We start from the raw sequence: 108,782 nt of genomic DNA on the forward strand, positions 1-108,782 counted from the left end.
TTCTTGTCTGCAGCAACACCTACCATGTCAGGAGTAGACTGCAGCAGTAGACTGTTGTTACAAAGTATGATGACTTTTTTTGGAAGAGTACTTACTGTCTATTGCAATTAGAATATTCTTTCATGTTATAATGAGGCTTAGCTTTGCATGAACACTGAAACTTGGACATTACTGAGCAATTTGTTTTCAATGATGAAGTTCTTCAGCAAACATTACCTTATCTCACACTTTATACTGTACATTATGATGAAATATTATACATGAATTTTACTGCTACCAAAATTGATTTTTGTACAGGGCAGCATGATGGTTCAGACTAATAGCCTTGTAAAGAAAGGAAGTGCATCTCCTGGGGTGTAATTTGAAATAATACCAGGCAGTCTGGATGGGCCAAAACCACTCCACAGCCTTGTGGTATGCATCCATCTGCTGGAAGCAGAGGATGGCAAGTGTCCTGCTACTGCAGCTTCTGCCTGCCTCTACTTCATGCTGAGATGGGTGAGCACGTGCCAGGGGAAGGTGAGTTGTCTGCAGTTTTACAGGTAGTTGTTTTCTCCACTCAATGTACTCTCCACGTTTTTCTGCAACTTTTCTTGTGTAATTAGCACTAATGACACTAATAAAATTGCAAACAAGCATGGAACAGTAGAGGTAATATGTTCAGCAGGAAAAAAAAAATAATCTAAAGAATCCCTAATGAAACCAACGTCAGAGAATTAGAAACATACAGACTGGATGGAGAGCAACCTGTATGCCCCATACTATGACAGTATCAATTACAGCCAGACTATTTTAGAGGACACATGAGTCACAGATGCACACTGTGTATAACACAGAGATTCCAGAACATGCCTTTTCAGTGGGCCAGCATGTTACCACTTCGAAAGATTTCCCTTGCATCCATCACTTATCTAAGTTGTACGTACATAAAATGCTACCTTTAAGCTTTTTTTTTTTTCTTCAGCTAGACAATGTTTAATAATTCTTACATATTAGATATCTTACTTTATCCCTTCAGGAATCTTTTTAGCATAAGCCATCCTGTTTTAGTAATTTTTTCCTCGTATGAATGTGTATCACCTCTCTTCCCAGGGGTGCATGAAACAAACAAAAAGGAGTGTACTTGAAACTTTTCTGTGATACATACAGTGAGATCTGTCCTCTGCCTTGTGCAAGCACTGTTATTACATGCCAGAGTGAGGACTGTAGTTCTCACCTTCTGCCATCTCATCACTTTATGGTATTAAATCCTGTGTTGCTTTGCTACACTGCTGCCTGGCTGGGTGACTTCCATATAGTGTTCAAACACGACAGAGCTTTGTGCATTAAAACAAATGAAACGTAACTCCCAGCCATGTTTCCAGTTTATGATACTCAGTTCTGTCGCTCTCTTCAACCCAGTCCAGCCTGAGATTTTGTTTTTTTTACCTTTTGATAAGTTTATTAATAATTATATTCCAAGTAAGTCAATAAGTCAATTTTAAGCTTGTTTTATGTCTACCTGGTAGTCATCGTATTTAGAATATGTTTTTTTTTAATTTCTTATAGCACTTGAATGTGAGAAATCTCTCAAAATTAGCACTAAAACCCTTCTGTATTGTACTTCTATACTCCCTGCTTTTAGTTTGACTGGAAGATTAGTCTGAGGAATTTGACTGTTTACATTGATTCCTCTCAACAAACTCAGATTAGCTTTTTTTTTTTTTCCCTAATGTTTTTATCCTATGGCTATTTGCACATCAATTGTTTAAGTATTGTTCTAGCATCCTTGGTGTACTGAATTTAAGCTGATGTAATTTATTTGTTTCATAAAGATACAATGTGTTTACTTACTTTTTATTTCTGGGCATTTTAATCTCTCCTAATTGGTCATGTTTTCTTAAACTATCATAGATAGATTGTGGAGACTTCTAAGTACTACATGGTTGGGTTACTTTTCAGTTTTGATCCTGCCCCCAAGGCACTGGCCCAGAGGAAGAGGACACACAATGTATCTGTGCACGTATGCAGCGAGGTGCAGTGCTTGTGCTAGGTAAGGAGGCTGAGCAGTCCCAGCAGGCTGACAAGACTGTGCAGCAAGCGTGGCAAAGAAAGGCATCAACTTGGAAAGCAGAGCTGCCAAATGGGCTAGTAACCAGGCAGGGTCTTTGACCACGTAGCAGAATTGGTAAAAGGGAAGGGGGGCTACAGAAGAGAGTACTTGTCATCAGGCAGCTCAGAAGAGGGTTGGCCACAGCAGTGGAAAAGCATTGCCTGAAGCACTTGGACAGGCAGAGACTGTGACTCTGGAGTAAAATAAATAAATAGTCTCTTTTAGGGTTCTGACATCCTTTTTAGGGATGCCTGAAAAGATTTTCCCAAAGGCAGGCCAGAAGCAGTGAGAGATGGGGCAATGGTTAAGTTAACTTTTAGCTGTACGGGTGCCTGCCAGAAATAACTATGCTTTGGAGCCCTGGTGCACTTTCAGCCATGATACATTTCTTAGGAAAATTTTGTTGTGTTGCACTACATAGAAGGGGTGTGCTTAAGCTGTTGGGATAAAAAAGAAGGGGTGTCCCTGGTTCTGGAATTGTGGAGAAGGTGGGTTGTGTACACAGAGGGGTGACATCAGAAATGCTGTGTGTATAAACACAGCACTTGGTGCGGGGAAGGAGGAGCACGGCCTGTTACCAAAACCAAAAGTATCCTGGGACAGAAAGGTGCCTGGGGCACCTCCTCACCCTCTCTACCCCTTCAGCTGATGTCTAACTCCAGAGCTCCTGGTGGTTTGTAAGGGTAAAGTTTCTGACACAAGCAAAAAGTACCTCTTAAATTGCCTGTCACCGTGTCCACCCACATCCAGCTGCAATTATATGATGCTTTGGTGACTAATGAAGTTGGTCATCCACAGGCACCTCGAAAATAGCAAGGCAGCAGACTGGAGTTTACATGATAGGGGCTGTCAAGAGCATGCTCTTATTCTTTCTGTGCTAAAGGAGAGGATAGAAGGACTGAAAAGGGGACCTTTATAAGTTGAGGGGGTAGCCTTTCATTTGTAATCAATTATAGTAGAAGATCAGTCTGTTCAAAAAAATTGTTACATTTGTGGATGAAACGGGATGTTAAACACAATGGTACTTCTCATGCAGAAGTTAAGTATCAGGCTTTCAGATTTGTGATGACATCAAGATAACTAGGTTACTTAAGGTACTCAAGGGCAGTTAAGGTACTCAGTGTTGCACTCTATAGCCCTTTGTATAATAGAGTGGTGGCATCTTAGAATCATAGAGTCATTAAGGTTGGAAAAGACCTCCAAGATCATCTGGTCCAGCCATCCCCCTACCACCAATGTCACCCACTAACCCATGTCCCCAAGCACCACGTCCAACCTTTCCTTGAACACCCCCAGGGACGGTGATTCCACCACCTCCCTGGGCAACCCATCCCAGTGCCTGACTGCTCTTTCTGAGAGGAAATGTCTTCTAATTTCCAACCTGAACCTCCCCTGGCACAACTTGAGGCCATTCCCTCTAGTGCTACCACTGGGTATCTGCAAAAAGTGGCCGACAATTTCAGGTAGTTGTAGAGAGCAATAAAGGTCTCCTAGGACTATGAATTACCCTAGGAAAATAATCAGGTTAAAATGATTTATGATTAAAATATTTCTGTTTCAAGCCTAGCTCAACAAATCACAAACTCTTTGTAATGTTTGTAAATCTAGATAGAATTAAGAAGAGGTGAACTATCTATGAGCTGAAAAAGGTAAGTAAAATGCATCCCTTCGTTCTGGTTCCTCTTTGCTTAATCCTTTTTTTGGGGAAGAGTACCTCCCTGCTCCCATGTGATCCTTGTGCATTGTCTGTGCATCTAGCCCTTTCTGGACTTGTGAAAATTTCTTGCATGCCTAATGTAAATTGCACTAGATTCACTTTGCTAACATCGCTGAGATCCTGTGTCTCATAGGGCAGAAAGATGTCATTGTTAGCACGTTCTCACCATTCTGTGGGGCTGTCTTGAGGGCTTTGGTTAGGCTTAAGGTTCCTTATCATAATACCCAAAGTTACAACTGTAGGAACCTGAAATATTTACTGGCAGTTCTCAAAGCCCCTTGAAATGTTTATACGAGAATCCTCCTCTCCCCACCCACTTCTTTCTTAGCTGCCACTATAATTTCTAATGACATGCTGGAAGCACAGATCTTCAGAAGCCCAGAACAAGACCCCCTGTTTATCCTCTGTTCATCTATTTTACTATTTTTAATGAAATTCTTTCCAAGCCAGACCCAGGGTCTCATCAAATTTGGTGCATCCAATAACTCAATGATTCACCAAGTTAAACTATTGCCAAAGAGGAAGGCACCTCAGAAGTGAGGGCTGTACGGGGGTCAGTGACAGCTTTCTAACTGATGATTCATTTGTGAGCAGCTGACTAGTATTTCTAAGCTCAGATTTTGTTTAAAAACTAAACAGCTGGAAGAGAAGTAAGAAGTTAAATATAGCATCTGATGCACTGTAATAGCAAAATACAAACCACACAACTTGCTCTTGCTGTTGGGGGGAGCTGTGGAGTTTGACCCTGCCCCAGGAGGTTCCCTCTGATCCTGCTCCACAGGACTGCATCGCTCAGGATTCATCATGCCTATGAAGAAAGCTGAGAAGGAAGGAAGCTCTGCGTTTGTCTTCCCTGTTTAAATAGCGACACTTTCCTGGCTGTTCCCCAAATGCACCTACCAAACGTACAGCAAGGACTTTTTTATCTGAAGCAAACCTTTGGGAAGAAGGTAGGCATAGAAAGCTTCTTCCCCAGCTTGAATGTACTTATGTTTACTTGGCAATAGGTAAACTTTTCTAGTAAGAACTAGTGCCAGGCTAGCTGCTGCTTATAAACACAGCCTTCACTCTTGGCAGAAAGGAGAAGAGAAGGGGATTTAAAAAAAAAAAAAAAAAAAAAAGCGTAAACCAAATCCACACTCGGTAAGAGGAAGTTGCTAGCTAAAGATAAAGAATGCTATGGTGCAAAGTAAACCTCCAGCAGGGCTGTGTGGCTGCTATTCTAACGTGGTGCAAATCCAGCATGAGAAAAGGGCAACCTGCAAGGGCTGCACTGGTTTCAGAGGGGATCGAGGGTCAAGAACAGTTCCCAGAAGAGTTCAGAAAAGCTGTGCTTGTAGGTGCTGTCTGGCACCCCTCCTCTTTGAATGAGCTACTGCATTCATTTTGTAATTATCTGGTGTTAGTGTCTGTAATATAAGTGATTAGTAATAAACCTTTCTCTGGCATGGGGAAAGCCAAGGCGGACATGTGTCACCTCTGTCTGCTTCCCCTCAGCCCCAGGACGCAGAGGCACCTGAGCTGCCCCACGTGCAGCCAAAGATCCTCCAAAGCCTTTGGGCTGTGCTCTGCGCCCTGCAACAGCGGCTGTGCGAGGTGGCTGCTGGCCAGGTCAGCCTTCTGAGGAGCAGCTGCCAGGACTGAACCAAGCTTTAGTTACCTTCTCATTTAGGAGGCATTTTAGGCTCACAGAGCATCTCTGCTTTTATTCGGGCGCCCTATGAGCTATCTGCCTCAGTCTTTCCATGTGGAAAAGCTCTGCACCAGTCCTGGCCCTTCTGTGTCGTTTGCAGTAAATCTCCAGGCTCAGACGAAGTTTATTTCCAATTTCTGGAAGGAGTAAAGAGAGAATTCAGCTGAACTCCTACCAAAATATGCAGAGAAAGCTACTCTGAAAGAAAAGCACATGGAAGCTGTTGTTCTTTTTAAAAACCACAGGCAGCAATCGCAGGGATGGCCAAGATGCTGCTCTCCCTGTGTCACTAATAACAGAAAGTAAAGACCAGAGGAGCAACTGGACAGAAAGCAGCAGAGCACAAAGCAGGGAGAAGGGAGGACTAGTGACAAAGAGTAAGGGTAATGGCAGTGGAAGGAGTGGGAAGCTTTTCCAGCCACACTCACGAGTCCCCTTTCCACTCCCCCTTGCTCTAATCATGCTGCTGGGATTATTCTGGCCTGCCCAGGTGCTGTGCTCACCCCTTCCCACACAGGGTATTCGGAAGTCCTGAACTTTTTGGCTTTTTGGGACCAAAAGCCAGCAACTAACCTGGGAACAGAGTGCAGATCTCAGGGAACAATGGTTTCTCACCCCCCTTCTGCCCTGCAATTTCTAAGCCCCATTCCCTGGAGTAAAAGCAGGATAACAGCCTTGAAATAAGTTTAGCTGTAATTCCTGCAGCTTTTAATCAGCAGGGTCAGGGAGCTCAAGACTAGCCTACCCACCTATGTGGGGTAAACACTTCTGCCACATGTGCTGTGAGCAGTCCTCACACCAGCAGGGATTGCAGGAGGACTACAGACAGTGCAATCCAGGCCTTGTGCACTCTGGGGTAGGAATGGATCATCTTTAGACAACCTCAAACTCCCCTTACGCTTTGTATGTTAACAGCAGCCATGGCAAGGGTTAAAAGGACAAGCAAATCTTTCTACAAAAGCAATGCAAAATCTTTTTTACTGGAGCAGAACGGGACACCTAAACAAACAGCTCACATTGTCAAAAACAAATACTGACAAGCAAGCCAAATGAAAGCCTCTCTGCTCACTTGTACCACAGTCCATGGATTTAACTGGTGCGTTAGGAGTAATACAGAATACCAAAACAGTGGTTCAAATAACTCTAAACCATGGTATTTCCTCAGCACTTCTCTCTTCTGGTCTGTTCCCCTCACTCACACACTCTGTGCTATTTAGCCAGGCCCCCCTTCACAGCAGTGCTGACAGAAGCAGCAGCTCTTCCTGAAAAACTCCTTCCCTTTGAGGAAAAGCAATGCTACTCACTCTGCACTCACCATGTAGATGCAAATAAACTGCAGGGCTGTGAAGTATCTCGGCTCCTTATCCAGATTGCTCCTTCTCCTACACAGCCTAGCACTTCTCCAGTTTACAGTTGGTGTTGTACTGAGGAACCCCATTGAGGTTGCTGGTTTGAGCTGGTTCACGTTCACTGTCACTTCAGACTCCTCAGTCTAAATCAGTTTGTCATACAGCTGCTGACAAGAAGAGGAACACTTGAGATTTATTGCCCAACGCCATTTTTACAAGCCTTATAGAAATTTACAGAAAATATTTGGGGGAAAAAAAAAAAAAAAAAAAAAAAGTAGTCTTTCAGGTAAATGAAAATGTTCTCCTTCCTTCACATTAATGTGTTATTACGCTGCCTCTTGCTCCCCTAACTCTCTGGTCTGAAACTCATCCCAAATCAGAAAATGAATGGGCAGGGCTCTCTAAATCATGAGGCATAAATACCACACAGCATCTGTTTATAGAATGAAATGAGAGGAACAGGCTAAACTTGAACTTAAAAGCACCACGTATGTTGTACTGGAAACAACTAAAATGGAAAAAAAACGTTTACACAATGTGATGATAGGAGAGAGAAGCTGCATGCACAGGACAGTTTGGGTTGTTTTGCGAGGGTGACCGAATACATGGCATTTTTCTGTGTGGCTAATATCTGGTATACAATCAGATCCGGGTCCATTATCAAAGAGACTGTCTAGAAATCCTGTATTATAAGGAATAAGCAGCAAAAAAACTCCTGAACCTTGCACGTAAGGAATGTTTCCCATCAACCTTAGGTATGAGAATTGGGTTTCTGGATTATATGTAAGATTTGGGAAAAATTACCCTAATCACAGAGATAGGAGGCTCCTTTTGTCAGTGGTTGCAGGGTGGTGGTACTGTTGTGTACGGTTGAGTTCTGCCATGCTCCTGGCACAGATCACTGCTGCCACATGCTCTGTTAAAGGAGTTTTAAAGAAAGACCTCGGAGACCTTTCTGAAGAAAAGCACAGAAGAAGTAAAAGTGCTGATAATATATTCATCCACACAAGAGGAAGTATGAGTCAAATGACAGCGGTACACTTTTCTGCCTTGCGTTCTTTGAAGTGGGTTACTAATTCTTTTGGAAAGCAGCGAGCTCCTGCACTCTTGGTACAAATCCATGTCTCACAAGGTAAGTGCTTAGCTTCTAAAAACCTACTGATGTCACGATTTGATCGCATAAAAGCGGTGCTCTCCAAACAGACCATTCTCTTCTCCTCCCTCCCCACCCCTTTTTTTTCCTAAATATTTGAGCAAATCTGAATTTTTTGTCCTATTGGAAAATGCTACAAATGTAACTAGTAAGCAGTGAAAATAAATGCAGTTAAAGTACTCCATTATCCTCACAAGTGTTCGAGCAACTCCTGCTAATGCTTATACATTGAAATTCTTCGAATATGTGCTCCCTCAAATGTCCAATTGCACTGAGGGCAGACTGCAAATAAGCTTTAAATAAATTAACGCTAATTAGAATCACATATTGAGCATGGAAGCTCCGTTGCCCTTGCCCTCTCTTCCCAACCCTTGTTTTTAAGTACCTCATCGGAGGACCCATCTGCTCTTTATACTCCTCTTTTCTGATGTGCAGCCTGTGCATTGCCCGATGGAACAACTCATGGAAGATTCTTGTGTTAACGTTATTCATTTACACATGAATCTCAGTGAAAGAGAGCAGAAGCTAACATTTTCTCAAGAAATCACATGCTGTGCCATGAAAATCATCCCTGCGTATATGAAACCCTGCTGTGACTTGACTGGCTTTATTTTCTCCTCAACTTTTCCAATTTGGTATGACTTGGTTAGTCTAAAAAAAATAATATACAAGCTTGTTTTCTGCTCTTTTTAATTATTTACATGTACATTAATCTTCTGTATCATAGTCAGCTTCTAGTTATATCTGTGCCTTTTCTACCCTTGTATTCACCTGCTTGTCTGGCTAGCTGTAACACCTCAACAGACAGTGAAAATCACGGATTTTAAACCACCAGGAAATCTCTACTCTTCCTTCTTACAAATATGGAGAATGAATAGAACAGCTCAATTCTTATTTAGGATTGAATTTAGGCATGACTTTGCTGCATTGGGCCAGCATTTTGTCTCCTCCTGTACTCCGTAACACCAGTATGTGCCGTATACTAGAGAAATGCCACACCAGGCAGTCTGCGATTGCATCTTTCTGAAATTTTCTTCATAGTTGGCTGACGGACAAGAGGAGGGCCTCTTATGCCTTATCACAACTATACACCTTGATATGGGTAATCACAAATCCGCTATCGCTGTTCACGTTCAACAGAAGTGTGTACAATTTGTCAGAAGATAAAAAAAGACCTTTTGCTCACCAGAAAAAAAGTGCCAAGTTACATGTGACATCTCTGTCCGTGTAGATATTGAGCAGTTCACTTTAAATCCAAACTTTCTCTTTTACCAAGCATCTTGGTTTTCCTATAAGGAGTTCCAGAAGTCTAGGCAAGAAGCTGTGGAAAACTTTGTGGCTTCCTAGTCCTTTGAACATGAGAGAGGAGTACCTACAACTAATCACAAGCATGTCAGTCTGGAAGAAAGAACAACATTTCTATCTGGGTGTCTGGTCACTATTACCGCCTGAAAAATGCTGCCTGCCTAATGCTGCTCATCTGCACATAGTTTTGGGATGAAGAACGTTAAGCTTTAAAACAGCTGCTGTTACTGAAAATAGTGCCTTAGGAAAAGGCTGGTCTGTGCGAATGCAGCGCCTGCCGCGCTAGATAGAGCTCTGGCTTAGTGCACACAGTGAAACTGCAAGTGGAAGAGGGGGTGAGAAATTCCTCTGACCTCCCACCAACACTTCACGCACAGCTTTTTCATTAGCAGCATCTACAAAAGGGTCAGCACTCCACCAGAGCATCCCTCGGCCACTGCTGGTACAAGTTTAAAGCCTGAATTCACAGCCCAGCCTTCTGCCCATCCAGGACAGCCTGCGGCCGGGGAGGCTGAGTCTAAAGCCAGTTGGCTCCCAGTCCACCACCTTCAGCAGCTGAACCCGCGATGTTTGTTCACTTGGCGAGTCTCACCCAAGAAAGGTGCTGTGAGATTTAGCCTACTCACCTAGTTAAAGCTAGGCATATGTTTAAGTGTTCTGCTGAACTGGAAGAGCAGGTCTGCTTTATTAACCCACCCCTCTCCCTTCCAAATAATTGCTTAAAGGGTAACACCGATACAAAAATATTAGTATTAAGTTTCTTTTTCCTGCTGTAAGGATCACAGACTGCAGGGGCGAGGAGTAAGGGATCCTCATTGGGAAAGGCTGTAAACGAGTGGCATGTGGAAAATACTGCTGCTGTCTTAGGTGCAGAAAGTGTCTCTGCATCACTCCTCTTACGCTCCTGGCAAGGTCAAATGTTCCTTGTCAGCTTCTAAACAGACAAATAAAGCATGCTAATTTATCGCGTGTGCTTCCTACACTCCCCAGAGTTATTTTAAAGGAGATGTTGTTGACTTTGCTGAGAAACAGTGACCTAGCTCCAAGCACATCAAACTGTTTCTGTAACAAAGTACCAGCTGTCTTTGCACACAAAGTTCTTTACACAGGCAAGACAAGCGTAACCAACGAGAATAGAAACCTCTTCCCTCAATTTCACTGGGAACGTAAGAGGTGACAAGAAAAACCCACAGCTACATTCAGAGCAACACTGGAGCGCTTCAGCCTCCAAATTCTTCTCTGTGGCAAATTCAGCTTCAAATAACTCACTCCAATATCAACCAGAAAATGTGAAAACAATAAAAGGCTTTGCATACTAGCAATGCTAACTTATTGTTTTCAATGTCATGCAGGAAAGGCTAGGCTGAGATATTTCCCCTATTTCTTCTTTGCTCTGTGTAGTCACAAGTTTCTCGGAAAAAGGCAAAACCCAAAATATTTTCCATGACCTTGCAGGCGCACACATTTCCTGAGGAATTTGTGACCACTAAGGCCATTTGTGACCACATGTCAGGTGGCTGTAAATCTCCAGGAAATGCCCTCACAAATAATCTCTGATATTTGGTTTCAGAGCTTTAAAAAGAATTACCATTGCTTCTTTTTCCACACTGATTTTTGTTGGTTTCTACTGTATTTCAGCATTTTTTGCACAAGAGTCCCCCTGTTTGCATAGATCACTCAATAGCTCATAAAAACAAATGGGTTCATGGACATTCATCTGTTCCGTGCCCCAAAGCCTAAAATATGGAGCTCACACGGCTCTTCCAGGCACCCTAGCAGACAGCCGGGCATAACACAGCCAGCTCTCCCTGGTTCTGCCCCACTCTGATTTTTAACACCTCTGCTGTTCCCCTTCTGTGCTCTTCTGACCAACGTACGTGATCCGTGTCTCTGGACCGATGTTCAAAGCCACCAGCTAACCAGCACGCAGCACTCCTTGTCATTAAGGTGGTTATCCAGGCCTCGTAAACATTCATTTCCATAAGGACCTAGGAGTGGAAGTCATTAAATGCATAGCATGTTTCAGAGGTAAACAAGTTGCTGGGGAGGTGAAGGGACTGAAAATAAGAGCGAAATGAGTAATGACTTAGAAGAAAATAGGAGTGTTCAGAAATCACAGCTGTCCATAGCAGCTGGGGTAACATCTGAATTTCTAATTACAGCAAAGAACTGGGCTTAAAAATCTGTATAAATACAGTGAATATATTATATTCAACACACTTTGCCACAGGTGAGTTAACAGGAAGCAAACTTTATCAGCCGAACACTATCCTACCACAGAGGCTAGCCTTCTAACATATCAGTGCTGCAATTTTGTTTGAATTGCCTTTCACATAACTGCGGTCAGCAAACAAGAGATCTTAAAAATTCCTCCCTGCCTGATAGGGAGATAGATAGAAGGATTTCCCTCCCTCTCCTGCATATACAGGACTTGCAAATGGAGTTGGAAGGAAAACAGGAAAGCAAAGGAGTGTTACTGCTGTCAAGAGATAATCCACTCTTCAAACACTCCTGCTTTTCCCTGCATGCAGAACAGCTGAGTTAGCCCACTGACCTGTTCCTTCTGTCAGCTAGAGGCAGCAGAGACATCAGGTAAATACTGAGAGGCAATCGTCTATGAGAACATTCAGACAGATAATGATGCAAAATATGTGTGGATGCTCAGAGTTAGAAAAGTGATTAAAAAAAAAAAAAGATGAGAATGTGAAGAGGGTCAAAGAAACTGATGTGATGAAACTATCTGAGCAAATGATTAAAGGAAAGAAAAAGTTCACTAAGAAAGGAAGATGAAATGAAAAAAATGCCAAGGAGTTGATAAAGGTTTATGGCCCATGTGAAAACAGCTGTTCTGGGAAAGAGAATGATTTCACCTGGGGGACTCCTCAGCTCAGGAATTAATCAGTTTCTATGTTAGTCACATACAAAAGCTCCATGGCAAAAGACAGCTCAGCTCCAAACATCAGCTAAATGGTGAGCCATTAATCTCAATATTTTCACATAAATATGGATTTTTGTGTTGAATGACGGTTGGTTTGGTTAGATGAAAAGATTTTGTCTGCCATAAAACACAGCAAAGAAAACCTTTGCATGCCCCCTTTGTATATCAATCAAGCCCCTCATTGTCCTTGGAGGTCTTCAAAAAAAAAAGACATGGTTCTAGGCAACCTGCTCTTGGTGACCCCGCTTGAACAGGGGCGTTGGATTAGGTGGCCACCAGAGGTCCCTTCCACCCTCAGCCATTCTGTGATGTTTCTAAGGCAACTGACCTGTGAGATACCTAATTAACTGACTTACTGCTTTTTCAGTAATTGTGGCATCACTCCTTTAAAAACACATCTTTCTGTACTTTGGATGTTTGTACCCAGAACCCTCCAAAAAGGTCTGATCATAGCAGGTTAAAAAGGATTCTGTTAATGAGCTTTGTCACTCATGCTGCTAAGGGGGTCCATTTTTCCACCTTCATCTGAGTTTTCCTCTCACATCTTCATTTCCTCACATACAATTGAGGTACTGAAAGCAGTATTATCCAAGGTGCACCAGTTCTTTCACTTCCAGTATTTTGTTCAACAACTCTGACAGTATGCTTTTTTATTAATAATCCTTAATTATGTGTTGTTGTGGTTTAACCGCAGCAGGCAGCTAAGCACCACCCAGCTGCTCTCTCACTCTCCCCAGCTGGGATGTGGTCTCCCACCTTTCTCATTCTCTTCAATGAGAAAGGTAAAAAGTGTGAGAACTTGTGGCTTGAGATAAAGACAGTTCACTAGGTAAAGCAAAAGCTGTGGTGTACAAGCAAAGAAAAACAAGGCATTCATTTGCTCCTTTCCGTTGACAGGCAGGTGTTCAGTTCTCCAGGAAAGCAGGGCTCATCATGTCCTGGTTTCTTGGGAAGACAAACACCATCACTCTGAATGTTCACCCCCTTCTTTACCCCAGCTTTTATTGTTGAACATGACACCACATGGTGTGGGACATCCCTCTGGTTATTCTGGGTTCCCTGTCCCTCTTGTGTATCCTTCCAGCAAACTCTTTGTGCACTCCCAGCCTCCTCGCTGGCAGGGCAGCATGAGAAGCTGAAAAGATCCTTGACTGTGCAACCAGTGCTCTACAACAACCAAAAACATCCGTATGTTTTCATATGTTATCATCACCAACTTCATAAAAAATCCCAAACACAGCATTCTACATGCCTCTGTGAAGAAAATTAACTTAACTAGGAGAATGATATGTTCTTGTGAGTTGCTGCAAAAAGCACTACTAACAAAACTGCAAATGAATTACAAACATGGGCAAGAGAGACACGCCAGTGCCCTAAAAGTGATGGTTTGCTTTCATAATGGAGTTTAGAGGATGATGAAGAATCATTCCTCAAGGGCAAAAGAAACATCAAAAGAGACTTGTTGATGTTTTTAAACACAGAAGTGAATGATCCAGGGCAACTTTTAAAAATCATATGATGCAGCTGTCTTTGGCAGCTCTGGTTATTTGAGCGATTCTTTCAGCATTTCATCAAAAGTAAGCACATTATGAAAAGGGTTCACAAGTAAAGAGATTCCCAGTGTGATTTTTCCGTAAGTCAGCTGTAAGAAAGCCGTCTCTCTTCTGTTTAAAATTGTGTGTGATTAATTTGCACGCTTACATCCTCAGAGACCCCCAGACTTGGGGCAAGCTGTGTGCTCTCACTCATCACGCTTGTTTCACCCGTGTATAAACAGGATTACTCTTTCTGATGGAAAGCACATCGGATCGCTTCCCATCCGCACGTCCTTGCATGTGTGTGTGCCTAACCTACTCGGTCTGTTCCTCATGGCTGAACTCCGCAAGCCCTGAGCCCTGCAAACTTCATCCTCGGCGGTCTCGGCGTGGATTCGTGACAGGAATCCTGCGAAACTAACGAAAAAAAATTGAGTATTTTTACACGAAGGGGCACTGTTTTTGATGGTTAATCACACCGAAGGGGACAAGGGCGCCTTGCGGCCCCCCGAGCCCTGCTGCCAGGGGGCGTTTCTGAGGCGACGGGCGGGCGGGGAGCGCCTCAGCGCCATGGCGGGGCAGGCCCGGCCGCTCCGCTCCGCCCGGCTCGTCCTCCCCGCCCCGGCGGCTCCTACCTGTCCCCGGGGAGGAGGAGGAGGAGCTGCCGGCAGCCGGAGGGACAAAGTTGACTGTCGAAAGTTTCCGAGGGACCGTGGGTGGGGAGGGGAAGGAAGGGCGATCCCGGGAGCGGCAGCTCTCCGCCGTGTGCCGAGCCCCCATGGCGCTGAGCAAAGGGCTGCGGCTGCTCTGGAAGCAGGAGCCGGGGCCGAGCGCCCTGCTGGAGGCGCGCAGCCGCCGGGACTGCCTGTTGCTGGAGGCCGGCACCGTGGCGGCGCTCAGTAAGTGCGAACAAAACAGAAAAATAAAAATAAAACGAAAAATAAAGGGGAAGGTGTCGCGGTTGCGCCTGGTTTGGCACGCAGCGCTTACCTGCGCCTGCCGTCGTGGTGCGGAGGGGGGCTGTGGGGCTGTGGGCAGGCGCCCCCAAGGAAAGGGGTGAGGCTCAAACGCTGTTTTTTTTTTTTTTTTTTTTTTTTTTTTTTTTTTTTTGGTAAAAAAGCTGTCCGTACGTTGTGCTTGGTGCAGGAGAGCTACGGGGCATGAGGAAGGTGAATCAGATCGTCCACGGCAGGCTGTGTGTGGCAGGACACCCAGGCCAAAATGCCCCATTTCCAGCTGTTAGGGATTATATCAGTGGGGAGAGCCAACAGGGTCTGTGGGAAGCCAAATATTTGCATCAGAACAAGCTCCAGGAGTGCCAATCTTCTGACCTGTCCTGATAAAGATGTTGTTATTGTCACAACCTGCATGTTTTTAATTGCTATGGGAATGCTATGCTGTGTGATACGTTGGGGGTTCAGTTTCTTGTTAGATTCATTGGTAGCGGTGGACATTAATGTGCAGAAAAATGTTACATTTTTCTATATGTTTTGCTGTCCAAGTTTTAAATGAACTGTCAAAGTTACAGTTCTGGTAGTACTGACCAGCATTTTACCCACTTTCCCTGGTCCAAAAACGTGTGGACATTAAAACTCTCCATTGACAGCAATGAATTTTGATCTTTTGTTATTCTGATATAAATCCCAAGCAATTCCACCGTCTAAAGCCAATGTGCATGACTAATGCTGACAGACCAGCCTTCATCTAGCAACCACCAAGCCATTTGAATGACCAGTAGTTGGGAAGATTATTTGTAACCTTACTAATATAAGGAATCACCAACATGAAATAGATGTTTCTTTCACGCTGTTGCTATCCTCCATCTAAATAGCCGTAGCTAGAAGTGATTGGAGAATTGATACAGTCTTTTTAAAAATACACGTTAATTTGGTACCTGAATTTTGAAGTAATGGTCTGTGTGGTGGCTAGTGTAAAAGCTTGTTTCTCCTGCCTTTTGAAAGTCCAATGTCACCTCTTGAGATAACTGTAATCACTTATGCCTTGACATCCAGCCTACTCCATGTTAATAGCTTTGTTATTTTAATTCATCTGGTTTCTCTTCCTGCCTTGGTTTGTTCCTGTACTGTAGGAAGAGCTAGTTTGTCCAGTTGAGCCTGCTTAATTCATTTCTTCTCTTTATGAAGCAAAGGACCAGAAAAGGAGGGAAAACTGGCAGTAGGTATTGTGATGGTAAATTTACAAGAACTGCAAAGAGGAAACTCCACAGTCAGGGTGACAACAGAAACAACACAAATTCTGTTTTGACTGGCTTTGGGTTGTTACTGGCCGTAAAACACCTCAGCAGAAGATTAACATTTCTGAATAGTGATGCAATATGATGGCCACGCAATTTTCAGTGAAACAGTATTTTTAAGGACAGTAGGTATTTTTCCCTTCCTCTTCTCATGATGACACTGTAGGGTAAAACTTGCTGTTTTGAATTTAAAAGTAGATTTTGCAAGAGGCTTTATTTTGAAACCCTAAGGCTTCAGTCCTGTCCAGAAGGATGGGTGACAGCGTAAACAAATCTTCCAGGAATTCGCTGAAGTAGAACATCAGTGAGTAGCTCCTGTTACAGAAGAAATTTACAGTTGTGAAGATTGAGGAAAAATTGCCGTTGATTTAGAAGCTTTTGCTTACACAAGGGGGAATACAGGTACAAAATGCTGTGCTACTTTCAACACATATAGTTTTAACACTTCATAGATGAACTGAACTCTATACTAAAGCCATAGTGCTGAAAATATAGTTATTTAACTTTATCATAGCAGGTGAAATGAAATCAACAGCCCCGTGCCTCTCCCGCGGCCTCAGTTGCAGGTAGAGCTGTGTGGTTCCCTGCTAGTGCGGGGGGAAATCAGGGCATGGCCTTGCGGGGCAGGGACGCAAAACCAGGAAGTGGCAGGTATTTACCTACGGACCATTATTGCACAGAAAGCCGTTTCTGTGCTGTGTGTACGGTCAGTGTTTACAGTTAGTTTTAGCTTTGTAATGATATGTACAAATATGTCACTGAGCGGGGTTTTTGAAATCAAACGTTAATACTTGTGCAAACATATTGTGAATATATTTCTGTGTGCTATCAAAAACAGCGAGCCCTACAGCGTGACTCATTTTACTCTTATGCCAGGATATTTATGCAACTAGTCTCCTTATTATGTTTGTATTTCTAAAACTTACTACAATTTTTAAAAAGAAAAAAATATATGATTTTTTTTAAAGAAAAAAAATCATATATTTTTTTCTGTGGTTTAGTGATGTTCAAAACTTTTCCTGTTTGTGGATTCCTACAAATCTTGTAGTAGAAATAACCTACTTGACAGAAGCCTTGCCTTTCTTTATTACACTGTCAATGTTTCTGTGTTGATATATGTGATGTACAACAGGAACCACGTGGTCAGGTTCTAGGGACATGATTTAGGGGCTTATCTCTATGTTCCTGACTGCCTGCAGACCCCAGGAGTGGCCAGTACAAACCTGGTATTTTTATTTTTATTTTTATTTTTATTTTTATTTTTATTTTTATTTTTATTTTTATTTTTATTTTTATTTTATTTTTCTAAGTCCTTTCTTCTTTGGCTGTGAATAAATATACTCACATACAGGTATGAAAACATAATCCCTTACTAGAAACAGTATTTTCAATCTAATATAGAAAGCTGGTGAGCTGAGCTTTCCAAAATGCCACTTTTTTGATTTCTTTGCAATGTTTTCAAGCAGACAAAAAATACACTTTCTAGGAAATATATATGGTAAATATATTGCTTAACATTTTGAATATCCAGATTCTCTGAACTGTAACTCTGCCCACAGACTTCTTCCCAACCCTGTATTGCTTGATGTGTATGCTATTACATAATCCAGCCTGACTTGCACAATGCCTACCTAGCTTGGACTGGTTGTGGATGGGAAGGCTTTAGCAGTGAAAGATTATGAACATAAATGAAAATACAACAAAGTGCTTTGGGTTTGTCTGAGGATGACAGAAAACAGGAGCTGGAAGCAAGTTAATGATATGAACTCATGTAACACCAGACGTGGGATGTATTTCTACGTTATGGTACTGGACATAGTAACAATTTTTACTTAAGCGTTTTTGTGTACAAAATTTGTTTGATTATGTATTTATTCCTTCTCATAAAAAATCACACCACTGTCACCAAAATGCTGAAAGAAGCACAAATAAAGGAAACAAGCTCCTTGATAACCTTGTCACGTCAATCCAATTGGACTCTACAAATACTTAGAAACACTTCAGAGCATGTATGCATGGCTGTACCTGCGGCTAAGCAGGTGTCTAAATATTCCCAGAGTCAAGCTAAAGAAAAAAGGGAGAGACGGCATCTGTAAACCAGTCCCAGGCTTTTCTTTATTAAAGAGCTCTTTCTGTGGTTTTACCTGGAAGTTGTAGGTGTTCCTGTGTCTGTCCTTAATGTTAGGCTTGGACTGGTGGTACCTCTCTGCCCCCTTCCTGCAGTCGGGAGCTTCCTGGGCACCACGTCTGGTGGCACCTGCTGAAGCCTGGGGGATCAGCCCTAAGGAAGGGTTGGATAAAGGAAACTGCATATGCCCAGCCAGTTCCTGCTAGCCATTAAATCAAATTTGCAGCCCGTCTGAGCAGGAAGTCACACTTGGATAGCAGGTATCTGTCTTCTCGTGGTGTTTTCCTTTGGCTCTGAAATATTTTATGCTTGGAAAAAGGTCACTTTCAGCTGAGATTATTATAACTTGTTTTTATTGAATTATTGTTCACCTTTTGTTTTGCAAGTTAGTAATTTCGCCTAAGATGCTAACCTTATATATAATTTACATCAGGAGATTTTAAATAATTAACATTAAAAAAGCGCTTGAGGAATGCACGCAGCATGCATTTCTCTAACACTGTTATGAACACACAACACGGTTGTAATTAGTGCAGAAGGGTGGATTCTCAATTATATGTTTAGTGGAAGGAAAGATTGCTAAAAAGTGTTAGTGGGAAGCTTTTAGCAAAGTTTGGTAATTACCAGGTGTACTCTGTAGTACCTGAAGCCATTATTAAGCAATAAACAAATGCACCGTGTATTTGGAAAACTCAGCTTGAAATTCACCATGAAGATGTCTACTTAAAATAACTTCTGTAGCACCCAATTCCATTAACAATATATATATATATATATTTCCGTTTTTTTTTGTTTGAAAAAGGAAGGATTTTACCTGTGAGTAGAACGTAGTTAGACCTCCATTACTCATCCCAGGTTTTTAAGCAGACGGCACTCGTTGTCTCTGCATTTCAGGGCTTTTATGAAAGCTGTTACAGAATGAAAACTCTGACAATGGAAACTTCAACAGAAGAACACATAAATATTTTTTTTGTTACTGATTAGAAAAGAGCTTTGTCTTGGGACATACCCAGCTGTCAAATGTTGTCACTAAGGCTGTATTTACAATATTGTTCAGCCTTGTCCAATATGTTTTATATTGTCCCTGTGTGTCAACAATCCTGTAGTATTTTTTCCCCTGAACTCTGCTCTTTGTTCAGCGAAGGCAATAGCACATAGGCTAGCGTTGTTCTGTTTCTAGTCACTCACTTTCTGTTGCTGTCTCTATTGTCGTAGCATTGCTTGCAAATGGTCTAGGAGATGTGTACGGCTAGGTTTTGGTGAAACTTGAGATTTCTTTTAGAAATTTTAAAGATTTTAAAATAGTTCTTCTTAGTAATAAACTATGAAATTGGCTCAAGCCACGTGTAATGTCCTTTAAAGTCAGGCTTTGGTCATCCTGTCAGTGTATCACTTTTTATACTGGTTGTTGGGGATTCTCCCTCCTCCTCCCTCCAAAAATACGAAGATGGGCTGGGATACATGTGGATCCACCTAGGGCTCCCCAGCACTTGGAGGGAAGGCACTGTGCTCTGACCTGCCCGCCATGAGGACATGCAGTGAGATGGGGCTGAGTTGGAGGGCACGAGGGAGGAACGAGCCCCCCAGGCCTCGAGGGGCCATTTTGGAGGTCGTGCCAGGGGGCACCGTGCCTGACCCCTGCTGCACGAGGCCTGGGCCCTGGCCCAAGCAGAAGGGCAGTGATCAAAGTGATCTCAGGAGTTTGTGAAGCACCTGGGTGTATAATGGGACTGGAGTCTTCAGTTTCTGTAACAGATTGTATTTTTTTTTCCACACAAAATTTGTTCTCTGCACAGTAACATGCTGTGGGCTGTCTGCTTGCTGGGTGAGGCCTGAGGGGCGCGCTGCTCTCCAGGGGACACATGGAGATGGTTGAGGGAAGATCTCTTTGTCTCTTCTTTGGTTTCTGAATCCAAATTGTTTCAGGGAGCAAAATGAACCCCAGAATAAACAACAGGATCTGCTATATGGTAGAAATTGTGGCCAGAAAGAGAGCCCAGCAGAGCCCAGAGCTTTGCATTGGGAGCCAGCTCCTCTCTTTCAGGCAGCTTCTCTGGTACTGATGCTCTGACCAATGCTGCTGGGCTGGTAAATCCTCCTTTAACTGGTCTGTCCAGGACACAGCCTGTTTCTGTACCGCTGTCAGCAAAACCCAGCTGTTTGTTTGTCTGTGCACTTGGAGAAGTGCCGTGCCAAGAGCTGATGTGCGTGTGATGCTGCTGCCTTGACCAAGGAAACTTCGGTGGCTTCTGTACGTGCCAGTGTCAGGTGCTTCTTGCCATTAGCTGCATGACTTCTGTGTTGCTTATTTCCACAAATTCTGTTCTTTTGGATCCTGTGGTTACCAGGCATGTTAATGGCCAGCTTTCCAACTCGTAATTTTATTTTGAAGAGTATCGTTGTGCTTTCAAGATGTCTCTTAAATGCTTTCAGGTTGTGCAGAGCCTGCAAGTTTGCAAGGTCCTGCATTAGTCTGAGATCTAAATCTCTCACTATTTCTGTCATTCTCTATTTCTTCCTAAAAGTGGAATGTTTGGAGCAAGAATTTAGTGTATGTTTTTTCTTTTTTCTTTCAAACTATAGAGTTTGAAAGAGGGGAACAAATTTAAGAAAAATATCAGTATCTTTTTGTTGCTTTTTTTCTAGTTACTGAATATGACAGAGAGAGAGAGAGAGGGACATTACTTTTTTAACCTCTTTTTGCCTTTTTTTTAATACATAAGGAAGGCCTGACAATCTTTTTTATTTCTTGGTGAGACGCTCTATCTCAACTGCCCTTGCAGAAGTTTTGTCTGAAGTGAGCTTTCAGAGTCTCAGCTCTTAAGAGATGCTCTTACTGAATATTTGAACTGTTGCTGTCCAGAGGTTTACATTAAACAATAAAAATCCCTTTATTTGCTTCCTGTTGCTTATGTTTTACTTCACTGGCGTGTGTGGTATCAACATTTTGCTGGGTTTGTGTGATTCACTCAGTGTTTGTAAGGAAGCAAAACAGATTGTGAAAGTCTGGTGGCAAAAATAAAATTGAGAAAAGAATTAACAACTCTTCCTTATTCAACACAGATGCAAAACCAGAGACAAATGCGTTTTCATTTCCTTTGGGGGTTGCCTCTACTAAGGACTCCACAGGAATTGTGCAAGTAGAAGTGTGCTTGCCTTCACTTCAAAATGTCAGAGAGAGATGAGATACTTATTTCTTTTCCATGCTTCTCACTGAGCTACTTGTCTCTTGATATTTGTAAATAAAAGTCTGCTTCTTTGTTTACTGTCATCCATTGCGAGCAGTTCAGCTTGTCATTTATCGTCCAGGGGGTTTTAAATTTTTTTAACTGCTGAAGTTTGCAAGGAGCACAAGATTTTAAAGTGTTAGCTAACCTCCGAAAGAACCATGTTTCTGTTTATTTGCAGTCAAGAAGTAAACGGATGTTTGAGGGTCACAGTCTTGTTTCACCCATTCATGAGGCTAAATTTGCTCCTCATTAGGAAATATATACAAAATGCAGGCTTACTGGTTCAGGAAGCACTTTATTTTTGCCTTAAGTAGCAGTGTACAAGCTTGGGCCATGTTCTGGCTTAATACTCAGTCAATCTAAGTGTTCAGTTCATGCCCATTGAAGTCAGTTATTGCAGAAATACACAAATCTTACAACGGCATTTGATCCTCTGATTTTATTTATTTATTTTTAAACAGTTAGTTCTTACTTGATTGAGATATAAGTTTAGTTCCTCTTAAAATCAACATCCAATTTGCCTATATCAAATTATATTATCTTGCATAAAAAAATCTGATTCTGTTTGAAATTAGGCTTGGAGAATCTGGAAACAGAAACCATCTCGTACATCAGGAAAAGATGTATTATATTTTAGCTTATGGCCAGACTTTTTTGTTGTTGTTGCTCTTGTTTTTGAACAGTGTGAAGTTTAAATGTGTTTATACATTTCTTTATACATTCTGAAACTGGTGTGGCATCTGCTAACATCTCCACTGTAGAATTAGGGCATTACTAATAATTATGTGTCCTGGAAAGGTAGTGCGTGCCCTTCTTTTTTCTAGGCTGGTGGGAGGAGAGGCTATACGTTTCTGTCCCATTGCTTTTTAATGTTCTTAAACATTGAAACAACACATGCCGTGTTCTCACAGCATTTTAACCCTACCTAAGTAATTTTGTTTTCTGACTGAGATCAGCTGGGATGGACTGATGTAGACTATAGCAATCTTAAGATTTGATAAGGACCAGAACACTAAGCTTTGCTGTCTTTTGTTTTGTATTGCAGCTCCAGAAGAAAAGGATGCAATTAAAGGACAATATGAAAAACTCATGGATGCTTATGGCTGTTTAGGAGAGCTTCAGCTTAAATGTGGTAAGTGACCATCTGTATGACTAAGATTATTTCACAGAATCAGAGATAAATCATTATAAAAATGTCCAGACAATGCTGGCATGCTGTAGCACCAAATGGCTAAAGATGTCCAGTTCCTTAACATTTCAAAGCTAATTGCAGCTTGTTATGTGTAGTCTGGAAGAGATCTACTTCTTTTTCTATGCCGTGCCAAAAGCATACTGCCAAGTGACAGTCTAAGCGTTTTTGGATTATTTTTTTTTTGCTTTTGTTTTGTCTGACGTTCTTAACTGCCTGAAGATAATTGTCTTTTTCTCTTTTTTTTTTTTTTAACTGCAATCGTCCAAGGCAAACCATGGTTTCTCACTTTTTTTTTTGAAGGATCATATTTAAACAGTGATTAATCATTGCCATCTGAAACTGCAGATTCTTAGTCTTTGCTATAATGCCCAATTGCCTTTAATTGTGTAATTCACATGGAAAAGGGCTTGCAGAAGCAGTCCTTGAACTTCAACTAGTAAGCAATATTTATTGTCATTACTTCAGTTTTCTGTACAATTTGGGAATCTTGATTTAGCAAAGGATTTGCTATTACACAGCCTACAGGAATTTTAATGGAAATAGCATGCTTTAGGCACAGGACTGCAGTCACTGATTCAAAGGTAATAGTACCTTGCACAGCAGACATCAAATCCAGTGATGAAAAGGATGCATTAAAATAAAAGGTTAGTGGTATTAAAACACGGTATAGTTCAGACTTTTTCTGCGTTCATTAAGGAAAGCTGTATAAGACTTGATCTCATGGTCTTAGAGTAAACCTTAATTTTGACTTGGAGGAATGACAAGATTGATTTTCATATAACTTAGTACTTAATCAAGGAATCTGCCGAAGGCAACGGTGCTGTAAGCACTGGCTTATTTAGACCAGTACATGTAAGTGTATCTTTTTATAGCTCACCTACCATTTTATGGCTCAAGGAATATGATGCAAGATTGATCTGAAGAGGTGGCTGCAGTCTGAAAGACTTCTGTGTCATAACTCTAGGCCTGTCTAGTCTTTTAAATGAGTGTGGGCTTTTTGTTTGTTTTGTTTCTTGTGGAATTAATTAGGCATTTCTATGGAGATGTATATCAATTTGTTAATGCAATTAAAAATGGAGGATTTGTGCTTGTTTTTTCTTGGCACTTGGACCTGTTTTTCCTCATAGGAGTCTAATTAATCCTGTTGTAATAGCAAAGGAATGCAGCTATTGAAGTCAAGCTCTTCAAGCTACAAATGAGAGTAGTTTCTTGTACGTGATGGGAACTAAGTATCTCTGGTTTTAGTCTTCATATTAGAATGAATTATTTCAGTTGGGGTATGGAATATACTCAGCCTTATCTTTTCTTCTTTTCTCCTTCTATTTCTGTGTTGCCATGTCCTTGCTTCTTTTTGAACAACGCCTGCTTAACTTCAGCGCCTGTGAAGCGTGAATTTTTTCTTCTCTGAGCTCTGTCACTGTACCTTTGTCTTGTCCTACTGTTAAATTACAAGTCCTGGTACAGGACTTCTTTTGGAAAGGATTTTTTAAAATTGTATTGGTAATTGGTTAAAAAAAAGTTTACTGCTGGAGGTCAGCTCCTAATTTTGACTGAGCGAAAAGTCAGGAGGGTCATGCTGTAATGGTAAGCAAAGGTAAGCAAACATTTTCTGCTGCTGAACATGTTTAAAAAAGCACAGATGATTGCCTGCCTGCTATTTGACCAGTAAAGAAGTAGCCGAATTTTTTCACAGTCTCAGTTAGTTTTTCCATCTTGCTCGTAAGTATACGCCATCCCTTTAGCTGTTGCTTACAGAAAAGATTAACGCTACCAAATATATATATGTAATATAACTTTTTGCTTTCTTAGGTAATGTATTCTATGCAAACGAGGGCATAATTGGCCAGCTCTTCACTGACCATCAGTTAGCAGATACACTTTGGCCAGAAGTATCACTAGTCTTCTTTTTACAGCTGGAAACCTGCAGATCATAAGTACTAAATTAAGTGAAAATATTTGTATAAGTACATTCCACAGGGATATTAAAAGAGCATATTTGTAGAGCAGAAGGGGAGACGTTTTCAAGACATGAAAGATGTCCCTGAGCACTTCAATTAATCTGTAAATATCGCTACTTAGGAATCCAAATAAATCACATTGTATGCTTGCCAGAATAGATCATGCTTTTCACAAGAAAGTAGATGAAATATGTGAAGCTGACTCACAAAGTTAATGTTTCCCAGCAGTGATAACATTCACTTCTATGTACTTCTGTCTGTTAACATGACTCACTAAGTTCTTCTGCTTTCTTTTGTGAGATGGATGGCAGCAGAATGAATTGTACAGTGTTTCGGAGCTGTATCTCAGCCAAGGTTTTGCTGCCAAAGAAGATCTTGCGGTGGCAAATACGTTTTAAGCAAGAGCTGACTTTGCAGCATTTGGTTTAAACACTGTGAAGTCAGGAAGGGGTTCATATATAAAGCAGTATTTTGACAACATCACCGCGTAGGTTGCGTTATTTAATACAGTTGCTGTGTTTGGGGAGGTGCTCTGAATTAACTTGTCTGTATATACTCTTGCTTTTGTGTATACAATGTGTTTGATGGTCTAAGGGAAGAATTCTCAAAGGCGAAAAGGACAACTAAATACCTGTTTTCTATTCCTCTTGATCATTTCCTAAAATATAATTTTAGTTAGGAGAGGTAGAAAGAGCATTTTTGAGGCTAAAACTGTAGTTTGGAAAATCTTGGTTCTTTTTATGATTCTGCTATAGATTTCCTCAGAGATTTTCAGCCTGTTGCTTAGAATCAGATCCTCTGCATCACTCTGTGGCTAATTTTGAAAGGAGCTGAGAGGTGTAAATACTTTTGAAAACTGTTTTTCAGTGGACTATAAAGTGAAGTGGAGATATGTGGGGAGTGACGATGAAATGCAGTGGAAACGGAACATGCTGAGGGAACATAAGGAAATGGCATGGCTGTTGGAAGGGAGAAGGAATAAAAATTGGAGTGGATTCATTTATAAAAGGAAAAGGCTGTGGAGTGAAACATTCACAGTTAAAAAGGACAAAATAAGAATTGGATATTGCCTTTTCACTGTAGCTCATAACGGGCAGCTCTGAAGTCATCCCATCAACTGCAGGGGAAACAATTGGCTGGAGTCATGTAGACAGGTTAAATACAGAAGCTGCAGCTTATTAGTGTAGGTGTGGCGTACCAGAACCACGTTTCCTGTGGCAGGCTTGCTGAACTTCCATGAAGGCAGTTGGCTTCACAAGAGCTTTTAGAAAAGAAGAAAGGATACAAGTTATTTTCGTCTTGTTTCTCTGCCAAATATTCTCCCTTTTCTGCCTCCCTTGCGTAACCCAATGAAAGGGCATTCAGTGCGTATTGCTGTGAACAATACATTTCTAACATTTCTTTGAAAGGGTTCTTTACAGATGGTAGTGGTGATTTGTAGCTGTAGCAGGGCAAAATAATGAGCTTGGTCACAATACATGAACATTTATATCCATATATCTGAGATCAAAATTTGATCCATAAATAAATTTTAAACGTTTTTTTTTCTTCAGCACTTTCAGTGGCTCTTGCTTTTTCATAGGTGTATTGCTATGGAAAGAACGGGCAGTAAGGAGCACTTCACTTCTTGCTCTGATATTTTTCAGAGATTTCTTTAAAACATTCAAGATAGTATCCCAAGGAAATGAGAGACATTTCTGCAGTTATGATCTTCTGTTGCAATTCTTATGTTCCTAAATATCACTTTCATCTATGTGAAAGTTTAGGAAAGCTAATAAAAAGTGGGACTGTACATTAAATTGTAAAAGGTGGTGTTTTGTTTTGATTTTTTAAAGAAAAGATATTTGATTTTTAAGGTGAGGACACAGTAAAGAGTCCACAGCTGATGTGGTTGTTGGTACAAAGTCAAGGGTAGGAGCCACACCTGGAGCCTCGAGCACTTCACAGGAAAAAGGTGTTCTGGGATGCTTTTCATTGACCTTAGTGCTGGTCCCACTTATTGTGCACTTTGCAGCTGTCAGCTGAATGCAGCATGCTTTCTGCTACTGTATGGCACGTTGACATCAAGGAAAAATTACCATAAATTTCCTCCCAGTATCCTTAGTTACTTATTTTGTGATAACAGTTGTGGGTTTCTGTTTTAAGAAATAAGACTGGAGTTTCGTCTGTCTCCTGGTCCAGATATGCAGGGAGCTCCTGAGAGTAGGAAGCTTTGGTTTCCCTCCCCCTTTTTTTAAAAATCCATTCAGCTATTGATGTTTTGGACAGAACAAACATAAATACCCTGCATGCTATTTAACTCCTTGCAAAGGTTGTAGCCCCATATGTGCTTCATAATGCTGCTGCCGGGTGGATCTGACTGGACTGTAGGAAGTATTTTTGTAGTGACTGGTGTTAGTATGGGACTTCAAGTGCTACTTGCATAAGAACAGCTTCACTGGAAACTTCAGTAATATTCTTAATGCAATGGTAATGAGCTGCAGTTTTGAAGAAGTTAAGGCTGCAGGAATTAATGGAACAGTCTTGGCTGTTTTAAGGGGAAATACCTTCTAGCTTTAAGGAATGTCTGGGTATTTCAGTTTTATTTATTTCATTAAAATTGTGATATTTTCAGAGTTAGCTCAGCAAACCCAATTCTTTTAAAAAATCCTCTCTTTCTCATGCTGTAGCCTCACAAATCCTGATACCGTAGGAAATTTCACATTGTGTTGAGAGCAGGAGATTTTTTGTGGGGGAGGGTTTAGGAAGCCAGGAATGCAATTTCTTGCATTCTTTTGTGAGATTTACTGAATAATAAAATTGAATTGTGTAGGAACTAAAAAAAATTTTCAGTAAATTCCTGTCAGCTAAAAATGTTTTTTTCCCTCCATTGAATGAACAATTACCAAAGAACTTAGCATGTGCAATTCTTAGAAAATCAATTTTATTTTGCTTCTTACAGAAGTTACTTACACCAGGAACAGCACCTGTCCTGGCTGGAGCAATTTCCCCCTGTAAATTTCAGCGCATTTAGGTAGGGTTGTGGTTGATACTTCTGTTTCCATGTTAAGTAGTTATTTTTCAACAGGAAATACTATGGCCTGTTGATGTTTACATACCAGAAAACAAACCACAGTGACTTTTTAAAGTTTAAATTTAGATGTAAAAGGATTGGTTTATTTGTTTGATTGTTTTAGTATATCCACAATGATAATCAGACTTTTGGTGACTAACAAATAAGCAGATGCATTTGCCCTATGCCTGGTAACGTTAGGTTTCTGCCATACGAGGTACTGTTCGGATATGTAACACTTCTGTTTTTCCTTTGAAACAGCATTTTCAAGCTGAGAAAATGCCTCAGTGAAACCACGAATGGCTGTAGCTTGGTTCTCATTTCCATCATAAACTTGTCCAATGCAGTTATCAGGATATTTAAAAACATTGGCAGCCTGGGTCAAAGGGAGAAACACGGGGGTAAGAATGTGAGAAGAAGTTTGGGGATTGAAAGAAGAGAGCCCCATGTGTAAACTGAGGTGCTGGCAAGCACAGAGGAAAGCTGTATTTTGCTGTGTACGGCTGCATAGTTTAGTGATAAGGAATTTCTTAGGGTTTAATTGAGACATGGTTAGAAGGTGGATAGCTGAATAGTGTTTTGGTAGCATTGATTTTGCCCTGTTATGCTCTAGGAACAGGAAAGGTTGACCAGAGCCCTGTCTCTGGTCAGGGCCCCTTGGTTACATCTAAGGAGTGAATGAAGAAGGGGCAGGACACAGGTTTGAGCACTGTCAGTAGGATGTTGGGATGAGGATGCTCCCTATGCCAAGGGCAGCATGTGAGGCCCTTCCTCTCCTGGACAGTGCAGGGAGCACCTCGGCTGATTCCCAGGGATGCTGGGGTGAAGGTGGTATCAGGGGAGGGGGCTTGGGGCTCTTCTGAGGCTGTCAGAGACATTTGTGTTAGGCTGGGGCTGTGATGTTGTAGGGTTTTTGCATTCTGGCTGTCGTATAAGCATATCCGGAGTGGTTTAAGCAAATCAAAGCGGTTGAAATGATCTGAACACCACCTCAGCTCACAGAGCAGTCTAGGAGGACAGAGCAGGCTAGCTTTATTGTAGCTTAAATCCATTTGGCTCATTTTCTTCAACTTTTTCTCCCTTTGTCCTTTTTACCCCATTTTATTTTAGTATTCTAGGTTGTAAGTGTGAGGCATAACACTGCGCTCCTTTGCCAGCCCGTCGCTGTTCTAAGGTGTCATGAAAAGTAGGTGAAGGATGAAGGCTTCTCCATGATTTGCTACTGCTTTCCAAGTCCTGCAGGTGGAGTTACTCTGTGGATGTGAGGGGCTACTGCAGGGTGGCAGGAACGACTTTCACAGCCTCAGAAAGCTGCCGGTGTCCTCACACATCGGGGACAAAGCGGCAGCTCCTTAGCTGTGATTTCTCTTTTTGAGCTCAGTAGCTAGTGGTCTGGGGGAGGAGAGATGCTGGACCTCTGCGTGCGTAAATGTGACTCCCTTTCTGAGGGTGAGTAAATAAGTGGAGGAGGTAGTGAAAAGAGTCTGGAGTCTCTGCCAGGGATTAGCAAGCTTCTAGGTAAGGCGATATCAAATCTACGTATAGACTTGCTCATCTTTTCCCTTATGCTGTGCTTTTTTCCTACACTGCCTTCCTAAACTAAGGAATTGCTTTGTTTAGACCCAGTTATTTCCTTCTGGCTACAAGCTCCTTGAAGGACAGAACCACAGATAATGAGCCCACCAGTACTAAGTTTTAGTATTTATTGGCTATTTTAATGTTGACTTTCCCACTCCCTCTCTTCTGAATCCTCTAGAACAGGTCGCTGAAGCCAAGGAGAGCACAGCAACCCCTTGTTACAGAAAGAAATGTGGTGAACAAAGCTTTTTGATAAACACCACCTACACTGAGCTTTATGAAAAACCGAAGTCAGCAGAACAGAATGAATAAGGTCTAACCTCCCACCCTGTCCTGCCGTCCAGCCCCGTGTGCCTACACAAATATTCTGGCCCTGCCGAAAACCACCCCGACTTCAGTTTCGGTAGCCCACCTGCGATCTGGAATCAAGGGCTCCCCTGCTGATGTTTCAGGAACAAACTAGTTGTTGCGTGAGAGCTGCTCTGTGCTTTTGGACTTTTTCCACCGTGGAGTGTTGAAAAGCAGTCCTACAAAGCGTGCCCTTAGGGCACGGTGACAGGCTATTGGCAGGTCAGACCTTGTTTCTGCTTTGGCAAAGCAATAAATCTTGGCTCACTCCTACCTTTTCTTACTAACTGGAGTGCCTACGATGGCATTGTGTCTGTACAAGACCAGTTCAAGTGTATCACAGAATGGTTTGGGTTGGAAGGGACCTGAACAATCATCTAATTCCAGCCCCCTTGCCACGGGGATATTGGGGGTGGAATCAAATAGCTTCTTCCAAGTAAAACTAGTGTTGTAAGAACAATCGTTCTGCTGCTTCTCAATTACTGTATCATTTCAGGGAGAAAGAACAGAGGTTGAAATCCCTCCGTGTACTAGAAATCTGGTGGTGGTGGTGTTCTCAAGCTCCAAAATTTGTCTTTTAGTTCTGGGGCTCTGGAGTTCAGCTGCTTCATGATTTCATGCTTTCCTTCACAACTGCGAGAGCTAGAATTGTTTCTAATGATGCTTGAGGTTGTCGGCTAATTGCATACACTCTGCTTTGTGACACAAAAAAGTAAAATCTCAAGAACTGATAATACTGAAACTTTTTGAGTGGCTGAACACGGCTGGTTTAAGAGGAAACCAGGAAGAAAGTTGAGTGCTTTATATTTGTAAAATTCAGAAGTCAGTTGAAAGATACATAGGGAGGTTCACAATTTATCTCATAATTGATCAGAGTTCTTGTCTTTTCCTTGAATCAAATCCAGTGAAAACTGTACGTTCTCCAGGGGGTGAAATCTGATTTTGAGTAGTGATCCAATACAGAGCTCACCTGAAGTGGGGAAAAATGCACTCTAATAGAGCAAAGGATAGAAATGTGAAAATATGTGGATCATTATGCAAATTTTCTCACTTACCTGCAGTCAAAAGGAACTCAGAAATGTCAATGAGCACTGGTGATGTGCTTGTGGTTTGTATTCTGTATTCTTTTTCCTGAAGCAGAGATACTGTCCTCTGCTGGAGCCCTGTCAGCATTACATATGGCAGGACTGATTGGAAATGACAAAGCCTGTGTCCTCCTGTAACCCTTCTGTAACTATCGCCTTCTAGGTAACGCTCGGCTGCACTTTCTGGTCCTGGTGACAGGCTGTACGTCGGTGGGAAAAATCCTGGACGCTGAAGTTTACAAAATTACTGCAACAGATTTCTGTCCTCTCCAGGAAGAAACAAAGGAAGAGGAGCGCATCACTGCCTTGAAGAAAATACTGAACTCTGGGATGTTCTATTTCTCCTGGCCTAATGCAGGCTCAAACTTTGACCTGACTGTGCGAGCTCAGAAGCAGGGTGATAACCACTATGAATCTGGTAACTCCTTCTTCTGGTTAGTACTGCATGTTTGTACCAAAGTCTTCTGTCAGCCCCATCTGTATGTTAGTGGTCACACATCCTCAGAGAGAAATGACCAGGTGTATTCCAGGTGTGCCACCTTCCATTTCATTGCCATGTCACTTTACAGGGCCTGTGGCCTTACTGAATTCAAAAAGGTAGCTTCTATTTAACTAAAATTAATCTGGCAGTGAAATGCAGTTCTTATAACTGGATTTTTGTGTGTGTGTGTTTAAGAAGAAAGCACAAGGTTTCTTGTTCACAGTGCAGAAATGTTTCTCTATGTGTTGTGAATAGTTTCCCTTGTGGTAATAATTTGCTTTAAAGGTTACCTTTTAAAGTAACAGTAACCTGCACTTGAACCGTTCATAATCACATCATCTGTAGACATATATTTTTTTATTTTTTAAAAGAGTGTGAGTTTAAAGTCTGCGTTTCAATCTCTTAATAATGTGCCCTAGTTTTGTGTTGAAAGCATCAATATTAATATGTTAGCAGCTCAGTGTAAACATATGTTGCACAGAAGGAAACTCCAGTGATCCACTGCTTTGCAATTCTTACTTTCTTGTGCTTACAAAGCAAAGGAAAAGTATTTCTTGTAAATATTATTTAAGTGGAAAAGAAAACACAACTGCTGGGTTTTGTCTCTAGTAGGTGGGTTCCCCATTAAAGTAATTCAGTTTGTTTGCTTTACAAGTTCTGGCAGATTTGTTTGTTTATTTTAAACAAAAAGGTACGCAGGAAACAGCTGTACTGGAAACAAAGGAGGGCTGTATGGTGCTGTAGGTGGGAAGTAGCTGCCCAAGTTTAATGTGGGTGTACTGCTAGAATGCGTGATATGTCTTGTGGCCTAAAGTAGGTGAATATTAAATTGTCCAAAAAGTTCATAACAGGTGATAAATAAACATGAGAGGGGCAGTTCAGTCAGGTTAAATAGTCTTTCTACCTTTCTCTTACAAGTGGTAAGATACAGAGTTTTGAGTTTCACTCAGAAGGGAGATAAATAAAACTTGAGCGGTGTTCCAGTGTAGAATCTCCTAAGGTGACATCTCTTAACAAAAAAATAACTCTCTTACCTGTCCAATCTTTTGAAATGTTTCATCTCGGAAGATAAGTATTTGAACTTCTCTTTGCTACTTCTGACTAATCTAGCAGTACCTCATGAAGAGCTTCCACATTCCTGTGTGTTGTAGAGCAGGCATGAATGGTGATAACGTCACATTTAAAATGTTCCAAAGAAAATTGTGAGGGATTTATGTGATATGAGGAATGTTAAACTGAGCAGCAGATTCTTGGAAAAAGCACAGTGGAATAAATGGTTACATGATGAAAAGCTTCAGACAGCCTTAATTATAAGCAATACAACCTGTCTCTTAAACGAACTGCAACAACAACAAAAAAATCTACTGGAATTTGTCTGAGTCCTCACTGGGACTTGCTCTTTGAATAGAGCTAGGAAAAGGAGGTGGAAGAGATACCAAAAATTGTTTTAGAGTTGCTTTTTTTAGTTACATATTTAGTTTAAAAATGTAGGATTGACTTGCACCCTGTCAGAGAAACACTGTACTCTAGAAGAACAATTCTTCAGGGGTTTTCCAGAGATGTAGTAAGTCTTGTATAGATCTGCTGTTGAGCAATAAATGTTCATAAGAGGGATTTTCTTGGCCCTCATCTGTGACTAAAGTCACATTTTGAAAAATGAGATGAGGAGTAAGTCATAATAGAAGAGACCAGCATTTTAGGTTTCTTGGGTTGTTGATTTTAAAATAAATTGAAAGTTAAAACAGACATTCTTAATTTCAATAGCACTTTTTGTGACATCTGGAGTTAAATGAGGCAATGTTTGCATAAGCTGAATTATAAGGCAGTGGGGCAAGGAGAGCAGTTTGGCAGTAGCTGAGCTATTAAAATTTGCCACACTCTTTTCATTGTAGCAGTTCACAAACATTTCCTACTGATATTTCCTCATTTCGGATAAGGTATAACTACAACAGAAAAAGGATCACAAAAGCTTGCTTAAATTAGTGATTGTTGTGGGATGGGACCATGCCTGTCAGTCTTGCTTTATTGAGTATGCCATATGTGTGATGTTGAATTTTACAGGAACCAGCTACTGCACGTCCCCTTCAAACACTACCAGGTGAACTGCTCTGACTGGCTGCTGAAAGTGATCTGTGGTGTAGTGGACGTTCGCACTGTTTACGCTTCCCACAAGAAGGCAAAAGCCTGCCTTATCTCTCGGATCAGCTGTGAGCGAGCCGGTGCCCGGTTTCACATTCGAGGGGTCAATGATGATGGACATGTGTCTAACTTCGTTGAGACAGAGCAGGTAAGCAAATGTATCCAATAGCCTTGAATAATTCACTCCACTCTAGTTGAGCTGGGACAGGGTTTCCAACAAGAACTAAAGGAGTTCAGCAGTTTTTCCCCCAAGACTATTTAAAATATTATTGCACAACAGACCTATTTATGCCTATTAAGCATTTCTTTGCAATCTGTTCCTTTTCTGTATTTCTGGCCTTTCCATGCACAGCATTTTCATTCATACTCTTGATTTTTTCCTGAATGTGAAAGTCACAGCCATTTGATACTGTGGTGAAATATAAACATGGGTTTTTGAATTACTCAGAGAGCTGTGGGTGTTAATTCATGTGAAACCAACGTGTGTAACAAGGAGGTTCTTGATTACAAGAGACCTGCTTAGAAGTATCAGTCATGAGGCCCATGTGTTAAACAAACGGGTGTTTAAAAAGCTATTCCAGAATAAACGTCATGCTTTTATACATTCTATGTATGTTTTTGAAGTATTGTTTTACTAAAATTTGTCATTCTTCCCATGCTAGAGGACATTGGCGAAATGTTCCCCCAGTGCTCAGATATATCATACCAGGCAGGAGAAAGCTGCCCAGAGACAGAGCTGTGGTCGTTAGGAGGAAAGTCATCTTTGGCCAGTGAAGAAAACAGAGGAAAAACACAATCCTCTCACAGTCAGGCAAATTTCAGTGCAACTCATTTTGGAACGGACTTTGCTTTATATGCCCCTTTAATTTGTGGGTCGGTTCCCTCAGAGAGAGATGGTATGGCACAGGTTTTGTAAATTTTTGGTAGAAACCTTATTTCCAGATGAGGCTGAAATATATGGGTGAATTACATCCAGCAGGCTCCCTTGATTGACAAAGCAAAGCAAAATAACACAGAGGCTGTTGGTTTTACTGTACGTGGTTTAGCTTACTGCTTTGAAAATGAACAAAAAGCACTGGACCCTGGAGAATCTGAAATCTTTTGTGCCAGCTGAAATGAGTGGTTTCCTTTTTGAACAGAAACAGAAATTACTAGCAGTCAGAGCCATCATACTTAATATACAGAAATAGATGTCTCCATAAGCGGAATAGATAAATGGCTGGGAGGAGTTCTCCACAAAGGGCAAGGATCCGCTCATAAAATCTAGTTTTCAGTGTCTTCTGGGCAGCTCTACAAAACTGTGTATGGAGAATAAAATATTTTTCTATATGTATGCGTCTGTATATGCATGTACAGGTACAATTGAAGTAGATTACTTAGGGGAGGCTGGTAAAACCTCTCTACGTGACACAATTGAGTGTGGCATATTAAGCTAGCTGTGTCTTTACTTGTTCCAGGAGAGTTAGAGCTGTGTCACTGTAGGACTGTCTGATTGCTGAGGGTGACGACCTGCCTCCAAAGTGTCCCTCCTGGAGCACTAGTGTTTCCTCATGTCAGTTCTGTCACTTATATATCTCTTCTTTTCCTGCTTTGCCTGTGTTTTCAGTAGGCTGGCCTGGCTGCTTTCTACTTAGTGTTCGGGCTTCCATGACTTGTGCTTGTTGGATGCCAAACTCTTCCCCTGCAGCGTTTGGGTCTCTAATGCCAGCCAGGGAATTCTCTGCTAACAATTCTCTTTTGTGCCTCTGCTCCAAAGAAACTTCAAGTTGACTCCTGCAGCATCTACATCTTTATAGAAAGTCATTGTATTGGAAACAGAAGAAAGGACGTGTGCCATTTTAACTAATAACTTGCTACAGTCTGCTATTTTAGTTGAGTGCCTTCTCACGAGCATTAGTGCACAGTGCATTCCACAGGATCTGAAGAATGTTCTCGCACTGAAATGCAAAGGAAAGAAAATGTTAAAGAAGGTTGTCAGCTTTCTTTCAAGTCAGTCTCACATTTGTGGCCCTACAGTTAACAGTTATCTAATTATAGGAAGTACTTCTGCAATCCTGCTCAGGGGTTGGGTCAAAAGTTGCTCATTCTATTGAACTACATTCTTGGAGTACATTATGTTGCAAATGATTAGCATGAAAAGTAAGTTGGCCTTTGCATCACAGCAGAAACCCTGAGGATTGGCTCCTGGTGAAAGGCAAAGCAGCACTTGGTTGCTAATGCTTCCCTTTGCTGGGGCTGGGTCAAATTCTTCATGGGAGCTGCTGTGCTTTGTTCCAATTCAGCCAGGGGCTGCTGTGAGGTGGGAGGACTGAAAGCTTTTGAGCTTTGCAATTGGTTAAAAAAAAAAGAGCAAGAGTGAAATGGTTGTAGGGTGAACGGCTCGAGTAGGTTGAAAATTATCACAAGGCTTTGCAATTTTAAAGGATTGTGTTTTCATTTTTTTTTGGTGTTGTTTTGTTTTTAAAGAAGAAAATAAGTTTGCTGTTGCTAGTGGTGATAAACACTAGCTCTACCAAGCGAAATGTCCTAAGAAAGCAAAGCTGGGCTAACCACCGGGATGCCTGAGATCTAGTTCAAGCTGGCACCCTCTTAGCTGAGGAAGGAAGAGTCCTAGAATAAACTCTCTCCTACTTTCATAGTAGACTTCTGACTAATCGCCGATGAGGTAATATCTTGGCTGAGTAACATTTTGTTTCCATTTGCTGCGGCCTCTACAGTATAATGGCATGCTGGCTGTGTGCTTTCAGGGATAAATAGCACCCTAGGATTTTGAAAAGCCAGGACTTTTCCCCCCTTTATAGGAATTACTTCTAACGTTTTGCTGTTTTTAGAAGAGGGAGAAACAATTAGTCTTATCTCCAGGCAGCTCTTTTATGCATGGATGGTATGCTTTTGTCTCCCACTGAGTTAGCCTTGTGGCATTTCAGCTCTGCAATGAGTCATTTTTTTGTGGGCTCACTTAACTGCTGTGACTCAGAGTGTTTGAGAAGAAGGGGGAAAAAGCTAAATATCTCACTTCACTTTTGCTTTTCAAAATAAAGCACCAAAACAAAGAGAACCAACAACCCTCTACCAGTGGATCTCTTGATCATTTGATCATTTGGCTTGCTTCTTTACAAAGAAAAAAAGGAAAGAAAAAAAAAATGTAGGAAAGACAAAAATAAAGCATGAAGGGAGGGCTTTTTGGAAATCCCTGTGATGTGTACTTCCAGCTTTGTTGCCAGTTTTAGAAGAGGCTGCCATTCTATTACAAAGTGCAGTGTTGCAGATAATCCTCAAGTAAAGTTGTAAAATCAGTTTCCCAGTGATAAGTTAATAAATTTTTGCTTTGTTCATGTTTGAGAGGTACCTGCTGACAACAAAGTTTTCTTTCCAGGATTTCTCCTTTCCCATCACCTCCGCAATCAATCTGCCGAGTTGAGACTGTATCGCATTCTTTGAATTCTTCTCTGCTGATAACCTTGAGAAGGCATGCTTGCCTCATTTAGTTTTGTGCCTGACACTGTTTACATTTCTTCTCCTTCCCCAGTTATTCTCCAAAGAGTGGGGGTAAGCTCTTAATATCTTAGCATATGACGTAAGGGGAACAACTCTAATTTAACAAAGATTAATGAATGCTTTCATTTGTTCTCCCCTTCATGGAACTGTTTGATGAAGCATTTTAAATGGAAACCTTGACAGACATCAAAAAGAAATCCCATGAATTTGGATTAACCTTCCCTTTATACCAGTTTGAGAAAAAGTGTTGGACACTGATTAAGAAAAATGATCCCTATTTCACAATAACTCTTAGAGCATGTTGGATAGCTCTCCAGGAGAGGAATGGATGCAATCATGTGGTTAATTTATTTTCTGGATCCAGTCTTACTGTGGCCCCAGGCAGGACAAAGAAGATTATTTTGGCAAGTATATCATTGGATCCTGTGGTCTGAGTTAAAGGGACTCATGGAGAGGTATGTTTAGGCCATCTGTTATCCATGCTCTTTGTGAGTTGTGTGGCAGAGCTCGAGATCTCAGAAAAAAAGCCATGTGAGTATGTGTTTTGACTGTGTCCCTTGAATATGTGACAAATTCTGCCACTAGAAGTTGTGATTGGATAATTGTTTCCTTCTAATGAAGCTGGGTGAGAGAGAGAGGTTGGTGAATAAATTATCCTGAGCAATGAATAGGAGCAGCACACTGGGATTAGAACAACGGCTAGATGAAATAGATGTTTGCTTCTTGGTCAAAGCCAGTAAGCAGTACCTGTACATGAAGCATGAGCTTTCACTGTGCACCAGCAAAGGTGCTTGGATCAGAGGGGTGAGGTCTGCCTCTATTCAACTGAATATAAAGGGTGAGAAACTTGTCCTCCTGAGTCGTCAGCAGCCTTTAGGGTCAGAGGAAGAAGCCACAAAAAGAATCTAAGATGGCAGGAGTCAAAAGAAACACATGGCAATTTCTAACACCACAGGTCAGAGGACAGGGAATTTATTATCAAGGCAAAGAGGTCCTCCACATGGGTTAAGCATCCAATTGCTATTATGTTGTCTGATTGGAAACTGCAAGAAACATGTCTGAAAATCCATCCAGCTAAATGGATTGGATTGTTCTGTGGGCCAAGCCCTTTGAGATCAATGAAGCAGTCCTCCTTCAGTGTTTTGAGGATTTGATGGAAATTAACATTCTCCCTGGGACAGGTAGGCAACAGCTTGCTGTCATTTTGGAGGTTAGACAAAAGGTAAGATTCCACAATTGGGTAGTTCTTTGAAGCCTAAGGACAAAGACATAACATTAGCAGTATGTATCAACCCTAATGGCAAAGTGTTGTCCAAAATGTAGGTGATTGTTGTTGAATGCTTAGAGGAAAACCCATGTGATCTTCTTGGATGTATTTTATGTCTGTGACTTAAGGAAAATAGAGGACAGGAAAATTCTGGAAATAAACAATTGTTTAAGAAGGAATAGTTTCTTTTCTTAAAGCACTGTTCATCTTCTGCCTTAGAATAAGAGAAATGGAACTGCCAGGGCACAGGGCAATAAAGTCAAAATTAGAATGACGAAAAATGCAGAACTGACAGATATGTGGTTGTAGAAAACAGTGTGAATGATCAAGGGTTGGAAGAATAAGATAAAATAAATTCTATACTTACCCATGCATAAATGCTAGAATTACATAAGCAACAGAGTTGAAATCTTTTATTTGTAAGTGTAATTTTAACCTGGATGTATTATCAGTGCTAATTTAAGAGTTTAAAAAGTGTGTTTTATTGTAGTGTATATAGGTGTTGAGACAATGTCTGTTCCTGAACTGGGAAGTCCCCTTAGTCTCAGTCTTTGAACCTGCTCCGTTAGGATGTCTGCTGATGGGATGGTTCTTGCCACTGTTATTGTTAGGGTCAAGGGATGTGCATAGCAGAATGCAGTGTCAGGATCAGGGGTCATGTTCCTTGTAGTGGTGAATGAAGGATAATGGATATTGCTGAAATTCAGGGAAGGTTTGCACGGTTGTAATGCCTAATAAAATGTTTACAGTCTGTTTAGGAAGGAATGACTTTCAAAAATGGTGTTAGCCTCCCACTCATTAAAAAAATACTAGGTCTTTTTCCAACTCACTAGCAGCTTTGAAGAAAATAACTTTGGATTCATCTGGGTCACAAGAATGAGGTGAGAGAATTGTGGAAGACCACAGAACTGCTCCAGAGAACAGAATGAAGAGTGCTGTAAAAAAAAAAAAAAAAGTGCTAATGTGGAGAATTTTCTTGTGAGTGATCTGTACTGAAGAGGCCATGCTCCCAGTTCAAAAACCTCACCTGAATTGCTAAAAGCTACATGTTAATGTGCATAAATATCTCACTTTTTAACAAATGCCTTATCATCATAGGGGAGTTCTATATTAGACCTCATCCTGACAGAGGACCTCCATCATTCACATTAGGTTGTGGGCATCGTGTTTTTACGTGACAGAAATGATTCACACGTAGTTTGAATAATTTTTTTTAGTTCTCCAATGGACAGCTTAATAGAGCAGAAAACAGAAGAGGTAATGGGTGAGAAACAGTGAACAGAAAACGTGAATAATAATAGAAACAAACATCTGTTATATCTGACAATGTTGAATCACTGGTAAATGGAACTATGAGCAGAATATAAATTCTATTAATGCAGAAAAGCAGAAATGTTTGGTCAGTATTTTTCTTCTGCATTTGGCATAAAGAAGTCAGGAGATGTACTCACGGTCTATAAACTGTGATGAAATACTTGCCATTAAAATATAGCCCAGGAAGATGTTAAACTTCAGGTATTAAAATTAGAATTATTATTATTTTAACTCAGCTGAATTTGCAGCTGAGACTTAAAAAAGAGATATTTGAGCTGTCAAGTTTTCAGTTAGTTATGGAAACTGGGATACTCCAGAAGATTGTAAGGAAACTGAACCTCTGTGGTAAGCTGTTTGAGTGGCCAGATTGTACTTCATGTGAAGCTTTGCCTGTAGTCATCATCGTAAAGTGTTAAGATTTTGTTTCAACTCATCACTAAGGTGATTATTGTCAAATTTTGAAGTGAGCCAGTCTTATCTGGTCTTTGTGTAGATTCAAGACCAGATCCGTGCTTAGTATGAGTCAGGAAAATGCTGGGGCTGTCAGCGGAGGGGCACAAATTTACTTTACCTTAGAGTTGTCTCCTGAGGGTCCATGACTGTGCGTGAAAAGATGATTCAGTGTTCAGAAGTCACTGACTCACCTTCTGACAGCCTGTCTCAGTGAGGAAATGAAGAGGAAGAAGGTGGGCCTGCTCGCTCCTCCAGCAGTCCAGCTGCAGGGTGGTCATGGAGCCAGGGGCTGGCCTTGATGGTCCTTGTGGGTCTCTTCCAGCTCCGGATATTCCAGGATTTCGATTCTGTTGTCTCTTCTGAGCACAGAAATGCAAAGGAAGAGTGTTGCCATGGTAATTAGTTCTTGCATTCAGGTACAGGCAAATTTAAAAAAATTTTGCCATGAGAGTGTGTTTTAGACCCATATTTCTGAAGCTGTGAGGTAGGCCTCGCAGGGAAGCTTCTGTCAGCAACAAATTAATGTGAAGCACCTGCCCTCTCTTGCAGGAGTTGTAGGAGGATGAGATGCAACATAGAAGAGTTCTTAATTCCTTGGTGTGAGGAGAAAAACATACAATTTTGCAGTACATCTGGGCTAGCTGTCATTCAAACACTATGTCCTTGGCAAAGCCACTTAAACCTTTCATCTTAGTGAAATCGGGGCAATTTTGAGTGCTCTGCAAAAATACTGTGAAGATAATTAGATAAAACTGGTGGCAGGATATTTGAATATTTAAATACCTACCTCTCTAATGTAAGTACATACTTCTTTTCATATGTGTAGCTTTAAAAATTGTACTTTGGGGGTAACATCAAGGTCGAGGTTCAGGTAAATGAACCTTGTTTTTCTTGAGCCACCCAGCCAGAACACCTAGTGGCAAATCCCAAAGCACAAGCCCCAGTAAAGCGGTATGGGAGCCCATTTTCATGTTCTTTTCTATTTTGGGGGGATACCAGCCAGCTGGCAGCTGTTGTGCTAAATGATATGATGCAGTTGGAGAAGCAGCTACCTGGGTGACCTGTATGGATACCGTGCCTCGCCGGGGCTGCAGAAGACTCGCTGCGATGCAGGAGATAACAGGGATGCGTATCGTGTGTCGCCTGTGGAAAACAGCCAGGATTCCACTGCTAAGTATAGGCCAGGAGAGAGAGCCAGGCTTTGCACAGTTGCTCTGTGGTTATGCCCTGTCTGAAGATAGTACCTTTTGTGCTAAGTTAACATATAATGCAGTGCTTTGCTGGGGGGTGGTGGAGGGGGAAGGTAAAGGGGAAATTGTCTTTGTACTTCACATGAATTTGATTAGAAATCAGTTTGTTAGCTGTGATCATAAAAAAATATAAAGGGAGAGGTTGAAGTCTGGTCTGGGAATAAAATGGAGAGTTTGGAGCCTCTCACTAGAAACCTTGTTGAAGAGAAATAGATCACATACTGTTCGCTGTATCTCAGGATGGGAGTGGCAAAGCTGCTGGTTTCACTGAGAGTTGTTTGGGCACTCTGACATGCAGGACATGCAGTGAAATAAGAAATAGTAAATAAAGCAAGGGATAAGCTTATCCCACACCTGACATTACCCATCACCGGTCACAAGGAGCAATGACATTTTGCAGTTCAATTTTTTGAGGGAGACAGAGGGAGACTATGTCCTGGTCTTCCCGAGTCTCTTCACCGGTAGATCAAATCCATCTTCATCGTGGCTGAAAGATTCCTTCCACATTGCCAGCAGTGGTGTTTTAAATTCTCTCTTATTTCTGGTGAGTAGTGAATTGAATCTGTTGTGATGACATGAAAGCAAATACGGTGTGCTTTGTTCCACTGTGTGTGAGACTATGGAAAAGTGGCTGAGCGGTAAGGGGATACAGTGAGATACACCATTTACTTTTTTCACCCTTCGTGTTCAGTGTCTTAAGCTGTCATTTGATGAAGAAGACACAGACTGATAGCTCTAACGGGAGAACTCCTTCCATTTATTTCATTTTTTTCAGACAATTTACTTGGATGATGACGTCTCTTCCTTTGTGCAGATCAGAGGTTCTGTTCCACTGTTCTGGGAGCAACCAGGGCTTCAGGTAAACAACTAAATCAAAAAGCCTACCTTGCTTACCTCTCTTGCTACTTATAATTTAGAAGTTCCATGAAATTTATGTACTTTTTAAAATAAGATGCAGAGCTCATTCTTTGAAAATGCTGAACTACTTCTTTTTAGGTTTACTTTGTAAGAAATTATTCATGCTTAGGTAAACAGGAAAAAAAAAAAGAAAGAAAGAAAGAAACAAACAAACACCAACAGGCAAATAGCTATAGTTATTGAGGTTTAACATTTTCATGTGTTTGTGTGCCTCTGCAGGAAAGTCTATGTAAGGGACTGTGTCTTGATGTCCTAAACTGAAGGTTACAGCAATGCCTTTATAGTATTTTTTTATTTGATTTGGAATAACCTTTCATTCTGAAACGCCTGGTTAGCAGGAACATTCTGCTATTTCGTGATACTGACCTGCAGAATAAAATCGGAGTCTCTATCGATACCAGGAGTACTTTAACTTCAAGTAAAGTATAATGTTTGGATGGTGTGTTTGCTAGATTTTGATCATACAGTAATGATGATCTGATCTTCTGCAAGGCAAAGTTGTGGTGTTTCATCAGGAGATAAATGCATCAACTGTAGCAAGTTAGAGTCATCCTAGCATGCTTCATGTACTCTGAGCAGAGGGATGAGCAACTAGACTGAGTACGCACATGTATGCTTATGTGTTAGTGGAGAGAAGATGTTATATAACTTTTTTCTCTTTAGATTCTTCAAAGATCATTTGATACTTTTTTTATTATTAAATCTAGCACTTTAGAACCATTCAGGACCACTGGGTTTAGTACAAAAGATGACTAGAAGCTCTGTGTTCCCTCTGTTAGCACCATCCAGGGCAATACTTTTTTATAAAGGAGGTTTGTCCCTGTGACTGTGCACGCTTCCTTCCCATCTAGTAGCTGTATCCAGCACTGTTGTTCTCTATGTTATGAAGTCAGAGAGTTTTTTCCCCAAATATTTTTGGCTTGTGTGCAGCATCTTTGGTTAAACAGAATTTTCAACTTTTTAGCAAGGACATGATCTGTATTTTTGCTTAATCTGGATTAGAATATGCAGCTGTCATTTATGTTGGTGAATACTAGTAACTCTTACTCCTTGGGTGGGAGTGTGCTGGCACTGGTGGTGAATATGGTGGTGAAGAATTGCATAAACCAACCTCATGAAAAATAAAGAAAGATGATGGTGTACAGGAAACAATACGTGATCTTAAAAACAATTAGCAGTGTAGATTGATGGTACGGGATTTTAGCCATCAAGTTTTCAAAGGACTGTTCCAATAATTTTTAGTTTCTGTAAATAACAGAACAATGAAATAATGCAGTACACACAGTCCAGGCAAATGGCATAACTGCAGCCTTGTCTGGTGACTGAAGGGCAGGAAGAGTGCTGGGCACACAGCATATTCGTGTGATATACAGTGTGGGATATTTGCTAGAGAAAGTTGGCAAGGGGATATGATTTATTTGGCCCTAAAAAAGATGTGTAGATATCCCTTTGCTTAATAATAATCCTGTTTTCACTTGCAACTGTAAATGTTGTTGTCTAATAAAAGCTGTGGCTTTTGTGTTAAGTATATTATGTGTGTGGGTGTGTGGAGTCTGTTAGGGGTATCTGGTGCTGTTAAAGAAATGTTTTCTTTGAAGGAAAAAGGGAGACATCTAGTGATTTAGGACTTCAGCAAATTTCTCTTCTTTCTTTCCATTATTTTATTTAGGTGGGTTCTCATCATCTAAGGCTTAACAGAGGCCTGGAAGCTAATGCTCCTGCCTTTGACAGGTAAGCTTCATTCAACTTTGGCAATAACACAGCAACCTGGTATTTAACCAAGATTCCACAACTTCATGCCTTCCTAGTAAATCCTCAGAGGTGTGAAACATCCCTTATATGATGTAGCTGATCTCCCAGGTGTTGCAGGATTACGTGGGTTTACTTTATTTACTGACTTATTTTTACGTGTTTTCTTTTCCTCCTTCAATGCTAATTGAAACAATTTGGTCTCCTACCTTCTTTCTGAAAAACCTGAGAAATGCTGGGTGGTATGAAAAAGAAAGGTCTGTGTAACTCTTTGTAACATTTCAACAAATGTGAATTCACACTTACAGTATGCAGAGCATGTGTTCTTCTTTACCTCTGTAAGCCAGGCAATTAAAAATAAAACACTGCTTCCAAACCATTCAGGATTTGCTTTTCACTGTTGCACTGCTACACAGAAATAACAGTGTTATTCTCTAACCAGTGTTGCATGATGCTGTCATGCTGATGGTCTGCTTTACCCAGAGACTGGCTTGTAAACCTTAAACCATTAAGACTGTGTGGCAGCTGGAAACAGTAAAAAATCCATCTGTCAGCATGATTTCTTGGAATATCTGACTGAAATGCTGTCCTTTAAGGACAAACTCCCATGGACATCAGTGAAAACATTGCCTGAAGGATTTGGCCTCTTGGAATATTTCAGCTTTTAAGTGCCAGGTCATGTGATTCATTTCTGTTTTGTTCTGGTTTTGGCAAATGAGATCTTATGTCCAAGCTAAAAAGTGCTTTTAGATGAGTCCTCTTAATTCCGTGGCTCCATGTACTGCAACTTTTACCAAACATGATCTTAGGAACTGTTAATAGTTTTGCAGCACAGAAGGACCCCAGACAGGGACTGGAATCTAAATGGTCTACGTACCATAGCAGTCCCTGCTCCAAAGGGACTTAGTCCGGGTTCTGAAAGCTCTTTTAAGACTCATAAATCCTACTGAATTCAAATGTGTTTGAGGCTCATGATCTTGCTGTCATCTGGTGCCATGTTAAGTTGCTCTGCCAGTTTCCTGAATCTTCATCTTAGAGGGTTGCATTCCACAGCAGAGATAATCCCTGTAAGAAGAAAACAGTGACTTGTTAGCATCCTCTTTGTGCTTCCCAACAAACTGGGAGTACCTTAGCAAGGAACAACTCTTTAATGCCATTTAGCTCGGAGTATTTGATCTCCGTGACCTCAGTGCAACTGGTGAATGAGTTTCTTCTAAGAAACATGAATGTGAGGATCAGCTCACGCTATTCTTTCTTCTCCCTGTACACAGAAAAGCCTCTAGGTGAAGTTAAGAATCTCTCTGCTTACAGAACTGCAAAAGACAGTCCTTTGGAAATGGACAAAGAACAGGCAACTACTTATATGGAAGCAGGCACCGAGACTTAACAGCCTGCTACAGTGTGTTGGAGTGGGTTTAGCCTGTTAGATTTTCCATCTGATAGGTTAATGTGTTGAGAAGGCACTGTGAGAGGGGAATGGCAATCTTGTTAGTGGATCTTTTTTCATCCCCTCTTCCTGATAAACCCTTGGGGAGTTCTTCTCATAGTACTCAAGCAGATGACCTGAGTGTCAGCAGGTTTGTTCTTCAGAAATAACGTAAGTGGATAAACACGATCTTGATGGTGGGATGTGAGGTGTGCAAATGTACAGGAGGAGCTGGCATGCAGAGAACTGGCTGCAGAACCAGAAGCACAAATAAGACCAGAGAATACATTTTCTGTGTTTCTTGAAACATGTGCTGCTAACTTTTTCTTTAATTTCTCAATTTCCATGTTTTTGTGGCTTATTTCTGGTTATAGGATTTAAAGATGCATGCCATACTATGCGTGCTTGCTGACTTTCTGACACTTGGCCATTACTTGTCGCTTTGCAGCATGTAGTAGTTTTTCATTTGTGTGGGATATTTTATTTTTCTTATCCATCTTCCTCTTAAGTATCGCTGTGGTGGTAGTATGTGGCATAAGATGTCTTTGAGATCTAATTGTTTATTAATAAACTAGCACAGCTCCTGTAGCTCATGCATACAAAATTGAAAAGAATGTGCTGAGGAGAGAATGGGTGCCTCTGTATCTGGCTAAAAGCTCTTGACTTGGGAGTCTCTAAGTGTCAGGCTTTGAGAGGCTGGCGATACATGCCAGATGAAATACTACTTTATGCTTTTCCTGTTTGTGTTTGTCCTGAAGGATCTGGACCAGGCCATTTGGCTAAAGGGACCTTTGGTCTGATCCACTGTAGCAGTACTTCCGTTTAATAACATTCCTCCATAATTAAAAGTAAGCTGCGAGTGACTATTTCAGGGTTGCAGTAGCTCAGAAATACTTGAGTCCTGTCACCTATGAGATGTTCGCGCCTCTCTGTCCATTACACTGGAGTCCTAGACCCCATTGCTGCCACTGGCTCTTTGTTGGCTCATCCCTAAGATGCAGGACAATCCCTGTTGTAACATGTTTTCCTCTCTGGTTGTCTTTCCTGTGCAGCCTCCAGGCTGAGAGCCAGGAGGTGGGTGCAGGCAAGGACAGTATCAAAGCTAACAGTGACATAAAAGATCTGGGGCCTGCTTTCTAAGACGCTTCTTTATTTATAGCACAAAATACCGTGTTCCTTCATTTCATGCTTGCACAACTTGCACTTTAATAATTGATTGCAAGGAAACTGAGGAAGATGTCTATAGCTGCTGTGGCTGAAACCTGCTAGATGGAACAACCAACGATCTCTGTTTCTGTGGTTTGAAAAACGTAGCAGGCAACGTTACATAGTTTTGTTCTGTATGTTCTGTACTTATTATGGTTACTTTTGCTGTAGGCATATGATGCTTCTGAAAGAGCAGTATGGAAAACAAGTGATTGTTAACCTGTTGGGAAGCAGAGGAGGAGAGGAGGTGCTTAACAGAGCTTTCAAGGTAAAAGCAATGATTTTATTTTATTTTATTTTATTTTATTTTATTTTATTTTATTTTATTTTATTTTATTTTATTTTATTTTATTTTATTTTATTTTATTTTATTTTATTTTATTTTATTTTATTTTATTTTATTTTATTTTATTTTATTTTTTGTTAAACTGCTGACTTCTTGAGCCTCCATGTTCTGTTCCCTTTCTGGACAAGTACATGACGAACACTACATCTGAAGAAATTATGTTCTCCTTTATCTAATATCTAGTAAAGAGAGAATGATGCTTCATAGTCTCAGGGGCTTGATTTTCAGCATTTTCTTCTTGCTTATTTCCTCATATGTTTGTAGACACTCTCTTCAACCAGACTTTTTTTTTTTTTTTAATAAACAAACAAACAAAGCCATAAATGTCCTAAGAAGTAGTGCACATTTGGAAAAATGAATTGTGGTCAGCTTTGTCATCATATGTAGACACCAACGCAGTGAGCTGTAGTCGGGTGCCTTATGGGATTGTCAGAACTAGCACTGGGACAGGTTGCCCAGGGAGGTGGTGGCGTCACCGTCCCTGGGGCTGTTCAAGGAGAGGTTGGACCTGGTGCTTAGGGACATGGTTTAGTGGGTGACATTGGTGGTAGGGGGATGGTTGGACCAGATGGTCTTGGAGGTCTTTTCCAACCGTTATGATTTGATGATTCTCTGAACTGCTTTGGGGCCAGTCCCTGACCCTACTTTACTAAGAAGAAGCTCTGATTGTAATGGCAAACAGCTCTCTAGTACTGGTTGTGATGGGAATTAACTGCCACAGCACGAAGTCACAGCCTGGTGTATATTGAGAGAGGTTTTCCTTCCCTCTAAATGTCCCTAGGCACAACTAATACCTGAAAGCATCTGGGTTGTCTTTTCAGGATGTCAGGCATTGTGGAATTAAAGCTGCATTGAATTTTAGTGCAGGATGGCCAGATTTTTAAAACTAACGTGTGCTTGAAGCTAGGGATTTTCACTCAGTAGGATTTGTGCAAGTGCACAGCTGCCTGTATCTGCCTGGAGGCTGATGGCAGTCTGCGGCCTAGGTGCCTAATTGCTTTAGAAGTCAGACCTAGGTACTTTGGAGTATATCTTACAAAGAATAATATGAAGGATGTTTTTAAGTACACGCCTATAGTAAGTGTTACATTTATTTATCATTGGTAAAGACTGATACAACAGTTCTGAGTTCAAATGTTTACTCTGTGAAATTAAGCAAAATGAAGATTCTTGTTAAGTAATAGTTACTGATTGTTTTACCTCTCTATTGGAACAATGTACTTGACACAAGGAGCATTTTAATGGCAGTTTTTCTGCGTGACCATTTCCTCCTCCTCTGAAAGAGCGAGTAGGAATCACCAGCTTCCCCATTGAAAAATGACTCAATCAAGGTGCCCCCTGTATGGAATACGGCCACAGACAGTGGCTGAAGTTAGTGAGCCTATGAAGAAAGTACAGAAATGAAGTCAGGTCCTAGCTTCTGATTTCAGCTTTTTACTTAGTTTCTGCTTGACACAGCTAAGCCTCTATAGCCTATTGGTTTTGTTCTCTTTAAAATAGTTTTTATAGTTTATTTTGGAAAAACATCGGAATTTAGTGGTAAGAGATGATAAGTTGAAATAACTGTAAGGATACAAACCTGACGTTGCTTGTAAATTTAATACCAATATTTTATCAAGTATTTCAGTTCTCAAAAACAGTGTTCTGGTCAGTATCATACAAATGGAAATTAAGTCAGAAATAGGACATTTCTGGAGTAAACACCTTCCATGCATTCATTTCCTTTAAATAAAGATCTGTTTTAACTAAATTGTTAAAATTTATTCTTTTTCTAAAAAAAAAAGAAAGCACTTTATTGGCTGAAAGGGGTTAGATTGACCTCATTGGGAAGTGAAGATTTGCACCAACTGAATCCAACCAACTCTTAGTCTTTTCTTCACCTTTGTGATTTAATGAATGAATTATTAGAAAGCATATGTATTTTTTAGTTTGATTTTAAACAGCTCAGTTTAAAAATAAATAAATTATAGGGAAATCACCAGGAAGTAAAACTTTTCTTCTTTCCTGTCATTAGTTTATTTCTTTGTTTCTCCATCTTCCCTTGTATGCTTGTATTTTTTACTCTTCTCCCAACGGTTGCTGCAATCTTAACATGCCTTATCTGAGTTGGTTCCAAATATCAAAATATTCTTGCAATTACTGACAGTGCTACTGAGTTCACATGATCAGAATGCCTGCACTACCATTAGGTTATGCGACAGAAGCAAATGAAAAAATTGGAAATCCCCAGCTTAACTTCAGCTATTACACAAATCAACTGTTACCAGGCCAGACATCAATAGTGTTCCCAGTAATGCTGTTCTTCTCACAAGCATCACCCATAACAGATGTAATTATGTTTGCAGTAACAGCACTGCTGTAGTGTACACCATGATTTACACTGAGGATAAATGCCATTGTCAAGTGCATTGCTGGTGGCTCTAGCAGTGAGTTGGGGTGTTGACAGAAACAAAACAAATTCCAAGTGTTTTCACTTTTGTAAAGTGTAATGAAATATATTTTACATTTTCCTCTCCAAACATCACACAACACCTTTAGATTTGCTTCTGGAGGGAAGGTTGAAGGGCTAACTTGATACAATTACACTGGTGTAACTGCTGCACCTACACTCTTAACATAATATCAGAGTGGTTTTTGGTCGTAGTGGTCTAAGTGGAAAAAGGATCCATCTCTTGAGATGAGAACATGCAGATGGGAAGGGCATAGACAAAGGCTTATATAGTTAGAGTTAATATAACAATTCTCACTGGCTTTGCCGTGAAGAGCAGGATGTATTATTGTTGTATCTATTACAGATACATTAATGAAATTTGTGGTGATTACGGAAATGCATGTGAGATCATAGAAATAGGAGATGAAATAATGAGGCTATTTATGTCTCTTCTTTCACTTTTGTGGTTTACCACAAAATTTTATAATATGTTTCCTGGGACATCATTTCTCTCTTATTTCCTCCCCAGTCACACTCCACCTAAATTTAGGGCCACATTTTCTCATGTCTTGGCACTTATGGAATGGTTACAAAATAAACCTGTGCATGGTTATGTTCACATACCTTAAGAAGCTCTGGACATCCTTCCTATCAGGGCCCTTGTCCTGAGTTGGCCCAGATCACCACTATTTTTGTACAGAGGCAGTAGGCCACTGCTGCAGGGCTGCCACCAGCCAGGGCACAGACAGCAGCAGTTCTGAGGCAAACTTTGCAGCTACAGTTCGAGTTCCCTTGCAGGAAAATTGGGGTCTAACAAACCAGTTTACTTTTGGAAAGAAAACAAACAGGGAATTTTCACTGCTGTTTCCATGTCTGGTATTTCACACTTGTGAACTTGTCAAAATTAAAACTGTGGTAAGCTGTCTGAGTTTACCAACAATGAAAAGCGTGCTGGCATCAATCCTTACGCTGTGGCTTGAGCAGGATTTTTTCTCCTTCTTTCAATTTTTAAACAGAAACTGCTATGGGCCTCTTCCCATGCAGCAGACACTCCCATGATAAACTTTGACTACCACCAATTTGCAAAAGGTGGGAAAGCTGAAAAACTGGAAAATTTACTGAGGCCTCAACTGAAGTTGCACTGGGAAGACTTCGGCATCTTCGCAAAGGGCGAGAATGTAAGTCCACGGTGAGTGTACCCTGCCTCTGTGTCTAAGCATAGCCAGGCATCACCCCTTCTGGCCTCCCCTGGTTCATCATCGTGTTTGGACCGTGAACATAAGTGACCATCTTGAAGTATAATCTTTAGATGAAGTGTAACCTTGATGCTAAATAGATTATTTAGCTGAACTGCATCTGCATTGTTTAGAATGTGGAAAATTGCCAGTACGTGCATTCGCTGACACTGTGTTGCAGACGTAGTCAAGATATGTAATGGAATACACTGTGCTTGCACTGTGAAATTGTGGGTGGGAATAATCAGGCTGAACACTTGATGATCTTGTTCAATCAACTCATGATTAGATGTTATTTTAAAAAATATACCTTTTTTTTTTTTTTTTCTCCCCTCTCTCCTCTTTTGTTTGGTTACTGAAGTCTGCAGACAGGGACTTTTCGAATGAATTGTTTGGACTGCCTGGATCGTACTAACAGTGTACAGTCCTTCGTTGCACTGGAGGTGAGTTTGTCACAGGACCTTTCATGATGCCCCATGCTGTGTAAGTTTTCAGTTCCACAGGAAAGACAAGAAAGGGGGCATAAGCCTCAGTGACACAAGTCTTTCTTGCCAGCTCTGTGTTACCCAATGATGTTGGCTGGAATATTTAAACTGAGAATAAAAAGCAAAAACATATTAAAAAACGTTTTTTGTTTTTGTTTTCTGCACCAAATCTAGGTCCTGCTTACTCAATTAGAGAGCCTGGGATTGAACTCTAAATCTATAGTTGAGCGCTTTGTGGAATCGTACAAAGCAATGTGGACTCTCAACGGCCATAATCTGAGCCGAGTGTTTACTGGCAGCCGTGCCCTAGAGGGAAAGCACAAGGTAAAGAAAAATGGCAAAGCTGTTTCCTCAGAAGTGACTGTAAAGAAAAACATCTGATTTACTCTACATTGTCACTTGCGCTGTTGCTCTTGGTCTGATGTAGGTTGGGAAACTCAAGGATGGAGCCCGGTCAGTGTCTCGTACCATTCAGTCAAATTTTTTTGATGCAGTAAAGCAGGAAGCCATCAAGCTGCTACTTATGGGTGACTTCTTCAGTGAGGAATATGCAGACAAAGGCAAAATGCTTATGGACCACACTGCACTGCTGGGTAAGGCCAGTGTAAACCCTCCAGTTTTCTTTGTGTCTGTTTTTGACTGTCAGATATAAGCAATTGCATCCTTTTGAGAAAATAAAAATAAAATAAACTACTTTAAGGACTTCTGACCAGGGTAGAGAGCCATGACAGTGCTAGTTTTGAAGATGTGGTGTGAGGCTCTGCTACTCTTCACCTTTACCCCCACTCTAAATTACTTATGGCTCAGATTTCAGTCGTAAGTTTTGGCTTGCTCAATCTCTGTAGGCCAAACTGATAAGACTAAGGGAGAAAAAATAATTTGTTAGGCCACTGCTGAAAGAAGTACTAGAAAACATGCTGAAAGTGAGTGACCCATCTTTCACAGATACAACTGCTTTGATAGGGTGCCTGGTTTCCAGAAGAGGAATTGATGGCATCAGCCCCAATTATCTTAGAGTTACTGCCATTGTCACTGGAGTCAGTCTTTAGCTTTTGCGTTGTTGCCGCTAGGGTAATGTCATTACTTCACAGTGACTTACATGTCACTGCTGGCTGTATCGTTCCTTTCCTTTTGCAGCACATTTTTGTTTTACATGCCCTTTTTCTCTCTCCCCTCTTCCATCAGTGACGCCGAGTATTTTGAAGGCCATGTCAGAGCGTCAGTTTGAATTCACAAGCTTCAAGCGTGTTCGTGTTGCCATGGGGACCTGGAACGTGAATGGAGGGAAGCAGTTTCGAAGCAACATCCTCGGTACCAGCGAGCTGACAGACTGGCTGCTGGATTCTCCTAAGCTCTCCGGAGTTTCTGAATTTCAGGGTAAGACTTTGTTATAAATGGCTCAGTCTTCAAAATAGGATTATAATCAAAGTTTATAATTTATTAAAGGAATAGAGGTAAGCAAACAGCGCTGGGTGCACCGGGAGTCTCCGCTCCACCAGGACACACACCGGTTACATCAAGTAGCTGATTTTTATGCTCCTAGACTAATACATATTCATTACTACTTCTAAAAAAAATAGGTTATTATAATTACCTTCCGGGATCCAGTCCCTCCTACTGGAGCATGCGCATCAGTCTCCGGTGGTCCCCCTGTGGGTCTCTAGGGGTCTTTCATGCTGAAGGCTCGTAGTCTTCCTCTCCAAGTTTTTTTCTTGTCCTTCCCCTTTGTACTCCTTGGCAGCATGTCAAAAGCTTACACAGTGTCCCCTGCAAGTTTTGTCTCCTAGCCGTCCTTCAGCTTCTTTTTTCTTCTCCTTAATCTCCTGGCCACCTGGCCAGATATCAGGGGCTTGCATAGTGTCCCATTCAGAAGCCATAACAGTCACTAGTTGTTAGCAGTTGTTCTGAAACCCCCAGACATGAGAGACTTCAAAGAAAGAACATACAAACACAAATAGCTCTCTTATTGACACTTCATGAGTAGTTAAAACATTCCTAACAGGCCATTCACAGGGACAGTCACATCTATAGCAGTGCTAAATCAACCACAAAGAAGACAAAAAAGGCTGTAACTGTTAGAAATAAGAGTTCAGAATAACAAAAGCAAATAGGCTCATGGATTTGAGGAATATTTCTGAAGATTTGGTAATTTGACTATAATGAGGGGGAGACTGGGACACTGGGAGGAAAGGGAAGAAATGTTCCATACTGACACGAATCAGATGAACATATATAACAACTTCAAAGTCAAAATGCACAAGAAATACTTGCATTTATAGGAACAGCAAGTTGGGACACCATATTTGACCAGCTGGTCCTTAGAAAGTCAAGACATCACCTTGGATGGCATTTTCTGTCAACCCTAAGGGATGTATTCAGCTCCATTTGGACTTGTCCAGCCTTCCCTCCGCAGTGGAGTGGTGTGTGGAGGGCTGCTTACAGTCAGAACAATCTGTGGGTCTATATCAGGTGATCTTGTTTTGAACCTACAGCAGGTCAGAATTCAGAGATCTCTTTCATGCCATCATGGGGTGTATCTGTTTATTTTTCATCCTGTGGTCTTTTTTATTCCTTAATTTCTCCATCCTGGGTTCTTCATTTTGAGTGGGAGCTATGTACTTAAGCGCCCTCAGAATAATATCTCCTTGGTCTTTATCTGAAGCTAAGAAGGCAGAGTTAGGGTATGACTGTGCAAATGGTTGCATTCGTGGTAATGTCAATGCAGTTCATGCATAAATAGTTAAGTGTTCACAAACAGATGCCCAAAATTACTAATGGGAAGTAAGTAGTTAACGTGACAGTGTTACATTAAGCCAGTGTTAAGCCAATAAGCAAGGCTAGCGGGCATCTGCTAGTTTGACACTCGTACCTGTACAGAGTAGTTGTATATTATACTTCTCTTTCGGGTCTTATTTTCTGAGGCTGGTCTGACTTCAGTTCCTATGGTTTTCTACCATTCACGTGTTCATGTTGAATTAAGTTACTGTTATCTTGGGCGTATGGCTGTTTAAACAAACAGAATCTAAACCAAACAAAACATCCCACAACCCATCAAGCAATGGACAGACCTGACGGGTCAACAGATATGCTTCATACTATTATATGAGAGCATTTCATCTTTGGTGTTTTACGTGGCAATATCCACATGTTTGGGCCAGGGAAGGCAGAGACTGTTCTCTAGAGTGACCTAACCCAGGAAAATAAGGAGAAACTTTGAAGGCTTCCTTAAAGTCACAGATAAATTTACTAAATACATTGAGAGGGAAGGGACATACTGGGGTATGGGCAGTAAGTTCAGTTACTTAGGAATCAGTGTCAAAAAAGAAAAGGAAAAGGATAAGTAAGTTAGGTGAAAAGTGGGTGAAAAATGGTGGGTGGTGAGATGTTGGGTCTTTGGTACGTGTGGGGTGAGGGAGAAAGAACAGTGAATATTTTCTCATCTTAACACTGCTACAATATAATGCTCTGTTCTGAACCGCTTCCTGCGAGAGAGAGATGGAGACCAACTGGTGGGAGAAAGGCAGGAAAAAAAATTCAGAGGAACTGCAGGGGTTGTTTGTGAGATTAGATTAAAGGAACAATGAATATGTATAAGCTTGGCAGGGAATACACAAGATAGAACTACAGGAATGATCTCTGACAGAAATTAGAAAACAAGTCGTTAGAAGAAACAACAAAATAGTAACTCTTGTGTGACTTTTCCCCCTTCTCAACAGATGATGACAGCAGCCCTCCTGACATATTTGCAGTGGGATTTGAAGAGATGGTTGAATTAAGTGCAGGGAATATTGTGAATGCCAGGTAGGTTAAAAAAATAAATAAATTCTTCAAAAGAACCATCCAACAAAAGCCTCCAGAGTTGCGCTTCGTCTGGTCAGGTACACAGAATACTTCCTTCCAAGTCTGTTGCATGTTATCATAGCTAGAAATATGTTTAACAAATGGCACTGGGACTGTGCTGGAAGTGCTATTTCAGCCTCCATATAGTAGGACACGCTGGTTTTTAAGTCTTTTAAATCTTTGCGTTGGCAGAGAAGGATTCTGATGTTAGACATTGTTTTAACACTTGCCCTTAAACCCCTGTCTAGTATTGGAAAAATGTGCTTGGTGACTCTAAACATAACTGACATTCGTGTGGAAATTCTAAAACGAACAAAATGTCCCTGTGGCTAATTGTATTTGTGAAAATTATTGCTCAAGGAGTTAAAGGCAAAGCCTGAGCTTGGCATGCCAGCATATAGAGTAGGTTGTGATCCATGAGCTGTCTCTGACATACATCCTACAGCACTTCCAGCTCTGGAGTCAGCATGTGTAGAGCCTAATGGGTTGTCTGTAAAACCTAGAGTACAGTTAATCTGCTCATTTCATTGATTGTACGTGGTTTCTTTTGATTCCATTAAATGATTTTTTGTTTGTTCCAGTACAACGAACAAAAAGATGTGGGGAGAACAGCTTCAAAAGGCAATTTCCAGGACTCATCGCTACATTCAGCTGACATCAGCACAACTTGTTGGTGTTTGTCTTTTCATCTTCGTACGGCCCTTTCATGTCCCCTTCATCAGGTAATAAAAATAATTAATGAAGTTTGCATCTTCAATAATGTCTGCTGTTGCAATTTGGCCTAAGAGGGCAGGAGTGACTTTTCAGCTTAACAGGAATTGTACAGACCCAAATTCCAGCATGGGAGAGACTTGTTTCCAGGTAGCATGTTTGGCTGGGCATGCTCAAGGTGTGCACTTAGGGTTCACTGTCTTCTTTGGGAAAAGAATGACCTGACCCAGTAAGTCCAAGAGTGTTCTGAGCATCAGGTGAAAGCACGTGCCTGTTTCTGCCTGAAGAGCAAGCTTTTACTTTCTAGTCCTCTCTTTATTGCTTCTGTGCAGAAACAAGTCTGCTTCCAGACTTGAAAAGAATGATGGAAGAGGTGGAAAGAGGCGGTGAAGGGAGAGAGCTAGTTTTGCCCACTGACATGTTACAGAATTGAGAGCTACAAGAGCCCATTAAGCGTTTGTCTCTACCAGAGTTCACATGAAACAGAACTGTGTGCCTAGTTAGGAGGGTGCAGAGATGCTTGTCCTCAGCTTGCTTGCATTGATGTCCCTGGAGCCTGACCAAACTCCTCTTGCCCCTAGAAGATTCCCATTTTTATTGAAGAGGAAAGGTAAGAGTACCAAGCCACAGGGATTTGTGCATAAAATGCCTTTGCCATGGGCAAGAATTATTCACTAACTGAGAATTGGTAGGAAATGAGTAATTAGCCAGATCTGTCCTAAGGCATCTATCTGTCCTGAAGTCTAGAGTGATCTAAACAGCGCTTTCCATTCCACATTAGGAGCACTGCATTTTGTGATTAAAATTTCAAGAGATGCCCTCTCTTCCCACTCATCTCATATCTACGGAAAAGATCAGTGCCGAGCTTGTGCAACAGCAAGTGCTTGCTGTAGGCTAGGTAGGGTAATGCCATCCTGGTAAACCTAATGGTCTTGCATGGCTGTGTTCACAGTTATATTTCTTCAATTTCTTCAAATTTCTTCAATTGCTTCATACTACGTGAGTGTAATCAAACCTAACCTGTGTGGTTCTGTAGCTCTTTCATGTCCAGAAAAGGAAAACAAAAATGATCAGAAGTGCAAAAAAAAAAAAAAGCTTCTGTACTTACAGAGATTGAAGAGATTCAGGCAGAAGTTGGAGAGTAGAGAAATAAAATGAGAGAATGGCAGAAGTTCATACAGCACTGAAAGGACTGGGGAGATACAAGCAGTTGAACGTACACTGGGTTATCTCAACGTAACCTTTGCCATGAATGGAAGTCAGATAAATATCAGTCAGCAATTGGATAGGCAGGCAGCAGGAAGGGAGAACTCCTTAGAGTGAAAAGACTGAACACTTGCTTCTTCCAGAGCACTCAAAACCCAGCTTTTCATAGAAAATCTTCATGGTCCTCTTTTGCCTCCCTGAGGGTGTCTTCTGGTGGTTTTCTGCAGTCAGGAAAGACAGGAAAATAAAGAGGAAAAAGAGAAAGGAGGGTAGAAAAGACAGGGAAAAGAGATACAAAAGATGGGGGGAAAAAGATGAAAACAAAGAAAGCACAAAGAGAGCCTGTCACGTCTTGCATCATTCAATCATCAATCAGTGCCTGACGGCAATGACTTAGGGTTTTTCCCCTTGCCCCTTGCTTAAAGCCAGTAGTACTCTAGTCTAGAGCTACTTGACTTCTATCTGGAAAGTAAAATTTTCTCAATGGGAAGGACGTATACGTGGTGCTGGGGTTGATTTACAGCTGTGATCTCATCATTTGCTTATCTGATCAGACAGGCATGGTTTATTCTTCAAGTAGGCTGTCTATCTGAGAGAAATTATCCTACAAGCAGGTGGCCTGCTTTGCCAAGCAGGTCACCTTTCTCCAGTAAAGAGTCTAAGTGTATGCTAATCATGACAGTGAAGTACTATGTAATTAGCAACGTGGAAGACCTAAGCAATTTGTCATCAAAACAGAACTCATCTTAGGAGTTAGGTATAAACAGTTGTATCCAATAATCACTGATTTTATTGTATCTGATTTAGCAAATTATGGGTTATGATCTGCTGCTTTTTAATTGACTGAAAAATGTGGCACCAGCTGTAAAGTTGGGTTTCAACACATAGGTACACCAGTTGAATTGTTAACTGTCTGAGAGTGGATTCCCATCTGGTCAAAATTGTGAAGGGGAATGTGATGGTAAAATTAGTTAATGTGACTAAGATCCTGATAAAGATAAACTTGAAATGTATATCCTGCGGAAGTTCCAACCCACAATTTCAGAAATAATGTTTTGCTGTATTGTTTGAGAAGAGGGTTGGGTAATATAATTTCAAGTAGTTTTATTTCTAGGCTATTATATTATACTTCATTTGAAACTTCAGTACATGAACATCATCAAAAAACGTCACAGTCTGAAAGTTGTGCCAAACATCGGAAAGCTTTCCGTTCAGCCATCAGTTCATGGAGGGAAGGGACATGGTACTGTAAACAGGCTTTAACTTGCTGTTGTAGTGCTGTTGTAGTAAAAGTTAATTGAATGTTTGTCCCTGCAGCCATTTACTCTCCTCTCCTCTCTCTCTCTCTCTCCCCCTCCCTTTTTTATACAGAGATGTGGCGATAGACACTGTGAAGACAGGAATGGGAGGAAAGGCTGGAAATAAAGGGGCAGTGAGCATTCGTTTTCAGTTCTACAGTACCAGTTTCTGCTTTATATGCAGTCACTTAACTGCTGGGCAGACTCAAGTGAAGGAGAGGAATGAAGACTATAAAGAAATCACGCAGAAACTCAGCTTCCCAATGGTAAGAGTCGGTGTACATATGCTGAAAACATGGGAGGTAAAGGCTGTATCCTTACATTGTGAATGTTGGTCTTATGCTGTCTTAGCACCCAATATGGCACTCCCTTTACAGAAGTTTTACACCTCTCAAAAAACACAGGTGCTGCAGTGCTTGGAAAGTCCTGGCCTTTGCAGAGTTTTCAAGCTGATCCTTCCGGACAGTGAGGCTTAACTGACATCTCTAAGGCCTCGTGGATGATATCTAGGTGACTGGTAGAGGCAGAGACCCTGGTATTGGGAGCTCTTGCTGGCACTAGTTAGTAGGGGTTCCTAACAGACCATCCGTGCAGCTCAGTACATCAGTGCTTTAGCTCCTGCTTGGTGTATCAGTTCTGGGTCACTGACAGGGGTACGTTCCATTCTCTTCATTTTGTCCTCTGGAGTGTGTCACTGTCAAGGAACTGCTGGCATTTCACAGTGTGGCAAGCAGACACTATTGGTCTGTATGAATACTTTTTCCTTTGAATGGTGTCAAATCGATGACTCTAGTGTTTTATTTCACACTTACCTCCTCAGGCCATCAATTACCCCATGGGATGTGCTTCTTTGCCTCCCTTAATGTTGGTTGCTATAATCTCCACAGTGTCTTCTTTTCTAGACCCCTTGGGAGAGGCCCTAAACCAGGGAGGGAATGGACCAGTTTGTGTATTCTGGGTAGTCAGCAGAGAAGGGCATTTAGGTTGCAAAGCATAAAATTTTAACTCCCTGTGGTTTGCAAGGTCTAGAGACCTGGCACATGCAGCATATTAATTAGTTGTGTTTTATGTAAGAAACAATACTGACAGTTTGGAAGTCCTGCATAGAATATCTGTTCTAGATGGTCATAAAGTTGTGCTTATGGTAGTTTTTCCTTGTAATCCCTCATTAACTGTTTTATGTCCTCTGCCCTTATGATAGCTAAATGTACCTCGTGTGTATAATACATATAAAGAGTGCCCTCTAGTGCTATGACAGCTACAGCTCTGAAACATTTCCTTTATGAATCCCTGGGTTTTAGGAGGTTCATAGATTGAAAGAAAATGACTGGATAGAAAATAGGATGTTAAACTTAGGACTGGAGTGAATTTTTATTAATATTTTATTCTAATACATTTTCAAAACTATGGCATGTGCACCGAAGATCAAATTTGGAGTTTGTTTTTAATTAAGATCTTTGTTGCTGAATGTGCCTTGGTACATGTAGCAAGCGCATTTTGAGTTTTATTTAGAATAAATAAATATATACATGTGAAATGTGCTAGGAAAACAAACAGATTTTTTTTATGTATATTCATGATAGCTAAACTGTGAATTTAAAACTGATGTCCCAGTTTAGATGTACCTTCAGAAAACAGGGGGCAGAATCTGATACTCTTGTTTACAAAATTCATCTCAGTGGGATGCAAAAGTGAAGTAACTAGTCCTTTCTGAGACGAATTTTAATACGTAGAATATGGTAAGTATGTGGTTCAGTATGTAGTAATCCAGAGAGACTGAGTTGTACATTTCACTTTAAAAATTGTTTTCTTGAATGTGATTTAACATAAATAACATTAACCATGTTATTTAACTGTAAACTAGGGACGGAATGTGTTCTCACACGACTATGTCTTCTGGTGTGGTGATTTTAACTATCGCATTGATCTGACATACGAGGAAGTCTTTTATTTTCTCAAACGTCAAGATTGGAAAACGCTTCTGGAATTTGATCAACTGCAACAGCAAAAATCCAGTGGAAAAGTAAGGCAGCATGTCTCATTTGCTTATGCTTTAAAGTTATCATTTTTTTTTTGACTACCTGTGTGTTGGCTTGCTCTAATTCCATGAGAGAAAGAGAAAGACACATTTTCAGACATTTGTTTATAGCACATGAATGTAGTAATTTGTTTAAAAGTCAGGATGTTGTTTGTTCACAAGAAAATTGATAGGTCACAATGGCACCTACCTCATCTATAACTTAATCAAAGAGATGTTATTTCTTTTCATAGATTTTTAAAGACTTCCATGAAGGGACTATCAATTTTGGACCAACATATAAATACGACGTTGGCTCTGAGGCTTACGATACAAGTGATAAGTGCAGAACCCCAGCCTGGACTGACCGAGTTCTTTGGTGGAGAAAGAAACTGCCTTTTGAAAAAACAGGTGTGTAGGGTCTTTTCTCCTTCCTTATTTGAAAATTGTTTCAATTTTCATCCAGAAGCCATGTAAGGAAGAGGGAGTTTGTGAACTCTGGGCTTTGAGAGCTGTCTTCAGATGTGTCTCCTAGGCCTAGTCAAATTGCTGTGGCCTTACTAAAGCAGCTGTTATTTCAGCTTCATTGGAATAACTTGCAGAGATAGAGAGCCCTTTGTTCTTGAGTGTGTGAACAAAGACTTCACGATGCAGACTGAAAAGGTGCTAGGAGCTAGCTGAGGAACTGAAAACAACCGAGCAGTGGCAATCTAGAAATTACTGTGTTGCTTTTCAACAGAATTATTACTCCACATAAAGTTCCCATGCTATAAAGGCTAGATTCATAGTTTGTCTTGTCCTCGGTAGTTGTGTAAGCACTTTTCTGTAACTTCTTGTGCCTTGCTAACTCCTAGGAACATTTCTGCTAGTTTCTGGAGTTGGGGGGAGATTTCATTAATTAGTGCTTATAAAGTACTTGGAGATCATATGTGGCCAGCACATCAGATGTGCCATATACAATTTTCACTTCTTATTCAGAAGATACAATAGCAAAGTGAGAACGTATTTCTTTGTGTGTCCAGGGACAGTTTTCATAACTGCTCTTTCAGTCTGTAGGTACATCTGTGTCCAAGTATTTATAAAGTCTGCACAACTTCATATTAAAAATGTTATCACTGGAGAAGTAATTTGGTTTGTGCCTGCAGATGTGATTTTTTTTCACATGTTAGGGAGCTACTGCCTGTAACCCAAGTCATACCACAAGCACTTCTAATTAAGCATAAAACTACAAAGCAAAATGGAGAATACGTGTTGATATTATGTAGAGTTATTCACACTTACTTAAGGAAAGAAAAATAAAGTAAAACAAGGAGCTTAAACCATTTATAGAGGTGTAAAGAAACATAATGAAGTTAAAACAATAAGTGAGCATCCCTCTTGTGCAGGCTGTTGTTATTTTAGGAGAAAGAAAACCCTTCAGCATTTTCAAAGCTTGTTCTTTATTTTGCATGGCAAGACCAGCCCCTGGGAGGACTTCAGTTAATGGAATGCACACAGAGTGTGGGACCCATCCAGCTGCTCTGCAAGAGCCCACTCCATGGAGTGGGGGCAGGTTCCTTGCTTTGGAGCTTATAAGCCTCCTGCAGGCAGCTCATGTGGGGATATGACTGTTCACCCCTCTGCCCAGCCCTGCTAGGGTTTTCTAATCAGTTTGTCACCAGAGGTCTCTTTTCTGCTGGTGGCAAAGCTCTTCTGCCTCTCAGCTCCAATTCTTTTCCCCTGCTTTTTTTTTTTTTTCTTTTTCTTTTTAGCTGTAGGCTAGAGGACTGCTTGCTTTCTAAAAGGAAAGTGCAGCCCCAATGTGAGTGATTAGGGAGAAATGCCATATTCCACGTTAACTCATTTTCAATTCCTCAGGCAAGAAATACAGTTATCCATTAGCCCAAACAGTGACCTAAAACCTTTTATTGTCATTGACAGCAGTGAAATACCTCACTGCAGCATAATGTCTGGAGCACTTGCTGTCACCTTAGTGCATTGCAAAGAAAGTATTTTTAGTTTGGATTTGCATGAGGTTGCTTTTTCCTTTTCTCTTCACTGCCTGCGTACTGTTCAGGTATGCAGCATGTTTCACAAATACCGTGTCTGTTTCCATGCTCAGTAAGAGGCCAGGAGGAAAAATACTAATATGACCCCAATTGTGCAGGTGATTGACTGAGGGGCGTTCAGATTACCATTTTGCAAGTGCCTTAATCTAGTGATCACCTGTCTATCTTATACTCCATGTCCTTTCTGTATTTTGCTTTCTATTTCCTAACTTATAAATCTTTTGGGATACAAGCTCTTCTTTGAATGGCATACGCTGGAACAACTAGGGGAAAAAAAACACAAAACACAACAACAACAAACATACCTCCCACTGCTAGGGTATACAAAGTGCTTCCTAATAAAATATCTCTTCACTGTTAGTAAAACCAGCTTTAAGTGTGTTTGAAATTCTGTTTTGTGCTGCACAGCTGGAGAGATCAATCTTCTAGACAGTGATCTGAACGCAGATACCAAAGTCAGGCACACGTGGACCCCTGGAGCCTTGATGTACTACGGGAGAGCGGAGCTGCAAGCCTCTGACCACAGGTAAAGCCCTAAGCAAATAATAAGTGCCCCAAGGCTGGAGTGTGTCATACCCAATAGTACCTTCAGAGTGAGGGATGGAGTCTGATTCTAACATGCTTATTATCTGTTCACTGTCCTGTTTGCTTGGACTTTTCTTTTGGTGGGTTTTTTACCGTGGTGGAGAGTATCTGTGGTTCTGTATTTCTGCTCTAATCTCACAAAGGGTTGGATAAGTTGCAGCAACAGAGTAGTAGTGTTAAGCTTCTGGTCTTCCCTTAGAAATGGAGGTTGCAGAAGGAGGTGAAAACAAAGACCAATGCCTCTGGCTGGTTCGTATCTCATTAGCTTCTCTTTAGGGATATGAATGACCCCTCTTTGGTAAACTTGTTACTGCTTCTCTTCTGTGAAACAAATTCTCAAATAAAAACACCTTGCAAGTGCCCTAGTGTTCAGAATAATCTTTGTCATGGCCCTTCTAGCCCTCTGGAAGTCCTGCGATATTGTTCCTCCCAGCAGTGCTCGGTGACCCACCGTAACCAGCTCTGTGCTCCTCATGGCGCTCCCGCATGCGAGGGCTGTTCTGTGTTCCTCCAGCAGTGAAAGAACACGCCTCTCGCAATCAATTTCTCGGTGTCAAGGCTTTGACATTGCTGTGCTCGGCAAAGCGCGGTGGAACTGCTGCTCTCATTATATAGGACCCTGAGGATGCAATCTGTGAAACACGGCTCTTGTACATTGGTTTTCTATCTCAGCAAACTTGACCGCAAAAAGTGCTTTTTAATTACAGTCAGCAGGTTTGTTTTCCCAAGGTTTGTGCTGGAAGAAAAAGGCTTAGCTACATCTTTGTGACATATGGAAATGCATTGTGATTCACTGTGTTTGTAGAAATAGCTAACTTTCCTATATACTTTTTTTTTTTTTTTAATAATGAATGGTGTAAAGCTGAGCCAGAGGAGGTTCAGACCAGATATAAGGGACAATTTCTTTACAGTGAGGGTCATCAAACATTGGAACAGGCTTCCTACCGAGGTGGTTGATGCCCCATTCCTGACAGTACTCAAGAGGCATTTGGATGATGCCCTCAATAATCAGCTTTAATTTCTGATTAGCGGTGAAGTGGTCAGGCAGTTGAAGGTCCCTTTCTACTCTACTCTACTCCCACATTATACACATAAAGAATTCTGTCCTTAGATTTTGGACGACAGACACCTTTACGTGGCCGTGTCTAGCAGAAAATAATGCATTGCCATCCTGTTCTGCAGGTGCTTTGGGAAACAGTTGCATAAGAATGAGCAAAATATCCTGATATTTTTTGTCTAGGAGTTACACAGAAGTGCTACAGACAATTGTTACTTGAATTTGTCTGTAGTGTGTCCTTACTGTTACACTCAGCTTGTGCAGGACTGGTGAATATAATTAATTGTACTCGAGGCATGGTTTTTTGCTGCAGGAAAAATGAAACAGTCCATCAGACTCCATACTTCTGGGCCATATTGCCAGCTGCAGTGCTTTCTTGCTGTCAGACCTTAAATAATTTGTTCTGCCTCTCTTTCTGTTTAGAAGATAATCATCACTTCCTTCTAAGGTATACCAGGCTTAATTAGATATTTGTAATGAACTTTGTCATTGTGGAGTTAAAAATGAGCACAGATACATAGACTTTAAACTATATAATGCTTGTCCTTCACACAACCAAATTTTTGCATGTCCTACTGTTTAACATTGTTTTTAATGTTCTATGAGCATCTCCTATTGGGTGATGTTAATTTTAAATAAGCATTTTTCTTTTGTTTCATGTAGGCCTGTGTTAGCTATTGTAGAAGTGGAAGTTCAGGAAGTTAATCAAGCTGCTCGTGAGAGTGTTTTCCAGGAAGTGTCATCTTTCCAGGGACCGCTGGATGCCACAGTAGTGGTAAATCTGCTGTCACCAACGCCGGAAGAGAAAAATGATTTTCCTGAGGATTTGCGTACAGAGCTCATGCAAATGTTTGAGGATTATGGCACTATTGTTCTGGTCAGGTAAATGTGGGATCTGAGATGGTATATCATCAGCATTCAAAAACACAGACCAGCAGTTGCTTTTTTGTCCCGACAGAATTAATTTCGCATTAGAAAGTAGTATGTGCAATTCCTTTACTGTGTGTTGAATTCTTCATTAGAAATTAAATACACATGTTTTGAGTATCTTTTACCTCTCGTCAGCCTGTTAAAGAAAGGGTCTACCAGCAGTCCTGTCTGAATGGAAGAGAACTTTATTCAGCATAGCACCGCAAAGCAGAGGCTTTGATGTGAGTCATCACCTTTAGACTCAGGCCTCATTTACGGGCACTGCTTCTGCTGGCCTTGCTTCACTTCCCTTGAGGAGGTCTGCTGCCTTCCAGTGCTCTTTCACACTCACTCGGATTTCCTGGCTGGCTCTCATTTCTTCTGGGGGTTGTTTTGCTTCTTTTGGGTTGTTTTTGAAGAGTATGGAGGATGCCTCATCCTGCAGAACACCGCAGAGCAGTTTAGTTTCATTCTGGTTGATTCAGTACAGGTCTCCAGCATAGTTATGGGACTTTTATTTTTGAGATACACAGGCAAAGCTGGACAAGATCTGAAAGGTAAACTGGAAAACAAGACCAGGAAATCGTTTTGTTTTATTTGACCCACTTATTGATAGAGAAAAATGATGACCATCAGGTATCATGAACTACTAAATATAAGTTGAGGGTCCAAAAGCAGCCTCACAGGAACAGCAGCACCACCTTGCTTGTGAAGGAACGGAGCAAGAAAAGCAGATTCTTTGGTTTCTGTTTTTGTTTTAAATTGCTTGACAGCTTGATGGGATACTAATCCTTGGGGACACTGCATGCTCTCTGAAGTGAGACGGATGCAGAGCCAAGGAAGGTAGTACAGAGGGTAGTTAGCAGCCTAGATATCCTATCAATATCTGCTGAGGTGTTAGCACTGCTGCTTCAGGGACAACCTGGTAAAGGGCGTGATGCTGGGGTCACACAGGAGAGGGTGGGGGAAGAGGAAGAGCTCAGCTGGAATTCACAGCTCACTTGCTCCTCCTTGAAAAATTGTGAGTAAAACACAGTGAAAACCAAAGAAATCACTGTACTGTGGTTGCATTTAAGGCTTTTTATTCACTTGTGAAGTGAAATGTGCTGTTTTCTCTCCTCTGCCTTTTTTTACTAGGATCAGTGGAGGTCAAATGCTAGTGACGTTTGAGGACAGCCAGTCAGCGCTTCGTGTTATGGATATAGATGGTGTCAAGGTAAGACCACCTCAAATCGTAATTTCCTACCAGATTTCTCAGAAGTGGTTACCTAGAATGAGATAGTTTCTAGCTAAATCAAGTGACGTTATTTTAAAGAAGCACAGTGCTTACAAAGTCCTTAGCTTTCGCAGCTGCTGAGGCTTTTAATGAAATATTTATTTCAGGAGGGCAGGAAATGACTTTTCTTGGAGCTCGCAAGCAGTGCTTAGGAACTGGGCTGTGATAACACTGCAGAATACATGGACTTGGTCGTTGTTTTGGCACTTGAAGCAGTTCTCTAGAGGTTATGTGACTCGATACTGTTGCCAAAGCATCCTCACGATTATTGTTTAGAGATTTTTGTTTCTCTTAAGTGTACGAAATAAACTTCTCCCAGGCTGGAACGAGGTGATTCATTGCCCTCCACGGTAAACTCAGCACTAGCTGTAAGCGTTTACCTTGTCGGCCCCTGCTCTTCCTTCCCACACAGACACTACAATTCATCAGCCCCCTCATTCATGCTGCCTGTGTGTGGGGCTGCACTGTAAACTTAACACTGAAGTAATGGATTTAACCCTTTGTTCTTCTTTCATATTTGGAGTTTCATCTTTGAATTGGGCCCATTTAATCAGTTAATCTGTAGCACAGAATCAAACACAGTTGCACGTGTACAACGTGTCAAGAGACTCAGAACCTGAGACAGGAACTTTCCAAATGAATGTGGCTGCCAAAGCTGCTGTTTTGGATACACCTTACCCCAAAATGTCGTGAAGCAACAGATATAAGATGCTACAATCTTAATCTGTTCAATAATATACTTTACATATGCACAAACCATCGTATCTGGGATTTCTGAGGAGACTCTCTCCTTACAGATTGGAGCAGGCAGCAAGTTTCTGTGTGTTTCAAAGCTACCGACTCAGAAATGGAAGCCTCCCACACCATTATTACTATCACAGTATCATTTTGATGATAGCTGATGTTTCACCTATTTCTCAAGTAATTCCCTAATGCAGCAGCACGGCTTTTGAGCTTTGAAGCTAATTTTCTTTCAAGAATATTGTTATTACAGTCTGAAAACTTGGTTATAGGGGTAGGAAGTGTGCTTCCTTTTCGCTTATCTTCTGAGATGGAGCTTTAGTTATATCAGTTTGTCAGCACTTGCTTATTTTGTTCAGGTGTACTTATTTTGTGAAATTGCTTGGAAAAGGGGAAACAATTTTGTGTTTTAGGTCAGAGGCAGAACAGTGAAGATCCGACCCAAGACCAAGGACTGGCTAAAGGGACTTCAGGAGGAAATTGCTCGAAAACGGGAAAGCATTGTCCCCATGTCCCCCACTGCAAACTCCTGTCTTCTGGAAGAAAATTTTGACTTCTCAAGTTTGGACTATGACTCAGAAGGTGAGAAGCAGGTTCCTAAGCTGAGCTGTGAGAAATTGCTTTGGTGACTTTGATTGCACAGAGCAGGTACAGTAGGAGTGCAATCAGGATCTTCATTTGCAATAAAACCACACTTCTTAAAAAGAAGATTGTAATGAAAACCATGCTTAGGATTGTCCTAACAGCTTAGTGTTATAAACTATATTAGCAAATCCTACGTGTGGTACAGTGGTCTGTGTAGAAACAAAATGTAGTGAAGTGCAGGTTACGAAAAAAGCCTGCCCAACCTGTATATTAAATTAATTCGTTGATAATAGGGAGAGATGGAGAATGCATTTGCTCATTGAATCTGTGGATTTTATGTTTTAATTCAGGTGATATAGTGGAGGATGAAGACGATTATTTAGATGATGCTTTGTGTCAACAGTTAGAAGCAGACTCAGCAGAAGATTTGCCTGATGGCTCTGGACACTTTGCATCCACAGCTTTTTCAAGCAAATCTGGACAAAACCCACAGCTGTACAAAGGTAAATTATGTACATTCCTTAAAGTAAGACCTGAATGCTTGTTGTTTGTTCTCCTCTTGTCTGTATTCCCCTGTTCGTTTATATTTCGACTGTAGGTCCTTCAAAGATAATGATCATCTTTTTGATACATGTCTGTACAGTGCTCAACCCCTATCAAGTGTGTGACTGTAACTGAGGCCCTCAGGCAACAAGAACAATACAAATAAAAAAGCTTAGATTCTTCTTCTCTTCAGCCCAGGGCAAAGTAGTAGTGCTTAGGAATGCTGGTTTCCTTTTAGAGTCATGAGAAAATAAGTCTTTTTATCCATTTGGTGCTGTTATACAGCACCAGGGCTGTACAAAATACAAAATCATCCGTACTTTATTTTCTCATTGGTGAGGGACAAAGCAAAATCAAGTGAAAGGATTGCTGTTGATTTGGTGATGGGCTTTGCTCTGCCCTTTAAGCAATAGATGTGGCAGTGCAGTCTGGAGTAAGCTGGACTCTCCAGGATGTTTTGTTCAAACTGACTTCAAAAGAAGCCTAAAATTACTCCTTTGCTTCTGTTTTTATTTCTGAAGAAGTCAAGGTTCTTTGCAAATGTGTTGCCCTTTTTATCTGGTCACCTGGCTTGTTTGCATATTACTACGAAATTCCATGGTAAAGGGAAGTTAATGCTCTGAAGAGAACACTGATACAAACTGCAGCAGGAACTAGCCACAGCAGCAGTTTCATTACGCTGGGGTGCGATCAGGACATGCTCTACCGGCCAAGCACAGACAAGATGGATCACACATTAAACACTTCCCCAGTGATTCAGGAGCTGTCCTTCTGCACTCTCACAGAAGCGAGCTTTATGGCATGAACCTGCAAACTTTCATACCTTCAAAGGGTGAGTCAGAAGCAGAGTTCACAAAGATTAAATAAAACTGCTCAGTTGACACCGACAGATGTCCCAAGCCGTCCCGGTGATGTACAGCTCTCCTGCCCACCTTCAGTCACGTGCTTCGTGAAAGGAGGGAACAGACCCAGAAACATAGCCCCGAGCCAAGGAGTGATCTGTTGTTATCAAATACAGCACAAACAATCACTTCATGTTACAGGATGAGTTGCCCTCCGAGCACCTCTGGCCTGCTCTGTGATGATTCATTACACCACAGAGCCCTGCAGTGATTCTTTTCACCCACGCTAACTCTTCTCCACCAAAGATACCAAAAAGTAAATAGAGGCTGTAAAGTACGGTTTGAAGGAGGTCAAGGTTGGGGTCACGATCTCCCACAAGTCAAAATATGATACACTCAGTCCATCTTGGAAGTCTCTGCAATTTCAGGTGCCTCCATAAAGCTTCCAGTTCTACCCGAGTGTCTCGTAATCAAAGGTATGGTGATTGTAGAGCTGGTGTTAGATGCAGATGGAAGCTGAGGACAGGAGCACAGTGGGGTGTGTGTGTGTGTGTGTTTCAGAGGTCAGAGAATGGCCTCACAAAACTGATGTTCCTGGGAGCCACTGCCAAAAAGCAGCAGTCTTTTAAGGGGGGGGGGATCGAATGGCGATGGCTGACGTTTTTGTATTCTGCTCAGTGTTACTGCCAGAATTTCAAGCTGTGCCTTTGGGTGTCTGCATGACTCCCTGGATCCTACTGGTGAGGCCATATCTGCTGCTTAGAAGTCCAGAAAATGCAGGGGGAAGAGGGGGGCAGGCTGGGCAGATCACAGGCTGCGTCTCTGCGGCTGCCAGCCGGTGCTGAGTGGGAGCAGGAAGCTGTGAGGCAGCTCAGCACTCCCTGCAGAGCACGGCTTTTTGAAAAACGGGAATTTTTGTACAAATGCCTAAAGCGTGAGGGACTGCTGCTTCTCAGCTCCTTCCCCATCCTCTCCAAACCGCAGGGACAAAACGAAACCCAGTGGATTTATGGCTTTATGGCCCTAGGGACCATATCTGCATGGCTGGGCAGGGAAGGGAGGTGAGAGAGCCCTCCGTGCAGCCGACTGGGAGAACAAGCAATCCCTGCTCCTCTCCTCTCCAGCTGTCAGAGGGGCTTAGGTGGGATGAAAAGGCAGTAGTCTGATCAGTGAAGGTGCAATCGAGGGCTGTCACGTTGAGGCAGGTGTTCCTGTTATGAAACAGTGCTGGGAAGCAGAGATGTGATGAGTGAGCGATTCTGACAGGATTTTCTCCAGCATGAAAACAGTTCTGAGCAAGGAAAGCTGCCTGATCTTCAGAGGGAACCTCAGTGTTCAGGGAGGAGGAGCAGGGAACTGAGCGTGAGGAGCCTTCTCGTGGCTGCACGTCACAGTTTGACTGGTACCAGTTGCTGAAATCCACCTCTGAAAAGCTGCCAGTGTAACGAGGTGACCACTAACCCTGAAATCAAACGCAGGCAGCCTTTTTGTCAGTGGCAATGCTGATAAATGTTGGAAAAGGAGAAAGAGAAGTAAACATTTGACACAAGGGTAGATGTTTCTTGGAGTGGGAGACATTTGGGGGAGCAAAACAGTACGAAAGGAGCCTCCCCGATTTGGTGCCTTTCCTCTGTTGAGTATCTGATAGACCTTTTCTGTGATCTCCCCAGACGACACAGCCCTGGCTGACCTGAAGCAGGAGCTGGAGCGAGGCGGGGAGCGCCACCACCGCTCTCCCAGCAGGTCCCTCTCCGTTCCCAACCGGCCTCGGCCGCTCCAGCCGCCGCAGAGGCCGCCTCCTCCTGGTGAGTGCCACTTTCTGAACAGGGTGATTTCCCCAACCGAACAGGTTTTTGCCTGCCATTGCGGGGTGACAAAGCAAGTAAAGTTGTTCTGAAAAGTCAGGCTGTCCATACACTCGCTTCCCAGTCTGTTTCAGTCCGACTATGGCTGCAGCTAGCACTGGGGGAAAGGCTGTCCTCAGGACAACAGATGCTCCACAAAGAAAGGCCCTTGTGCTAAATTTAGTGAGGATGGAGTGCCCTTTCTAACTCATCACTCAGCCAGCTGATCAGCCACTTTGCCACAATAAAAATAGTACCATTATTTATGCCTGCTGCCTTCGAAAGTTAAGTTTTCTTATAGTTCTTTTGTTTCTGACTTAATTGTAATCTTTCTAAAAGCTTTGACAAAATTCTTGTTCTGCACAAGCATCTGTCCTTTTCTGCTCAGCAAGCAGTTCCTGCTGGTTGTTGTGTTCAGTGAGGCACGAGGAGAGTGGTGCTGTTTACCCAAGCTCTGCTCACCTGAGGGGCCATCAGTGCTTATGGTTCCTGTTTTTATGGATGCATCTGGATGAGTGATGGTTGCTAGATCAGCATGATCATATTGGCCTTCTGCATGACACAAGCTATGCACTGCCTTTTTTTTTCATCCCCAAAGCCTCTCTTCTTTACATATTTTCCAGTCTTAATTTAAAAGTTCTGTCAGTCTCGCTGGTATCAGTACTTCTGTGCCTGGAAGGCAGTGTTAATGCCCAGCTGAGGTACCCAAATTGTTAAACAAAAGCAAAGCTAACTAGGAAATTGCCTCCTGAGACAGTTCAAGATTTCATCACTTTATTTTTTCACCTGAGACTAAACCAGTAGCAGTTTCAGCCCAATGACTGCTCCTAGATCAAAGTGTTTTGCTCTTGGCACCAAGCCAGAGGGACTCAAGGTCCCTGGTGTCCTTCAGGAAGGTCTTGCCTAAATGTGCCCGTTGCCTGGAGGAGCAGGAGGCTGACAGCATCTCCTTCATTTCCCAAAAACCCCTTCAAAGAGCATGGGGTTTGCGCCAAAGCAGGTACGACGTTGTGCCAGCTGCTGAATCTCACAGGCCGTTTTTGTTCCTCTTTCAGCTGGATCATCAGGCAAGAAGTCCTCCTCAGATGGCTCCCTCTCCTCAGGAACCCACGCCACCTGCTCCATCTTGGCAATGGCGAAGCTGCTGCCTGGAGCCCCGCAGCAGCCGGTGAGCCCTGCCCCTCTGCGGCCACGTGGCACCATCCCCACCTCCCCATCCACACAGGCACCGAGCATCGCCCACACGATGCGCCTGTCATCGTACAGGGAAGGAAGTCAATCACTTGCCCGAGTTAGAAAAGCCAAGAGGAATGTGTTGTGCTGTCAGACCAGACTGCAGGATCTGCTGCACCCCAGAAAGAATGTATTAAGCTGACAAGAATTAGAAAGGCCAAAAAGGGGGAGAGAAAATGGTGCACAACCAGGGCACTCTTGGTTTATCTTAGGTGTTGCTTTCTGACAGATGCTAACTTGCATTTAGAGCACCGTGATAATGTGCTTTAAGTCTTTTCTTACCTCTTTTGGATGGGCTACACGAGTGCCTAGCATGTGGGAAAGGTTCCCCATCGTCAGTAAGGCTGCCAGCCCACTCAGCAGGGAAACCAGGACCTGAATGTGGAAGCAGCTGCCCCCTCCTCTCTTCTTAGGTGGAAACCCTTACACACTGAGCAAGGGATGGCTGAGGGGCCAGCTGTGGCCATAAGCCACATGGATATGTGTCTCCTCAGCAGATAACCAAGACCTAATACCTGCCAAAAGACAACCCAGCATTTTCGTAGTATTTATAGATTGTTAAATAGCCACAGGCAAAACCAGAACTTTACAGGTGTGTGAGCTTAGCTGTAAGGTTACAGGTGTACCAGAAAGAACAGTTCTTTCCAGATGACTCATTCTTTTTTTTTATTTTTTTTATTTTTAAAGCCTAAAGTCCGGACTGGGATAAGCAAACCTTACAACGTCAAGCAGATCAAAACCACCACAGCAGAGGAAGCAGAAGAAGCTATTAGATGTCTTATGGAAGCTAAAGGAGGTGAGCACAGCTTCGTAACGGACTTCCAAAACTCTTTAAATAAAGAAGTCTGTAGGTGTGTTTATCTTTCCCCTGTCATAGCCCAGATGCATTTATTTCTGTTCAGCAGCTCAGCTGAACACTGACACACACGTTCTTGCAAGATTGTGCTCAGTGTTATCTGTCAGGTTTGATAACGCTAGCCTTTTTTTTTCCTAGATGAGTTGTGTATTTTCTTGTAGAACCTGTTACTAGGAGCAGTTGGGTTATTTATGTCCAGATCCAGTCTGAAAAACTGAAAGATAAAGGTGGGATCTTCCTCAGCTGCTTGTGTTACCTGCGAGTTGCATAAGAGATATTTGCTGCTCCATTTATTGCATGCTCACTATTCCAAGCAGAGTTTACAGAGCAGGTACAGCTGTGGGGGAAATAACCTGGGTTCTGCTCACTGTTGAACAGGAATCAGAGTTGTTACCTAGATAGAAGCTTGTGCCACTTTTAGCTTGAGTATCTGCGCACAGGCTACTTCACGTATTAGGATCTGTACCAACGCCCTGGAGATAAAAGGGCAAATTAGAACAGGAAACAAGGTAGAGCTTCATTTCTGAAGCTCCAGCCCTGTGAGCACACCCTCCAGGGCTGGAAGTAGCCTTGTTTTTGCTGATGCACATAAAAGAAAGAATGCAGGAGGTTGCTATGTGAGCTTGCAAGGCTCTCTGTTTACAAGGAAAAATTGTCCCTTTTTGTTCGTACATACAGCTAATGCAGCCTGGAACAATCCCATTTAATTAGAAATTTAATTAGAAATATCTTTAAGGCATTTTGATGTTTGTTCCTCAGAGAGCGCCGTGCCTTTATCTCTGAAGTCAGAGATACTCCCTGTTAAGTCTGAAATTCACGTGAAGGGTTTCACTCAGCTTGTGTAAGGAACCTCACCTGGTCAGCGTCACTTTCAATTGCCTGTGCCCTACCACCAGGCAGCATTCACAGTTCTCTACCAAGTGACCTCCAAGAGGTGCTCTGTGTTGTTCTCTTTTTGATCCAGATCAGGAAACCCGGGCAAAAGGAGACTCAGGCCTTGAGCCCAGTAGGGCAGCACCCCCAGGCAGGGTTTATCCGCTTGGCCAAATGGTGACACAGCGCTGCTGTGCTGGCATCAAGCATTTCCAACAAGGAAGGTTTTCCTTAACTGCTCTTTACAAATGTAAACATTCTAGAGCCAGGCTCGCTAAGGTCCATTTTTTTCTAAACCCTACATTCCCTGTCTGAGCACTGTTCCCTTCAGGCATGCACATTTTGGAAAACACGATTGTGAAAGAAATCATCTTGATGCTATATTTCTGATCAGGCCAAGCCAGTAACTGGTTTTGCTTTTCAGGATTACAGGAAGATGCGCCAAAGCCAGCTCCAGCTAGAAACCAAATGTTGACCAAAGCCGAGCCTCTCCCCGGCATCACAAAATCACCGTCCTTTCCAGGGGCGCAGGCAGGACCCGCGCTTGTGCCCCACCGCCCGCCACCCAAAGTTCCAACCACAAAGAAGCCAGCCCCGCTGCAAAGGACTGCAGTCAGGATGGAAAACGTGAGTTGCAGCCAAAGGCATCCAGCCTTCGTTACACAGGACAAAGATGGCAAAAGGGGTGGGCTGTTAAAGTTTTTAGGAACCCTGTTATATAAGGTGTACCCAGTGCTTAGTCAACGGGCACTGAAATGGTTTTGTGCACTGCAGCCTTTAAGGGCAAGTCCCTGTCTCTCCCCTTTAGAGACAAACATCATGTGGGACAGCATCAAATGCTTTGCACCCATCCAATCTGATGTCAGGTGCTCTTCCTCTGTCCACCAACGCTGTAACCCTATTGTGGAAGGCCACCAGATCTGTCAGACAAGTTACTTCTAGGCCAATGCACCAAAAATTGCCATCATCTCATTTGGGAGCCATCTCCCAGAATGCTTTTTCTCTTCTTGTGTTTCTACTCTGATTATGAAGCATCAGAACCATCTTCACAGCACATGTATCTAGTTGTTTTAGTAAAATTGGGAAGAAAGACTTCCTTGCTATACAAAGAATTAGTGTTTCAGTCAATCTCAACAGTTCTATTTTTTCTTTTTGAGTTATTTCTGCTATCTAAAGACTGCAGTTCAAGTCAGAGACAAAACTGCTTAGAAATCTCTGATTTTTTTTCAATCCCAGCACTCTATGGCTGAGCATTAAATTCAAGCACCGAGCCTAGCTGCCTTACTAACAGGGAGAGCAGGGGTATACATCTGCAGGATAGAGCTCTGCCATGAATCCCGAATAGCGAGAGGCAGCTGATGTGCAGGATTTAAGACTCATCTCTTCTTTATCAGCGTTCGCTTTTAATCATGAGTGTTCTACTTGGTATCGTGGCAGCTTCCTGATCCATAGACAGTTCTGCGTCCTGCTCAGAGACGTCCAACTTTTCTCACATGCCTTATAATGGGATTCAGCATTTCACTACTCAAGAGCTGAAGTTCTTAAAAATACTCACCCGTAGGCGTGGGTTTTTAATCTGTCAGGTCTCTACAGTGGCTGTATTTCTTCACCTCCTAGGGCTGCTGAAATGATTGTTTAATAGTGAAAGCCATTTAAGTACCAGAGCAGCACAAATGTATAACCTTTCAGATCCTGCCTTTGACAGAACCTCAGCAAGCTTTGTTCCAGGTTGGTAGGAATCCTGCCTTACCTTCCTTTGCCAAGGCATTCACCCCTCTGTAATGGAGTTTGTGCCATCTCCACTGAGCAAAATCAAAAAGAAAAAACAGACACCAGTGTGTGCTTTTTCCTTAATCATTCAATACAAAGGAGTGATCCAGTTGTTTTCTATTTATCTTGTCCCCACTCCCAGGGCACTCCTGCAGAGTGCTACCTTGGTGTTACTTACATGAAATCTCTTGCAGGAATTTCTCTATTTCAGTTTGACTCTGGTATCAGGCTTACACGTTCCTCCATCCGCGTCCTGTACGTGAATACGTCTATCCAGCCCACCTCTATTTCTATCGTTCAAACAGCCACGCACTCAAAAGCACGTGTTATTGCAGACAGAAATGACAGGGGCTGTGGCATGACACGAGCTGATGAGCCCCCGTTAATATAGCCCCCCCATGCATTCTTGCTTAAATAATATGAGTCAGCAGGGAGATGTAACAAATAACTCCTCAGAACTGTGTCAGTTTGGCCTGGAGCTAAATCCTGACGTGAAAGGGAGATGGTCACAGAGAGATTTTTCATACAGGGAGCGAACAGGCTGTAGGATCTTTGTCCTCACACAGCACTCTGTGCATGAACACTGGTCCAAGGCACGATGGCTGAGGCAGAGCTAAGCAGGTAGAGTTTCAAATCGTGCTGCCAAGCCTCTTCTTTGTACTGCTTTTTTTCTTCCAGAACTGTCAGCTTTTCTCGGTAACGCCATAAATAAAACTTGTGCTCCGAGTGACTCACAGTTCAAGGTACCATTTTTGTTCTCAAACTTCTGGTTCCTTTCTCCCCCCTCAGGCCACGTCTACAGCCGAGCAGTGTGACCACCAGGCAGCACAGAACCCTTTTGGCTCGACAGAGCCCTGTCTCGAAGCCGCAGCTATTCTCAGTCCGACCAAGATTACTCCAGTCCCCAAGCCCAGAACAGCACAGCCTGGGAAGCCTCAGGAGAGCAGCGAAAAGCAGCTCCCTTCGCCAAGCACGGCCGAGGCCAGCGCACTGCCTCCGCAGGGCACAGCCTTTGTCCCGAAGGTGCCACCGCGAAGAAAGAAGTCGGCTCCTGCAGCTCTGCACCTGCAAGTTCTGCAGAGCAGCGACAACCCGCTCCTGCGAGGGCTGATGTTCAACTCCAACAACAACAACCCTGGGCTCTGCCCCCAGCCTCAGGACTCCGCCATCCTCCACGCTGCTCCCTCGCAGTCCGCCCTCCTAGCCCCTACGTTCTCTGCCAGCCCAGAAATCACCACAACGAAACAGCTGGCACCAAACACTGAACGGATCGCAAACCTTCAGGGTCCTCCTCCTCTGCCAGGCCAGCATGCGCAGCTCCCAGATAGCAGCTCCCTTGCAAAGAACATCGGTCTTTTGGACCTGGACTCTTCCTGCCACCTTTCCCTACAGGCAGCATCAATGACTTCTTCAGCACAAACTCCAGAGAACTTAAAACTCCCTGGCTCAAAAGATTTCAGCCACTGGGTTACGTTCAGCGATGACGAAGACAGTGGTGCGCCGTCAGAAGGGTTCGACAAACTGCTCAGCTCAGAGCAAAACAAAAATGCCTTGGTGAACACAAATAATAATTTAGAATTGTAAAGTTTGTCCCCTTAATGTTAATCCCCGTAATTATGATGCAAAATAAAAACCTTTTGCACAAAGCTCCATTAAGGAAATGCCATCTGTCCATGCCACATTTCATTGCCGTGTCTAAAGACAAAGGTACTGCCCCTGGAGGGAAGTGTACAGAGCAGCCTAACGTCACCTACAGTTTGTTTGAGAAGTTCTTTATTCTAAGTTATTTCTCTTTATTAATCCATCTTAAGGTGTTTTATTTCAGCTATGAGTCATATGTTAGAACATGTAATGATATATGGAAAGAAAAAGATATTAAGAAAAACATTTTCCTGTAAAATATATATTAACCTATTGCTGTCACCTAAAATAAAGCACCCTTATCTTGACTAGCTAGACGGCTACAGTTATTCTGGAACAAACGTCCCTAGGGGGAATGCGCAGCAGCAGAACTTAGAGCAGTAACCCCGCTAAGTTTCCACTGGGAAAGGCTTAGGCATTGTCGTCCTGGTGATAACTGCAGACCTTGCTCACTCAGTCCAGTGTTGGAAACAGGAGGTGTGTGCTGTGAGCATGGGAAGCAGAACTACGAGCGCCATTGCCCAGACATCAGCCCTGCAGCCTGTTCATTCTGTACCTGGGAAGAATCTGCCACCTGCTGCATGAACCTCAGCACCTTTTCTCGAGGTTTTGGTAAGGACACCCCCGGTGCTAAATTGTCTGTCAGCTGCTGGAGCTGTGCAGGCTCTTACCTTGCCCGTGCAGTACAGCTGGAGAGCAGAGGGGCCACTTGTTTGAAACAGGCAGTGAGAAATGATTGCAACGTCTCGGGGTGATTTGTTAATTTAATAATAAAAGATCTTGATGCTTCGCCTAAGGAGAATGTTTTAAAGCAGTAGGTATGGCTAAAAAAAAAAAAAAAAAAAAAAAAAAAAAGCTCTTGTTTTCAGGTTTTCTGCAGAAAAGCTGTATTAAAAGAAAGTTCTGAGCTTTTTTTTTTCCCTGCAGGAAAATTATATGACTTGCTCTCAGTTGCTTGGAAACTGGGATTCAGCCACTTCCCTACTATTAATACCTCGCTATCTCACTGCTGTGACCAAATTTTGAACACACGGCATCCTGTAAGAGAGGATGCTGCCTCTGAGCACCTGCTGTCCTCTGCTCTCTCGCTCCCCAACACCGATAAAACCCAGAGCTAAGCTCCTTACAGACGTGCCCGTTTAGCACAGCAGCCAGCTGGTGAATCACGAAGCGGCAGGACAGTCAGCTCCCTACAACACGACACAGCCCCTTACCCTCCTCATCCTCCCCTTAAAACACAGCGATTATTTACGGGCACAGTTCAGTATGAAACACTAAGAGCAGTAAAAAAGAAAGAGTACCTTATATGACCACGGCCAGCATCTTCTGCAAAGATAATTAGCAGCCCGAGGACAGCCAATTTACATGGTAATGAACACGTTAGCAGGAAAGCCAATTAAAGTGGATTTACACAAGTCAAATAAAATCTACTTCATTACTCTCTTTGACTAAGGAAAGTATCTGCCCTTTACCATTTTCCCTTATGTCTGTGTATGTGGCAAGCTGCCCGTTCGACTACAAATCCCTGTTTTCCACCACCGGTGACAGCACACGCTGTTCAATCACAGCAAACCAAGGGAAAGTGACAGTCCAGCTGAAAAGGACAGAGCAAGGTATGAAGAACCTGCTCCCTCACTGCATTACCCCTCACACTGTGCCCAGTACCTCAGCCAGGAGTCTTTCACAAGCAGCTGGGCTCTGGTTTTAACGTCCAGGACAAGGGAAGCAGGGCCAGGCTTGCTCTGCATTTGGGAAACCATCACAGAAGACTCAGGCTGCAGGAGGAGAGGATTCTTTCCTGCTTGTTCTGGACTAAGCCCGGCCCCACCACAACGTGAACAAAGGCCAAGTGACCAACATTGTCCGTACCTGCTCCCCTTTTCTTCTCTTGAGATTCGTCTTCATCAGCTTCCTGCTCGCATCATGCTACGGAAGTGCCATTTCCACCAGGCGCATGATTTCTGGGAAATCACCTCCTTTTCTGTAGGCAGCACAGCAGTGCTGATTTTTGTAAAAGATACAGAGAGTAAAAAACCTCCACAACAATCAGTGTGGTCACACACACAGAAACTTGGGAAGTAAAGAAAAGCGGGAGCTTTACTCGTTTTGTTTGTTCTCCACAGTATTAATGTAACTCATGACATTCTCAGTAGCTGTTAGCAAAGCCACTGCTCGAACCGCAACCAGCAGAGACCAATGTAAACTTTTTATACTGCTGGTCAGTGTTGACTATTTAGATGCATACTTTGCAGCAAGAGCAGTGTCTCATTTTGGAACAACAGAGCAGTAAGATAGGGTGGGTAAGAAATCTTCCTTCAGCACGTATACTTTTAATGCAAAGCATCTTTCTCAACTTTCCTTTAGGGAGAAAACAACAACCGTATTTTACCAGCTCCTTATAATCTGATGGGCTTTGTAGGTAGGTGATCACTGAAACAACAGCAAAAAAAAAAGGAACCAAAACCAAAGTATTTTTTTTAGAATTTCCACTCTAATAAAACTGTATTTTTATTGTTCCTTTTTTGGGTCCAAATTTGACATTTTGACCGGAGTGAAAAGTTGTCCTTTCCTTGATAGCTACACTGCCTAGCACCATGAAGCACAAATCACCGTTTGCACTATTGTAAAAACAGCAATTAAAAACTTGATTACTGCTGCTACCAGAAATACCAGCACAGGTACACAACAGTGCCGGACAACCCCAAGCAGGAGAGCTGACAAATTCCTGTCAGCGTTCCCTTCCTGCCTTACCATTTGTGTCTCAGCGCAGACAGCTCCCACACACCTCCTAGCCACACCTGCAGCTGGGTGGGATTAAGGACAGTGCTTGAGGTGTAAGAATCCGCCCAAAGGCTCTGTGTTCTGAATTAACACGACACCAGAGAAGCACAAGAGCTTACGGGTCTAACAGGAAGTGAACAAGAACACTGCAGCAGACCTATATGGCTCTAGGGCCAGTGACTGTACATGATTTAGGAGGCACTTTTGCAAAACCTAAAAGCACAACTGCAAACCTGCTCAGCCTGGCAAAACACCAATGGCAAACTGTACCCCTCAATGCTCTTGCCTTTAGACAAAGGGTAAGCATTACCTTGCTCCAGCACGAGACCATCACCGAGAAACACTGCAGGTCTTTAATAAACATGAACACGAAGCAGAGCCATCTTTTCACAGATCGTTCACCTTTAATACATTTTGTGGCATGTCTAATACATTTTTAAAAACACATTTAGTTACTATATGTGGAAGAAACACCCTCAAAGTTAGTTTTAAAAGTTGCACATATATACACACAATAACAAAAAGGAGAAAGTTGTCTCACAAGTTCCAGTTACAAAACAGAGATGCATTACTCAACAAGATTAATGTTATGTCATTGATCTGAGTCCCTCGAAGCCACAAAACTCTATTAAAATCAATACAAGACTTGTCAGACTGAGCACAGTTATTAGAAGCCCTGTCTATTGACAATGAATTCAACGTACCTCTTACTTTGTGAATACAAAGTGTGCCGATATATTTACACGCTGAAGTCTGAACCACGGTGTAAACAGGATAAACCTCTAGAAATTAGGGAAGATTGGTACATTTTCTATTTGAAATACTGCCACCTAGCGTTCTTTCCTGTATCTTGCTTAGGGGAAAAATGCTCTGTGCTAGTGCAGTCCTGCACCTTCTCTGTACTGCTGTGAATTTTACCGTGCAGCTGCAGCAGGTCACAGCTCAACTTCCAAAGATGCATTTTCAAATACTTCTGAGCACTCGGGTCCAGGAGGATGCTGTGAGAAGAGCTGAGGGGGCCTCAGAACCTGGCAGGACTGCAATGGCCGCTGACCCCTACGCCAAGCCCACGCAGAACTGCAAGGAGCATTGCACACCTGGCAGCTTTCAGGGCCATAATTCCTAGGCCAGGAATATCAGATCCATCACATAAATGCTAGAGATGTCTTCAGCCTGTCATCAATGCAGGCCTTATTTAACAACTCATCAGCCAGGGGAGCACAGCCTAATCATAGCCTATGCTTGTCTTCAGAGAGAGTTGGGGGTGGAAGGGAAGGAAGGAAGGGGAGCACAGTTCGGCTAGCTTCTCTTAACTATGTTGCAAACTAGCTGTGCCTTTAAAAAAGTGGCTGAGCAGTGCCATTTTTTTCTAAAAATAATTATTTCTCATCAGTACTGTTAAGGTATCCTTAACATAAAGTCAAATAAGACACCACTAATTCTTTTGCTGTATCTACACCAGTAAACAGTTGGGCCTCCCAAAACCAAACGTTTGGGATCCTCTGCATTTTCACCAAGGCAAATTACAAAAATGCCTGTACTTGGGCCACTAACCAAAATGCTGCCTTCACGCACTTGGATCAATGTCCTCAGGCTTCTGTCACTCTATTAACATGGGCAGTAAACCAAAGCTTGAAGACAGCCACGTGCTTCTTCCCCTTTTTTACTCAACAAATAGCTATCTCAATTAATTGTTTCTGATTCTCAACGTAAGTCTTTAGTCCCAGATATATGTTGACCTTAACGAGACTGCCTGCCTTCAGAGCAACCTTTCCTGGCTAAAAGGAGATGCACAGGCACCCTCCACAGTCCAGTTATTACTCCAGAGGGACATCTGTATACTGAGTGAAACTTAGCTTCCACTGCCTCCCCATCCCTCCTCAGCCAGATTGCTGGAGAATTTGCACACATTCTGTCAACAGACCATGGTTACTCGAAGCCACTCGCTTTCTTTTTGCCAGGTTTATGGGAGTGTCTTTCAGTTTGTATTTCTTTTGAATATATTTTAGAAATAAAGTTAGAGAGGTCTCTAAGTTGGAGACGTACTAAAAATTGTTTTAGCAGCAGATACTACTGACATAGCATCTCTGGGGTTGTGCAGGTCTTCTAACAAGTGTTAGGAGAACTTACTGTGGTACACCAAATAGTGGAAATAAGCAGACAAGGATGGCAAAAACCTCAGTCTCCGAGGTCTGTGGCTAAAACATCCTGAATGAACTTCAGTGTCCGCTGGTACAGGAAAGCATTCTTGTTCTTTGGCTTACAAATATTAAGGTGATTCACATCCACTGGAATAAGGTCTCCAATACCTAACCCTGGGAGAGAAAAAAAAAGAAAAAAAAGATGAAGAAAAAACTACCGAAGTTTGTAAGATCACCTAGACTGAAAAGCACATGTTGCATTAGCATTTTATCTCTCAAAAGCAATTTCTCTTGCCTTCTGTTTAACTAGCTTGGCTCAGTTATTTTTTAAACGTGCTAAAAGCATCAACACATGCTGTCAATAACCTGATAGGCTGCACATTGCTGCAAAAGCCACACTGGTAAACCATTAGGTCCGGAGTTCTTCTGTCTTTATCAGGAACTCAGAGATGTACATTTCTCCATACAGACAACTTTGAAGAATCAAAGCTTCATTTAGCAGCACCCGGCCACTGGTTAAGTCCTAACTGCACTTTAAGCACTGACACGAACAGGGACAGGGTTTAACCCAGGGTACCCACATTCTGAAAAAGTCTAAATCAATGCTGTTTTTTACATTACTACTAATTGCCCATATTCCTTAAGAAATATTGTGATGCGGAGACTAAAAAGAGAACTGGAGTGAAGCTGAAATATGCCACAGATCACTACACACATTTCCAGGGAGATTAAAACCTTGCCTTGCTTGGCTGTAGAATACAAGCATTCCATTTCCACTGGCAGATCTTGGGGCACACTATTGCATTGACTCTTTCCTGACAGCTATCGCTACTAGTTTACATTTCACTTAGGTTGCTGTAACTGCCACATTCCAGTTTATTATCTATTCATTCAATTTCCTGTGAAATCCTTCATTTTGCTTGGAACTTTGTATTTTAAGCCACACAAAATTACTCTGGAGCAGAATTAAGGTTTGCTTCCACGTGCACAAACATGTATGTAAGAAACACTGAGTATATGGCTCATCAGCCTGATTTCTGAAAAAAAAAAAAGAGTGGGGTATCACTGAACTACCATGAACCCTAAAAATACTTTGGAGAGAGCTCACATGCTGCACTGTATCATCTCTAGAAGAGAAATATACTACAAAATCATTAAGCACACAGTGCAATCTTTTTTTTTTTTTTGCCTACTAAAGGCAAAACAGCAGAGAGAAATCTTCAGGAGGCAAACTATGTTAAACCACGTTAGTTAACCACCTCAAATATGGAAGATAAAGGCTTCTTAACAATGAAAAGCAAGTTAGTGACTTTTTATTCCTATAAACAGTTTGCTGATTTTCATTGTTATTTTTAAAAGGAGAAAATAGCTGGAATTTTTGGGAACTTCTGAAACACTATTCAGCCTCCCTGTGCAAGGATAAACAACAGTTACTCATTATCATAAAGGCAAGGAATACACCAGTGTAACACTAGACCTGCTTTTTGCAATAAGCAAGCTTTACTGGCACTTGGAACAAAAACCAAACAATTGGTATTGTAAGACACAAACACAGCTTCCCTCTGATCTCAGCTGGAAGATTGTAGTTTAAATTCAGCCAGAATTTTAAACAAATAAACAAAAACCACAACAAAACATAACACGCGTATTTTTCTAGGTCTTTCGCCCTTAGAATCCTTCCTCATAATAAATGCCACATGAATATGTACAAAAGTAAAGAAAAGTTGACTTACTTGCTGATTCTAGCGGTACGACATGCAGTTTTATCATGCTGCCTATGTGTGTGGGTAAGGTTTCGGCAAAACTCAGGACTGGAAATTTCTCATCTTTGGCAAAAGACAGGAAGTCATCATTCAGCTCTTTAAGGGCAGGTGAATCTGAAAAAGAGTAACATAATTTTTGCAGCGGTATCTTGAACAGAAGATCAGAACTTTTGTCTGAAAGACTCCATTCCCAACCAGATATTCTGGAAAAAATAAAGACTCCAGTAAAAGGAGTAGCTTTTTTTTTTTTTTTAATTTATTTTTCCAGAAATCATATGCAACACATTGTTTACTCCTGTATTGCATGTAATCTATTTAGGATTCTGAAACTTAGCACGTTACCTTGCTAAATGAACTAAACTATTCTTCTATAAACTTGCTCTGACTCCCTTTCCCCTCCCCCACATCTGCCATCAAAAAAAAAGTTACTCGTCAATTCAACACAAACATAAACATAAGGAGGGTGTTTGTTGGGTTTAATCCATTTTTTTTCCTGATAGCATGATAAAAAAATTGATAAACATCAAGAACAGATTAGCACAGATCCCTGCTGTTAAAGGGAAGCAAAGTGAGCATACCCTTGCTGAGTTCTTTAACCTCCACAGAAGGAAAGAGAAGATATCTGGCATTTATGGAATATTCAGCCAGCTGGGACCCATGGTGAGGTACGCTATAAAATATGATTCCTCTTGTGTTGTTTACAATTTTACCCATTTCTGGATTCTTGGAAGCATCCACCAGCATCTTTTTGACTAGAAGACCTGGCAACAGAAACTGAATTAATGCAGGAATTTAAACCACCATGAAAATAATGATCATGTTATATTATCCATGAAGCAACTAAAGCATATTCTTGCCTCAGTTGATTAGTCCTTGGTTTGTCAAATCTGTAAGATTAAGTCAGAAACAACGACTGAGACATTAAAATGAAATGTCAACGAATGACGCAAATCCATTTCTACCAACTTTTACGATTCGCTTTAAGCCTGCTAATGACATTTAATGTATGCCAGATCACGAAGAAAAATTTGCCTCTGAATTGCCACTTATGTGGATTTCAACTCATTAATTTTCTGTTTTTAAATCAACACAGTACAAACAAACAGGAGAAAAATCCATTCGGAACGTGTGTGCTACTGAATATAATGCAACAGGAAACTAGAAATCTATTCTGCATTTTCAGATCTTTGTAATTTTTTTTTTTTTTTTTTTTTTTTTTTTTACCTAAACTAAGTTTAGGTAAAAATCTAGGTTTTAAACCTAATTTCACCTAAACTATTCAGAATAATTGCCTTTCAGACTGAATTTGGTAACCAGCTTATTCTGAAATGTAACAGCAGATATGTACATTCTATCAGACAGGCAAGATACTCACCACCCATGCTGTGTGACACCCATACTAGGGGTCTGTCTCCAATCCCAGCAGCTCTGAGCTTCTCAAGAAGCTCATTGCTCCTGTACGCAATTGACTTCCTGTAAAGAATAAAGAAACATGAGCACAATGAAGCATGAGTTGAATAGCAACATTAAGCAGAATAAATTTTCAGTGCTGCAGGTTTATGAAAGTGAATTCAGTAGATAAAACGTTAATCACTTAATTATTGTTAATACATTGAAAACTAAAATTGTCAAAAACTTCTGCAATGTCAGCTTCATAGGGATGATAGGAATTTAAATACATTCAGCTTCTTGGTCTTGCCAGAAAGTGTTATTTTAATTTCATTCACTTCCTTTAGCTTTAGTTCTGCAAATCTCTTTTAAATATTTTAAAGGCAAGTATTTACACAGTTTTACAGAATAATGTTTTAATTTTACAAAAGCATCATCAATGCATAATAAACTTTATCCTCTGAACCAAGAATATGCCTAATATCTGACAAAAAATGTACTTTGCTAAACAATGCTCAAGTTGTGGAGCAAAATTATTCAGGAAATTAATAACTAATTGCATGATCAACCATTACATTTTAAAAAAAAATCAAAGATGATGTCTGTAATACTTTTACAAATAATTATCTCTAAATTCTTTGTACTAGAACAGGATAAAACCATAATGATCTCCACTTTGTAACTGATGAAAAGGATAAGTAAGCTACGTGTTAAAGGTTGAAAATGAATCTTCTGTGATAGAACCACAACAAAACTGATCCCAATCCCCAACCTAAGCTTGAAAGGGTGAAATCATCACTCCTTCTGTGCATGATTACTGTTACACTATGCAAGAAAGACACTTTGATAATGGAAACATCAGGATATGGGGGCAACCACTGTGTAAAGCCTAATTCACTTTATCTCTATTGGTTCTCAGCATTCTCACTAGAAGTAGCTCTAAGATAACACATACGAGAAGGACACTCAGTTGTGTTTTTTCAGCTAAGTAATAGGCTTTAGGATAGCTGAGGGACTTAAAAACCTCAGTAAAAACTACCTGTTTGTTACTGTCACTGTTCTGCCTGATTTCAAACAGAGTTATTAACAGCCACATCTTCCTTATTTTTTCCTGCTTATGTGTTTACTTCCATTCAATAATTGCATCATTTTGTTGTGTATCATTAGGGAGGAGGGTATTAACAAGTGCCAAGCTCTCAAGCTCTTACACACATGGTGCTTTCTTTCTCCCTTTCACAAAACGTAATTAATTTTCAGATTCTTAATTTGTCAGCAATCACACATGTGCTTTTATGGAAGTCCATGAGTTGAATCTAGTTACACACTGATGTATCTGCATAACAGATTGAAGGATTCAGATTAGGATTTGATTCAAAGATCACTGAAGTCAATTACTGAGTCTCAAATCCATTCAAGCCAAATCATCTTTACAGGCTCAAAGTATTTTTATTTTTTTGACGTTAACATGTTCGGAGGTAGTGTCTTCCTCTAATCTATCTGGTTCCTGGTCAGTAAAACACAATTCCTCTGTCAAGGGCAGTGGTTTTATTACACTATCAGACCAAACCTCAGCGTGAGTTTGAGATTTAATCAATTATTTCTTAATTTGTGTCTAAAACTTAATTTCTTAAAAAATCCTAGTTTAATAATGTCTAAAACACTCTTAATTTAAAACAATCTTAAAACAGTTGCTGCATTTCATCTGTCAAAGACTTATTGGAATCTCTTTCCAGGAAATAACATTTCTTGAATAAAATAATATGCTTTGTTTTACCATGAGTAAAAGTCACAGTACAGCAAACTGAAAGACAGTTGGGTCATTTTTAAGTTTAAGAAATACTCGCCTTAACATGCAAAACTGATGTTCTATTTACATCTAATAGAATGGTTTGGTGTCTGCTCTAAACATGAAGCAGAACAGGCTGTCAGAAATTAGGAAGTTGCAGCAGTTTAAATCATGTGGTTAAAAAGCTCACATAAACATGACTGTACCCTAGTTTTTTCCAAGCTTGATTTTCAAATACAGCAGGAAAAGTTAATTTTACTGTTTCACCCTAGGTGAAACAAAGGATTAGCTTTATGGGTCTCCCTCTGGATCCCCCTCCAAGCTGCAGACATTTCATTTGTTACCTGTGAGGCTCAACAGGACATTTTGCTTTCCAGTCACTCAAACGCGTGTCATATTCCACAGAAATGATTCTAAGGGTGGGACAGTCTGAAGCCAGCCATGTCTAAATTAAAGAAAAAACACCAGCAAAAGGAGCTTATAATTGAAGTACTTAAACTCTTGCAAGCACTTTATAAGCAACGGAGCAAAGTTGTTATTATGAGGACAGCATCAAGCAAGATTTCTGCTCTTCATTAAAACCCAAATACATCTTACACCTACACTATTACTCTTTTATTGCATTCTGGCAAACTCTAGCCAGCTCCTTAGCCAAAAGTTGGCAGAGGATGGAGATGGATTAACTTGTGCATTCCTGGCTCCATCTCCTGGGTGACACAAAAATTACAAAGACTACGAAAGAATGATCAGTTCAAGTCTTAAAGAGGTACTTTGGTGGTTATGCCAACGTGAGTTGCTTGAAGCAGTAATGACTTACTTACCAATCATATTTATGCAGCAATCTGCACACATTGAAATACTCACACACTGACATAAGAAAACATAGTTAACTTGTTTAAAGATGTAATTTTTTGTATCTTTCCAAGCAGTAACATTCCATCAAAAAGAATGAGACCATGAGGTAGGTGGACATTGCCTCCTGTTTCACCAGCAGAATGATGTTGACACCCCTAACTTTAGCAGGGATTTTCCTTTGCAAGAACAACCTGCTCAAGATTTCAGCTTGCTAACAAAAACGTATGAGGAACTCAAAAAGTGCTACTTGCATAACAGATTAAAAGTCATTTGATTCAAAATAGACAACTGCCAGACAGCGTAATTCTAGATTGTCTGGATCATTTCTCCTTAAAGAGAAAACATCAATTGTATGTGAAAATGTGTGGGTTGTTGGTTTTTTTTTTGTTTGTTTGTTTGTTTGTTTTTTTTCCTTTTTTACCTTTGGCCAGCACTGGCTGTACTCCTCTTCCACTTCTGAAGCCTTTTTATCCAAAGGCTGGTCAACATCTTGCTGTCGCCAGGTTTTAAATGCTGCTCCCAAAAGACCGTGAACAAAAAGGATATCTGCTCTGATGGGCTGACTGATACAGAAAGGAACTTTTAAAGAGAGGCGTGGTACATATTCTTTCAGCAAATTAAATTTACACAAAACATTTAACCTAAGGGGTACCAAAATGCTATTTCTAACACCATACATGATTACCTGTCTTATGAAATATGACATGTTGTTCATGATATTTCAAAGAGGATACTCAGATCAAGACAAACAACAGGGATCCACCCAGAAGAGCTATACAGAAAGAGGTATGGAAAGTACCAACCTCTTATTTCATATATTTCCATAACGAAAAATGCCATTCTCTGCACCTACTATTGATGCAGCTTAGTAGTTCCTGCTTTGTCATCAAATTAAGACTTTCACTAACTGACTCCCCTGTATTCAGTGAGTAGCACCAATGACCCAGGGAATAATAGTTACTAAGTGACATACCACGTTGGAGACTGCTTCAGTCCCAGATCAACAATCACTACTAAAAGAAGCTGATGAACAATCACTATTAAAAGAAGGTGAGGCTTCTTTTACTGCAGCCTAGGCCAACGTGCAGCTGCCAGGAGAATAATTGCAGGGCACTGTGTCTCAGAAGACAGCCAGTGCAAAGGTTAAACGTATGCAAAGCAATAATTCATCTCATGATTCGTGTCTGGATTTTCCAAGCAACACAATAATACTCCTCTCACAGCTATGAGCTGCTCTAAAGCACTTCCATTGTTCTCTTATTTGAGGATCTAAATCAAAGTCACCTCAACCCACTGAAAAGCCAGAGGAGCAAGTGACAGGAGTACAGCTGCATTCTCACTCAACTCTTCTGAAGTTTTAACTGAATGTTATAGCAAGTAACTAAAAGTCCAGCACGCACAATTTCTTCCGCTTTACCTGCTACGATATTGTGGATGTAAGATGTAAACACCATCTGGATACTTCTCTTGTACTGTGTCTCTGTCTAGATTAGCCAAAGCTCTGGATGCATGAGAAGACTGAATGACATGTGGGGATTTCATTACTTCAGCAAGCACAGAAACCCAACCTACATTGAAAAAATAAAGCAGTGGGTTAACTAATTAGAAACATCAGCCAGACAAGAGAACTCAAATATCATCCTTCAAAAGCAGTAATTGTGAAAATAGACATTAGAACATAAGAGTGGTAATATCACATCAAATTATTTCAACCCACTCCTCTTTACTGCAGGAAAGCCAGCGCTAGGTAAGTGGAAATGCTACTATTAAAAATCCAGAGTGGTGAGGAGGCAATGTATTTTACTACTGCTCAGCTTATGATCAGAAGCAGAACCTCTCCTCCAAAGGAAAATAAAGTGCATCAGCAGGTCAGCACAGTAGTCACAGAGAGAGAACAGATCTCAACTCTCTTTTTGCAGGTAAGATGCAAGAAAGACAGCAAACAGAAATGTCCCCAAGAGAAAATGAAACTTGAATCACAGGAAAAAGAAAACAACCCACCGGAATCATGGCAGGTGGAAAAACTGATGCTTGCTGTGAACAGCCATTTCTAATTTTAAATACCAGAGTGTGCAAAATTTGTTTAGGGAATTAAAGGGTTTTATTATTTACTATTCTAACAATAATATACTATTTATATTTGTCAAACATAAGAGAATAAGTGACAGAAACTTTTGAATACATTCCTCAAAGTTTTAAGTCATAGCTAACTCCAGAAAAAACAGACACTTTATAGTATCTCACCTAACAAAACTTACAGTTTCTTAGATATGGATGAGGATGTTCATAGACTACTGAGAAATGCAAAGGAATATCTTTTACACAACCACACACACACACACACACAAATACAGCATTTAAATGTGTTAAGAGAAAACTGAGTCAGATTGATTGTATGGATCTCTGATGAATGAGGAAAAAACATTAAAACCTAGGTAGACAACAACCAACAAAATATTCAGAGCACACATCCACACAAAATGGGAAAAGGGTGAAAATTTGACATAAAATTTTTTCATGAAGAAAAATTTCCTAAATTAAAAATAAGCTTGCTCCTAGAGTGGACTGAAGAATATTTTAAGTGCTGCCAAAGATCTTGCAGAAAACATCCTCAGCAGGGGATAACTGGGTAGATAACTGGGTAGGGGTTAGGCTGCAAACTAAAACAGCTGTGAGAACATGATGCACAAGCAGCAGGACATGAAGGAGCCCACAGGCACCAGAAGTTACACAGGCTCATCTCTGTCTCCTACCACTGTAACGGTTCTGGTTTCTCACACTCCAACTACCTCACGGAGAGACAGCAACGCTGCTCCTGGCAGTCCCCAGGTTCCCCTGCTCTTTCTCTGCCTCTGCTTTCCTCTCCACCACGGTGCAGTCTCAGCATGAGGACTGAGCAGACTGGGAAAATCACCTCTCGTGATCTGCTGACAACTCCTCATTTGATGCAGCCCATGACCCTGTTGGCTTTTTGGGCTGCATGCGCCCACTGCTGCTTCACATCAAGCTTTTCATCCACCAGTACTCCCAAGTCCTTCTCCACGGGGCAGAGGTTCTTCCTTCCCATGCATCACCCAACAACAAATGGCAAGTCTTAACGGCTCATCATCATCAGCATCTAGCTGCTCATCTCTGGAGTCCAGTTCAGTCTAAAATTCTGTTTATACTAACAGCTTTGTCCCACAGACCTCCTTGCTCTTCTGTTTTGATCTCTTCCTCTATATATATGGTTTCATCAGTCACCACAGTAACATAAGAATGGTCCTACAGCTCACAACAAAGGCCTTTGCAGTCCCAGCTGTCCTCTAAGACAGCAGTAATGGCAGTTGTGGAAAGATAAAAGAACAATAAAAGGACAAGTAGATAATGCTGATTTTCCACTAAAACTTCTCAGCTTTCTGCAGTCAGCTCGGGGTTTTCTGAGATATAGACAGCATCTCTGCATTTTTCTTTCCATTAATTTTTCTAATCAATTTTTCAAAGCTCTGCAAGTCTTCAGCAACCACAATATTTTGTATCAAGTTTGAGTTTGGTTATATGTTATATGGAAAAAAAAAAAAAATACTATTTTAAATTATCAGAAGTTAAAACAAACAATGTAAGAGAATCTTTGGTCCTGCATTACAAAAAACAGCAGATGATCGTTCCCCCTTTGCCTTCTCTACCCCAATGAGCACTTTACAAATCTTCACCATATTCTCCTTCAGTTTTTTTTTCCAGGCAAAGTGTCTTTGTCATTTGTTCTTTACACCACAGACATTGCAAATTTTCAGTCATCCTCATTATCTTTCCTTGTACCTCTGCTACTTCTCCTTTTTGCAAAAATGCACACCGTGGTTAAGAGGTAGATCCCAGCCTGGATGCATACAAAAAGCAGAATATTTATGTTTCCCATTTTTCTTTTTATTCTTTCCTATCAAAACATAGGGAATTGTTTGTTTGGTACAGAACAAGAAGGAAGAACTTCACTCTAATCTCTAGGGGTTATTAATAGAAGGGGCCTCAGAGCAAAGCTTACCAGAAGTTACTTGCCTAACAAAAGCAAGGGAGAGTGGGAAGCCATGTTTTACTTTATTCCAAAATGTGAGGACTACAAGCTGGTCCTTCATGAGACTAAAACACTGTCATTTAAAATGTAATATCTATAAGGTAGATGATCTGTGAGAGTAGGAAATTCAAAAGACTTTTGCTAGTAACCTGAACCAAACATCAAAAATGTCCAAGTTTTCACCATTCATTAAAGACCTCTGCAGCACTGACATTTATTGGCTAGACAGCATACAGAAGTTTTTAAATCGACAGTCTGGATGTTTTGTGTAAAAACAAACAAACAAGAGAGACACACACACAAAACATATATAGAAGACACACCATTAACACAGTCCTTTGCATTTCACAATAGTGCTGAATCCACTGAAAAATTTAGAATAGAGACGTAGCACTCAGCCTGCTTGCACTTGCTTTCTTTCCTTTTACCTGCACGTACTATGGATGAATGAAGGCGTTCATCCAAAGCCATATTTCCAATAATACGAATTATGTTCCTCTGTATTTTTGCAGAATCTTTACGTAGTTGGTATATCCTCTGTAGCAGCTGAAGGCCTCCTTGAGCTTCAATTTTGTCACAGTGAGAAGAAACCTGGCATCATATAACAAATACAGCAATAAGTAGATGCTCTGCAAAAGGTTTCTCTGTGATGCTTTTAATACAGGAAATAGGGAGCTTTTAGGAGCTGATGCCATACACAGTCCTTACTACATAAAAATTCTTATTAATCTAGCATTTATAATGTCGTAGTCAAAAAGGGAGTAAATATTTTAATATGTTAAATTACAAGCATGCTTTCTACAGATTGACAACTTGAAAGATGCTGAGCATCATCGCTCTACTCTCCTCCACATCTGTGGGAGACGAGATCGCCATCCACTTGGCAGCTGAAGTAAAGTTCAAGAGTCTGAGCAGAACAATCATCTGCACTTGTTAAAGCACTAAGTCAGCAGGACTTACAGACGCATGCAGGCATATTACAGGGGAACTTTTCCAGGCTAATTAGAAATAATAAAAGAACTTACAGATAACTTACCCACATGATTCATATCAGTCTCAGTTGCCTGAAAGCTCTTACAAATAGATGAGGGGTAGGAGACAAGAAAGTAACTCCTTCCCAGTACATGGGAGCCTTAGAAAGGAGTGTTTATAAATGTAGATTTTCAGTTGTAGAAATATTACCTTAGAATGTTGCACTAAAGCTTGCAAGCAGAAGAGTTCTACTGTCTCCGAAGGAATTTTACTCAGTGTCTCACAATATGGAAGTCCATTTCCCCCAAAACACCATAAGCCTCCCTGAAATGAGAATCAGTAAAAATGATAACACATTCCAAATGGTTACATAAAATAAGCATTTCTAAAGTAAAATGTTAAGTGTGTAATGATCTATAGAAATTGCTACAGAGTGCTCAGCATATACGCATTTTTAAATGTACAAATTATACAGCAGCATGCCATAAAAATGTCTATTTTTAACTGAAAATATTAAATAGATTTTCAATCAGAAGCCTCTATAGTCTATTAACTTCAAAACATACAATAAAGGGAGAAAAATGTAGGATTTTATTCACGTTAATGAATGTCATCTTTTGTTTGCTTAATGGTAAGGAAGAGAGATTCAGACTTCAGCTAGACTTCCATAGTTTCAAGAATGAGAAGAGGAGGAAAATAAGGTCTTCAACACTTAGCATAGTCTCAGAAGCCCAGTCTGTCTCAATCACGCAGTAGGAAGATCAGCATAACTTTGAGAAAGAACAATTTTAAGAAAAGGTTGGATGTGGCACTCAGGGACATGGTTTAGTGGATAATGTTAGTGGTAGGGGGACAGTTGGACCAGGTGATCCTGGAGGTCTTTTCCAACTTTAATGATTCTATGATTTTTTAGGACAGTATGATTATGCAAAATGTTTCCAAGTGTGGCCTTACCAGAGATCTTTTTTGTAGCAAGAGCCCTTGCTGTGTAAACAATAATAGAATCTCAGTGTAAAAATATTACATATTGTTTGTGTCATAGGAAAGAAAGAGTTCTTGCACTCTGAAATCTCTAAATAAACCCTGTTAGACATCGTTATTACAATATGACAGTTGAATCTTCTTAACAAAAGAACAAACAACGGTAAGATGAAATGTGAAACATCACTTTATGAATACTGCAAAGGGAAGGAAGTATTCTGGATAAAATGCTGAAATACCTGCTTTATGGAAGGCTTGTAGATAAAGATATCATCTCTTACTAGACCAACTAGTGTAGCTGGGAAAAATAAACAACCTTTCAAACACACTGACTGTACACAGAAGAGATTTTACTAAGTAGTAACGTCACAATGTCTCTGTATTTCTCTTCCTCTTACAATGCTCAAAAATAAGGAAATAGGTTTGTATCTTTGAGCTCTGCAGGAACAAAGAAACCAAATAGTTCTGTTCTGCAGATGGAAACTCACCCTTTGAGCAGCAAGAGTCTGACTGCTTTCACGTAAAGCAAGAGATGTGAAGTACTGGACACATGGATCAAGATCGGTCTGAGGTAAAGACACTAATAACAAGCGAAGCTGATCTTCTATGAGATAATCCTGTGAGAAGTAAACATAAAATAACTGTTAATTCTGTCCAAAGCATGAAACAAAACATGATACAGAAGAACAAAAAGATCTTAAATAATTCAAGCAGCTAAATTAATATGGCCTGGACTTCAGTGCTCTGCAACTTGGGTTTAATAGTTATACTCCTGTAAAAACTTTGAAGAATGGTAATTCTAAAACCAGACAATTGATTGATAAAAAATAAGATTTAAGCTTCATACTTTGGTGGCCTTTTTCTAGTAAGTGTGGAAGGGAAAAAGAAAGAATGGGATGCTCTTGGCACAATAAGCTTAAAAGTTCACCCATACCTACACAGTAATTTTGATGCTGCTGTATTAAAATGGCTGTGTAAATTACTAGTCAAAACTACAAGCACTACTACTATTTTAACCTTCAAAATATTCATACAGGTACTTATTTAGTAATCCATTGTAGGTGACAGGAGAACAGATTCAACAAAGTAATTTTATTTGCACACAGACATAGAACTTCTAGTTACTCTAATTCTTGCTACAGAGATGGGAGATGTGTCTGATGTGCAGAGCAACACTTGCTGACAGAATGATTTCCTTCAACTACCTAAGTAACAGATTGGTATCTGTAACTCCAATCACCCAGCAATCATACTGCTGTAAAAATAAAGCATATACACAACCATATACTAGTATAACCTAGTACCTCAGGACTGACAGGTACAGATCCACCATCATGTAATGTTACAGAAATAATAAAGGAAAAAAGTCACTACCAATCAAAGCTGATTTTCAGAGTTTTATTGTCTAAAATGTACAGGTATTCTATGACAGTGATGGTTCTATGATTCTCTTCTATGACAGTATCTTAGGCTTCTTATCTTAGGCTTTGTGTGCCAATTCTGTGTATTTAAGAAGCTGACCTGAAGCCAGGATTGCTCAAACCATCATATATACATTCTTAGCGATTAATATAAAACCAAAGCAAGGTCAAATCTATGCAATACATTGGTAGCCAAAAGCTGGGAAAAAAAAGAGGTGGGCCTATAGCATGCCTAGATATAAAGAAAACAAGTCAGGTAGACATCACTGTACATAAAGAGGATGGGGAAGAACTGTATCTCCAACTCAGAGTCTCTGAAAGCATTCAGGAATTTAAGACAGGTAACTTAAAGCTGTTCTAGACATTAGAAATTTGCTTAACTGATTAATCTGCATCACCGTATCACAGTACAAAGCATTTCTGCAGCTAAAAATCACACTAACTGAACTTTCTGTTGGAATACTATTCAATTAGATCTAACAAGGACTGTGATAAATCAGTTAAAGCTTAGTTCATAGTAATAACAGCAAAGTTCATCTCCAAGCACTTTCTATGATTTCTAAATGCAAAAATAAGTAGCTTAAAATATCAAAAGGAGACAGATTTTTTGGTGAAAAGCAGGTGTTACTATATTGGTAACTCAACACGTTGGATGAATTTTTCCAGGCAGCAAATTTGCCTTGCACCTGCACTTTGCAGTCATATGGTACACTCAAAACGGTTTCCATACCTACATAGCCAAGGTTACAGCTGCGTGCCAGAGCACTATTCAGAGCACCACACTAGCACAGAGAGGATGCAAGGTCCTCCAGGAGTGCTCTCTAGATGTAGGATTCTGTCAGAATCAACAAGGCAACCTGAGATGACTTAATATAATACTGCTTTGCATTGCCTGTCAGGTACAGACAGGCAGAGCATGCATCAGACTTGTTGACTGGAACCAGCTTCACTGCTGCTGAACGTGTAATTTTCTTTGACGGTATGTCTGAATAATTGATCAAACCCCCGTTCCTAGCTTGTTGCATCACACCATTCACTAATACAGATATACTCCAGAGGTGTACCACTATATTATAGTTTTGTGTTTTGGTCTTCATTTCAGTACCAATTTTCTCCTCAAGAACTCCAATCAGTATGGTCACAAACAAGTAAGCAAAAATCAGTTAATACCTACATTTCATTTACTTACATTCTTCGTTTTTGGCAGTGATGGTGGAGGCAGGAAAAAGCGAAGATCGACATCTTTGGATCGAGCCAAACCTATGGCAGTCCTCTGATCACAGGCTTGAGCAACCGTACCATACTGATAATCTGTAGTAAAAGAACTTCAGTGTTAGGGTTAAAACTGACTGTAAAGATGTCATTTGGTTTTAAATGTGGTTTCTGATCCACTTTGTAACTGTACTTGAAAACAGAATAACATCTCTACAAACTACTTAAATAAGCTCTGATTTTGGAGTCACGAATTCCAAAAGGTGAAACAGCAGTTTCTGTTGGGTTCACCCAACAGAAAGACCCAAGAACTAACAAACGGGAACTGCTCTCCGCCACCAAGGCAACATCATTCTAACTGGTGATTGCATCTCACTGGTGGGGAAGCAGAGAGAGGCCTGCGCTTCCGATACATACTCTGTATGAGGGTATTAGGAAAAAAAATTGCTTCACATGTAAATAAAAACACATTCTAGACCAAGTTACAGAACATATTACCCTCCTCACAGCTACCGGCCTTTTTTGGTGTTGGCAGCCGATTTGCAGGAGCTAACTGAGACTTGTTGAGTTTCTGAGCTGAATTAAACTACATCAGCATACATTACCATGCCAGTGAGTGTTCTTCGCCAGATCTTGTACAGCCTGCAGTCGGACCTCTTTGTTTTCTGACTGAGTCCTTTTCAAGAGGAGCCATAAGGCACACTCATGATCTTCTCCATCAAATGTACTGAAGTGTTCTTTACCAGAAAAGGAATTAAAACAAAATTATTATTATTAAATAGCATTTTAACAGCCACGTTTCTATTCATTGAATAAAAACATCCGTTCCTTCTAATATTTCAATATTAGCTGTTAAAAATAATTTGTAATATTTTAACATTAAACTGGTACAATAAATGATGACAGAATTACAATAGTAAAATGCTGATCTTTAAATTATAATAGGATGTTTTTAATTCGGTTTAATGTCATCAACCTGGTATTCTGTGTATCTGCTACATACACATACTGGCTGGCACTCACCAACCAGATCTACCAGCTTCCAGTAAGAGCTGAAAACGGTGAGCAGCTCTGAGGCTCTGACCTTGAACAATTAATTTCATAGCACTATACTGGAGGTACTTATTGTTATAACCATTCAACAGATAGTTACATGAGAATAGATAGTATGCCTCAGGAGCAATTTCTTAATTAGAATTGAATTTCTTATTTTAAATTCCTCTTAAAAAACAGTGACACATGCCTTTATAAAAAGACCACGCTGCTTTTAGTTAATGTTGGCAATTCTGATGAAAGAATAACATGCTTTTTGAAAAGGAAATTTTAGCAATTATTTCAACTCCAAAACACCTTTCATAGAATCACAGAATGGTTAGTGTTGGAAGGGACCTTAAAGATCATCTAATTCCAACCCTCCTCCCACCAGACCAGGTTGCCCAAAGTCCCATCCAGCCTGGCCTTGAACACCTCCAGGGATGGGCATCCAAAGCTTCTCTGGGCAGCCTGTGCCAGAGCCTCACCACCCTTACAATATAGAATTTCTTCCTAACACCTAATCTTAATTTACTGTCTTTCAGTTAAAAACTGTTACCCTTTGTTCTATCACTACACTCCCTGAAAAAAATCCTTTGTATATGACATTTGGGTATCAAATATTAACTTGGCATCGTAAGCTTCAAATCTCTTCTGAAACAGAAAAGCAATCTCAAATTTCTTCTACAAATCTCTTCGTAATCATCACTTCTACTTACTTAAAGAAAAAGAATGGTTTCAGTACATATAAAATCAATATTATGTATTAATACAGGAAGTTATATTAAAAGCTATTAAATAATATTTCCACTGTTTCAAACACAATATAAAATGCTAAGTTTTTAAGAAAAAATATTTTACCTTCTAAAAGGCTTAGGTTTTACCATTCAAAATCATAATTCATGGATAAAGCTGTGCCTTTAATACCTACCATTAAAAGGTCTCCAGAAGAGTTTAGCTTCTGCTTCTAGAATTTTCCTCACTGCTTTATGGATTTCTTTTCTGGCATGGTATGTGATCCCTACAAGAGTATTTTCAGGTATTTTTATATATATATATATATATATATATATATATATATGCATACATACATGTAGCTATAATGTAGCTATAAAGTACATTATATATAAAGTGCATATAGGACTATATTAAAAAAAAACAGCTGGCAGCTTAAAAAACATTAGGTGACATTGTGAAGGATATTATTTTTTGTAACAGATCTCAAGAAATATATCTTCCTTGATATAAAGGTGAATTCCAGAAATAATCTATTCTCTTAAAATTTTATTTTTAGATTCCGAACAATTACGTATCTTACCTTGATATTCACTTGGATTTAGAGAAGATGTTCGTATATATACATGGGATTTTAGTTTTTCTTGATGTATAGCTTGAGTATCGATTTGGAGTAATTTCTTTAAGGACAGAACTTCATATGTAATGAATACAAAACCTCTTTAAATAAAAGAGAACTGTACATGAATATTATTTAAAAAAGAAAAACCACCGCAAAAATGTTATCATTTTATTATAAATCATTCTTTCTTCAAAAAGATCAGATTTTACCAAATACATGAGTCTACAAATTATTTCAACTCAGCACAGCATAGAAAAAAATGAAATAAAATAATAATTACCAGAGAATATGCTTCAAAACTATATTCTATCATTACATAATAGTCACATTTTTTGAAAGTAACATGAATTAAAATTTTAACTGTATACATAAGTTACATATAAACTTGTTAGTTACAACTTACCCTAGTACAAGAGATCCAGTTACCTTTGCAACTTTTCCTTGAAAAATGAAAAAAATCACATCAAAGTCATGTGTATCATCTCAATACAAATAGTTAGCATTTGACCACCAAACAGTAAGAATTTCAGTAATTAAGAGTAAGATTGTTAATGTTTTTCTATTTCTCTATGGCTTTCGGGAAATCTCTACCTGAATTTAAAAATAATGAAAATATGATTCAGTTAGAATTTCCTGCTCTCCTAAACTCAGCAATAAAATGCATCTCATCAATGCTATGTACTTTGAATGCTATTACCTATTCATTGTCTAGGTACAGGAATTAACAGTAAAAATTCTGTCTATATCACTAGCATTCACTTGAGACTCCATGTTATTTTAAGTTCACTTTTCCTTACATTACTTGGGTGTTTCTTCACTGTATGTGAAAAGCCCTGCAGAATCACCCTAAGAAAATATATATTTCAAATAATTCCATTAGGAAAAAAAAATTATAAAGGAAAGAGTTGAATTAATGCACGCCCCTTGCAGCAATCTCCCTTTAAATCCAAAGATTCCTGTCAGGTTTGAAGTATTTGTCCTGGACAGAGTTCAGCTGATTATCTAGATGTAAGGATCTCAATCCAGAACAACTCTATTAATAACAGTAGCAGCAAACCCAACAGAACATATCTCACCTATCATGAAAAACTGATTTTCTTCAGCAAGAACTGGGAGGTTTGCCCTATACCCACTCTCAGCAGGTTCTGCCTTTGCAACGCTTTAAGAATATTGGCATGTAGACAAGAGGCAGCTACATGCTGAAGAAATAGCTGGCAGAGAGGGTTTGAAGAGGGAGAAAATAAATAAATAAATGCAGTGCTTCCTGTCAAGCAGAAGTGGAAATGTTCTATCTTTTAGTGCTGGAAAATAAACTTTAGAGTTGTAAGAATTCTAGTTCTATACAGAAGGCACCAAAGAAAGCAGAACTTAGCAGAGAAGATTGTAGAACTAAAATCAGTAAATAAGGAGAAAGAAACAAAAGACATTGAAATGTTGATTCAAGGGTTGCCCTGTGACTAACAGTTTATAGATACAATGGTTTCATTGCACTGTAGGTTAAGAAAAAAAGAAAGAAAGAAAAAAAAAAAAAAACATGAAAAATTAAGTTTAAGACTGTAATTTGGGGAAACTCTCATCATCCATGTAACATCCTGGTATCGTTATTGCTAATATTGCTATGCGAGGTTAGAAGCAGACATCCAGGTCAGGCAAATAAAAGCTTCTGATCATAAATTATGCAGAGCTTTAGATCTTTTTGTAGCATTTAATTATGCACAGAAGTATGCCAATACAGATTTCTTCCCTTTTTATTAGCACCAGTGAACGATACTTACAAAACTGTACTTACTTATGTCATTCCAGGGTAAGGTTTTTTGGGTGGGTGGACCAGAGGTTATCTGTCTACAGCAAAATATACAGTAAGCAGCCACTGACATTCTGTTAAAAATAATAATAATTTTAAAAAAGTAATTATTGATTTGAGAATTACAACAGAAAACCTGTCGTAGTTTCCCCCCCCAGTCTTTTTACAGCAAAGGTCACAATAATAAAGGTTGTAATAAACAGCAAAGGTCATAAACCAAATTTATGTCATTTTGCTCGACATAAAACACTCTAATTAAACTTGTCTAAAAACTCCTGAATTTAACAGGCTGCAGTTCAATCACAGAAGTCTACAGCAGTGTTTCACGCAATTACGTGTTACTGTTGATATTAGTAAGTATGCTTCCCCAATTAACTTCTCTTTTCCTACTTCTTAGTAACTCTCCCTTAAATACCAGATATGGCTATATCTCCATGAAGACAGCACTTGGTATAACACACATTTTAACACAGCTCAGTAACTGACTGGTTTTAAAGGCCTGATTTAATTGATTCTGTCTTAACACATGTATTACTTTGAGTCAAAATGCAGTCAAAATCTATTATTTTGACTTCCTAGGCTCCAAGAACATAGTTTTGTCATTAAAGGGCAAATCAGACTAACATTTATGCGTTTATTTTGCTGACAGAACATACTTCAAGAATAGAAAAACTCCACAGTTAATGAAGGCTTCATTTTAACCTCCGTGCAGGGAGCTCCTGTGGAAGCATAGCTGTGAAGCATTAAGAAACAGGGCAATTCAATTTAAGCCTTTACATTTTATCTATAGAAGAAAAACTTACCTAAAGTTACAAAAACATACAGGTTTGCTTTGGCTACCGACAACAACAACCAAATGGTGCGTGTTGCTTCTGCTGGAGGCTTTGCCCAAATCCCTAATAGCCTGAATGAATTTTCAGTGCAAGAATTGCTCGGAAATCCACCGGGAACGTTAAACATTTACAACAAATCGCAAAACACACGAATCTGTTGCTGCGAAATTGACATTTTATCAGGTGAAATCTGAGCGTTCGCATCGACGCGCTTACGCTGACGGCGAAATACTACGCGAATCTGCACAAACAGGCTTAAACCACGCCGCTACCGATATTTAGCACACTTAGCCAACGATTATGTTGAAAATACGGGTGTTCATATATCAAATACAGCCTGCATTGCCCCCCGCCCCCCCGCTACCTTCCGCCGGCCCCGCCGCTCCCCCGGCGCAGCGCCGTGACGCCAGGAGCCGCCCGCCCGCCCCTCACAGCCGCGGGGCGAGGCCCGGCGCCTGCGCAGTGCGCGCGCGGCCGGAGCGGCGGGGACGTGCGCGCCTGAGGGTGCGTGCGGGGCGGGGGCGGGGGCGGGGGCGCGCGGGGGCTGAGGGCGCTGCACCCCTCAGAGCCGCCTCGCTCAGGGCGGGCGGGTGGCGGGGTGCCGGGTGCGACCGCGGCTCCTTTCTCCGTCTCCATCTCCTTCTCCTTGTCCCTCCAGGCCGGCCCTGCCTGTGTGAGCCCAGCCCGTGCCTCCCGGGAGCCGTGCGAGAGCCTGCGAGGATGGTGAACGTGCTGAAGGGCGTGCTGATCGAGTGGTGAGGGCGCCGCGCCCTGCCGCGGGGTTTTCCTCCCAGGGTTTTGTTATTTTCCACATAAACGCTGCCTTTCCGCTGTTGTTTCTCCACCGTCACACGTTCCTCACACGTAGTGTGTGGTGGTTTGGCGCCTGGGCCGTGTGTCGTCCCTTTAGTGATTCTGGAGGGGAAATTATATCATTTTCCACCCTTATTTTCGTTAATTCCAGCCCAAATTCCACGCAGGGCTGGTGTGTGGCTCTGTAGGCCATGCTCTAGGAGTAGCACTCGTGTAACGTGTACCAGTCAGCTGTTGACACACGCACAGTGCATCTATTTAAACACAGTTTAGACTAAGGATTTGGTAATTGCTTGCCTCCACGTTAAAGGAGGGTTTTGGAGGCATTACCTATCACTACATGGCATAATATATCTGCTGTATGCTTAAATTGTAAACATATTTACAGGATATAACTGCAAAAGGGCAGAAGCAATGGTGTGCTTGCTGTATTAACTTCCAGGCTGACTGGACGTGGGCCAGCTCACGTCTGGATATCTCATGGCTGTGTGTGAGCAGCTTCAGGCCTGAATTTTACCATAACAAAAAGCTTATCTGCTCAAATTTGTCCCCACTGTGGGATGTTGACAAACCCAAACACAAGAAAGTGTCTATATGACTATGTAAGTGCTTCGATGATTATGTAAAGGTGCCCAAAGCAGAATTACTGACCAACAAAGCAAGAAGTTTTAATACCCCACACAGTTAGTACAGTGTTGTGTGTTGCACCTTATTTGTTTTTCATATACTGAAAGATCAGTCTTCTTGTACAGCCTCATGGCCACTTTCCTGTTAGTGTTAGAATGGAACTTAATCATCCTCCCTGGAAGGGAAAGGAATCTTCTATCTGATAACAACCCTACGCTGTTTGTTATTACAGTTTCAACAGGCCCTTGGGAAACCAATATTTGTGTTGGATGTTTCTTGTTTTCTCCCCGGCATTGCATAAGGGTAGCCACTGACTGGGCACAAAGTTCCATCCTAGAAGAAAATGCAAGATTCTTGCAAAACTGTCCTCTTGTTTACGCTTCAGATATAAATTTTTTACAACCCAAAATTTTGAGGGTATTCAAGAAAACAAGTAGGCAGAGAGTGGGGAAAAAAAGATGCTTCTGAATGTTTAAATCACACAAACAAAACAGTGAAATGCTGATACTGTGTAGGTCTTTCTCGATGTTATTCCAGTATATAGCTAAGCTGTTCTTGGGACAAAATATAAAGGGTTATAACCTTCAAATACTGAACAAGATCAGTGTTTGTCCTGTAGTATACTTCTACTGGCACTGATTACAGATCTGAATGTTGATTATGTAAAAATCAGTCTGCGTATTGCCTAACATCAGACTGGTCATACCAATTAGGACAAGTGCCATCTAGTACCAGTAGCATGTTGGTAAGATACAGCTGAATGAAACAAGCAAAAAGAAACCTCCCTGCACCCGTCAAAAAGGGGGTGTGGAAGAAGGCTGGGAACCACATATTTCTAGTATCTGATTTTTCTTAAATCTTTTGTGTCATCTTTTACTTCTCTTCTTACATGCCAGAACACATAAAGAATAACTTTGCTAAAGAAGATGGAGATTACAGACTTTCACATTCTCCTTGCCTCAAAATTATTTTGTACTTTACGGACTTACCTTGTTTTAATCATACTTGTACAAGTTTGAGGCTAATATTAACGATTGCTTTTTGAGTTGCTGGTGGCTGAGCATGGAGAGGGGTTTGGTTTCATAGTGTATGGCTTTATTGTCGTATCTATCTTAGGTGAGGGAATGTTGATCCTTATACTGCATTTAAAAGAGACAATTGACCAAGGAATTCTTTTGAGATGGTGTTGCCAATTACTACTTTGCCAAAACAACCACATTCATAATTTTAAAGTGTTCTGAGCTACCCAACTGCAATTTCCTGCACATATTCATGCACCAGTTATTGCAACCCAATACGAAGTGTTACCAAATCCCATTCCTTTCCTGTTTTGTTTTTTAAAAAAAAAAAAAAAAAAACTGAAAATAATATTATGTCTCAATTCTTCAAAATTGCAGTGGATCAAAGCTTATATTTTGAAGCTACTTTTTCTTTATCTAGCTGCTCAGTATAATGCATCCATCTCAGTTACGTAATTTGCATGCTTCTGAAATGTTCTCTCCTATACACTTATATTTAACTTCCAAGGTGATATCATGAAAAAGAAGAGACTGTTAGTTGGAGTGGTAAATGTACAGTTCATATACGACCATGTGACCACTTGCTTTCTATGATATTCTACTTCAAGGTGTTTGTTCTGCTGGGTTTTGGTTACACTTACACAAAAATGTGCTTCAAAGTGCTATTTCTGAAAACAGAAATGTAAGTTTAAACTCACCTTGTTAAGGTGAGGCTTTTTTTTTTTTTTAAGCTACTTGTGTAAATGCAATGTAGTGGCACTTCTCTGCTAATCAAGCAGCCCATTCTTTTTCGACATGGTTATAAATTATGTTTTTATCTCTACAGTAACCAAAACAATTTTATTTCCAGAGAAACAACTGTTTCAAAAGCTTCATAATCTTATTTTAAGATTGTGAGCAGCTCTTGACGTTAGTGTTATTTCCCAAACAACTTTCGAAGTGTCTTAAAAGGGTGTGGGTTTTTATTTGGTTTTAGCTGTATCTTATTGCAATGAGACAGAATCTGATGTGTGTTTGTCTCTACAGCGACCCAGCAATGAAGCAGTTTCTGCTCTACTTGGATGAGTCAAATGCGCTGGGAAAGAAGTTCATCATACAAGACCTGGATGAAACTCATGTCTTTGTTTTAGCCGAGTTGGTTAACTTCCTCCAGGAGAGAGTGGGCGAGCTGATGGACCAGAACTCTTTTCCTATTACTCAGAAATAAAAAGGCTGGAGAAATGAGACTACTGCCAGTTTGGGAATAGTGAATTTCAATAACTTGGGTTGTTACTGTTTTAATAGATAAATTATGGTTAGTAAGTTCTACCTGAAAGTGGCTATTCTAGAAAACTGATAATTTTCAAAATATTCTTGAATTTTGTTTCTCACTTTGAAAGATTATGGTATCTTTATTAAAATCCATAAAATGATATACTTGAGGTTTTGCATAGAGTGTTTTTTTGATGCATGCTTTCCCTTTTTCCTTTAGGATTATCTTGTTAAATGGTATGACCCAAAAATTAGAGTGGTGTTTCAGTTTTGGAATGCTATATGAACTTTCCTGACAAGTTATATTCCTGTGGAATTGATGAAATCTGGTTATAGTGTGACTGATGGAATGTAAAGAGTATCTGTTAAAGTAACTGTGCTTGATGGAACATCCCTGTAAGTTGAAGGTACGGTCAGAAGAAATCGGATATTGTTTTAATTTAATGAGTTTTATACATCAAACATTTCTGTCAAACATTTTACAGATACCTCATAATAATTGTCTAGTTTTACTAAGGCTATGGTTTCTGTGTTCTGGGTTTGGGGAGTTCTGGTGGGAATTTAGGGTTTTGTCAGGTAGAGGCAAAATCTGTTACCCTGCATCATAACATATGAGTTGTAAACTGATTAGTTCCATCAACAATAGCAAGTTAAAAGGGGAATGTAAATTGGAGACCAGTCCTTTAGATGTCACTGCTTGTATTTTTTTTCACTGAAGCTACTACCTAATCGCAAGAAGCTATGTGAACGGGAAGGAGAAAATAAAGAATTCATTGTTCTATTTACAAAAAAAAAAAAAAGATATATATATATTTTTTGGTTCAGATGGTATGTTTCTCCTCTGTTGCTTGTTTGATAAAACCTACAAAGAAAAGGCCTCATTTTTTTTATGCTGATAGTTTGCATCTGTAACTCACTAATTTAAACACTGGCTTATTCAGTAAGTCAGCTAGTGCATGATGATAAAGCCTGCAAAGATTTCTGGCTACAAATATGACAGATACAGGTTACAGAAACAAGAATAATGCATTATATTTTTTCTTTCTTACCCTGCTTCCTATTCAGAATATCCAAATGTATTGGATTTATGAATGATCATCTATAATTGAAAGCCTTCTAGGACATTGCTTCAAAAGAAAGCGTGGTTTTCAGAGCTGCTCATCGATGTTGGAGAGATGCCATCTTCCCTTTCAGGGAAAAAACAATTGTAAATAGAATGGCTTTTTTAAGTAATAGTGGTTGTTGGCTTTTTTAATCTGACTCTCACACCATTGCATTTTTGGTTATCCAGTCGATAGCAAGGTGTTTTTCTTCTTTCATTTGAGAATTTTGAAGCTTCAGGAGAAAAATTTTATTAGATGCTTTTGATCAAAAAGCTTTCTAAAGAAAGTTCTGTAAAATTGCATATATTTAGGCTTCCATGGAACAATGACTAATCCTGTAGAATTGAGCTGTTTGTAATTCCTGGAATTGTCCTTCCTGCCCCTTCTTTCCCCCCATCTCTCTGTACAGAACAATGGATTTGGGTCCAGATTGTTTCATCTTTCCCAAGTGAATGCTTCCCTGCTCATGTAGATCAAGAAGCAGCCATGTGTTTTTATTGAAATAAAAAGTTGAAATTTGATAGCTATACAAATGAGGAAGTGGTCTTGAAGAGAGAATACGGAGAGTATGACAAGAGAGTTTATGGTTCCTAAACTCTTTCTTGGAACTACTCAGATACTGACCCCATAACTGTAATTTTGTAGAATGTTCTTTAGGTGCTTATCAATAGTGTGTCTTAACATTTTATGATAATTTAATACAGTTTATTTAAGTGTCTTATCCTTTCTTTGAAATCCTACTTTATTCTCTATCCAGATTTCAATGAAAGGTAACTGATCCTTCTCGTCAAATTACATTATTTGAAAAATAACGTTAGAATTACACCTATTAAACTTGTCTATTTAGCATGGATAGTGCTACAGTTGTATTGTGATTTTTCATTTTGAGTCTGGTAAAGTTGTTGCAGTTCTTGTCTTTTCTCATGGCTAATTGTACGACATTGTTATTGTATATATTTTTGGTTATATTTGCTTTGGTTTTCCAGCAATAATTGGCATGTATAATACAGAGGGGTAAAATTTCTACCCTATATAAACATTTATGCCTGCCTTCTTATACCTTTTTTTTTTTCCCCTAGTAAACAGGCATAGGATTTTTAACTTCTAATCCTCACACTGAAGAATTTCCTCCTTATGTCCAATTTAAACCTAATCTAATCTCTTTTAGTTTAAAGCCATTTCCCCATGGCCTGTCACTTCACTCCCTGACAGAGTCCCTTCCCAGCTTTCCTGTAGGCCCCCTTTAGGTACTGGAAGGCCGCTGTAAGGTCTCCCTGGAGCCTTCTCCAGGCTGAACAACCTCAACTCCCTTAGCAAGTCTTCTAAATGCTAATTTAACATTTCTATCCATATCTAGTGAAGTTTTTGTTTTGTTTTTTGTTTTGCTGGTATCCAGCCTAGGGTCAGGCCCTGCCTGAGCCTTGGAAATGGAGCTGAAATGACAGACTTCTTTGCTTCCTGGTGAAGCAGCACACTTTATCTTGATGAGCTTTCACTGCTAAGGGTTGAGGTGGTGCTCAGCATCCTGCCTTCAGTCTGAGTTGAAAGCACCTAGAAAAAGGAATTAGAAAACAAGACTTATGAGGAGCAGCTGAGGGAACCAGGATTGCTTAGTCTGGAGAAAAGTAGGCTTAGGGGAGACTTCATTGCTCCCTACAACTACCTGAAAGGAGGTTGTAGGGAGGTGAGTGTCAGTCTCTTTTCTCAGGTGTCAAGTGACAAGACACAAGGAAATAGCCTCAGGGTGCACCAGGGGAAGTTTGGACTGGATGGCAGAAAGAATCTCTTTGTGGAGAGGCTGGCCAAGCATTCAGACCGGCTGCCCAGGGAAGTGGTGGAGTCCCCAGCCCTGAAGCCTTTTGAGAGATGTGTGGATGTGGCACTTAGGGGCATGCTTCAGTGGTGGACTTAATAGTGTTAAGGTGATGGCTGGACTTGATGATTTTGAAGGTGTTTTCCAACCTAAAGGATTCTATGATCTAGCCTAATGGAGGAATAGCACCATAGGGCTATCACCTAAGGGATGCTTACTTGAACTTCATTTGTTACCTTCTAATTACTTATACTTAGAAGTTCTAAAAAACCTTGTAAGTTCACTTGGTTGTGTTTTTTGATGTGAACAGTTGCTTTTGAGTAGTAATTAACTTTAAACAGATTGATCAGTATCACTTTCATAAACACAAATGCAGATTGTAATTAATTTCTTTGCATGGTATGAACACATAAGACCCCTTTTCTTCCCTCTAGTGCAACAGTAAGCCAAGGGAGACTAATTGTCCAGTGCAGTAACGGAGGAAAAAAAAAAAAAAGCAAACATTACAGAGAATGGATGTAGGCATAAAGATAAAGAAACTGTTGAAAGAAAACTGAGAGAACCCAGATTCAGGCGCTTTACAGCTAAGCTGTCAGTGTTTCTTCATAAAAAGGTAAGCATCTGAATCCATGTGTAATGGAGAATGATGAGGCTTTTATTTGATTTAATGTGCTTCCATGTATAATGATAGTTTGGTTTTTGTTCTGTGTAGCACAGTGCTAAAAGCCAAATGGCTACAATGTGGTGTGCTGTACAAAAATTTATCCAAGCTCTGTACATTAAGAAAAAAATTTACAATTTTTGCAGAATTGCAGGGTATATTCTAAAGCATATCTTGAGTCTTTTTTTTTTTTTTTTTTTTTTTTTTTTTAAATGCAGCATAGTGACAGATTTTACTGTTTTTTTTTTTTTTTTTTTCTCATTCATGTTAACTCTGTGGGGCCACCTCAAGTATGTGAGAATAAACTAGAGAATGTGTTTTATGCATTGACAAGATTGTTTACTGGGACTTGTAGATAATGGGATTTTGTGGCACCATTGAAATAGCTTATTTTAACTTTTCTTAGTTGTCATCATCACCATAAGTGTCCAATTTCAGTC

The 108,782-nt window shown here is 40.8% G+C and overlaps 3 protein-coding genes across 3 annotated transcripts; 2 read left to right on the forward strand and 1 right to left on the reverse strand.

Moving 5' to 3' along the window:
* The first annotated feature begins 14,384 nt into the window (after window positions 1–14,384).
* On the forward strand, window positions 14,385–76,958 carry SYNJ2 (synaptojanin 2). The gene is made up of 27 exons (XM_082755574.1): window positions 14,385–14,681; window positions 22,440–22,526; window positions 30,771–31,041; window positions 33,150–33,375; window positions 41,785–41,868; window positions 43,597–43,658; window positions 46,480–46,576; window positions 50,102–50,274; window positions 50,682–50,763; window positions 50,980–51,129; window positions 51,233–51,398; window positions 51,991–52,182; window positions 54,522–54,606; window positions 55,227–55,367; window positions 57,934–58,126; window positions 59,725–59,883; window positions 60,132–60,288; window positions 62,334–62,451; window positions 64,231–64,449; window positions 65,614–65,692; window positions 66,907–67,075; window positions 67,429–67,581; window positions 70,134–70,268; window positions 71,363–71,475; window positions 72,228–72,336; window positions 73,694–73,896; window positions 75,829–76,958. Exons 1-27 carry the CDS (start codon window positions 14,561–14,563, stop codon window positions 76,621–76,623), a joined length of 4,539 nt encoding a protein of 1,512 aa, XP_082611700.1. The 5' UTR covers window positions 14,385–14,560; the 3' UTR covers window positions 76,624–76,958.
* Window positions 76,959–79,829: 2,871 nt separating this feature from the next.
* On the reverse strand, window positions 79,830–101,397 carry SERAC1 (serine active site containing 1). The gene is made up of 17 exons (XM_082755575.1): window positions 101,026–101,397; window positions 100,208–100,296; window positions 98,822–98,858; window positions 98,380–98,516; window positions 97,993–98,082; window positions 96,635–96,766; window positions 96,007–96,128; window positions 93,885–94,013; window positions 92,626–92,739; window positions 91,872–92,034; window positions 88,813–88,963; window positions 87,817–87,958; window positions 86,885–86,985; window positions 84,741–84,838; window positions 83,944–84,126; window positions 83,336–83,479; window positions 79,830–81,776 (listed from the first exon to the last, which is right to left on the reverse strand). The coding sequence occupies exons 2-17, from the start codon at window positions 100,293–100,295 to the stop codon at window positions 81,640–81,642; spliced, it is 1,968 nt and encodes a 655-aa protein (XP_082611701.1). The 5' UTR covers window position 100,296; window positions 101,026–101,397; the 3' UTR covers window positions 79,830–81,639.
* Window positions 101,398–101,501: 104 nt separating this feature from the next.
* GTF2H5 (general transcription factor IIH subunit 5) lies at window positions 101,502–104,928 on the forward strand. The gene is made up of 3 exons (XM_082755576.1): window positions 101,502–101,559; window positions 101,714–101,810; window positions 104,541–104,928. The coding sequence occupies exons 2-3, from the start codon at window positions 101,776–101,778 to the stop codon at window positions 104,719–104,721; spliced, it is 216 nt and encodes a 71-aa protein (XP_082611702.1). The 5' UTR covers window positions 101,502–101,559; window positions 101,714–101,775; the 3' UTR covers window positions 104,722–104,928.
* The last annotated feature ends 3,854 nt before the right edge of the window (window positions 104,929–108,782 follow it).

The sequence above is a fragment of the Aythya marila genome (genome assembly GCF_965140915.1).
Source record: "Aythya marila genome assembly, chromosome: 3".
Lineage (NCBI taxonomy): Eukaryota > Metazoa > Chordata > Aves > Anseriformes > Anatidae > Aythya > Aythya marila.

What these genes read in the sequence shown, in the direction of transcription:
- SYNJ2 (XM_082755574.1), top strand. Translation starts at nt 14,561, where the DNA reads ATGGCGCTGAGCAAAGGGCTGCGGCTGCTCTGGAAGCAGGAGCCGGGG. An exon ending in CGGAGTTTCTGAATTTCAGG is followed by an intron (nt 52,183 to 54,521) that starts GTAAGACTTTGT and finishes CCTTCTCAACAG; the next exon opens with ATGATGACAGCAGCCCTCCT. An exon ending in AAACCCACAGCTGTACAAAG is followed by an intron (nt 67,582 to 70,133) that starts GTAAATTATGTA and finishes TGATCTCCCCAG; the next exon opens with ACGACACAGCCCTGGCTGAC.
- GTF2H5 (XM_082755576.1), top strand. Translation starts at nt 101,776, where the DNA reads ATGGTGAACGTGCTGAAGGGCGTGCTGATCGAGTG. An exon ending in AAGGGCGTGCTGATCGAGTG is followed by an intron (nt 101,811 to 104,540) that starts GTGAGGGCGCCG and finishes TTGTCTCTACAG; the next exon opens with CGACCCAGCAATGAAGCAGT.
- SERAC1 (XM_082755575.1), bottom strand. Translation starts at nt 100,295, where the DNA reads ATGTCAGTGGCTGCTTACTGTATATTTTGCTGTAGACAGATAACCTCT. An exon ending in AGACTCTTGCTGCTCAAAGG is followed by an intron (nt 92,740 to 93,884) that starts GTGAGTTTCCAT and finishes TTCTCATTTCAG; the next exon opens with GGAGGCTTATGGTGTTTTGG. An exon ending in CTTTAGTGCAACATTCTAAG is followed by an intron (nt 92,035 to 92,625) that starts GTAATATTTCTA and finishes ATATGATGCCAG; the next exon opens with GTTTCTTCTCACTGTGACAA.